General features: G+C 45.7%; 1 protein-coding gene and 1 pseudogene across 1 annotated transcript; both read right to left on the bottom strand.

Annotated features, from left to right (window-relative positions):
- Window positions 1-22302: 22302 nt before the first annotated feature.
- Window positions 22303-22421, bottom strand: LOC134984208 (5S ribosomal RNA; annotated as a pseudogene).
- A 15646-nt stretch (window positions 22422-38067) lies between these two features.
- On the bottom strand, window positions 38068-107470 carry LOC134984194 (zinc finger protein 260-like). The gene is made up of 7 exons (XM_063949824.1): window positions 107266-107470; window positions 69304-69408; window positions 68660-68851; window positions 59811-59889; window positions 59594-59691; window positions 59308-59419; window positions 38068-40398 (listed from the first exon to the last, which is right to left on the bottom strand). Exons 2-7 carry the CDS (start codon window positions 69379-69381, stop codon window positions 38699-38701), a joined length of 2259 nt encoding a protein of 752 aa, XP_063805894.1. The 5' UTR covers window positions 69382-69408; window positions 107266-107470; the 3' UTR covers window positions 38068-38698.
- Window positions 107471-119664: the final 12194 nt, after the last annotated feature.

The following is a 119664-nucleotide window of genomic DNA, read 5'->3' as shown; positions in this document are numbered from 1 at the left end:
TGGCTTCAGTGCCACAATATAGTGTGGAAAACTAATACCCTTTTCCTTGCTGTAGGAGGGGTACTTTGATTTTCACCTGCTGGAAATACAGCTTGTGAATTGTTTCCAATACTGCCTCCCTGTCGGAGGGAGCCGTTGGTAAAGCAGACTTCAAGAACCTGCGAGGAGAAGATGTCTCGAAACTCCAGTCTGTACCCCTGGGATAATACTTGTACAATCTAGGGGTCATGCGAGTGATCCCACTGCGCGCTGAGACTCTTGAGACGACCCCCCCCCACCTCACCAGAGTCCGCTTGCACGGCCCCAGCGTCATGCTTAGGACATGGCAGACGCGGTGGAGGGCTTCTGTTCCTGGGAAGGGGCTGCCTGCTGCAGTCTACTTCCCTTTCTATCTCTGGGCAGATATGACTGGCCTTTTGTCCGCTTGCCCTTATGGGAACGGAAGGATTTATGCTGAAAAGACGGTGTCTTTTTCTGCTGAGATGTGACTTGGGGTAAAAAGGTTGGATTTCCCAGCTGTTGCCGTGGCCACCAGGTCCGATGGACCGACCCCAAATAACTCCTCCCCTTTATACGGCAATACTTCCATGTGCCGTATGGGATCTGTATCACCTGACCACTGTCGTGTCCATAACATCTTCTGGCAGATATGGACAACGCACTTATCTTGATGCCAGAGTGCAAATATCCCTCTGTGCATCTCGCATATATATATATATATATATATATATATATATAGAATGCATCCTATTAAATGCTCTATATAAAATATTTTCAGTCAGGGAAACCGACCAAGCCCACCCAGCACTGCATCTCCAGGCTAAGGCGATCGCTGGTCGCAGTATAACCACCGTATGTGTGTATATACTTTTTAGGATATTTTTCCAGCTACATATCAGCTGGCTCCTTGAGGGCGGTCGTATCTGGAGACGGTAACGCCACTTGATAAGCGTGTGAGCGCCTTATCCACCCTAAGGGGTGTTTCCCAACGCGCCTAAACTTCTGGCGGGAAAAGGTATAACGCCAATATTTGCTATCGGTGTAACCCACGCATCATCACACACTTCATTTTATTTTATCTGATTCAAGAAAAACTACGGGTAGTTTTTCACTCCCACATAATACCCTTTTTTGTGGTACTTGTAGTATCAGAAATATTTAACACCTCCTTCATTGCCCTTAACTTGTGGCCCTAATGAGGAATACGTTTGATTCTTCACCGTCTACACTGGATTCAGTGTCCGTGTCTGTGTCTGTGTCGACCGACTGAGGTAATTGGGCATTTTAAAGTCCCTGACGGTGTTTTTGAGACGCCTGGACCGGTACTAATTGGATTGTCGGCCGTCTCATGTCGTCAACCGACCTTGCAGCGTGTTGACATTATCACGTAATTCCCTAAATAAGCCATCCATTCCGGTGTCGACTCCCTGGAGAGTGACATCACCATTACAGGCAATTGCTCCGTCTCCTCACCAACATCGTCCTCATACATGTCGACACACACGTACCGACACACAGCACACACACCGGGAATGCTCTAATAGAGGACAGGACCCCACTAGCCCTTTGGGGAGACAGAGGGAGAGTTTGCCAGCACACACCAAAACGCTATAATTATATAGGGACAACCTTATATAAGTGTTTTCCCTTATAGCATCTTTATATATATAAATATCGCCAAATTAGTGCCCCCCCTCTCTGTTTTAACCCTGTTTCTGTAGTGCAGTGCAGGGGAGAGCATGGGAGCCTTCCCCCCAGTCTTTCTGTGAGGGAAAATGGCGCTGTGTGCTGAGGAGAATAGGCCCCGCCCCCTTTTCGGCGGGCTTCTTCTCCCGTTTTTCTGATGATTTGGCAGGGGTTAAATACATCCATATAGCCCCAGGGACTATATGTGATGTATTTTTTGCCATAGGAAAAGGTAATTTCATTGCTGCCCAGGGCGCCCCCCCCCCCAGCGCCCTGCACCCTCAGTGACCGCAGTGTGAAGTGTGCTGAGAGCAATGGCGCACAGCTGCAGTGCTGTGCGCTACCTTAAGAAGACTGAGGAGTCTTCTGCCGCCGATTTCAGGACCTCTTCTCTCTTCGGCATCTGCAAGGGGGCCGGCGGCGCGGCTCCGGTGACCCATCCAGGCTGTACCTGTGATCGTCCCTCTGGAGCTTAATGTCCAGTAGCCAAGAAGCCAATCCATCCTGCACGCAGGTGAGTTCACTTCTTCTCCCCTAAGTCCCTCGTTGCAGTGATCCTGTTGCCAGCAGGACTCACTGTAAAATAAAAAACCTAAACTAAACTTTTCAAAGCAGCTCTTTAGGAGAGCCACCTTGATTGCACCCTGCTCGGACGGGCACAAAAACCTGAGGCTTGGAGGAGGGTCATAGGGGGAGGAGCCAGTGCACACCACCTGATCCGAAAGCTTTACTTTTTGTGCCCTGTCTCCTGCGGAGCCGCTATTCCCCATGGTCCTTTCAGGAACCCCAGCATCCACTAGGACGATAGAGAAACATAAAAAAATACTCACCAGCCCTGCTGCTGCTACTGGACCGCTGCTGCTCCGTCTCTGGCCTCCCGCTCCTCTCTATGGGAGAGATGTCATGACTTCTCTACCGTATCAGCTACAGCATCGCACAGGCACTAGAGGTCAATTATGACCTCTAGCATCTGTCAATGGCGCCGGCTGCAGCAGGTGCCCACACAGCCCACGGCACTTGCTGCAGCCGGGGAGCGGGTTAGGGATTCTGGTGGGCGCCTGAGGTTTGACTGCAAAGGCACCAGCGGGCTACAGCGCCCTGGGTGCCCCCCCTGCTTGCCCGTGCCTAGATCGCTCCTGCTAGTGTCCCACAGAGCTCATCGGTCCCCTTGTCACCATTGGTGTACCTGTAAATAAAACCCCCAATTACTCACCTATAATCCAGTGATGATCGATCCTCTTCAGCCCAAGTAGGCATCCCAGGGGTTAAAAAAAACAAACCGCAAAAAACCCGATCCACGCCACTAAATGGGTTCCATGTTTACACATTGAGCCCCTTTCCCCGAATGCCGGGACCCTCCGTGACTCCTGTCACTAGAGGACCTGGCAGCCAATCAGGGAGCGCCATGTCATAGCACTCTCCTGATTGGGTGTGCGCTCCTGGCCTGACAATCAGGCGGAGCGCACTGGTTATAATAGAGGTTCGCTATCCTCCATTATACTCTGTGGTGGGAACTTTGTGATCTCTGGCTAATCACAAGGTAAATTGAGGTCACCCACAAGAGGGGCTTACTTCTTTTCCCCTAACCTTCTTTTGAGGCCTCCCAGTGATGTCTGTACACCTGATGGGCTCCCACATTCCCTTCCTAGAAGGTTCCTTCTCCATCTTGGATTAAAAAAAAAAAAAGAGTGTTCATTAGCATGTAAAGATCTTAGACTTTAATATCTATTAGTATGTGTGAATCTGGTATAATCATTCGGGTTGTTAGACCGTTTCCTTCCTCTGAACCTCCTCGTATTTTTAGGGGTTTCCCAATGTACCTCCTGATCAGTGACATGCGGTGAGGCCAGAGAATGGTGAGGCACTAACTAATTGCGCCCCCCCCCCCCCAAGAAAAATAAGATTTTACTCACCGGTAAATCTATTTCTCGTAGTCCGTAGTGGATGCTGGGGGCTCCGTAAGGACCATGGGGAATAGACGGGCTCCGCAGGAGACTGGGCACTCTAAAGAAAGATTTAGGACTATCTGGTGTGCACTGGCTCCTCCCCCTATGACCCTCCTCCAAGCCTCAGTTAGGAACGTGCCCGGAAGAGCTGACACAATAAGGAAGGATTTTGAATCCCGGGTAAGACTCATACCAGCCACACCAATCACACCATATAACACGTGATAGGAACCCCGGTTAACAGTATGATAACAATGGAGCCTCTGAATAGATGGCTCGCAATAACAACCCAATTTGTGTAACAATAACTATATACAAGTATTGCAGACAATCCGCACTAGGGATGGGCGCCCAGCATCCACTACGGACTACGAGAAATAGATTTACCGGTGAGTAAAATCTTATTTTCTCTAACGTCCTAGTGGATGCTGGGGACTCCGTAAGGACCATGGGGAGTATACCAAAGCTCCCAAAACGGGCGGTAGAGTGCGGATGACTCTGCAGCACCGAATGAGAGAACTCCAGGTCCTCCTCAGCCAGGGTATCAATTTTGTAGAATTTTGCAAACGTGTTTGCCCCTGACCAAGTAGCTGCTCGGCAAAGTTGTAAAGCCGAGACCCCTCGGGCAGCCGCCCAAGATGAGCCCACCTTCCGTGTGGAATGGGCTTTTATTGATTTAGGCTGCGGTAATTCCACCGCAGCCAGCTGAATAGTGCTACAATTCCAGCGCGCAATAGACTGCTCAGAAGCAGGAGCACCCAGCTTGTTGGGTGCATACAGGATAAACAGCGAGTCAGTCTTTCTGACTCCAGCCGTCCTGGAAACATATATTTTCAGGGCCCTGTCTACCTCCAGTAACTTGGAATCCTCCAAGACCCTAGTAGCCGCAGGCCCACAATAGGATGGTTAAAGTGAAAAACTGAGACCACCTTCGGGAGAAACTGAGGACGAGTCCTTAACTCTGCCCTATCCATATGGAAAATCAGATAAGGACTTTTACAAGACAAAGCCGCCAATTCTAATACCCACCTGGCCGAAGCCAGGGCCAACAACAGAACCACTTTCCACGTGAGATATTTTAAATTCACAGTCTTAAGTGGCTCGAACCAATGTGATTTCAGGAATTCCAAAACCACATTTAGATCCCAAGGTGTCACAGGGGCACAAAAGGAGGCTGAATATGCAAAACTCCTTTGACAAAAGTCTGAATTACAGGCAGTGAAGCCCGTTCTTTCTGGAAGAAAATCGACAGAGCCGAAATCTGGACCTTGATGGACCCCAATTGAGGCCCAACGTCACTCCTGCTTGCAGGAATTGTAGGAATCGACCCAGCTGAAATTCCTCCGTCGGGGCCTTCTTGGTCTCACACCACGCAACATATTTTCGCCAAATGCAGTGATAACGTTTTGCGGTGACATCCTTCCTGGCTTTGCTCAGGGTAGGGATGACTTCCTCCGGAATGCCCATTAGGATCCGGTGTTCAACCGCCATGCCGTCAAACGTAGCCACGGTAAGTCTTGGAACAGACAGGATCCCTGCTGCAGCAGGTCTTGTCTGAGCGGCAGAGGCCAAGGGTCCTCTGCAAACATCTCTTAAAGTTCTGGGTACCCAGCTCTTCGTGGCCAATCCGGGACCATGAGTATAGTTTCCACTCCTCGCTTTCATATGATTCTCAGTACCTTGGGAATGAGAGGCAGAGGAGGAAACACATAAACCGACTGGTGCACCCACGGTGTCACTAGAGCGTCCCCAGCGATCGCCTGAGGGTCCCTTGACCTGGCGCAATATCTTTTCAACTTTTTGTTGAGGCGGGACGCCATCATGTCCACCCGTGGTCATTCCCAACGGTTTACCCGCATTAGGAAACTTCTGGATGAAGTCCCCATTCTCCCGGGTGTAGGTCGCCCATCGGAGAATCCTTGTGGCTTCTGCCATCCCCATCATGCTTCTTGTGCCGCCCTGTCTGTTTACATGGGCGACCGCCGTGATGTTGTCTGATTGTATCAGTACCGGCTGGTTCTGAAGCAGGGGCCTTGCTTGGCTTAGGGCATTGTAAATGGCCCTTAGCTCCAGAATATTTATGTGAAGCGAAATCTACTTGGAAATTTCTTCCCTGTGTGACTGCACCCCAGCCCCGAAGGCTGGCATCCGTGGTTACCAGGACCCAGTCCTGTATTCCGAATCTGCGCCCTCTAGTAGATGAGCCCTCTGCAGCCACCACAGCAGCGACACCCTGTTTCTTGCTGACAGGGTTATCCCTGTTGTATCTGTAGATGGGACCCGGACCATTTGTCCCACAGGTCCCACTAGAACGTCCTTGCGTGGAGCCTTCCGAATGGAATTATGCTTCGTACGAAGCTACCATTTTTCCCAGGACTCGTGTGCATTGATGTACCGACACCTGTCCTGGTTTTAGGATGTCTCTGACTAGAGATGAAAACTCCTCGGCTTTTTCCACTGGAAGAAACACTCTTTTCTGGTCTGTGTCCAGAATCATTCCCAGGAACAGAAGACGTGTCGTCGGGACCAGCTGTGACTTGGAATATTGAGAATCCAGCCGTGCTGTTGTAGCACTTCCCGAGAGAGCGCTACCCCCACTACCAACTGTTCTTTGGACCTCGCCTTTATCAGGAGATCGTCCAAGTACGGGATAATAAAAACTTCCTTCTTGCGAAGGAGTATCATCGTTTCGGCCATTACCTTGGTAAAGACCTTCGGTGCCGTGGACAACTCCAACGGCAGCATCTGGAACTGATAGTGACAGTCCTGTACCCCACATCTGAGGTACTCCTGGTGAGGAGGGTAAATGGGGACATGCAGGTACGCATCCTTGATGTCCAGGGAGACCCTGTAATCCCCCTCGTCCAGCCTCGCAATAACCGCCCTGAGCGATTCCATCTTAAACTTGAATCTTCTTATATAAAAGTTCAAGTATTTTAATTTTAAGATGGGTCTCACCGAACCGTTCTGTTTCGGTACCACAACCATTGTGGAATAGTAACCCCTTCCTTGCTGAAGGAGGGGCACCTTGACAATCACTTGTTGTGATTATAGTGTTGAATAGCCACCAACACCGCCTCCCTGGCACAGGGAGGTGCCGGTAAGGCAGATTTTAGGAAACGGCGGGGGGAAGAACGTCTCGAACTCCAGCCTGTACCCCTGAGATACTACTTGAAGGACCCAGGGATCCATGTGAGAGAGCCCACTGGGCGCTGAAATTTCTGAGACGGGCCCCCACCGTACCCGGGTCCGACTGAGCAGCCCCAGCGTCATGCTGTGGACTTACCGGACGCAGGGAGGACTTCTGCTCTTGGGAACTAGCTGTGTGCTGCAGCTTTTTCCTCTACCTTTGCCTCACGGCAGAAAGGATGAGCCTCTAGCCCTCTTACTTTTCTGGGGCCGAAAGGACTGTACTTAATGATACGGTGCTTTCTTTTGTTGTGGGGTAGCCTTATAGGGCAAACTCCCATGTGCCGATTCGAGTCGGCATCGCCTGACCATTGCCGAGTCCCCGTCTGGCGGCAATGGACCTAGCGCTTATTTTTGATGCCAGCAGGCAAATATCCCTCTGTGCATCACACATGTATAAGACCACGTCTTTTATATGCTCTATTGTCAGCAAAATACTGTCCCTATCCATAGTTATTTTCCGACAGGGAATCTGACCACGCAGCGGGAGCACTGCACATCCATGCCGAAGCAATGGCTGGTCGCAATATAATGCCCGAGTGTGTGACTATATCTTTTAGGGTAACCTCCTGCTTCCTATCAGCAGGTTCCTTTAGGGCGGCCGTATCCGGAGACGGTAGTGCCACCTCTTCTGATAAGCGTGTCAGCGCTGTATCTACCCTATGGGGAGTTTCCCAACGTGACCTATCCTCTGGCGGGAAAGGGTACGCTGCCAATAACCGTTTTGAAATTATCAATTTCTTATCAGGGGAAGTCCACGCTTCCTCACACACCTCATTTAATTTCTCAGATGCAGGAAAAACTACTGGTAGTTTTCTCTCACCAACATAATACCCTTTTATGTGGTACCTGGGGTATTATCAGAAATGTGTAATACATTTTTCATTGCCTCAATCCTGTAACGGGTGGACCTATTTGGAGGGTACACTAGTCTCATCGTCGTCGACACTGGAGTCGGTGTCCGTGACGACATCTGTGTCTGTCATCTGAGGTAACGGGCGTGTTTAGAGCCCCCCACGACATTTGAGACGCTGGAACAGGCCCAAGCTGAGTAGCCGGCTGTTCTGTGTCGTCGACCTTTTGTGTAAGGAGTTGACACTTTCACGTAATCCTTCCATAAGTCCAACCACACCGGTGTCGACCCCGCAGGGGGTGACATCACATTTACAGGCATTCGCTCCTCCTCCACATCATTATCCTCATCATACATGTCGACACAGCAGTACCGACACACAGCACACACACAGGGAATGCTCTGACAGAGGACAGGACCCCACAAAGCCCTTTGGGGAGACAGAGGGAGAGTATACCAGCACACACCAGGGCGCTATATATCACAGGGATATCACTTATAAAGAGTGTTTTCCCTTATAGCTGCCTATATATATATTGTATACTGCGCCTAAATTGTGCCCCCCCTCTCTTTTTAACCCTTTCTGTAGTGTAGTGACTGCAGGGGAGAGCCAGGGAGCTTCCCTCCAGCGGAGCTGTGAGGGAAAAATGGCGCCAGTGTGCTGAGGGAGATAGCACCGCCCCTTTTTCGCTGACTTTTCTCCCGCATTTTTATCGTTTCTGGCAGGGGTTAATATACACCTATATAGCCCCTGGGGCTATACATGGTGTCAGTTTGCCAGCCAAGGTGTCAGTATTGCTGCTCAGGGCGCCCCCCCCCCCCCCCCAGCGCCCTGCACCCATCAGTGACCGCAGTGTGTGGTGTGTATGAGGAGCAATGGCGCACAGCTGCAGTGCTGTGCGCTACCTTGGAGAAGACAGAAGTCTTCAGCCGCCGACTTTCCGGACCTTCTTGCTTCTGGCTCTGTAAGGGGGACGGCGGCGCGGCTCCGGGAACGGACGACGAGGTCGGGTCCTGTGTTCGATCCCTCTGGAGCTAATGGTGTCCAGTAGCCTAAGAAGCCCAAGCTAGCTGCAAGCAGGTAGGTTCTCTTCTTCTCCCCTTAGTCCCTCGTTGCAGTGAGCCTGTTGCCAGCAGATCTCACTGAAAATAAAAAACCTAACATATACTTTCTTCCTAGAAGCTCAGGAGAGCCCCTAGTGTGCATCCAGCTCAGCCGGGCACAGAAATCTAACTGAGGCTTGGAGGAGGGTCATAGGGGGAGGAGCCAGTGCACACCAGGTAGTCCTAAAGCTTTCTTTAGAGTGCCCAGTCTCCTGCGGAGCCCGTCTATTCCCCATGGTCCTTACGGAGTCTCCAGCATCCACTAGGACGTTAGAGAAAATAGGATTTTGCTACCTACCGGTAAATCCTTTTCTCTTAGTCCGTAGAGGATGCTGGGGACTCCGTAAAGACCATGGGGTATAGACGGGATCCGCAGGAAACATGGGCACACTATAAGACTTTGAATGGGTGTGAACTGGCTCCTCCCTCTATGCCCCTCCTCCAGACTGCAGTTAGAGAACTGTGCCCATGGAGACAGACATTTTCGAGGAAAGAGTTTATTGTTTAAACACGGTGAGTGTCATACCAGCTCACACCACAAACATACCACAGAACGTGGCATTCAATAGAACACCAGCCAATGGCATGAACAATACACAGCCACATGCTGAGAGAATATGTAACACAACCAGTGTGTCAACACAACCAATAATAAGACACCGCATGCCATGGCATGCACAACGTCAGCAACAGCCTGACAGAAAAGAAACACCACAAGAGTGTAACCAGAACCAATAACTGCAGATACAGCACGCACTGGGACGGGCGCCCAGCATCCACTACAGACTAAGAGAAAAGGATTTACCGGTAGGTATTAAAATCCTATTTTCTCATACGTCCTAGAGGATGTATGGACCATGGGGTTATACCAAAGCTCCAGACCGGGCGGGAGAGTGCGGACGACTCTGCAGCACCGATTGAGCAAACATGAGGTCCTCCTCAGCCAGGGTATCAAACTTGTAGAGCATAGCAAAAGTGTTTGAACCCGACCAAGTAGCCGCTCAGTAAAGTTGAACCGCTGAGACTCCTCGGGCATCCGCCCAAGAAGAGACCATCTTCCTAGTAGAATGGGCCTCCACCGACTTCGGTAACGGCAATCCAGCCATAGAACGAGCACGCCGAATCGTATCACAGGTCCAGCGTGCATAGAAGCAGGGGCCCCAATTTTGCTGGGAGCATACAGGATAAACAGAGCCTCTGTTTCCCCAATCTGAGCCGATCTTGCGACATAAACATTCAAAGCCCTGACTACATCGAGAGACTTTGAATTAGCCAATGCTAATCAAATAGGCTGGTTTCTGTGAAACTCAGAAACCACTTTTGGCAGAACTATTTTCCGAGTCCTCAATTCCGCTCTATCCACATGGAAAATCAAATTAGGGCTCTTGTGAGACAAAGCCACTAATTCCGACACCCGCCTTGCGGACGCCAAGGCCAATAGCATGGCCATTTTCCAAGAGAGAAATTTTAACACAACCTTTTGTAAAGGTTCAAACTAGTGTGACATAAGAAACTGCAACACCACGTTAAGGTCCCACGGTGCCACTGGGGGGCACAAATAGAGGTTGGATGTGCAGCACTCCCTTCGCGAAAGTCTGAACTTCTGGAAAGGTGGCCGCTTCTTTTTGAAAGAACATTTATAAGGCTGAAAACTGCACTTTAATGGAGCCTATCCACACCTGCTTGCAAAGAATGGAGAAAAACCACCCAGCTGAAATTCTTCCATGGGAGCCTTCTTGGATTCACATCAAGACACATACTACCTCCAAATATGGTGGTAAAGCTACGACGTTACTCCTTTCCTAGCTTGAAGCAATGTGGGAATGACTTCACCGGAAATACCCTTTCGGGCTAGGATATGGCGTTCAAACGCCATGCCGTCAAACGCAGCCGCGGTAAGTCTTGATACACACCCGGTCCCTGCTGGAACAGGTCCTCTCGTAGAAGAAAAGGCTATGGATCTTCTATGAGTAAGTCTTGAAGATCTGGATACCAAGCCCTCCTTGACTAGACCGGATCAAAGAGGATCGCCTGACCCTTTGTTTTTCTTAAGTTTATCACCTTTGGAAAGAGTGAAAGTGGAGGGGACACATAGACCGACTGAAACACCCAAGGTGTCATGAGGGCGTCCACTGCTATAACTTGAGTGTCCCTTGACCTGGAACAATATCCCTGAGGTTTCTTGTCGAGGCGAGACGCCATCATGTCCAAGTGTGCCATTTCTCAAAGACTTGTCACTACTGTGAAAACTTCTCGATGACGACTGCATTTCTCCTGGATGGAGATCACATCTGGAGAAGAAATGTATTTCTCCGTTGTCTACATCCGGAATGAAGACTGCCAATATAGCATTTACCTGCCTTTCCGCCCAGCGGAAAACTTTTGTGGCTTCTGCCATTGCCGCTTTGCTCCTTGTTCTGCCCTAACGGCTTACTTACGCCACTGCTATTAAGTCGTCCGACAGAATCAAGACGGGCAGATCACGAAGATGTTCGTTGAAAACAGCTCTTAATTCAAGAATGCTTATTGCAGACAAGCTTCCCAGCTTGACCTTTTCCCCTGGAAATTCTTCCCCTGGAAAGACTGCTCCCCAGCCTCGGAGACCTGCATCCATGGACACCAGGATCTAATCCTGGATCCCGAACCTTCGTCCCTCTAGGACAGGGCTGGCCAAACCGGACCTCGAGATCTACCAACGGTTCACATTTTCCAGGTAACCTAGCTGGTGCACAGGTGTAGTCATTACTAATTAAGATGTGAGGCACTCATTCCTAACTGACAATTCTACAGATCTCCAGGAGGCCTGGAAAACATGAACTGTTGGTAGATCTCGAGGACCGGTTTGGCCAGCCCTGCTCTAGGAGGTGAGAACTGTGCAGTCACCACAGGAGAGATATCCTGGTCTTTAGGATTATATTCCGGTGCATGTGCAGGTGAGACCTGGACCACATGTCCAACTGGTCCCGTGTAAACCACTCTGGCATTTGACCTGCTCACCGAAAAGGCCTCTTAGGCCGCAACCATCTTCTTCATCAATGGAACATATTGATGGGTTGTCACTGCAAACTGATCCGACTCTGGATCCTCAGATCTCTTTCCCCAGGAAAAAACAACTCTCAACAGTTCAGTATCTAATCTTATTCCCACCTCCGACATCTGCGTCTTTGGGATCAACAGCGATTCTCTGTGTTGAAGAACTGTCAGAGAGAAACAACGATTCGTACCACTTGTTTCTTGACCTCGCCGTAGTCAGGAGAGCGTCCCAGTACAGAATAATAATGGCTGTTACTATTGAAGGAAAACCATCATACTGCCATCACTCCGATGAAATGGCAATGACAATCCTGGATAGCAAACCCAGGTAAGCTTAATGCGGATGAAACCGCATTTAAACCCTCTTTCTTCTTTTACAGGTTGGAGATCCCTGGCCTGAAAGATTCCATCCTGTAGTTCAACTTCTTAAGTAGAAATCTTTTTTTTATTTTTTTATGACAGGGACAGCAGGACAATGTCCTGATCCTGACGCAACTCTGGTATGGCGTTGCATACTACCTACCCTTCCAGAGGAGAATCGGTAAGATCTATTTGAAAAATCAGTGAGGGGAATCATCTGGAAACTCCAGTATGTCCCCCTTTGGATTCTATTTTCAACTCACTAGTCCAAGTCCATTCCAGGACTGACCGAAGAGTATCAGACGAGTTCCCACCGGTGTGGGCTCCAGCAAGATAGATCCAGCGACATGCGGTGGATGTGGTAGAAACAGAAGACGATATCCTCATCTGCAAACCTGAAAAGGCTGCAGACCTCTTACCTTTTCACCTTCCACTATCTGCAAAGAAGGGGAAAAAGAACGGTATCCAACCGGTTAAAATGACTGCATCCCATAAAAGAATGAGTAATCAGCTGTTGTGAGGGAACATATCTCAAGAAGGTAGAGTTACCCGTGGTATCTGCTGAGATTAACTTAACAAAGCCATCCCCAAACACCGGTTACACCTTCATAGGGAAGATACTCCAGTATCTCTCAGATTCAGCCTCAGCATTCCCTTGGTGAATCCACAACACCCTCCTAGTCATGGAATTGGCCCGCGAACCCAAGAGTCCCATACCTCTTGTAGTCGCACGGCAGCCTGCTACAATGTTCTAGAGAAGACCCAACTTAAGAAATATCCCCTCTCTCTCTAGGGTAATTCTATCGGATGCCAAGGTAACCGACCATTTCTGAATGCAAGCACTCCCCCATGCATATGTAATGCAAATATCATCAAAGCATATAATTAAAATATCACTTAGCTTCCTGTATACGATTCTTTGTGACAGGGCCCCGTTCAGACCAGGGGTTGACTTTCATTTTATTCTATCCATGGCGGGAAAAGAATAAACACTCGGACTCCTCATGAGGATTTGAGACCATCTCGTCACGGCTGACCTAGAGCTTTATCAACAGAGCGACCATCACATGAGAAGGAATAACTTTACTTCAGCATTCATTAGAAATTGTAATAGGAATATACATATTCTAATACACATATACACACATATCCTATATATATATATATATATATATATATATATATATATATATATACAGTGGGGATTGAAAGTTTGGGCACCCCAGGCAAAAATTCATTTTAATGTGCAAAAAGAAGCCAAGGAAAGATGGAAACATTTCCAAAAGGCATCAAATTACAGATTAGACATTCTTATAACATCTCAAAAAAAAGTTTGATTGTATTTCCATCATTTATACTTTCAAAAGAACAGAAAAATAAGCATTTACTCACCGGTAATTCTATTTCTCGTAGTCCGTAGTGGATGCTGGGAACTCCGAAAGGACCATGGGAATAGCGGCTCCGCAGGAGACTGGGCACAACTAAAGAAAGCTTTTAGGTCACCTGGTGTGCACTGGCTCCTCCCACTATGACCCTCCTCCAAGCCTCAGTTAGATACTGTGCCCGGACAAGCTGGCATAATAAGGAAGGATTTTGAATCCCGGGTAAGACTCATACCAGCCACACCAATCACACCGTATAACTCGTGATACTATACCCAGTTTAACAGTATGAAAACAATGAGCCTCTCAACAGATGGCTCAACAATAACCCTTTAGGTAACAATAACTATGTACAAGTATTGCAGACAATCCGCACTTGGGATGGGCGCCCAGCATCCACTACGGACTACGAGAAATAGAATTACCGGTGAGTAAATTCTTATTTTCTCTGACGTCCTAGTGGATGCTGGGAACTCCGAAAGGACCATGGGGATTATACCAAAGCTCCCAAACGGGCGGGAGAGTGCGGATGACTCTGCAGCACCGAATGAGAGAACTCCAGGTCCTCCTCAGCCAGGGTATCAAATTTGTAGAATTTAGCAAACGTGTTTGCCCCTGACCAAGTAGCAGCTCGGCAAAGTTGTAAAGCCGAGACCCCTCGGGCAGCCGCCCAAGATGAGCCCACTTTCCTCGTGAGTGAGCTTTTACAGATTTAGGATGCGGCAGTCCAGCAGCAGAATGCGCCAGCTGAATTGTGCTACAAATCCAGCGAGCAATAGTCTGCTTAGAAGCAGGAGCACCCAGTTTGTTGGGTGCATACAGGATAAACAGCGAGTCAGTTTTCCTGACTCCAGCCATCCTGGAAACATAAATTTTCAAGGCCCTGACTACGTCCAGTAACTTGGAATCCTCCAAGTCCCTAGTAGCCCCAGGCACTACAATAGGCTGGTTCAAGTGAAACGCTGATACCACCTTAGGAAGAAACTGGGGACGAGTCCTCAATTCTGCCCTATCCATATGGAAAATCAGATAAGGGCTTTTATATGACAAAGCCGCCAATTCTGATACACGCCTGGCCGAAGCCAAGGCCAATAACATGACCACTTTCCACATGAGATATTTTAGATCCACGGTTTTTAGTGGCTCAAACCAATGTGATTTTAAGAAACTCAACACCACGTTGAGATCCCAAGGTGCCACAGGAGGCACAAACGGGGGCTGAATATGCAGCACTCCTTTTACAAATGTCTGAACTTCAGGTAGTGAAGCTAGTTCTTTTTGAAAGAAAATTGACAGAGCCGAGATCTGTACTTTAATGGAGCCTAATTTTAGGCCCATAGTCACTCCTGCTTGCAGGAAATGCAGAAATCGACCTAGTTGAAATTCCTCTGTTGGGGCCTTTCTGGCCTCACACCAAGCAACATATTTCTGCCATATGCGGTGATAATGTTTTGCAGTAACATCTTTCCTGGCTTTAATCAGCATAGAAATGACTTCCTCCGGAATGCCCTTTTCCTTCAGGATCCGGCGTTCAACCGCCATGCCGTCAAACGCAGCCGCGGTAAGTCTTGGAACAGACAGGGCCCCTGCTGCAGCAGGTCTTGTCTGAGCGGCAGAGGCCATGGGTCCTCTGAGATCATCTCTTGAAGTTCCGGGTACCACGCTCGTCTTGGCCAATCCGGAACCACGAGTATTGTTCTTACTCCTCGCTTTCTTATTATTCTCAGTACCTTTGGTATGAGAGGCAGAGGAGGGAACACATAAACTGACTGGTACACCCACGGTGTCACTAGAGCATCCACAGCTATCGCCTGAGGGTCTCTTGACCTGGCGCAATATCTCTCTAGTTTTTTGTTTAGGCGGGACGCCATCATGTCCACCTGTGGCCGTTCCCATTGATTTACAATCATTTGGAAGACTTCTGGATGAAGTCCCCACTCTCCCGGGTGGAGGTCGTGCCTGCTGAGGAAGTCTGCTTCCCAGTTGTCCACTCCCGGAATGAACACTGCTGACAGTGCTAGTACATGATTTTCCGCCCATCGGAGAATCCTTGTGGCTTCTGCCATTGCCATCCTGCTTCTTGTGCCGCCCTGTCGATTTACATGGGCGACTGCCGTGATGTTGTCTGACTGGATTAGTACCGGCTGGTGTAGAAGCAGGGATTTTGCCTGACTTAGGGCATTGTAAATGGCCCTTAGTTCCAGAATATTTATGTGTAGGGAAGTCTCCTGACTCGACCATAGTCCTTGGAAGTTTCTTCCCTGTGTGACTGCCCCCCAGCCTCGAAGGCTGGCATCCGTGGTCACCAGGACCCAGTCCTGTATGCCGAATCTGCGGCCCTCTAGAAGATGAGCACTCTGCAGCCACCACAGCAGAGACACCCTGGTTCTTGGAGACAGGGTTATTAAGTGATGCATCTGAAGATGCGATCCGGACCATTGGTCCAACAGGTCCCACTGAAAGATTCTGGCATGGAACCTGCCGTAAGGAATTGCTTCGTAAGAAGCTACCATCTTTCCCAGGACCCGCGTGCAGTGATGCACCGATACCTGTTTTGGTTTCAGGAGGTCTCTGACTAGAGATGACAGCACCTTGGCTTTCTCCACCGGGAGAAAAACTTTTTTCTGGACTGTATCCAGAATCATACCCAGGAACAGTAGACGTGTCGTCGGAACCAGCTGTGATTTTGGAATATTCAGAATCCAACCGTGCTGGTGTAGCACCTCCTGAGATAGTGCTACTCCTACCAACAACTGCTCCTTGGACCTCGCCTTTATTAGGAGATCGTCCAAGTACGGGATAATTAAAACTCCCTTTTTTCGAAGGAGTATCATCATTTCCGCCATTACCTTGGTAAACACCCTCGGTGCCGTGGACAGTCCAAACGGCAGCGTCTGGAATTGGTAATGGCAATCCTGTACCACAAATCTGAGGTACTGCTGGTGAGGATGGTAAATGGGGACATGCAGGTAAGCATCCTTGATGTCCAGGAATACCATGTAATCCCCCTCGTCCAGGCTTGCAATAACCGCCCTGAGCGATTCCATCTTGAACTTGAATTTTTTTATGTATGTGTTCAAGGATTTCAAATTTAAAATGGGTCTCACCGAACCGTCCGGTTTCGGTACCACAAATAGTGTGGAATAGTAACGCCGGCCTTGTTGAAGTAGGGGCACCTTGATTATCACCTGCTGGGAATACAGCTTGTGAATTGCCGCTAGCACCGCCTCCCTGTCTGAGGGAGTAATCGGCAAAGCAGATTTTAGGAACCGGTGGGGTGGAGACGCCTCGAATTCCAGTTTGTACCCTTGAGATACTATTTGAAGGATCCAGGGATCCACCTGTGAGCGAGCCCACTGATCGCTGAAATTTTTGAGGCGGCCCCCCACCGTACCTGGCTCCGCCTGTGGAGCCCCACCGTCATGCGGCGGACTTGGAAGAAGAAGCGGGGGAGGACTTTTGCTCCTGGGAACCTGCTGTTTGTTGCAGCCTTTTTCCCCTACCTCTGCCTCTGGACAGAAAAGACCCGCCTTTTCCACGCCTGTTTTTCTGGGTCCGAAAGGACTGTACCTGATAAAACGGCGCCTTCTTAGGCTGTGAGGGAACATGGGGTAAAAATGCTGACTTTCCAGCAGTTGCTGTGGCAACTAGGTCCGAGAGACCATCCCCAAATAACTCCTCACCCTTATAAGGCAAAACTTCCATGTGCCTTTTTGAATCTGCATCCCCTGTCCACTGCCGAGTCCATAAGCCTCTCCTAGCAGAAATGGACAATGCACTTATTTTAGATGCCAGCCGGCAGATCTCCCTCTGTGCATCTCTCATGTATAAGACTGAGTCTTTGATATGCTCTATGGTTAGCAGAATAGTGTCCCTGTCTAGGGTGTCAATATTTTCTGACAGGGAATCTGACCACGCAGCGGCAGCACTGCACATCCATGCTGACGCAATAGCTGGTCTAAGTATAATGCCTGAGTGTGTGTATACAGACTTCAGGATCGCCTCCTGCTTTCTATCAGCAGGTTCTTTGAGGGCGGCCGTATCCGGAGACGGTAGTGCCACCTTTTTAGACAAGCGTGTGAGCGCTTTATCCACCCTAGGAGGTGTTTCCCAACGTGACCTATCCTCTGGCGGGAAAGGGAACGCCATTAGTAACTTCTTAGGGATTACCAATTTTTTATCAGGGAAAGCCCACGCTTCTTCACACACTTCATTTAATTCTTCTGATGGGGGAAAAACTACGGGTAGTTTTTTCTCCCCAAACATAATACCCTTTTTAGTGGTACCTGGATTTATATCAGAAATGTGTAACACCTCTTTCATTGCCTCAATCATGCAGCAAATGGCCTTAGTGGACATTAGACTAGACTCATCGTCGTCGACACTGGTGTCAGTATCCGTGTCGACATCTGCGTCTGCCATCTGAGGTAGCGGGCGTTTTAGAGCCTCCGATGGCCTTTGAGACGCCTGGACAGGCACGAGCTGAGAAGCCGGCTGTCCCGCATTTGGCATGTCGTCAAATTTTTTGTGTAAGGAGTCGACACGTGCACGCAATTCCTTCCATAAGTCCATCTACTCAGGTGTCTGCCCCGCAGGGGGTGACATCACTTCTATAGGCATCTGCTCCGCCTCCACATAATTATCCTCATCAAACATGTCGACACAGCCGTACCGACACACCGCACACACACAGGGAATGCTCTAACAGAGGACAGGACCCACAAAAGCCCTTTGGGGAGACAGAGTGAGAGTATGCCAGCACACACCAGAGCGCTATATAATGCAGGGACTAACTGAATTATGTCCCCTATAGCTGCTGTTATATATACTGCGCCTAAATTTAGTGCCCCCCCTCTCTTTTTTACCCTTTTCTGTAGTGTAGACCGCAGGGGAGAGCCAGGGAGCTTCCTTCCAGCGGAGCTGTGAGGGAGAAATGGCGCCAGTGTGCTGAAGGAGATAGCTCCGCCCCTTTTTCGCGGACTATTCTCCCGCTTTTTTATGGTTTCTGGCAGGGGTATTTACCACATATATAGCCTCTGGGGCTATATATTGTGGTATTTTTGCCAGCCAAGGTGTTTTTATTGCTGCTCAGGGCGCCCCCCCCCCAAGCGCCCTGCACCCTCAGTGACCGGAGTGTGAAGTGTGTATGAGGAGCAATGGCGCACAGCTGCAGTGCTGTGCGCTACCTTGGTGAAGACTGATGTCTTCTGCCGCCGATTTTCCGGACCTCTTCTTGCTTCTGGCTCTGTAAGGGGGACGGCGGCGCGGCTCCGGGACCGAACACCAAGGACGGGCCTGCGGTCGATCCCTCTGGAGCTAATGGTGTCCAGTAGCCTAAGAAGCCCAAGCTAGCTGCAAGCAGGTAGGTTCGCTTCTTCTCCCCTTAGTCCCTCGGTGCAGTGTGCCTGTTGCCAGCAGGTCTCACTGAAAATAAAAAACCTAAATATATACTTTCTTATTAGAAGCTCAGGAGAGCCCCTAGTGTGCATTCAGCCTCGGCCGGGCACAAAAATCTAACTGAGGCTTGGAAGAGGGTCATAGTGGGAGGAGCCAGTGCACACCAGGTGACCTAAAAGCTTTCTTTAGTTGTGCCCAGTCTCCTGCGGAGCCGCTATTCCCATGGTCCTTTCGGAGTTCCCAGCATCCACTAGGACATCAGAGAAACAAAAAATGGCGTCTGCAAAAGTTTGGGCACCCTGCAGAGTTAATACCTTGTACTGCCCCCTTTGGCAAATATCACAGCTTGTAAACGCTTTTTGTAGCCAGCCAAGAGTCTTTCAATTCTTGTTTGAGGTATCTTCGCCCATTCTTCCTTACAAAAGTCTTCCAGTTCTTTGAGATTCCTGGGCTGTCTGTGACGCACTGCTCTTTTAAGGTCTATCCATAGATTTTCAACTATGTTGAGGTCAGGAGATTGTGAAGGCCATAGCAAAACCTTCAGTTTACACCTCTTGATGTAATCCACCGTGGATTTTGAGGTGTGTTTAGGATCATTATCCATTTGTAGAAGCCAGCCTCTCTTTAACTTCAGCTTTTTCACAGATGGCATCAAGTTAGCGTCCAAAATCTGCTGGAATCTTATTGAATCCATTTTTCCTTCGACTCGTGAAATGTTCCCTGTGCCACTGGCTGCAATACAACCCCAAAGCATGATTGATCCACCCCCATGCTTAACAGTTGGACAGAGGTTCTTTTCATTAAATTCTGTGCCCTTCCTTCTCCAAACGTACCTTTGCTCATTCCGGCCAAAAAGTTCGATTTTAACCTCATCGGTCCACAGAACTTTATTCCAAAATGCATCAGGCTTGTCTATAGGACGTAGAAGAGGTTTTCTTCTGATGATTTTTCCATGAAGACCATATTTTTACAAGTATCTCTTTATAGTGGAATAGTGTACCACAACTTCAGTGTCTGCCAGATCTTCCTGGAGGGATCGTGCAGTCAAACGTGGATTTTGACTTGCTTTTCTCACAATCCTGCGAGCTGTTCTGTCTGATATTTTTCTTGGTCTTCCAGATCTTGCTTTAACTTCCACTGTTCCTGATGACTGTCATTTCTTAATTACATTACGAACAGAGGATATGGGCATCTGATAACGCTTTGCTTTCTTCTTATAGCCTTCTGCTTTGTGAGCGTCAATTATTCTCAGTTTCAGTGTTCTACACAACTGCTTAGAGGAACCCATGGTGCTGATTGTTGGAGCAAGGTCAGATGAGTCTGTGCTTTTAAAACCTTTGAGATTGACATCACCTGGTCTTTCCAGACGATGATTGAGAACAATCCATGACACTGCCAGGTCTCAGCTGTCCAAAGGGGGCAGTACAAGGTATTAACTCTGCAGGGTGACCAAACTTTTGCAGACGCCATTTTTTGTTTTCTGTTCTTTTGATAGTGTAAATGATGGAAATAAAATCAAACTTTTTTGACATGTTATAAGAATGTCTAATCTGTAATTTGATGCCTTTTGGAGATTTTTCCATCTTTCCTTGGCTTCTCTTAGGTTTTCTCTTAGGTTCTCTCCAGTTAATTTTTCCCTCCTTGTATCAGAGGCGTAGCGTGGAGACATGACACCCAGAGCAGGGTCATGTCATGGTGCTCCCACCCACCACCACCCATACATACATACAATTCACACACATTTAGGCACAGACATACATAAACACACAAATACAGTATACACAGATAGATAGATATATATACACACAAACACAAACATACACATATACTCACACAATTCTCACCAAGTGGGCAGCAGCAGAGCAGCTCCTCGTTCTAGGCTGGAGGGGCGGAGCTTCTATGTGATTGACAGGCTGGGCCTCCGTGGGTAGAAGGAAAGGAGTGAGGAAAGGGTGGCCACCACACTGCCTGCATTTTCCAGATCACTGAATGCAGATACCTGACAGCCAGGAAGCATCTTCTGACAAGCCTCCAATACTCCCCTCTTCCCCAACAACACACCGCACTGCACTGGACTCTCAGCACTGCAATCAGTGACATGGAACAAGCAGGCAGTGTGGTGGCCACCCCTTCCCTCTATTCTAGTTATCTCCTCCTACTCAGAGATCCCGGCTCTCAGCTGTGTTACAGGGAGACGTGGTCTTCTGTCCCCAGCAGCGCCTGGAGCTCCAATTACTCCACCCTCCCTATGCACCTGGATATAAGTGATGTCACTATAAAGTTCCCAGATCCCCTCACCTCCCCAGTCATGTCCCTGTATTATTACTATAGATATAAGTGACGTCACTGTGACACTCCCAGATCCCCTCACCTCCCCAGTCATGTCCCTGTATTATTACTATAGATATATGTGATGTCACTGTGATACTCCCAGATCCCCTCACCTCCCCAGTCATGTCCCTGTATTATTACTATAGATATATGTGATGTCACTGTGATACTCCCAGATCCCCTCACCTCCCCAGTCATGTCCCTGTATTATTACTATAGATATAAGTGACGTCACTGTGATGCTCCCAGATCCCCTCACCTCCCCAGTCATGTCCCTGTATTATTACTATAGATATAAGTGACGTCACTGTGATGCTGTATTGGGTGGGGGTTTTTGGGGATCTGCACTGGTACTGATTGTACAATGATTGTCATTCAATTTGTATGTATCATATATGACAAATGTATTTCAACCAACATAAAGCTACCGACTTTGCCTATTAAGGCTTTTGAAGTAGAACAAGGTTGGTGGTGCTCCCTGACATTAGATCAGAAACAAACTGTTGAAGGGTTGTTTTGCAAAGAGGCAAAAAGAAGAGGACTATTAATTATGTCTCTCAGGGGCACACTTAATTTCTATAAACTGATAGAAAAATGGATGAGGTATCATAATTTATGTGTAGGATAGGATAAAACTTAACTTTTAATGTTATACACAGACGAAAAAGATGATAAAAATATTGCTGTATGTCAGCAGTATATGTTAAAACAAGTATTAAACAACAAAATTCAAGTGACGATTAAGTAATGTGTAACTCACTTTTATAAAGAGGATGACAGAAAGTCATCCACCGATTTGTAAGCGAGTATTGATGTTTGACGTTTGTCAGAAGCGAAAATATAACATATTCCTGTTATCTCTATGAATTATGATATTATATACACTTGTATATTCATAAAAGAGATAATAGGAAACCGGCTTGTATAAATCAGGACTCCTATACTGTAGGTCAGCTGGGGTGAATGAATTGCAAGATTATCTGTAATGAAATTTGCTGATCAGCGTAAGGTATCTTCCTTAATTCTACAGTACCCGGTATTCCCAGAGGGTCACCCTTTCTGGTACTGACCAGGCCCAATGCTGCCTGGCTTCCAAGATCAGGCGAGATCGGGCATGTCCAGCATGGTATGACTGTAGAAAGTCAAGAAAATACCTATCAGCATAGAAGGTGGCCACTAATGGAGCCAATTGAGAAAATATGGTCCGAAGACTGACATTGGTCACTGTGACACTACCAGATCCCCTCACCTCTCCAGTCATGTCCCTGTATTATTACTATTGACATAAGTAATGTCACAGTGACACTCCCAGATCTCCTTACCTCCCCAGTTATGTCCCTGTATTTTTACTATAGATATAAGTGATGTCACTGTGACACTACCAGATCCCCTCACCTCTCCAGTCATGTCCCTGTATTATTACTATAGATATAAGTGATGTCACTGTGACACTCCCAGATCTCCTTACCTCCCGAGCTCCACTTGTCCACCCTCCCTACGCCCCTGCCTAGTATGTCCTCTTTCTATATTTCAGGTACCAGATTCACACATAGGTAAACGATCTACCAAAAAGGGAGGCCAAGTTGAGGAACTTTTTAAAGAAGACCCCGAGAGTGGAATCTTCAATATTTCAAAAGTAGAATCACTTCCTTTAGAGAAACAAGTTCTTAAAAAGGGTCTTTCATATGCGCCATCTTGTGGCTTGAATAAAGTAAATACATAGATAGATCTTAACCTGTATGTTAGGAACTTGACATTAAAAAGGCATTATATAAAAAAAGATGATGCAGTAATAAAAAACTGGAATAATACTATACAGGATTCTGGACTCAAATTAAAATAGACCTCTTATCCCTTAGAACCAAAGGGCCCGTATATTGAAATGTTTAGTCAAATGATGAAGAAGGATATAGAGAGCCTGAACACATCGGTAAGGAACAACACTAAAAATCTTAGCAAAGTCGAATTAGGGGCCTTAAGGAATCATTCTTCAAATCCAAATATAGTGATTAAGAGGGGTGATAAAGGGGGTGGGATAGTAATTATGGATTGGGAGTACCATGAGGAGGAAGCTTATAGACTTCTTGGTGATGTTAATTCATATATAAAGTTGAAAAAGATCCCACCAGTGTCTTCTAGAATTCTCTAGAATTGGAACAGATTCTCAAAGAAGGAATTTCCAATAAGTGTATTAATTTTAATGAATTCATTATTTGCCAAATCGACATCCAAAGATGGCGACTTTTTTTTTTATCATATCCCAAAAATCCCTAAAGACCTATCCCACCCCCCCTGGTCATCCAATGGTCAGTGGCATTGGATCACTGACATCAAGGGTGTCTGAATACGTTGACAGCTGTATTAAAAAAATATATACCCACCCTTGAATCCTATATTCAAGACTCAACTCAAGTGTTACAAATAAAAGGTGATCTACAATGGGCAGAATCTTATAAGTGGTGTTCAATGGATGTACAATTGCTCTGTACATCTATTCTTCACGATAAGGGGATTTCGGCTGTAGAACGTATATTAAGAAATGACCCTGAGGTGATTGAGTCTAAGATTAAATTTGTGTGTCAGTGTCTTGAATTTGTCTTAAAAGCCAATTACTTCACTTTTCTTGAGGAATGGTACCAGCGAGTGTGTGGATCAGCCATGGCCAATATCTATCTCGGACAGTGGGAACAGAATATCATGAGTGGGGCTGCAAAGGATAAAATCGTCTTGTACAAAAGGTACATAGACGACGCCCTGATAGTATGGAAAGGAAGTGAGTCCGAGTGGGTTGACTTTTTAGAAGCGATTAATGCCAATAACTTCAACCTACGCTTCACAGGGACATTCAATCCCGTCCATATAGAATTTTTGGATTTAGTGCTTAGTACCAAAAATTTTCCCAAAACAGGTATTCTACAAACCTTCACCCATTTTAAGAAAGTGAATGGCAACAGCTATTTGGAGGTTACCAGCTGCCACCTGCCCTAATGGAAAGAAAATATCCCCTATTCACAATTTTTGAGGTTAAGAAGAAATTGTTCTGACATGGTCAAATTTGACGAACAGGCCGAGATAATAGGATTTTGGTACTTACCAGATAAATCCTTTTCTTTGAATCCATAGGGGGCACTGGAGTACTCTTGGAATATGGACGGGGCATAGCCGGGATAGGCACATATTTAAATATTTAAATTTGTAACTCCCCACCCCCTCTATACTCCCATAGAGACTCCAGTATTTTTACTGAGCCGAATAGGAGTGATAGAGAGGATGAACCATAGAGAATTACATATAACGTTATAACATAATAGACAACCCTAAGGTTGACACATAATGTAACTGACAACTAAACAGTTGGCACAATAATAGATATCACCGTAATATCGTAATAATCGGTGAGAATGTATTACCATAAGATCCACTGAACTTACCACAAGACAGGTAAACTGCTCTGGGTGGGCGTCCAGTGCCCCCTATGGATTCAAAGAAAAGGATTTACCTGGTAAGTACCAAAATCTTATTTTCTTTTTCATCAACTAGGGGTCACTGGAGTACTCTTTGGACGTACCTAAGTTTCCCCGTTGGGCGGGAGAGCTGTTTGGCACCTGTAACACTAGACGGCCAAAGCTAGCTGCAGATGCCGTAAACGTATCAAACTTGTAAAAGCGCACAAACGTGTGCACTGATGACCATGTAGCCACATGGCAAAGTTGCATCGTAGAAGCTCCATGACCTGCTGCCCATGAAGTTTCCACAGAACGTGTGGAATGAGCTGAAACTGATGCAGGCGGTTGTAGCCTAGCATGAAGGTAAGCCTGACGTATGGTCAGTTTAATCCATCTGGATAAGGTCTGCTTGGAAGCTGGACAAGCCATTTTGACTGCATCATAGAGAACAACCAATGTATCCATTTTACGTACAGTAGACGTTCGGGCTAAATAAATGCGTAGTGCGCGTACCACATCCAAAGTAGCTGAAGTTCCTGAACCTTCCGATAACACAGGAACCACGATTGATTAATTAATGTGACAAAATTATACTATCTTTGGTAGGAAAGCGGGAATCGTCCGAAGTTCCGCTCTGTCATCATGAAACCCCAGATACGGTGGCTTGCATGACAAGTCACCCAATTCTGAAACACGCCTTGCTGAAGCTAAGGATAAGAGAAAACTGTTTTCAAAGTGAGAATTTAACATCCACTTGTTGTAAGGGTTAAAAAAAAAGAAGAAGACTGTAACAAGTCTAAAACTAGATTCAAGTCCCATGGAGCTGTAGGTGGTATAAATGGAGGTTGTACTCTGAGGACACCTTGTAGAACAGTGCAAAGTAAATTGACAAGGCAGAGACCTGCACCTTTAGAGTAGATAAACGTAGTCCTCCATCTAACCCAGTCTGTAAAAATAGCAAAAAACTGGATAATCTGAAAGATAGTCGGAAACTTCCGAGCTTCACACCACCCTATATAGGCACGCCAAATTCTGTGATAATGAGCTGCCGTAACTGTCTTTCTAGCATGTAACATGGTTGGTATAACAGATTCTGGAATGCCCAACAGCTTCTGGAATGCCCTCTCGTCTTAAGAGGGCGGTTTCAACAGCCACCCCGTCAAACGCAGCCGTGCTAAATCGGGGTAAAGGAACGGACCCTGTTGTAACAGGAGCGGCCAAGTATCCTCTGCAAGTAGACCACGGAGATCCGTGAACCACGCTCTCCGAGGCCAATCAGGCGCCACTAGTATGACTGTCGTGGACTCTCTTTTGATCCACTTTAGCAACCGAGGAAGTGGCGGAAATGGTGGAAACAGATACACAAGGCTGTACGGCCACCCGGTCGTGAGAGCATCCACTGCCACTGCCTTTGGATCTCTTGTTCTGGACACATACTGGGATGTTTGATGATTTTGACGAGATGCCATTAGATCCACCTGTGGGTAACCCCACCGCTGGACCAACATCTGGAACACTTCTGGATTCAAAGCCCATTCTCCTGGATGAAAATCCTGATGGCTAATATAATCTGTCTCCCAGTTGGCCACTCCCGGACTGAACACTGCTGACAATATCATCGAGAATCATTCCTAGGAATTGAATTCTTTGAGATGGAAACAGACTTGAATTCTTGAAGTTGACACGCCAACCGTGCTGAACTAGTACCTTAAACATTAGTAAGGCATGGTGATGGAGTATCTGTTGAGACGGAGCTTTGATGAGCATGGAACTATTATCACTGTCAGGGATCTGAGAGGAGCTAACATGACAGATATCACTTTCCGTGAATACCCTTGGTGATGTAAGTACTCCTCCTTGGGATCCTGCGAAATCATGAATTTGTAGTAAGTGAGCTACTGAGTGTGCCCCTTTAGGTTCAATATTGGTTTGACAGAGCCATCCGGCTTTGGAACTACAAAACTGGAATAATAACCGTGATCCTGTTGGTGACTGGGACCGGAATCAAACTGCTCAATCTACGAGAGACTGTATCGTGGTCTGCAGAACCGCCTTCTTGTCTTCTGACACAGGCAGACCTGACTTGAAAAATGGAACTCTATTTTGTAACCTTTGCACACTAAACTGCAGATCCACCCATCTGTGGATGCCCAAAACTGAAGATCGGAGATGGTCTGGAAACCCATCCTGCCACTGGCTTGTTTATATACCTAGCGTCTGGACGACGGTTAGTGGTTTGTTGAAAACCACTTCCTCTACCACGTCTACTCTTTCTAGCATGTAACATGGTTGGTATAACAGATTCTGGAATGCCCAACAGCTTCTGGAATGCCCTCTCGTCTTAAGAGGGCGGTTTCAATAGCCACCCCGTCAAATGCAGCCGTGCTAAATCGGGGTAAAGGAACGGACCCTGTTGTAACAGGAGCGGCCAAGTATCCTCTGCAAGTAGACCACGGAGATCCGTGAACCACGCTCTCCGAGGCCAATCAGGCGCCACTAGTATGACTGTCGTGGACTCTCTTTTGATCCACTTTAGCAACCGAGGAAGTGGCGGAAATGGTGGAAACAGATACACAAGGCTGTACGGCCACCCGGTCGTGAGAGCATCCACTGCCACTGCCTTTGGCTCTCTTGTTCTGGACACATACATATCATCGAGAATCATTCCTAGGAATTGAATTCTTTGAGATGGAAACAGACTTGAATTCTTGAAGTTGACACTCCAACCGTGCTGAACTAGTACCTTAAACATTAGTAAGGCATGGTGATGGATTATCTGTTGAGACGGAGCTTTGATGAGCATGGAACTATTATCACTGTCAGGGATCTGAGAGGAGCTAACATGACAGATATCACTTTCCGTGAATACCCTTGGTGATGTAAGTACTCCTCCTTGGGATCCTGCGAAATCATGAATTTGTAGTAAGTGAGCTACTGAGTGTGCCCCTTTAGGTTCAATATTGGTTTGACAGAGCCATCCGGCTTTGGAACTACAAAACTGGAATAATAACCGTGATCCTGTTGGTGACTGGGACCGGAATCAAACTGCTCAATCTACGAGAGACTGTATCGTGGTCTGCAGAACCGCCTTCTTGTCTTCTGACACAGGCAGACCTGACTTGAAAAATGGAACTCTATTTTGTAACCTTTGCACACTAAACTGCAGATCCACCCATCTGTGGATGCCCAAAACTGAAGATCGGAGATGGTCCGGAAACCCATCCTGCCACTGGCTTGTTTATATACCTAGCGTCTGGACGACGGTTAGTGGTTTGTTGAAAACCACTTCCTCTACCACGTCTACTCTGTGTGGTTGTTCTTGTCGCACGGCCTCGAAAGGACTGAGGTCTAAAGGATTTGAATGCTGGTTCAGAGTATTTCTGTTTAGGAACCTGTGTAGGTAATGGTAGGAAAACAGATTTCCCCCTCCCAGTGGCCTGAGAAATGCATTTGTCCAATTAAGGATCAAACAACATCTAGCCAGCGTAAGGCAACGCTTCTATTTCTCGTTTGGACTCTGCCTTTGCCTGTCAAGAACACCGCCAAATCGCACGTCGTGCCGCAATTAGTGAAGCTAAAAAAGTGAGAACTAACTTGGCCGACGTCCATAGAAGTCGTACATAGACACTCAGCCGATTCCCAGATCAGCGAGAAGTATAAGGTGGACTTGTTGTAGGGCCGACTTGAGCTGTGTTATCCACGCCATTATCCAGCCTTATTCACTCAAACTCCCACCAAAGCAGGTCTAAGCACCACCCCTACTGCTATATACATTGACTTTAGCATAGCTTCTAGCTTACTCTCCGACGTGTTTTTAAGCGTTGTAGCAGCTGGAGTTTTGACCGCTGTTAACTGCTTATTAAGAGATTCTGACTAAGGAAAACACATCGGCGTTCTGTAGTTTAGCAAATAACACCTCATCATTTGAAAGAGGGTCTTCAGTCTCCGTAAACTGCAGAACCTGACGTACTGTCTAGTGATGAGCGGGTTCGGTTCCTCGGAATCCGACCCCCCCCGAACTTCACCCATTTTACACGGGTCCGAAGCATACTCGGATCCTCCCGTATTGCTCGGTTAACCCGAGCGTGCCCGAACGTCATCATCCCGCTGTCGGATTCTCATGAGATTCGTATTCTATATAAGGAGCTGAGCGTCGCCACCATTTTTCACTCATGCATTGGAGATGATAGTGAGAGGACAAGGCTGGCGTCCTTTCAGTTTCTGTGTTCAGTGTGCTGCAAATATCTGTGCTCAGTGTGCTGCAAATATCTGTGCTCAGTGTGCTGCAAATATCTGTGCTCAGTGTGCTGCAAATATCTGTGCTCAGTGTGCTGCAAATATCTGTGCTCAGTGTGCTGCAAATATCTGTGCTCAGTGTGCTGCAAATACCTGTGCTCAGTGTGCTGCAAATATCTGTGCTCAGTGTGCTGCAAATACCTGTGCTCAGTGTGCTGCAAATATCTGTGCTCAGTGTGCTTTATTGTGGGGACTAGGGACCACCAGTATTATACGTTCTCTGCCTGAAAAACGCTCCATATCTGTGCTGCATTGTAGTATATAGTAGGAGTACAGTGCATAATTTTGCTGACCACCAGTATATAATATATAGCAGTACGGTACAGTAGACCACTGCTCTACCCACCTCTGTGTCGTCAAATATACTATCCATCCATACCTGTGGTGCATTTAAGTTTTTGTGCGCAGTATATATATAGTAGTGGGACAGTGCATAATTTTGCTGACCACCGGTATATAATATATAGCAGTACGGTACAGTAGGCCACTGCTCTACCTACCTCTGTGTCGTCAAATATACTATCCATCCATACCTGTGGTGCATTTAAGTTTTTGTGGGCATTATATATAGTAGTAGGCCATTGCTATTGATATATTACTGGCATATAATTCCACACATTAAAAAATGGAGAACAAAAATGTGGAGGGTAAAATAGGGAAAGATCCACTTCCACCTCGTGCTGAAGCTGCTGCCACTAGTCATGGCCGAGACGATGAAATGCCATCAACGTCATCTGCCAAGGCCGATGACCAATGTCATAGTAGAGAGCATGTAAAATCCCAAAAAATTAAGTTCAGTAAAATGACCCAAAAATCTAAATCAAAATCGTCTGAGGAGAAGCGTAAACTTGCCAATGTGCCATTTACGACATGGAGTGGCAAGGAACGGCTGAGGGCCTGGCCTATGTTCATGGCTAGTGGTTCAGCTTCACCTTCACCTTCTCGCTAGAAAACTGCAGTGCCACTCCTAGATGGGCCAGGTGTTTGTGTCGGCCACTTGGGTCGCTTAGCTTAGTCACACAGCTACCTCATTGCACCTCTTTTTTTCTTTGCATCATGTGCTGTTTGGGGACTATTTTTTTAATCTGCCATCCTGTCTGACACTGCAGTGCCACTCCTAGATGGGCCAGGTGTTTGTGTCGGCCACTTGGGTCGCTTGGCTTAGCCATCCAGCGACCTTGGTGCACCTCTTTTTTTCTTTGCATCATGTGCTGTTTGGGGACAATTTTTTTGAAGTGCCATCCTGTCTGACACTGCAGTGCCACTCCTAGATGGGCCAGGTGTTTGTGTCGGCCACTTGGGTCGCTTAGCTTAGTCACACAGCGACCTCGGTGCAAATTGTAGGACTAAAAATAATATTGTGAGGTGTTCAGAATAGACTGGAAATGAGTGGAAATTATGGTTATTGAGGTTAATAATACTATGGGATCAAAATGACCCCCAAATTCTATGATTTAAGCTGTTTTTGAGTTTTTTTTGTGAAAAAACACCCGAATCCAAAACACACACACGAATCTGACAAAAAAATTTCAGGGACGTTTTGCCAAAACGTGTCTGAATCCAAAACACGGCCGCGGAACCGAATCCAAAACCAAAACACAAAACCCGAAAAATGTCCGGTGCACATCACTACGCCCTGAAGAGATTATGAATGGCTGGGCTGTCAGTAACCTCACTATCTGACTCCTGGCCCACTTCACCTTCCTCATGCTCCTCTTGAGATATGAGGTCTGGTCTGGCATTGAATCGTCAGAATGCAACATAGCTAAAACTGGCAAGTTATAAGACAAATAAACTACATTTCAGAATTGAGATACTGTAGACCTGGGCCTTTCTTTTGGCATCTCAGAAGGAACTGCCCTAGCCTCAGATCTAGCCACCTGTTGCAGCGGCCAATGCCGATAGTAAACCCGTCATTACAATCGCCAGCATTGCCCAAGGGGAATCAGGATAAGGGTTCATATATGCAGGTGTATATCAAGACATACTGTGCATGTGTTCCCTCAGGTAACACACTCTGACAGACTGTGCAGCTAAGCTGCTTTTTTGCTTTTGCATTAGCCGTACACATTATGTATACCCAGAGAAGTAGACAAAGACAGACCAGTCACACGACTCTGTATAAGCCCGAAGTGCAGTGCACGACGGCCACACTACAGTCAGTGAAACCTGAGCTATCCGAAATACGACTAACACCCATGCACCATCTGGTGGCCTAGAGTTGTAGGACAGCAACTTCCTGGAAGAAGAACCTGGAAGGAATGTTAAAATGGCGTCGTGCCATGTGCTTGTTACCAACATGAGCTGCTATATGAGTATATATTATATGCAGACATTCTTTATATACATATATATGCACACATATACATACATATATACATATAAATATACATATACACTCACATATATGGACCAAACACACACATTGGAACATAGGCTTAAGAGCCTGATAGTTTCCAGCAGATATCAAAATAACTTATACCCCATTACACAGGCTTAATAGCCTGAATGCTTGCTGCATTAAAATGCAGCTTAGTTATGGCGCCTCCTGCTATCGTCTATGCGGGCCTCCCCCCTCCTCTCCCCCCACCTCTCCTCCCGATCTCCCCCTGCAGTGTCGGACCATAGCAGCAGTGAGAGCTGTCCGCTGTCATCTGCCCCCTCTCCCCTTATGTGATTAGCATTATCAGAAGCTAACCGCAGAAGGGAGGGCTGTGGAGCCAGAGACCGAGGAGCGGATCAAAGAGCGGGCCGCGGCAGCAGAGAGAGCTGTCCGCGGTCAGCTTGCCCGCTCTTCTCCTTCAGAGGTCGTTGGTGTTATCCTAACCATGGGAGGGAGGAGAGATGTAGAGATGGAGACTGCGTGTGCGGGCTGCGGCAGCAGCTGCTTTGTGGCTGGAGTAGGAGATCTGAGAGTCGTGGATCAGCGAGTGTCTCTGCGGCAGTGTTGGGGACTGATCGCTGGCTCCATGCGGCAAGCACGCAGCGGCATCAGGAGGTACATGTTTACACACCTCCCTGCACACAGTGGCCGGCGGCTAGGGAGCGGGCGGCTGGGGAGCAGCGGTTGCTGTGCAATCCGAGGTTTGGCCTGGCAGCAGGAGAACTCAGCTAAATAAATAAAATATACAGTCCCCACATATCGGGCGGCAGCGTGAGCTGTCCAGCCAACACCTCCATGCATTATAAAGCAAGGGAGTGGCGGCAGTGTGAGCTGCCTAACCGCTCATTATCTGACCCAGTGGAGGCTATGACGGGGCTTCTCTGCTAGGCTCTGTCCAGCTCCTATATGCAGCCTGAGGCTGCAGGCAGCTCTGCTGCTTGTGGTCTATGGTGGGGCTCCTCTCATGAGCACCGACAAGCCATCTGCTGCACTTCTGCAGCACCAACAATCCCGTACCCAAGCTTCTTTTATAAGCTGGGAAGGGATTGAGTAGAAAAAAATTAAAATAATCTTGAAATTGAAGAATCTGTGGACTTCGTCCACTTGTACCTTCCCGACTGAGGCACAGAAAAATACTATAGTCTCTATGGGAGTATGGAGGGGGTGGACAGTTACTAATTTAAACATTTAAATATGTGCCTATCCCGGCTAACGCCTCTCCATATCCGAAGAGTACTCCAGTGTCCCCTAGTGGATGAAAAAGAAATATAAAAAGAGGTTCACAGAGGGTTCCTCGAGGACTTAGAATCAGCTAAAAGAAAAAGCGAAGACTGAAGATAAAGTCACTTCTTGTGTATAAAAGAAAAAAAGGATGTAGAACATAAGAGAATCTTTTGTCCATTTGTAACACAATTTAGTTCAGGACATCGGGAATTAGAAAATGGCCAAGAAAAACTGGCACATACTGTTGTTGGATCCAATTTTAGGTCTGAAACAGCCTAAAAACACCTGATATCATAGTATACCACGTTGTTTTAGTGAACATTATGGTGCTGATCCAGATTCTCTGAGATTTATTGGGATAGAACAGGGCTGGCCAAACCAGTCCTCAAGATCTACCAACAGTCCACATTTTCCAGACCACCTGGCAGACCACCTAGCTGGAGCACAGGTGTAGTCATTACTAAGTAAGATGTGATGCATTCATTCCTAACTGACCATTCTACAGATCTCCAGGAGGCCTGGAGAACATGAACTGTTGGTAGATCTCGAGGACCGGTTTGGCCAGCCCTGGGATAGAACATGTACCAGTGGACAGAAACGGGGAGAGGGGGGAACACATACTTCTAAAACGTGAGACCTTCTGGATCATTTCTTTAGACACTCTAATTCCAGGAGGTCTCAACGAAAATGATGAAATGACCCCGTTTATTAGAGAGAGGTAAAGTCATCTCACTTGTGTGTATCACTTTAAATGATTCCAGTACAGGTTAATGGATCGGTCTTTGTTCCATCTAAGATGTAATACTGCTGTTTCTGTTGTTTCATGCAAAATGCGTCTTTCAGTGAAGACTTAAAGTAAAGGCCCCCGTACACTAGAACGATAATGCCCGATTTCATTCGATTTCGACCTTTTGGCCCGATAAATCCGATGTATCATATGCGATCCCGCCGCCCGGGCGGTTCAAGGGAAATCGTATGCGACATGAGGGTTCCGACGTGTCGCTGTAGTGTATGAGGCCCTTTAGATGATGATAAATGGAATGCTCTGATTATGAAACCTGCTAATAGAAGAAGTATGTTCTAGTGGAGTCATTGCTCCAGGTGTCATGATTCATTAAGCTACATCTGTGTGACACCAGTACTATAAATGACAGGCATGACGTCCAGCGGGCCAGCCTCCTGACGAAGCTACATGCGAAACACGTAGGGGCATGGCCTGATAGATGGATCCGCCTCCAAGCTGACCGCCGGTTTGTGCCTCCTGCCTGTGTTGGTGTCCCGACGAGCTGCGGTGTTGTTCTGTAAGCCGCTGGTGCAGTGTGAGGTCCCGGAGGTCCTGGTTCCCAGCGCAGCACTCTTACCGGCAGGCAGAGATTGGAGCTGTCCCGGGTGCCTTCTCCTCCTCCCTGCAGCCGGAAGGACCTCCAGCTGTGTTGCTAGGAGAGGAGTTTGGTTTCCAAGACCAGGGTTGACCAGGACTTCCTGGTAGAAGGTAATGTCAGGGGGGAGTGGGGGAGGGGGGGTTAGGCGTCTGCGGGTTGCGGCGGCCGGCGATAAGAAGCCCATAGGCTTCTATAGGGTATAACGCGGCAGACGGGGTATAGTACATATAAAAATGTGATAAAATGGGGGTTTTATCGCATTTTCCCTTTAGTACATCCCGCCCTTAATGTGGATTCCATCTCACAGTGATTTTATTTGTTAATGTGGATCCTTCGCTAAAGGGATTTTACCTGTTTTAAATAAAAGTGATTTGCACTATTTGCGCCCCCTTCTTTTGTTTCTGTATTTAGAATTATATAATATATATATATATATATATATACATACACACTACTTTTATATTTCCAATTTGTGCTTATATTCAAATTGCCATATTCATAAGTTATTTTTTAATATATAAAAAAAATAAATTTTATATATATATATATATATATATATTTATAAATGTGTATGCCCTCACTCACTCACTGACTCCCTCCCTCACTCACTGACTCCCTCCCTCACTCACTCATCACTAATTCTCTGACTTCCCGATATGTTAGGAAGATGAAATGTAACGAGGTATTCTTCAGGTGGGAAATAGGATAACTACGTAATTAGGATTTTAATAAACCTCCCCTAAGGGTATGAAAAGGGCGAAGACATAATGGCATCATTACCGATGCTTGACTTGCGTTGCGTGAACGATAACGCCCAAATGGACAACTGGATCAAAGTTTGGATTCCACCTCCAGTGTGTAGAACTTAATAAATAACGGTCCCATCACTTATTACTGTATCTGCTACGGGTGCTCCTCAGGTAACGCCACGAACCATGGATTAACATTTACTTACATTAAGACGTCTAAAATTTCCATCTCTATAGATTTACCAAATTATTAACTCATATTTACAACCGTGACAATCAGACACTCCCGTGCGAGGAACGGGTAGAACAGCTAGTAATATAATAATTAAGAGTGCATCTAGGAGGAGTGCTTTGTGTTTCACCTCTGCAAATCATAGAATTTAGATTGTAAGCTCCATTAAGGCAAGTACGGATGTTAAAAGCATATGGTATAAAAAAAGATGACTTATGATCGAGTATGATATAGCAGCCATAACCAGCCACAGGAGGAAACACCCTGCTCCTTAAAACATGTAACACAAGTCAAAAGGTGAGGAAAAAGTTCACATGGGCAATGATATGAAAGAGATGTTCAGGCTCTGAAATGGTTCCATATACCATCCGATATTCATACTCACAGCCTTGGTGTAATTACATTGCAGCTTTTTATTACAGCAAGAAGACACACATATAATGAATTAAAACATAGTGCATTAGAGTTCATAGAGTGCATTCTCTCGTAATGGCCCGCCATGTGGTATAGTCAGTTGGTGTAGCCAGGTACAGTATTAGGTAGTAGGATAAAACCAGTTGATCTCTACCATATCCTTAAGCCTGACATATCCCATAGGTCTTGTCCTGGCAAAAAGAATGGCATTCCCTCGGTTCTCCAAAAGTGCAGCATCCCGTGCCTGAAATTGCTAAAGATGGCTGCCTCATCTTATACAAATATGTACAAAGGGCTTGGATCCTATTGAAAGTCAGTGTCTACACAAATAATTGTATTACAGATTTCTTCTATCTAAAACATTAATGCAACCTTATTTCATGTCTACCAGTTCAAGGAAATTAAACTGTGTCTTGCAATAGCTAGTTCTCACCAGTGTGACCTCTCTGATGTCTAACAAGAGAGGATTTCTGTGTAAAACATTTCCCACACTCAGAACATGGAAATGATCTTTTCACCGGTGTGACTTTTCTGGTGTGAAACAAGATATGAGTTACACGTAAAATGTTTCCCACACTCAGAACCAGAGCTGGATTAAGGCTTCGGGGGGCCCAGGGTACTTAAGACAGTGGGGCCCTAAAATCTAAATTAAAAATCATAACATCTTCAATCAATACAAAGAAATATACAATTAGCCGTAGAGATGAGCAGATTCGGTTTTACTCGGATTTACTCGGTTCTCTAAATGGCATCTTATTGGCTATTCAAAACACGTGACATCCGTGAGCCAATAAAATGCCGTTTTGAGGACCGAGTAAATCCGAGTAAAACCGAATCCGCTCATCACTACAATTAGGTGGTACATTTTAAAGACCCTTTCAAATAAGAAGCACACACATGTATATATAATATGTGTGTGTGTGTGTGTGTGTGTGTGTGTGTGTGTGTGTACACACACACACACACACAGTGGTCGAAGTGGAAGTGTTGAAGTGGGTATGGAGAAGTGAAGGCTGTTATTAAGTGTGCACCGCGTTCAGGAAAAGGGTGTGTGGCCACTCAAAAGGTGGTATGCCCTTAAGTGTAGTGTACCACACCATATACCCCATATACACATTATGCACCACAATAGTAGGACCCCTTATACTATCTAGTAATGGTGCTCCTCACACATTACACATTATGCCACATGGAATGAGCCAAAATTCACATTATGCCACATGGAATGAGACAAAATTCACATTATGCCACACAGTATGAGCCGCAATTCAGGGACAGGTAGAGTGACAGCAGGGACGGGGAGAGTGACAGAGGGACATAGGGACAGGGAGAGTGACAGCAGAGACATAGGGACAGGGAGAGTGACAGCAGAGACATAGGGACAGGGAGAGTGACAGCAGAGACATAGGGACAGGGAGAGTGACAGCAGAGACATAGGGACAGGGAGAGTGACAGCAGAGACATAGGGACAGGAAGAGTGACAGCAGAGACATAGGGACAGGGAGAGTGACAGCAGAGACATAGGGACAGGGAGAGTGACAGCAGAGACATAGGGACAGGTAGAGTGACAGCAGGGACGGGGAGAGTGACAGAGGGACATAGGGACAGGGAGAGTGACAGCAGAGACATAGGGACAGGGAGAGTGACAGCAGAGACATAGGGACAGGGAGAGTGACAGCAGAGACATAGGGACAGGGAGAGTGACAGAGGGACATAGGGACAGGGAGAGTGACAGCAGAGACATAGGGACAGGGAGAGTGACAGCAGAGACATAGGGACAGGGAGAGTGACAGCAGAGACATAGGGACAGGGAGAGTGACAGCAGAGACATAGGGACAGGGAGAGTGACAGCAGAGACATAGGGACAGGAAGAGTGACAGCAGGGACATTGGGACAGGGAGAGTGACAGCAGGGAGAGTGACAGAGAGAGGGACATAGGGACAGGGAGAGTGACATAGGGACAGGGAGAGTGATAGAGAGAGGGACAGCGAGAGTGACAGAGAGAGGGACAGAAACGACATACAGAAGGGAGAGAGAAGGCAGCAGTGTAAAATTACCAAATCAGCAGCGGCTGTGTGGAGGAGGCTGTGACTGGCAGCGTGGAGGATGAGGAGGTTGTGGTCAGCAGCGGTGCAGAGTTGGCTGTGGACGGCGGTGGATGAGGAGGCTGTGGTCAGTGATGCGAAGGAGGCGGTGCGGTGCTGGAGGCTGTGGGCAGCAGCACGTGGAAGCGGCGGTGCGGAGGAGGCTGTGGGTGGTAGCACGTGGGAGGCAGCGTTGGTGCGAAGGAGACAGCGGGCGGCTATATCAAATCTGCCACGGACCGCAGCTAATCAGATTGGCTACGGTTCAATAGCAATAGCACTGAATTTGAATACTGTGGCAGCGGGGGTCTGTGCTCGAAGTGGCGGTATGCCATACCAGCGTATAGCAGCCCACTTTGAACACTGCATGTATATATATATATATATATGTATATAGAAAGACAGCAGACGCGCCACTCCAAGTGACTTGAGAAATAACAGCTCTTACAACAGGCAGATGTGTAAAATACGACGTTTCAATGCCGCTTTATTTGGGCATTTTCCTCAGGTAATAAAGCGGCATTGAAACGTCGTATTTTACACATCTGCCTGTTGTAAGAGCTGTTATTTCTCAAGTCACTTGGAGTGCCGCGTCTGCTGTCTTTCTATTTCATCAACGACGCAGGCACCCGGTGCAGCAATGAAACTAGAGGAGAGCCGGATCTATGGGACGATATATATATATATATATATATACACACATACATATATACATATATATATATATACACACATACATATATACACATACAGTATACTGTATATATACACATTGATATATACATATATATATATATACACTCACACATTTTTTATAATATATATATACATATATATATATATATATATATACATATATATATATATATATATATATATGAGACAACCTGGAACCTAATACAGCTAGCCTTACTGTTTGTTTTTCCCTCTGCTGCTGGTGGGCGCTACTGTACAATAGGGATGCTGGCTCCACAGTCCACACAACGTCCTCTCTGATTCCGGCAGCCTGCGCGCCCAGCCAATGACTGAGCCGCAGGCTGCTGCTCAACAGATTATTGGACAGCTGAGCCGTCGCTCAGCTGTCCTTCCTGTTCACTCTCCCTGTGTGCGGCGCCAGCATTTTAATGCTTTGGTGAGCCGCCGGGGGACATATCTCAGCCGCTGCCCTGCGTGTGGAGCGGCTGCGCTGGGAGCGTTGCACCGCAGATCAGACCAGAGATCTGATCTGCGACGGCGGCGGGGGTCTGATCGGCGGCGGCGGGGGGCCCTTTTGAAAAAGGGGGCCCGGGGTACTTATCCCCGGAGCCCCCCTCTTAATCCGGCTCTGCTCAGAACATGTAAATGGCTTTTCTCCTGTGTGATGTCTCTGATGTCTAAGAAGATGTGATTTGTGTTTATAACATTTCCCACACTCAGAACATGGAAATGACTTCTCACCTGTGTGACTTCTCTGATGTATAATGAGATTTGATTTCACTGTAAAACATTTCCCACACTCAGAACATGGGAATGGCTTCTCACCTGTGTGATGTCTCTGATGTCTAAGAAGATGTGATTTGTGTTTATAACATTTCCCACACTCAGAACATGGAAATGACTTCTCACCTGTGTGACTTATCTGATGTGTAATGAGATTTGATTTCACTGTAAAACATTTCCCACACTCAGAACATGGAAATGACTTCTCACCTGTGTGACTTATCTGATGTGTAATGAGATTTGATTTCACTGTAAAACATTTCCCACACTCAGAACATGGGAATGGCTTCTCACCTGTGTGAATTCTCTGATGTGTAATGAGATGTGATTTCACTATAAAACATTTATCACACTCAGAACATGAAAATGGTTTCTCACCTGTGTGACTTCTCTGATGTCTAACAAGAGTAGATTTCTGTGTAAAACATTTCCTACACTCAGAACATGGAAATGGTTTCTCACCTGTGTGACTTCTCTGATGTGTAACAAGATCTGATTTCTGTGTAAAACATTTACCACACTCAGAACATGGAAATGGCTTCTCACCTGTGTGACTTCTCTCATGTTTAACAAGATTTGATTTCATTGTAAAACATTTCCCACACTCAGAACATGGAAATGGCTTCTCACCTGTGTGAATTCTCTCATGATTAACAAGAGCTGATTTCAGTGCAAAACATTTCCCACACTCAGAACACGGAAATGGTTTTTCACATATGTGACTTCTCTGATGTACAACAAGATCTGCTTTTTGTGTAAAACATTTACCACACTCAGGACATGAAAAAGATTTATCACCCTTGTGATTTCTCTGATGTATAATCAGATCTGATTTCTGTGTAAAACATTTCCCACACTCAGAGCACGGAAATGGTTTTTCGCCTGTGTGAAGTTTCTTATGTGTAAAAAAAGAAAATATATCTTTAAAACATTTCCCACACTCAGAACATGGAAATATCTTCTCTTCTTTGTGAAGTCTAAGATGTTTAGTAAGATGTGATTTGCGTGTAAAACATTTCCCACACTCAGAACATGGAAATGGTCTCTCATCTGTGTGTTGTTTCTGATGTCTACAAAGATTTGATTTGTGTCCATAACATTTCCCACACTCAGAACATGCAAATAGCTTCTTGCCTGTTTGACTTATCTCTTGTCTTTTATGTTTAAATCTTTTCCCACATCCAGAAGAGGAAATGACTGTATCACCGCTATGATCTATCCGAGGTGCAGCAATATGTGAGTTACCAGGAGAACATTCCTCAGAAACAGAGGGATCAGATGATATATCTGCACTGTGAGGTGCTGGATGTATATTTAGGGTGATCTGGTTTTCTTCTGGAGACCCTTGCGTGATGTTCTTATCTTCTAATTCAAAATCTGGAGACCAAACGAGATGTCCCTCCGGGGTATTCCTTGTATTGCGTCCATCTGGTAGAAATAAAAATAAAAAATAACTAAGAATCCCGCAGCAAAGGCCCCATTCGGCTCTATTTGATACTGCACCTATTCCCAGAGGTCTGTGCTTAGTACAACCTCATGCAGAATACTTTGCATGTGCTACATATCACTCTCACAAACATAACAAAGGAGTAGAAAGGAAACAAGGGGAGTTTTTTGTAGAGTGTGGCTGAGTCCCTACTCATCCCTCATGTGGATATGTGAGGCACACAAGTTGCGCCCTTCACAGGGCAATGGCAGGCTTGAAACCAAAGGTATCAGTGCCTCCTACTTCAAACATGGCATCCACAATTTCATATAGGAGGCACATCTAGTAGACGGCCAACCCAGAGTACAATGTGAAAATGATAGAATGGAGTGCACAGGTCACTAAGTGAGCCAGGGAAGGAAACTAACTCCCAGACTAGCCACCGAGGCATCCTCCCTTTTATCTCTGCTATATTGGACATGCCAGGAGAAGATATGCATTATAATGCCGTACAGATCAGCCAGAGAGTCAGAGCTTCTTGCAAGTCCATACATATACACAAAGTGACTGTAGAGTCCTATGGCAGGATACAGGCCAAGGGATTGGGCGACAAATTTCAAAAAGGATCCACGGTGCTACGGGCTATGTATTGGCTTCCCATATATTTAGCGTATATCGGTCTAGCGCAGTTCCTAGAGGTGGTCTCGAAGCACACCTCCGCAAATAAATAATAAATACTGTATAAAGTATTATACAGCAAAACATTTTTTATTTCTAAATGCCCCAATCCACAGCTGGTATCCAAAGAAGGGTGGTCTCTAAAGTTATTCAAACAACTTTTAATTCCATATATAATCCATAAAAAAACAATCCTCTGTCTCAATGTGCTTTCTACAGAGTTCTTACAGTAGGAGAAGCGGTACATACAATAGACTGTAGATATTACACGTATAGTGTATCTGTGCACCGGGGACTATTCTGCCCATGGTCTCCTAAATGCTCCTCAGCGCTAGCTGTCCTATATCTACAGCTATCTCTGTTCTCCAAGGTCTGCAGTGACACCAATCTTCCTGTTTTCCATCTCCAGTACTCTATCACCTCACTGATAAAAACACTGTGACCGGGTCCACCTGCTGGAGACACATTTCCACCCTCGAATGGGTCTTTGTCAAGGCACTTTTTTATACTACTGCCCTCAGATCCATTGTACTCACTCCAGAGCATCATACATGTTCCAGGGCATCTTAAAGTAATACAGATAGATCCACGGTTATCTTGGCCTCTTTGTATATACTATTAGAAGTATCCTAACATATTCCGCACAGGCTCCATTGAAAAACTCATATCTCTAAATTTAAAATAGGCTTTTAAACCTTCAATATATATGATGGAAACTATTCTAAAACAAAAAATGGGGCTGCAAAACTTCACAATATTCTAAGAGACACATGTAAGGTCAAAACGGATATTTTTTAAAGAGGCACATATAAACTCAAAACAGATATTTCTCCAGATATTTTCAGAAATATATGTAGACTCCCTATAACTATTTAAATTATTTTACAAAGACCTTCAATATAGCAGATAAAAACTCTCACAAAATCAAAAAGGAGAGTTAGAAAATCCACAAAATGTCAAGAAGCACATATAAACTCTAAACCGATATTGATAAAGGGCACATATAAACTCAAAACAGATTTTTATCATAATTTTTTTAAATGTAAGTCAATTTGCATTAACTGTTCAAATTCTATTACAAAAAACATTGCTTCATACACTGACACTGTAACAAATAGACCAAGCATCTGTTTTTAGAACCTCCATCCTCAAATACAGTTTCCAAATGATCAACATCATATCGCTTTTGTAAGAACTGATCTTTTACAGTAAACACTTGCTGCCTAAAAATCTTCTTGTCTGCCAGTTTGGGTGCTGGCTGCTATCTCTTCAAATAAGAGTTATGGTGGGGGAGGGTGCAGGAAGGCAGAGGAACATTCCGGTCCCTCCGAGAGCAGCAGCAGAGGGAAGTCTCTCTTCCCTGCAGCTGCAAACACTGTATCTGACTTGTCGCATCCTGGTCAGATAAGGCACTAGTTGGTGTGGTCGCATCTGATGCCACCATGCCAGACAAGTGGTTAAAGTACGGCCCTTCTTTGGATACTAGTTGTGGATTGAGGCATTTAGAAATAAAACATTTTTTTGCTACTTAATATTTTTGATTACATTTGTGGAGACCTTTTGTTACTAAATATTTTTATTTGTTTGCAGAGGTGTTCATACAGACCTTCACAGCTGTTCACCTACCAGTCCATAATGCATATAGGAATTTCAATTTTCAAATTTCAAAAGAACATCTCTACGGTATTGTAGGGCAGGGGTGTCAAAGACAAGGCCCGCGGGCCGAATCCGGCCCACCAGACCTCGTCTTATGGCCCGCGGTGCCGCCGCCATGAAACCCCCTTCTCCCGAGTGCCCAGCTCGGGGGGGGGGGGGGGGGGCGGGGTTTCGCGGAATGACGCGATTGCGTCATGGCGTCACGGCGCAAACGCGTCATTCAACGAAACCCCGTCGGAGGAGGGAGAAGGGAGCCGCGCAGACGAGGAGGGAGAGGCGGCTGAAGAGCGGCGAGAACCGCTTCAAATGTAAGTCAGCCCCTCTCCCTTCCTCTCTTTCTCTCTCTCTCCCTCCTTCCACCACCTGCCGCTATGTGTAAAATGGGGACCTGTGCCTGCCACAATGTGTAAAATGGGGACCTGTGCCTGCCACAATGTGTAAAATGGGGACCTGTGCCTGCCACAATGTGTAAAATGGGGACCTGTGCCAATGTGTAAAATGGGGACCTGTGCCTGCCACAATGTGTAAAATGGGGACCTGTGCCTGCCACAATGTGTAAAATGGGGACCTGTGCCAATGTGTAAAATGGGGACCTGTGCCTGCCATAATGTGTAAAATGGGGACCTGTGCCAATGTGTAAAATGGGGACCTGTGCCTGCCACAATGTGTAAAATGGGGACCTGTGCCAATGTGTAAAATGGGGACCTGTGCCTGCCACAATGTGTAAAATGGGGACCTGTGCCTGCCACAATGTGTAAAATGGGGACCTGTGCCAATGTGTAAAATGGGGACCTGTGCCTGCCACAATGTGTAAAATGGGGACCTGTGCCAATGTGTAAAATGGGGACCTGTGCCTGCCACAATGTGTAAAATGGGGACCTGTGCCTGCCACAATGTGTAAAATGGGGACCTGTGCCTGCCATAATGTGTAAAATGGGGACCTGTGCCAATGTGTAAAATGGGGACCTGTGCCTGCCACAATGTGTAAAATGGGGACCTGTGCCAATGTGTAAAATGGGGACCTGTGCCTGCCACAATGTGTAAAATGGGGACCTGTGCCAATGTGTAAAATGGGGACCTGTGCCTGCCACAATGTGTAAAATGGGGACCTGTGCCTGCCACAATGTGTAAAATGGGGACCTGTACCTGCCGCTATGTGTAAAATGGGGACCTGTGCCTGCCACAATGTGTAAAATGGGGACCTGTGCCTGCCACAATGTGTAAAATGGGGACCTGTACCTGCCGCTATGTGTAAAATGGGGACCTGTGCCTGCCACAATGTGTAAAATGGGGACCTGTACCTGCCGCTATGTGTAAAATGGGGACCTGTGCCTGCCACAATGTGTAAAATGGGGACCTGTGCCTGCCACAATGTGTAAAATGGGGACCTGTACCTGCCGCTATGTGTAAAATGGGGACCTGTGCCTGCCGCTATGTGTAAAATGGGGACCTGTGCCTGCCACAATGTGTAAAATGGGGACCTGTGCCTGCCACAATGTGTAAAATGGGGACCTGTGCCTGCCGCTATGTGTAAAATGGGGACCTGTGCCTGCCACAATGTGTAAAATGGGGACCTGTACCTGCCGCTATGTGTAAAATGGGGACCTGTGCCTGCCGCTATGTGTAAAATGGGGACCTGTGCCTGCCACAATGTGTAAAATGGGGACCTGTGCCTGCCGCTATGTGTAAAATGGGGACCTGTGCCTGTCACAATGTGTAAAATGGGGACCTGTGCCTGCCACAATGTGTAAAATGGGGACCTGTACCTGCCGCTATGTGTAAAATGGGGACCTGTGCCTGCCGCAATGTGTAAAATGGGGACCTGTGCCTGCCGCAATGTGTAAAATGGGGACCTGTGCACTATAAAAGGGGGCACATGGCTGGGCACTATAAAAGGGGGCACATGGCTGGGCACTTTAAAAGGGGGCAGATGGCTGGGCACATATAAGGCAGGTGGAGCGGTAAATTTTGGATATACTGACCTACAGATACAACCGGCCCTTTGATGGGGACCAAACTGCTGATGCGGCCCCCGATGAATTTGAGTTTGACACCCCTGTTGTAGGGGGTTCAAGTCCACAAGCTTAGGGTACAGAGCACAGTAAGCTACATAATTTAGCCTCCAAACCTGCAGCCTCAACAGACCTAAGGATGCTTCGAAGTCTAAAGTGGTTACACCATTGACAGTTCTGAAGGTTCTCTGCCATATCCTTAACTGATGGATTTTTCCCCAAAAACTGCTACGAAATAGTAATTTTTTTTATGAGTGAATTAGGTGAAGAACATGAATTTAGCAAAAAATGATTTTAGCAAAAATAAATAAATAAATAAATATATATATATATATATATATTTTTTTTTTTTACTAAATTATTCCCCCCAGCAGTGATCAGCAGCACGGCAATCAGTGGGGGAGAGTGCGGGGAGGCAGAGGTACCTTCTGGTCCCTCTCAGAGCAGCAGCGGAGAGAAGTATCTCTTCCCTGCCGCTGGTAACACTCTCTATCTGACTGGTCGCATCCTGTGCCACCAGATCACATAAAGCACTTGCAGGCATGGTCGCATCTGATGCCACCATGCCAGACAAGTGGTTAAGGAACACATTTTCTTGGTGAAGGTTATCAATTTTGTGAAGAACATCAGCAAGAAGTTTAGAGGCAGTGCTTAGTTTAGATTCTTTCCCATTGGGAAAAACCAAGAAACATCCTTATGAATCTTCCCAAGATTTCTGTGCCCTCTTCTGCAACTAGAAGAAAAATAAAAATACCATATAGACATCAGGGGGAAAAAAACCATAGTGTGAGTTGAGGCAGGTAGCGCTAGGCAACCTAATGGGAGAGCTTCCAAGGGAAACCCAAAAAATAGCATCCCACAATAAAGTTCCTCAGTGGCACAAAGCTGTACAGGAAAATGGAGATGGTCCTCAAAACAGGACAAAGGGAGGACACCCACATATCCAGGCAGCACAAATGAAAAACAACTATACAGGGCCCTAAGGAAACTGGTAAAAGGCTGAGAAGAGGTGAAGGGGAGATGATGGGAGAATGCAGGGAGATACCATGATGGATAGTTGGCCAGTCGGGAAATAAAGAGGGTTCTTGGTTAGGGGTGTACTTTATGTATAATTATTAAACAACTTTTTATTATGCATGATCTAAGATAATGTGAAAAACATCTTTCAAAAATTTTGACCACATCTATATCAAAATAAAGTATTTCTTGTTTAGAGAGTAATTCTTCACGCGGTTGGTGAATTTTTGTTAGGGGTTCCAAAAGGTATCTTAACTACTGGATACAAATGTTCTGTGGGTAACTCATTTTGTATTCCAATGCTCTCCTTTAAGGTCTCTCCTATAAGATAATCAAGGAACACTACACTGTACCTGATAACCACGAGATTCTAGTCATCTACTGCACAAGATAACTCATTCTGCTTGTAAACCATGCAACTAAACCAGGTGTGGTGTTACCTGGTACATATTGCCGTCATGCTGCTGTGCTATGTTAAGGAATTTTCTCTTACGTTCTAGGGGATTCTGGGATGACATTAGTACCATGGGGTATACATCGGGTCCAATGGAGCCTGGCACTTTTAGAAATCATTAGTGTGTGCTGGCTCCTCCCCTCTATGCCCCTCCTAGCAGACTCAGTTTAGAAAATGTGCCCAAGGAGCGGGGTGCATTCTCTGGAGCTCCAGAGAGTTTTCTTCAATATTTTATGTCTTGTAGTTTGTTATTTTTTCGGGCAGAACTGGTTGGCAACCAGTCTGCCTGTGTCGTGGGACTTAGGGAGGGACCGAACTAACCTTCTGAGGGTTAATGGTTCGTATTCTCGCTGACAGGACACTGAGCTCCTGATGCGCTGTTTCTCATGCCCCCAGGGTGTGCGCACATGCCGGCATCATGCCGCCACCCCTAACAGATGCTGAAGTAGACGCGGTGTGGTCCACCTCAGGCATTGCTTTGCCTGAGGTATTGTGTGCTGCTCCCAACCCTCTGTGTCTTTTCATACTGCTGTCTGGGGTTATTGTGCTGCTTCACTCTCTGTATTGTCACTGCACTGTGTATATTCACCTAACTCTGTGTCTTCTTGCAATAAGAATGTCTGGGAAAAAGACTGTGTGTCCCTCATGTAACACTAAGTTTACACCTTCTCCAGGGTGGGGTGGGGGGCCTCTCCTGTGTACCCAGTGTTCTCTACCCTCACAAGGTAGTAGTATGCAGGAACCTGAGTGGTTAGACTCTTTCAAGGGAATGATTTCTAATATTAACAAAGAGTTAGCTGTTGCCAGACAGGAAAGGCAAACCCTGAAACAATCTGTAAATTATTATTTGGTTAAGGCTGCTGACCACAGACAGGCTCCTCAGCCCCCTCTGGTGGCCTCTCATAAACACACACTCCCACAGGTGTTCCAATCGGACTCTGAAATACTCCAATGACTTGGATGAGGGAGAGATAAATGTGGAAGATGACAATTCTCTGTCCCCGGGTGTTGAGGCCCCGATTTATTCTATTAGAGAAGTCCTCAACATTCCGGATAAGGAGACAGAATAAAAAGAGGAATTGTATGTTAATGTGAAACCAAAATCCTCTGCCACCTTTCCTATATCAAAGGAATTAAACTCCCTGTCTAAAGAGGCGTGGGTCAATCCTGACAAGAAATTCCAAACTCCTAAATGGTTAGTAAATTCCTTTCCTTTTCCACCTGAGGATAGGAAAGTGTGGAAGAATCCCCCATCAGTAGATACTTCGGTGTCCAGGTTGTCACGTAAAATAGTACTGCCTGTACATGGGGCTCTCTCAAAGACCCAGCTGACCACAAAATTGAGATTACACTCAAATCAATCAATTTATACAGCGGTGGGCGTAGCTCAACGGACCACTATAGCTTGCGGCTGGATTTCCAGGGCTATGGTAAAATGGTCTGATAATATAATAGAGGGGTTGGAATTCCTACCTCAGGATGAGATCATGACACTACTACATCATATCCAAGATGCTTCTAATTTTATGAGTGAGGCCATTAAAGAGTTATGTCTCATCAATGGCCGTGCTACAGCCATTACTGTCTCGGCTTGCAGGGCAATGTGGCTGCAACAATGGTCAGCAGATGCTTACTCCAAGAAAGGCGTGGAGAATCTTCCTTTTACAGGAGAGTGTCACAACTGAGGGCCTGAGCTGACGGGAGGCAGCCTCAGTTGTAGGGGCTGAGATGTACCGGAACCTGGGAGGTTGTATCAGACCCCTGGACATGTAAGTAACATGAGGAATAACCGCCCGCAGGTGTGACCATGACAACTTGAATAAAAGTCAATGATGTTTATTTATGACAAACTCCATGCATCACAGTAGCAGTAAAAGAAACATAAAAATCAGCAGAGAAATAATAATACAGTTCCTGGGTACTACAGGGTGGCAGGGGCCACAGAGCTCTGGTGGTATGAGACAGTTCTTATTATCTGCAAGTTGGAAAGTCCTTACCAGGCTCAACTGTAGCAATGAGGAAAGCCCAGGGTCGTACCAGCTGGTGTTCCAGGGAAAGCTGGACTGCTGTAGGTAAAATGCTGCTGTGGGTACTGGTTAGAACCAGACAGGTGTTGGCACGGAGTGGATACTGGCTGGAACCAGTTAAATAAAGCTTGAGAGCGATGCAATACAGATAAAATGTAGAATTTGAGAGCGGAGAAATAATAATACCGGTGGAGAGAGGTAAACTGCAGAAAGGACACCGGCCCTTTAAGAGAAGCTGTACACTGCTGGAAGCTGAGCTGGAAGCAGGTGATCGTTGTAGCTGGAAACAGGCGAGTCCAGAATGGATCGGAGAGTCAGGCTACACCGCAGATGGAATGCTGGTGCGGGTCTCTATAGCAGAAGTCTGGAGACAGGAGCTGGAACCTGGAAGACATTCACAGGAGAGAGACAAACTGGAACAAGGTTTGACAACCAAAGCACTGACGCCTTCCCTGCTCAGGTACAACATACTTATACCCGCAGCAAGGAAGGCATTGGCTAGGCAATTATGCAAATTAATAATACTGACAGCAGATTGGTGAATATGATCAGATGACAGAATCCAAGATGGCTGCGCCCATGCAGACACTTGGAGGGAAGTTTGGTTTGTAATCCATGTGGTCTGGAAAACAGTAATGGCGGCGCCGGCCACCGGAGACAGGAGACGCCAGGCTGACAGGTGCACATCCAACCACGCGGACACAGCGGAGGCCGCGGCTGACGTAATCGCCACTCTGAATGCAGAAGCTCAGGGACGGCGGCGGAGGCCGCGGGAGACGCCATGCCAGATGTATAAGGCGTACTGTGACTGCGTCCAGAGAGACAGGAGAGGATACGGGGATGTGCACATTAGGGTAACAGATGGGATCCGGTCCTGGAGCGCTGAGCCAGCCTTAGGAGGCATCTGATAGGTAAGAAATGGCGTCCAGATACCCGGATCGTGACAGAGAGGCCTTGTTTAGGGAAGAACTGAACAAGTGTATTTCTCAGGCTATGGTGGGCAAGTCTACATATCTACAGTCTGCTGCGCCTCCTGCTAGACGTCCCTATCCTAGGTCCTCTCTGCAGTCCTTTCGTGCGGCCAGATCAGAGGCAGAGCCAGAGGTGCCTCCAATGCTGCTAGAGGAAGTCAAGGTAAGTCATGTAAACCAGCGGCTGCTGGATCTCTGGACCTGGCCTCCGGATCCTCATCCACTAAGCACTCCGCATGGCAGTTGGCTCCAGCAGCAAGGCGACTTTCAGGTAGGTGCTGGCCTTCAACACTTTGTTACGTGAGTGAGGGATTTCATATCCCGAGGATACCAGCTAGAATTTCAAGAACTGCCTCCTCTCAGATACTTCAAGTCAGGCTTACCAGCTTCACCTGTAGCAAGAGTTGCCTTACAAGAAGCCATTCAAAAACTGCTTTCAACAGGAGTTATTGTTCTAGTACCTCCTCCGCTGCACACAAAGGGATTTTACCCATCTCGGCCATATTCATTCCAGGAGTGGACAACTGGGAAGCAGACTTCCTCAGCAGGCACGACCTCCTTCTGGGGGAATGGGGCTGTCACAACTGAGGGTTTAGGCTGACGGGAGGAAGCCTCAGTTGTAGGGGCTGAGATGAAGTTAAACCTGGGAGGTTTAATCAGACCCCTGGACATGTAAGTGCAGATTGATTACCCGAAGGTGTGACCATGACAACCAGTTTAAAATTCAAAATAAAAAAGTTTATTTAACAGACTCCGTGAAATGACAAGCAGCATTCAAGGTTAATCAAAGACAGTGGCAAATTACACAGTTCCTGGATCACATAACCATAGGAGGTATCTCAGAGCACTGGTAGGTATAGAACAGATGTAAAAGTCCTTTGATGGAATCACCTTACCAGGCCTGGTTGTAGTAGTGGAGATAGCCGAGGAACATGCCAGTAGTTGTAACAGGTGAATCTGTAACTTAAGTATGCTGCTGTATCAGCTGGATGGAACCAACCAGGTGGTAAGACACGGAGTGGATGCTGAGTGGAATCAGCCGGGTGATGAAACACAGAGTGGATGCTGAATGGAATCAGCCAGGTACTAAAGTCACGGAGTGGATGCTAGATGGAACCAGCCAGGTGATGAAACACAGAGTAGAAGATGTGAGATGCTAGTGAGCGTAGAAACAGAATAGCTGATAGATGATTACCGGTGGTAGTGGATACTGCTGGTAAGATAGGATCCGCTGGATCAGCACCGGTGTTTTGTAGAAGCTGGAATCTGTTTGGAAGCTGGCTGCTGGAAGCAGATAGTAGATAGCTGGAAACTGGACAGCCACGGAGGACTGTAGAGTCAGGCTGCACCGCAGGATGGAAAGCAGGTGCGGGTCTCTTTGTGGATGCTGGAGACAGGAACTGGAACCTGGAGAAACAAGCCACAGGAGAGAGAGACTGGAACAAGGCATGACTTTCAAAGCACTGACATCTATCTGGCCCAGACACAGGATACTTATACCTGCTGCTATGCAGGCATTGGCTGGGCAATTATAGAGATTCCAGAGACGGTGGATTGGAGGAATTGGAGCATGTGATCAAATCCAACATGGCTGCGCCCATGCTGGAACCTGGAGGGAAAACTGGTTTGAAATGAAATGTGCAAACATAGTGATAATGGCGGCGCCGGCCGCGGAGGACAGGAGACGCCAGATGACAGTTATATGCTGAGACACTTGGAGGGCAGCAGAGGCCGCGGTAGGCATGATACACTATACTGAGAACCTGCAACAATAACACAGGAACGACGGCGGAGGCCGCGGAGGACGGGAGACGCCATGTTGGATTCAAACATGGCGCCGCTGTGGTAGTGTCTCAGAATGACAGGAGGAATGTGCAGAGTGTTGACACAGATGAGATCCGGACTTGGAACACTCGGCCAGTCTCAGAAGACACCTAAACGGCAGGTAATGGCGTCCAGATACCCGGATCGTGACAGGGGCCTTCACCCTCAGGTGTTTCAACAACTGGATCACCGGTTGGGCTGTCCTTAGACCTGATGGCTTCTCGTCTCAACAGGAAGCTTCATCATTACTGGTCCAGAACAATGGATCCTCAAGTGGTGGCTGTGGATGCTCTGATGGCACCGTGGCCTTACTAGTTTGTGTACCTGTTTCCTCTAATCCCTCCAATTCCAAGAGTTCTAAAAAGACTCAAAGGGAAAGATTTCAGGCAATTCTAATTGCAGACCTCCGGGCTATGCTTCTGTCGATCCTCGAGGACCTTCTGCATCAAGAGCCGTTCGTCTATCCAGACTTACTGCGGCTACGTTTGATGACTTGGAGGTTGAGAGGGAGATTCTAGCCAGAAAAGGTCTTCCCTCCAAGGTTATTTCAATTATGAGGTGGTTACGTCCAAACATTACTACTGAATCTGCAAAAAATATGTTTCTTGGTGTGAGGGTAAAAGATATTCTCCTGTGGAGTTTCAACTTGGCCGTTTTCTGCTTTTCCTGAAAGCAGGCGTGGATTAGGTTCTATCAAAGTTCAGATTTTGTCTCTCTCCATCTTCTTCCAGAAACAGCTGTAGGTACTTCCGGAAGTACAAACCTTCCTGAAATGTGTTCTTCACATTCAACCACCCTTGATCCCTCCCATGGCTCCGTGGGATCTCAATGTGGTATTGAACTCTCTCCAGTCAGACTGGTTTGAACCCTGACAAAGGGTAGATTTGAAGTATCTAACTTGGAAGACTGTCATGTTACTGGCGTTAGCCTCTGCAAGACGTGTGTCAGAATTGGGGGCCTTATCGTGTGAGAGCCTTTACTTGATTTTTCAGGAGGATATGGCAGAGCTCAGAACTCACCTGCAGTTGTTGTCGAAAGTTATTTCGGCTTTTCACATTAATCAACCTATCGTGGTTCCGATACTGTCTGACACATCGGTCGCTCTGAAGTCCTTGGACGTTGTGAGAGCTTTAAAGATTTACGTCAAGAGGACCGCTCGTCATAGGAAGTCTGACTCACTGTTTGTCCTTTACGACACTACCAAAATTGGATGTCCTGCTTCTAAGCAGTCCATTGCTCGATGGCTCAGATTGACCATTCAACAAGCCTATTCTTCGTCAGCTTTGCCTTTGCCGACTTCTACCCAGGCCCATTCCACAAGGCCGGTGGGTTCTTCCTGGGCGGCTGCCTTGCAGTTGTGCCGAGCTGCTACGTGGTCTGGTTCGAACAAATTTGTGAAGTTCTATAGGTTCAATACCTTGGCCAGAGATGTCCTTCAGTTTGGTTAGGTGGTTTTACAGAAGTCTCAGCATTCTCCCACCCATTCTGGGAGCTTTAGGACTTCCCCATGGTACTAAATGTCATCCCGGTATCCCCTACGTACTAGGAGAAAAGGAATTACTGGTAGGTATTAAATCCCTATGTTTGCCCCCAAAACAGACTTGTTCATACGTTACCATCCCAGTGGACCTGGAGGGGGGAATATAACAGTGTGCCGAGCGCAGCGAGCCACGCGATGGGAGGCGGTACACTTACACAGTGTCCATGTCGACATTGACACACAAAAAACTCAGGTCGGTATTTTGCCATGTCAGCATTTAAAATGTCTGTATTGTGACTATGTCGGCATTTTCAACATGACGGTATAATGAATGTCGGTATTTTTGTCCGTGTCGGTATTTTGACTGTAGGACAATGGCTGTCGGGATTATGACCATCGGTATTGTGTCTAGCGGTAAATTGTACTGAACCCATCACTGATATTACTGCTGTATCCATCTGTCACCCTGATCCGGCCACACAGGAAGTACCCATGAGGGAAATGTAACTTACTGATGCTCTCTGTATTATATGACAGTCACTGATGCTCTCTGTATTACGTGGTGGTCACTGATGCTCTCTGTATTATATGACCGTCACTGATGCTCTCTGTATTACGTGGTGGTCACTGATGCTCTCTGTATTATATGACCGTCACTGATGCTCTCTGTATTACGTGGTGGTCACTGATGCTCTCTGTATTACGTGGTGGTCACTGATGCTCTTTGTATTATATGGCAGTCACGGATGCTCTCTGTATTATGAGGAGGTCACTGATGCTCTCTGTATTATATGGTGGTCACTGATGCTCTGTTTTATATGGTGGTCACTGATACTCTCTGTATTATATGGTGGTCCCTGATGCGCTCTGTATTATGTGGCAGTCACTGATGCTCTCTGTATTATATGGCAGTCACTGATGCGCTCTATATTATGTGGTGGTCACTGATTATCTCTGTATTATATGGCTGTGACTGATGCTCTCTGTATTATATGGCTGTCACTGATGCGCTCTATATTATGTGGTGGTCTCTGATTATCTCTGTATTATATGGCTGTGACTGATGCTCTCTGTATTATATGGCTGTCACTGATGCTCTCTGTATTATATGGCAGTCACTGATGCTCTCTGTATTATATGGAGGTCACTGATGCTCTCTGTATTATATAGCAGCCACTGATGCACTCTATTATATGGCTGTGACTGATGCTCTCTTTATTATATGGCTGTCACTGATGCTCTCTGTATTATATGGCTGTCACTGATGCTCTCTGTATTATATGGAGGTCACTGATGCTCCCTGTATTATATGGCAGTCACTGATGCGCTCTGTATTATATGGCTGTCACTGATGCTCTCTGTATTATATGGCTGTCACTGATGCTCTCTGTATTATATGGCAGTCACTGATGCTCCCTGTATTATATAGCAGTCACTGATGCGCTCTGTATTATATGGCAGTCACTGATGCTCTCTGTATTACGTGATGGTCACTGATGCTCTCTGTATTATATGGCAGTCACTGATGCTCTCTGTATTATATGACTGTCACTGATGCGCTCTGTATTATATGGCAGTCACTGATGCTCTCTGTATTACGTGGTGGTCTCTGATGCTCTCTGTATTATATGACTGTCACTGATGCGCTCTGTATTATATGGCAGTCACTGATGCTCTCTGTATTACGTGATGGTCACTGATGCGCTCTGTATTATATGACTGTCACTGATGCGCTCTGTATTATAAGGCAGTCACTGATGCTCTCTGTATTATATGACTGTCACTGATGCGCTCTGTATTATATGGCAGTCACTGATGCTCTCTGTATTACGTGGTGGTCTCTGATTATCTCAGTATTATATGTCTGTCACTGATGCTCTCTGTATTATATGGCAGTCACTGATGCTCTCTGTATTATATGGCAGTCACTGATGCTCTCTGTATTATATGGCTGTCACTGATGCTCTCTGTATTATATGGCAGTCACTGATGCTCTCTGTATTATATGGAGGTCACTGATGCTCTCTGTATTATATAGCAGTCACTGATGCACTCTATTATATGGCTGTGACTGATGCTCTCTGTATTATATGGCTGTCACTGATGCTCTCTGTATTATATGGCTGTCACTGATGCTCTCTGTATTATATGGCTGTCACTGATGCTCTCTGTATTATATGGAGATCACTGATGCTCCCTGTATTATATGGCAGTCACTGATGCGCTCTGTATTATATGGCTGTCACTGATGCTCTCTGTATTATATGACTGTCACTGATGCTCTCTGTATTATATGGCAGTCACTGATGCTCCCTGTATTATATGGCAGTCACTGATGCGCTCTGTATTATATGGCAGTCACTGATGCTCTCTGTATTACATGATGGTCACTGATGCGCTCTGTATTATATGGCAGTCACTGATGCTCTCTGTATTATATGACTGTCACTGATGCGCTCTGTATTATATGGCAGTCACTGATGCTCTCTGTATTACGTGGTGGTCTCTGATTATCTCAGTATTATATGTCTGTCACTGATGCTCTCTGTATTATATGGCAGTCACTGATGCTCTCTGTATTATATGGCAGTCACTGATGCTCTCTGTATTATATGGCTGTCACTGATGCTCTCTGTATTATATGGCAGTCACTGATGCTCTCTGTATTATATGGAGGTCACTGATGCTTCTCTGTATTATATAGCAGTCACTGATGCACTCTATTATATGGCTGTCACTGATGCTCTCTGTATTATATGGCTGTCACTGATGCTGTCTGTATAATATGGCTGTCACTGATGCTCTCTGTATTACATGGCTATCACTGATGCTCTCTGTATTACATGGCTGTCACTGATGCTCTCTGTATTATATGGCTGTGACTGATGCTCTCTGTATTATATGGCAGTCACTGATGCTCCCTGTATTATATGGCAGTCACTGATGCGCTCTGTATTATATGGCAGTCACTGATGCTCTCTGTATTATATGACTGTCACTGATGCGCTCTGTATTATATGGCTGTCACTGATGCTCTCTGTATTATATGGCAGTCACTGATGCTCTCTGTATTATATGGCAGTCACTGATGCTCTCTGTATTATATGGTGGTCACTGATGCTGTCTGTATTATATGGTGGTCACTGATGCTGTCTGTATTATATGGCGGTCACTGATGCACACTATTATATGGCTGAGACTGATGCTCTCTGTATTATATGGCTGTCACTGATGCTGTCTGTATAACATGGCTGTCACTGATGCTCTCTGTATTACATGGCTATCACTGATGCTCTCTGTATTACATGGCTGTCACTGATGCTCTCTGTATTATATGGCTGTGACTAATGCTCTCTGTATTATATGGCAGTCACTGATGCTCCCTGTATTATATGGCAGTCACTGATGCTCCCTGTATTATATGGTGGTCACTGATGCTGTCTGTATTATATGGCGGTCACTGATGCTCTCTGTATTATATGGCTGTCACTGATGCTCTCTGTATTATATGGCAGTTACTGATGCTCTCTGTATTATATGGCTGTCACTGATGCTCTCTGTATTATATGGCTGTCACTGATGCTGTCTGTATTATATGGCGGTCACTGATGCTCTCTGTATTATATGGCAGTCACTGATGCTCCCTGTATTATATGGCAGTCACTGATGCTCTCTGTATTATATGACTGTCACTGATGCGCTCTGTATTATATGACTCTCACTGATGCGCTCTGTATTATATGGCAGTCACTGATGCTCTCTGTATTATATGGCAGTCACTGATGCTCTCTGTATTATATGACTGTCACTGATGCGCTCTGTATTATATGACTGTCACTGATGCTCTCTGTATTATATGGCAGTCACTGATGCGCTCTGTATTATATGGCGGTCACTGATGCTCTCTGTATTATATGGCGGTCACTGATGCTCTCTGTATTATATGGCTGTCACTGATGCTGTCTGTATAATATGGCTGTCACTGATACTCTCTGTATTATATGGCGGTCACTGATGCTCTCTGTATTATATTGGTGGTGTGTTCAGTGCTATGGTTGAACAGAGTCTTTGAACTAATGGCCTACTTCATGTTTGCTTGCAGATGCAAGTGCAATTTTCTAGGTTACAGAATTGCTGATGTCCACTGGAGCTATCAAACACTCATTCACAGTTGTGTACACCAGATCTATAGGCAGGCCTATGGCCATTTTGATGGCCTTAAATGCTACTATGAGCTTGTCTCTGGTAAGGAAAGAATTCATTGAGGGCCCTAAAAGTCTAGAAAAACTTATAACTTACTGCCAAGAAGGACCTTTAGTCCCTTAATATCTTTCTGGGGCCACCCTAGATTAGAGCCCAGTAAGGGGTGGTTTTATTGCTTCCAGAGGCCTCTCCCGTCTAAGTAGTCAAAAGCAACAAACTTTAGGTTCACTGGTCTAGATGTTACTGCAAGAAAGTGGGCTGCTAAGCCCCAAATCTTTTGAATTTAGTTTTCCACTGACATTTCTGGTATCCTGGATATGTACCTGGGTAGGAGTGAATTGGAGCAAAGTTGAGGCATCTGCATCACCATCACTGTTTATGAAGGGGTCAAGTACTCTGCTTACATCTGGACTGTAGTATAGTTCATACAGGGGTTAAAGGTTTACATATGGTCTGGCTCTCTATCACGGTCTATGAAGAAGTTGCACGCCACAGATTAGTGATTCATTTAGATTGGGGATTATAAGGCCTAAAATCCTGACCAGATACGAGGAAATCAGGAGTATAATAGGGGCTGATGGCTCCTGATGTATGAGATACACCAGAGAGTGTGAGGAGGAGACTGGTCAGATCTCTGGGCTGGTAACACACAGTGACATGATGTGAGGGGAGAGCAGGAGTATAATAGGGGCTGATAGCTCCTGATGTATGAGATACACCAGAGAGTGTGGGGAGGACACTGGTCAGATATCTGGGCTGGTAACACACAGTGACATGATGTGAGGGGGAGAGCAGGAGTATAATAGGGGCTGATGGTTCCTGATGTATGAGATACACCAGGGAGTGTGGGGAGGAGACTGGTCAGATCTCTGGGCTGGTAACACAGTGAGATGATGTGAGGTGGAGAGCAGGAGTATAATAGGGGCTGATGTCTCCTGATGTATGAGACACACCAGAGAGTGTGGGGAGGAGACTGGTCAGATCTCTGGGCTGGTAACACACAGTGACATGATGTGAGGAGGAGAGCAGGAGTATAATAGGGGCTGATGGCTCCTGATGTATGAGATACACCAGAGAGTGTGGAGAGGAGACTGGTCAGATCTCTGGGCTGGTAACACACAGTGACATGATGTGAGGAGGAGAGCAGGAGTATAATAGGGGCTGATGGCTCCTGATGTATGAGATAAACCAGAGAGTGTGGGGAGGAGACTGGTCAGATCTCTGGGCTGGTAACACAGTGACATGATGTGAGGGGGAGAGCAGGAGTATAATAGAGGCTGATGGCTCCTGATGTATGAGATACACCAGAGAGTGTGGGGAGGAGACTGGTCAGATCTCTGGGCTGGTAACACAGTGACATGATGTGAGGGGAGAGCAGGAGTATAATAGGGGCTGATGGTTCCTGATGTATGAGATACACCAGAGAGAGTGGGGAGGAGACTGGTCAGATCTCTGGGCTGGTAACACAGTGACATGATGTGAGGGGAGAGCAGGAGTATAATAGGGGCTGATGGTTCCTGATGTATGAGATACACCAGAGAGTGTGGGGAGGAGACTGGTCAGATCTCTGGGCTGGTAACACACAGTGACATGATGTGAGAGGGAGAGCAGGAGTATAATAGGGGCTGATGGGTCCTGATGTATGAGATACACCAGAGAGTGTGGGGAGGAGACTGGTCAGATCTCTGGGCTGGTAACACAGTGACATGATGTGAGGGGAGAGCAGGAGTATAATAGGGGCTGATGGTTCCTGATGTATGAGATACACCAGAGAGTGTGGGGAGGAGACTGGTCAGATCTCTGGGCTGGTAACACACAGTGACATGATGTGAGAGGGAGAGCAGGAGTATAATAGGGGCTGATGGGTCCTGATGTATGAGATACACCAGAGTGTGTGGGGAGGAGACTGGTCAGATCTCTGGGCTGGTAACACACAGTGACATGATGTGAGGAGGAGAGCAGGAGTATAATAGGGGCTGATGGCTCCTGATGTATGAGATACACCAGAGAGTGTGGGGAGGAGACTGATCAGATCTCTGGGCTGGTAACACACAGTGACATGATGTGAGGGTGAGAGCAGGAGTATAATAGGGGCTGATAGCTCCTGATGTATGAGATACACCAGAGAGTGTGGGGAGGAGACTGGTCAGATCTCTGGGCTGGTGACACACAGTGACATGATGTGAGGGGAGAGCAGGAGAATAATAGGGGCTGATGGCTCCTGATGTATGAGATACACCAGAGTGTGAGGAGGAGACTGGTCAGATCTCTGGGCTGGTGACACACAGTGACATGATGTGAGGGGAGAGCAGGACTATAATAAGGGCTGATGGCTCCTGATGTATGAGATACACCAGAGAGTGTGGGGAGGAGACTGGTCAGATCTCTGGGCTGGTAATACACAGTGACATGATGTGAGGGGAGAGCAGGAGTATAATAGGGGCTGATGGCTCCCGACTCCCCCACTGGGCAGATACATTTCCCTCATTAGTCTGTACTGACAGAGGAGGGTGTAGGATAAGATATTGTTGTAGTGACAGAACAAGGAGGATATATGACTATTAACTGTAATAAGTGTTTATCACTCACCTGTGCTGATATCTGTAGGGATCTCCTCCTCCTTACACTGCTGATCACCCCTCACATACGTCTCTTCTTCTCCCTCTGTATCTTCTGCCTTTACGTCAGACAAACCTTCTACCTAAATAAACCAAAAAAACAAACAAACACACACACACTATAATGACATTTACATACAGTCAGATTAGACTGAGGAGAAACAGTATAATATCAGTGTATAAGACACACAGCTCCTCTACAGATCATACAGTGACAGTCACTTTGGTATATTGGGGAGACCCTAAATCCCACCTACCTGATCCTCCTGTGGGATCCTGTGATTCTCCTCTGTACAATCCTGGGAATACAGAGGACGGGGACATCTCTCTGGGGTATCTCTGTTACTGGGCCCATCTGTAGGAGACACACAGTGACTGAGTACAGTGTATATATGTGATTATCAGATGATGTGTGTATATAGGGTGCCCCCATACCTGCTCTCCCCTGTACAATACATGACAGTCTCCTCTTACCCAGTGATGTGAGGGGCCGGTGATTCTCCATCATCACGTCCTTGTACAGACTCCTGTGTTCCTCTATATACTCCCCCTCCTGCATGGAGACATAGACAGTGACATCCTGACACCTTATAGGAACCTGACACACACAGTGATACAGTCATCACCCAGACACATCCCCCGGTGTTACTGTATAATGTCCCATTCCCAGCAGTCACCTCTCCAGTCATCACCCAGACACATCCCCTGGTGTTACTGTATAATGCCCCATTCCCAGCAGTCACCTCTCCAGTCATCACCCAGACACATCCCCTGGTGTTACTGTATAATGTCCCATTCCCAGCAGTCACCTCTCCAGTCATCACCCAGACATATCCCCTGGTGTTACTGTATAATGTCCCATTCCCAGCAGTCACCTCTCCAGTCATCACCCAGACACATCCCCCGGTGTTACTGTATAATGTCCCATTCCCAGCAGTCACCTCTCCAGTCATCACCCAGACACGTCTCCTGGTGTTACTGTATAATGCCCCATTCCCAGCAGTCACCTCTCCAGTCATCACTCAGACACGTCCCCTGGTGTTACTGTATAATGCCCCATTCCCAGCAGTCACCTCTCCAGTCATCACCCAGACACATCCCCTGGTGTTACTGTATAATGTCCCATTCCCAGCAGTCACCTCTCCAGTCATCACCCAGACACATCCCCTGGTGTTACTGTATAATGCCCCATTCCCAGCAGTCACCTCTCCAGTCATCACCCAGACACATCCCCTGGTGTTACTGTATAATGTCCCATTCCCAGCAGTCACCTCTCCAGTCATCACCCAGACATATCCCCTGGTGTTACTGTATAATGTCCCATTCCCAGCAGTCACCTCTCCAGTCATCACCCAGACACATCCCCTGGTGTTACTGTATAATGTCCCATTCCCAGCAGTCACCTCTCCAGTCATCACCCAGACACATCCCCTGATGTTACTGTATAATGTCCCATTCCCAGCAGTCACCTCTCCAGTCATCACCCAGACACATCCCCTGGTGTTACTGTATAATGTCCCATTCCCAGCAGTCACCTCTCCAGTCATCACCCAGACACATCCCCTGATGTTACTGTATAATGTCCCATTCCCAGCAGTCACCTCTCCAGTCATCACCCAGACACGTCCCCCAGTGTTACTGTATAATGTCCCATTCCCAGCAGTCACCTCTCCAGTCACCACCCAGACATATCCCCTGGTGTTACTGTACAATGTACCATTCCCAGCAGTCACCTCTCCAGTCATCACCCAGACACATCCCCTGGTGTTACTGTATAATGTCCCATTCCCAGCAGTCACCTCTCCAGTCATCACCCAGACACATCCCCTGATGTTACTGTATAATGTCCCATTCCCAGCAGTCACCTCTCCAGTCATCACCCAGACACGTCCCCCAGTGTTACTGTATAATGTCCCATTCCCAGCAGTCACCTCTCCAGTCACCACCCAGACACATCCCCCAGTGTTACTGTATAATGTCCCATTCCCAGCAGTCACCTCTCCAGTCATCACCCAGACACGCACCCTGGTGTTACTGTATAATGTCCCATTCCCAGCAGTCACCTCTCCAGTCATCACCCAGACACATCCTCTGGTGTTACTGTATAATGTCCCATTCCCAGCAGTCACCTCTCCAGTCATCACCCAGACACATCCCCCGGTGTTACTGTATAATGCCCCATTCCCAGCAGTCACCTCTCCAGTCATCATCCAGACACGTCCCACAGTGTTACTGTATAATGTCCCATTCCCAGCAGTCACCTCTCCAGTCATCACCCAGACACATCCCCTGGTGTTACTGTATAATGTCCCATTCCCAGCAGTCACCTCTCCAGTCATCACCCAGACACGTCCCCTGGTGTTACTGTATAATGTCCCATTCCCAGCAGTCACCTCTCCAGTCATCACCCAGACACATCCCCTGGTGTTACTGTATAATGTCCCATTCCCAGCAGTCACCTCTCCAGTCATCACCCAGACACGTCCCCTGGTGTTACTGTATAATGTCCCATTCCCAGCAGTCACCTCTCCAGTCATCACCCAGACACATCCCCCGGTGTTACTGTATAATGCCCCATTCCCAGCAGTCACCTCTCCAGTCATCACCCAGACACGTCCCCTGGTGTTACTGTATAATGTCCCATTCCCAGCAGTCACCACTCCAGTCATCACCCAGACACGTCCCCTGGTGTTACTGTATAATGTCCCATTCCCAGCAGTCACCTCTCCAGTCATCACCCAGACACATCCCCCGGTGTTACTGTATAATGCCCCATTTCCAGCAGTCACCTCTCCAGTAATCACCCAGACACATCCCCCGGTGTTACTGTATAATGCCCCATTACCAGCAGTCACCTCTCCAGTCATCACCCAGACACGTCCCATGGTGTTACTGTATAATGCCCCATTCCCAGCAGTCACCTCTCCAGTCATCACCCAGACACATCCCCTGGTGTTACTGTATAATATCCCATTCCCAGCAGTCACCTCTCCAGTCATCACCCAGACACATCCCCCGGTGTTACTGTATAATGCCCCATTCCCAGCAGTCACCTCTCCAGTCATCACCCGGACACATCCCCGATGTTAGGCGCCGAGGGTCCGCTCGTCAGTGCGGCCCGGCGCCTAGCAATGGGGACGCCACTGTCGGACCGCGTTCCCCGTTGCTGGGTCTAAGTTAATCACCTCATTGGTTTCCTGGCTGTGTAGCATGCAGCTGCACGGCATGTTGTAATTAATCACTCATCTGTTTCCCTGGCCAGGCAGCTTGGCAGCTGCATGGCATTTAATCCAATCAGCCTCCAAACAGCTGATTGGAGGACTCTCTGTTAAGAACACTTCCTGGACTTCTCACAGACGCCGGTGATAGCTTCCTGTTTGCCTGAGTCTGCTACAGAGAGTTCCCAGTCCCGGTCTATTCGGTTGTTCCTGTCCTCAGAGATCCTGTACTCGGAAGTTACCATCTGTTCCTGGAGTCTGACCGAGCACCTTTAACATCTGGTGGTGTTCGTGAGTCGCGGCGCAGCCGTGTGTTGCGGCTTGTCCGCTACAGTTTATTATTTTGTTTATATTGTGTTCTGGAGCTTTGCGGAGGATTCCGCTTCCACAAGATCCACTCTGGTGTCCAGCGGTGCCGGATAGGAGTGTCGGATCAGTGGATCTTTGGTTGTCCTTTTCCCTGGCGGCTAGTCCGCACATACCTTTTGATTTAGTTAAGTTAGCTTGTAACCCCTGGCTTGGTTGCTTAGTCAGAGGGCCCCTTGTTATCACCCTGTCTCGGACTTCCCCTTGTCTCCCATTAAGACCTGCGGGGGCATCGGGGTTGGGCAGACATAATCCGCCCTTCGAACGCGGCTGCCATGGGCTCAAGCAACCATAGTCTCGCAGGGGATTTCTGATAACACGGGCGAGACAACGGAGTTAGGGCGCCAGGGGTTACTAGGCTCTCCAGCTCCCACAACCAGCATATTGTTCCTGTACTCAGATCCCTGCCATAAGATCTTCTCCGGTCTGGAGTACAGGAATCATAACATTATCACCGGCCCAACAAAAGAAAAGATTTAACTTACAGTAAATTTTTTCATTTTTTAGTTGGGAGAATTTGTCGGCCTTATGAATCCCGCCGGTGTTGGGCCAAATCATGGCCAGCTTCTTGTTAGTCAGATTCAGGAACTTACTCAGATGGTTCAGGATCTGTCCCTCCGGGTGAGGTCACAGGAAGATCTGTTACGGACTTCCCCGAGGGTCATCCCTGAACCAAAAATGCATCTGCCTGACCGTTTTTCTGGGGATAGAAAACAGTTTTTTAATTTTAAAGAATCTTGCAAACTGTATTTTCGTTTAAGACCAGTTACCTCAGGTACAGAGGCTCAGCGGTTGGGATTATTATTTCTCTGCTTCAGGGGGATCCTCAGACCTGGGCTTTTGGTTTAAAGACAGACGATCCGTCCTTATCGTCTGTAGACGCCTTTTTAAAATCTTTAGGGCTATTATATGACGACCCTGATAGAGAGGCATCCGCAGAAAGTCACTTGCGTGCTCTTAGACAGGGTAGGAATCCCGCAGAGAATTATTGTACGGAGTTTCGCCGTTGGTCGAACGACTGTGGCTGGAATGACCCAGCCCTGCGCAGTCAGTTTCGCCTCGGCTTATCTGAATCTATAAAAGACAGTCTCCTCCAGTATCCCGCTCCTGAGACCCTCGATAACCTCATGGAGCTCTCTATTAAAATAGATCGTCGGCTCAGAGAGCGGAGGGCTGAAAAAGGGGCATCTGTCGGGTCCTCTCCCTGGGTTCCTTCCATTCCTGTTGACATAGAGGAGCCTATGCAGATTGGTCTCTCCAAATTGTCTCCGGAAGAAAGAACCAGGAGGCAAAATTCTGGTCTGTGTTTATACTGCGGAGGTAAGGGACATTTTGCCCGTAGTTGTCCAAATAAGTCGGGAAACTTCCTGACCAAGTGAGTTGTGAGGGGGTTCACTTTGGTCTACAGCTCATCTCCTCAAATAATTCACTGTTGGTTCCTGCTAAAGTTTCCTATGGCAGCCTCTGTTCCTCGGTCTCTGCTTTTGTGGACAGTGGAGCTGCAGGAAACTTTATGGATTTAACATGGGCCAAGGCCTTAGGTATTCCTCAGCTAACCTTGGGTAGATGTGTCACCATGCATGGTTTAGATGGGAGTCCCTTATCCAATGGGGTTATTTCTCTATGTACACCTCCTGTTTTGCTCTCGGTGGGAGCTCTGCATTCTGAAAAGATTGAGTTTTTCCTTACCCATTGTCCAGCAGTTCCTGTGGTTCTGGGTCACCCTTGGCTGGCCTTTCATAATCCCATCATAGATTGGCAGTCTGGGGAGATCCTACAATGGGGTACCATCTGTGATAAAGAATGTATTACGCTTCCTGTCCGAGTAGCTGCCGCCGCTTCCGCACATATTCCTGGGGAATACCAGGATTTTGTTGATGTGTTTTCCAAGGGCAATGCGGATATTTTGCCTCCCCATAGGCCTTATGATTGTACCATTGAGTTAATTCCTGGTGCCACGTTGCCTAAAGGAAGGTTATATGCATTGTCTGGTCCTGAAACTGTGGCCATGAATGAGTATGTGAAAGAAAGCCTTGAGAAAGGATTTATCAGGCCATCTAAATCCCCTTTAAGTGCAGGTTTCTTCTTCGTAGAGAAGAAGGATGGTTCACTCAGACCCTGCATTGACTTTAGAGCTTTGAATAAGATCTCAGTAAAGAATACTTACCCTCTGCCGCTGATCTCTGTCCTCTTTGATCAGCTGCGTTCGGCTGTTATTTTTTCTAAGATTGCCCTGAGAGGAGCATATAACCTCATCAGAATCAGGTCAGGGGATGAGTGGAAAACGGCATTCAGTACTCAGTCAGGCCATTATGAGTATCTGGTCATGCCATTCGGCCTATCTAACGCTCCGGCAGTTTTCCAGGATCTCATTAATGATGTGCTCCGTGAGTTTCTGGGAAGATTCGTTGTGGTCTATTTAGACGATATTTTGATATATTCTGACTCTGTAGAACAACATGTTACCCAGGTGCGTCAGGTGCTAAAGAAATTACGTGAAAATCACTTATATGCCAAGCTGGAGAAGTGTGAATTTCATGTCACGGAGGTATCCTTTTTAGGGTACATTATTTCCCCTCAGGGATTCTGTATGGAACCAAAGAAGCTCCAAGCCATCCTTAGTTGGGCGCAACCCACCAACTTAAAAGCAATTCAGCGCTTTTTAGGGTTTGCGAACTACTATAGAAGATTTATTCACTCTTTCTCTGACCTAGTTGCTCCCATTGTGGCACTAACTAAGAAGGGAGCAGATCCTACCAATTGGTCACGTGAAGCTGAGTTATCTTTTCAGGCCTTGAAACAAGCCTTTGTCTCAGCCCCTGTCCTCAGACATCCCAACCCAGAATTGCCTTTCATTGTTGAGGTTGATGCCTCGGAGGTTGGAGTAGGGGCTATCCTTTCTCAGAAGGATCCTGATTCCCTTGAATTACATCCTTGTGCCTTCATGTCCAGAAAATTCTCATCTGCAGAATCCAACTACGATGTTGGTAACCGGGAATTACTGGCTATTAAATGGGCTTTCGAGGAGTGGAGGCATTGGCTTGAAGGAGCGACCCATACCATTTCAGTTTTGACTGATCACAAAAATCTTCAATACATAGAATCAGCTAAACGACTGAATGCCCGGCAGGCTCGTTGGGCTTTATTTTTTACTCGTTTCAAATTCATTATCACCTTCAGGCCAGGTTCCAAGAATACCAAGGCAGATGCCCTGTCACGCAGTTTTCTTCCGGTTCAAGACAACAGTCCTGCTACTCCCATACTTCCGTCTTCAGTCATTCAGGCAGGCCTCACACAGGATGTATTTTCCCAGTTAAAGCTGCTTCAACATCAAGCTCCTGGAAATACTCCTGCTGGTCGTCTTTTTGTCCCTGAGTTGTTGAGAGCAACTGTTTTGACGGAGTTTCATGATAGCAAAGTTGCCGGGCATCCGGGAATCGCTAATACTTTGGAATTAGTCTCCCGCTCAGTATGGTGGCCTGGTCTTTCCAAAGACATTAAAGAGTTTGTTTTTTCATGTCAGGTCTGTGCACAGCATAAAGTTCCCCGTTCTTTGCCTATAGGTCAACTTATGCCCTTGAATGTTCCTCTTAGGCCATGGTCGCATATCTCCATGGATTTTGTGGTGGACCTCCCTCTGTCAGCCGGATGCCGAGTCATATGGGTGGTAGTGGACCGTTTTAGCAAGATGGCCCATTTCATTGCTCTTCCCCGATTGCCATCTGCCCAGGGATTGGCAGTCTTGTTCCTCCGCCATGTTTTCAGACTCCATGGCTTACCCACTGACATTGTTTCTGACAGGGGTCCACAATTCATTGCACAATTTTGGAAGTCTTTTTGTGCTTCGTTAAAGATGAAATTATCATTAACCTCCGGCTATCATCCACAATCCAATGGACAGACTGAGCGAGTTAACCAATCTCTAAAACAATATTTGCGTTTGTACTCGGCCAAACTCCAAAATGACTGGTCTGAGTTTCTTCCATTGGCGGAGTTTGCTTATAATAATGCCTGTCATTCCTCCACCAATGTGTCTCCATTTTTTGCAGTTTTTGGTTTTCACCCCAGAGCTAATTCATTTTTTCAACATTCCTCTGTCTCCTCTCTGGCCCTGACCTCTCATCTTAAACTTATTTGGAAAAAAGTGCACCTGGCTCTCAGAAAAGCAGCTTTCCGGGAAAAAAAAAATTCTGACAGGCTCCGGCGGCCGTGCACTTTTAAAGTAGGAGACAGGGTGTGGTTGTCGACTCGCAACATTAAACTTCGACAAACCTCAGCCAGATTGGGTCCTAGATTTATTGGACCATTTCTCATTATCAAAAAAGTCAATCCAGTTGCTTTCCGGTTACGTTTACCAAAAACTTTACGGATCGGAAATACCTTCCATTGCTCATTGCTTAAACCATATGTTTCGTCCAGCAGATTTCCTCGTAAAATATCTCAGGGGATATCACCAGTTAATGTACAGGGTCAGCAGGAGTTCTTGGTGGAGAAGGTTCTCGATTCCAAGTTGTCCCGGGGTCGGCTTTATTTTTTGGTACATTGGAGAGGTTATGGGCCAGAGGAAAGGTCTTGGGTCCTGGATGAGGATCTCCATGCCCCAAGGCTCAAAAAGGAATTTTTTCGAGAATTTCCTCAGAAACCCGGCCTTAGGGGTTCCTTGACCTCTCCTCAAGGGGGGGGTACTGTTAGGCGCCGAGGGTCCGCTCGTCAGTGCGGCCCGGCGCCTAGCAACGGGGACGCCACTGTCGGACCGCGTTCCCCGTTGCTGGGTCTAAGTTAATCACCTCATTGGTTTCCTGGCTGTGTAGCATGCAGCTGCACGGCATGTTGTAATTAATCACTCATCTGTTTCCCTGGCCAGGCAGCTTGGCAGCTGCATGGCATTTAATCCAATCAGCCTCCAAACAGCTGATTGGAGGACTCTCTGTTAAGAACACTTCCTGGGCTTCTCACAGACGCCGGTGATAGCTTCCTGTTTGCCTGAGTCTGCTACAGAGAGTTCCCAGTCCCGGTCTATTTGGTTGTTCCTGTCCTCAGAGATCCTGTACTCGGAAGTTACCATCTGTTCCTGGAGTCTGACCGAGCACCTTTAACATCTGGTGGTGTTCGTGAGTCGCGGCGCAGCCGTGTGTTGCGGCTTGTCCGCTACAGTTTATTATTTTGTTTATATTGTGTTCTGGAGCTTTGCGGAGGATTCCGCTTCCACAAGATCCACTCTGGTGTCCAGCGGTGCCGGATAGGAGTGTCGGATCAGTGGATCTTTGGTTGTCCTTTTCCCTGGCGGCTAGTCCGCACATACCTTTTGATTTAGTTAAGTTAGCTTGTAACCCCTGGCTTGGTTGCTTAGTCAGAGGGCCCCTTGTTATCACCCTGTCTCGGACTTCCCCTTGTCTCCCATTAAGACCTGCGGGGGCATCGGGGTTGGGCAGACATAATCCGCCCTTCGAACGCGGCTGCCATGGGCTCAAGCAACCATAGTCTCGCAGGGGATTTCTGATAACACGGGCGAGACAACGGAGTTAGGGCGCCAGGGGTTACTAGGCTCTCCAGCTCCCACAACCAGCATATTGTTCCTGTACTCAGATCCCTGCCATAAGATCTTCTCCGGTCTGGAGTACAGGAATCATAACACCCGGTGTTACTGTATAATGTCCCATTCCCAGCAGTCACCTCTCCAGTCATCACCCTGACACATCCCCTGGTGTTACTGTATAATATCCCATTCCCAGCAGTCACCTCTCCAGTCAGCAGCTGAATGATCTTGTTGGTGAGTTCCAGGATCTTCTGGTCATTGTGTCTCTCATGTGTCAGTGAGTGAGGTGGAGGCACCAGGATGGGGGTCTGGCTCCTGCTCAGTCCTCCCGACACATTGGGATGTATGCTGGATGTCTCACACTCACTGGATGTCTTCCTCACTACTGTGTAATCCTGCATAAATGAGGGAAACATCAAATATCCCTGTATTATTACTATAGATATAATTGATCTCATTGTGAAGTTCCCAGATCTCCTCACCCCCCCAGTCAAGTCTCTGTATTATTACTATAGATATAAATTAAGTCACTGTGATGATCACAGATCCACTCCCCTCTCCAGTCATGTCCCTGTATTATTACTATAGATATAAGTGATGTCACTGTGACACTCCCTGATCCCCTAACCTCCCCATTCATGTCCCTGTATTATTACTATAGATATAAATGATGTCACTATGATGGTCACAGATCCACTCACCTCCCCAGTCATGTCCCTGTATTATTACTATAGATATAAGTGATGTCACTGTGACACTCCCAGATCCCCTAACCTCCCCAGTCATGTCCCTGTATTATTACTATAGATATAAGTGATGTCACTATGACGGTCACAGATCCACTCACCTCCCCAGTCAGCAGGTAGATTATCTCCAGGGTGATATTTAGTATACTTTCTGTTTTCAAATTTTTATTCTTGTCCATCTTCTTTTATGTTCTATGGTGTTACGCCTGTAATTTCAATACTTCTATATGAAATATTCATTATGGTAGACTTTCCGTTCATAATGCTATTTCTCCTAAGTCCACAGGATCCACAGAATAACATTGGGATATGAGGTAGCGACAGCAGATTGGCACCATACGATCAAAGCTTTTGGCCTCCCAGCATGCAACGGGTCCGTCCCTATATCTCCGCCTCCTGGCTCAGGCAAATCAGTTGTTTTTCCAAAGTTCAAGGCAGGAGCATCATAGAGAGCCCTAATCAGGCGAGAAGAACACATATGCACACCCTTCCATACAAGAAGGAAGAGGGTAGTGAGTGAAAGGATCCTCAAATCAGGTGTGTCAGGGTGGGATCCCTGTGGATCCTGTGGACTTAGGAGAAATAGCGTTATCAACGGTAAGTCTACCATAACGAATATTTCTCCTGCAGGGTCCACAGGAGGGCAACATAACAATACCCCTAAATCTGATACTCTTCTAACTGAAGCAATGGCCAGTAGAAAATAAGAATTTACTCACCGGTAATTCTATTTCTCGTAGTCCGTAGTGGATGCTGGGAACTCCGTAAGGACCATGGGGTATAGACGGGCTCCGCAGGAGACTGGGCACTCTTAAAAGAAAGATTAGGTATTATGTCTGGTGTGCACTGGCTCCTCCCTCTATGCCCCTCCTCCAGACCTCAGTTAGGGAAACTGTGCCCGGAAGAACTGACATTACTAGGAAAGGATTTGGAATCCAGGGTAAGACTCATACCAGCCACACCAATCACACAGTACAACTTGTGATAACCATACCCAGTTAACAGTATGAAACAACAAATGAGCCTCATTAACGGATGGCTCATAACAATAACCCTTTAGTTAAGCAATAACTATATACATGTATTGCAGAAAGTCCGCACGTGGGACGGGCTCCCAGCATCCACTACGGACTACAAGAAACAGAATTACCGGTGAGTAAATTCTTATTTTCTCTGACGTCCTAGTGGATGCTGGGTACTCAGTAAGGACCATGGGGATTATACCAAAGCTCCCAAACGGGCGGGAGAGTGCGGATGACTCTGCAGCACCGAATGAGAGAACTCCAGGTCCTCCTCAGCCAGGGTATCAAACTTGTAGAATTTTGCAAAAGTGTTTGAACCCGACCAAGTAGCTGCTCGGCAAAGTTGTAATGCCGAGACCCCTCGGGCAGCCGCCCAAGAAGAGCCCACCTTCCTCGTGGAATGGGCTTTTACTGATTTAGGATGCGGCAATCCTGCCGCAGAATGAGCTTGCTGAATCGTGTTACAGATCCAGCGTGCAATAGTTTGCTTTGAAGCAGGAGCACCCAGCTTGTTGGGTGCATACAGGATAAACAGCGAGTCAGATTTCCTGACTCCAGCCGTCCTGGAAACATAGATTTTCAAAGCCCTGACTACAACTAGTAACTTGGAGTCCTCCAAGTCCCTAGTAGCCGCAGGCACCACAATAGGTTGGTTCAAATGAAACAATGATACCACCTTAGGGAGAAATTCGGGATGAATCCTCAATTCTGCCCTATCCATATGGAAGATCAGATAAGGGCTTTTACACGACAAAGCCACCAATTCTGACACACGCCTAGCCGAAACTAAGGCCAATAGCATGACCACTTTCCACGTGAGATATTTTAGCTCCACGGTCTTAAGTGGCTCAAACCAGTGGGATTTCAGGAAATCCAACACAACGTTAAGATCCCAAGGTGCCACTGGTGGCACAAAAGGGGGCTGAATATGCAGCACTCCCTTAACAAACGTCTGAACCTCAGGCAGTGAAGCCAGTTCTTTTTGAAAGAAAATGGATAGGGCTGAAATCTGGACTTTAATGGAACCCAATTTTAGGCCCATAGTCACTCCTGACTGTAGGAAGTGCAGGAATCGACCCAGCTGTAATTCCTCTGTAGGGGCCTTCCTGGCCTCACACCAAGCAACGTATTTTCGCCATATACGGTGATAATGTTGTGCTGTCACATCTTTCCTAGCCTTTATCAGCGTAGGAATCACTTCATCTGGAATGCCCTTTTCCGTTAGGATCCGGCGTTCAACCGCCATGCCGTCAAACGCAGCAGCGGTAAGTCTTGGAACAGACAGGGCCCCTGCTGTAACAGGTCCTGTCTGAAAAGCAGAGGCCATGGGTCCTCTGAGATCATCTCTTGTAGTTCTGGGTACCAAGTTCTTCTTGGCCAATCCGAAACGATGAGTATAGTCCTTACTCCTCTCTTTCTTATTATCCTCAGTACCTTGGGTATGAGAGGAAGAGGAGGGAACACATAAACCGACTGGTACACCCACGGTGTCACTAGTGCGTCCACAGCTATCGCCTGAGGGTCTCTTGACCTGGCGCAATATTTTTTTAGCTTTTTGTTGAGGCGGGACGCCATCATGTCTACCTGTGGCCGTTCCCAACGATTTACAATCAGCGTGAAGACTTCTGGATGAAGTCCCCACTCTCCCGGGTGGAGGTCATGCCTGCTGAGGAAGTCTGCTTCCCAGTTGTCCACTCCCGGAATGAACACTGCTGACAGTGCTAGCACGTGATTCTCCGCCCATCGAAGAATCCTTGTGGCTTCTGCCATCGCCATCCTGCTTCTTGTGCCGCCCTGTCGGTTTACATGGGCGACCGCCGTGATGTTGTCTGACTGAATCAGCACCGGTTGGTTTTGAAGCAGGGGTTCTGCTTGAAGATGCGATCCGGACCACTTGTCTAACAGATCCCACTGAAAGATCCTTGCATGGAACCTGCCGAAGGGAATTGCTTTGTAAGAAGCCACCATCTTTCCCAGGACTCGCGTGCAGTGATGCACCGACACCTGTTGTCCAGAATCATGCCCAAGAACAGCAGACGCGTCGCTTGAATCAGCTGCGACTTTGGGATATTCAGAATCCAGCCGTACTGTTGCAGCACTTCCCGAGATAGTGCTACATTGACTAACAACTGCTCCTTGGACCTCGCCTTTATAAGGAGATCGTCCAAGTACGGGATAATTATAACTCCCTTCTTCCGAAGGAGTATCATCATTTCGGTCATTACCTTGGTAAATACCCTCGGTACTGTGGACAGACCAAACGGCAACGTCTGGAATTGGTAATGACAGTCCTGTACCACAAACCTGAGGTACTCCTGGTGAGGTGGGTAAATGGGGACATGCAGATAAGCGTCCTTGATGTCCAGCAACACCATAAAATCCCCCTCTTCCAGGCTTGCAATAACCGCCCTGAGCGATTCCATTTTGAACTTGAACTTCCTTATATAAGTGTTCAAGGATTTTTAATTTAGAATGGGTCTCACCGAACCGTCTGGTTTCGGTACCACAAATATTGTGGAATAGTAACCCCGTCCCTGTTGAAGGAGGGGAACCTTGATTATCACCTGCTGAAGGTACAGCTTGTGAATAGCCGCCAGCACTACCTCCCTTTCCCTGGGAGCCGCTGGCAAGGTTGATTTGAGGTAACGGCGAGGGGGAGTCGCCTCGAACGCCAGCATGTATGGTTAGCAAAATAGCATCCCTGTCGAGGGAATCAATGTTGTCTGACATGGTATCAGACCATGCTGCTGCAGCACTACACATCCATGCTGAAGCAATTGCAGGTCTCAGTATAGTACCTGAGTGTGTATACACAGACTTCAGGATAGCATCCTGCTTTCTATCTGCAGGCTCCTTTAGGGCGGCCGTATCCTGAGACGGCAGTGCCACCTTTTTTGATAAGCGTGTGAGCGCCTTGTCCACCCTAGGGGATGTTTCCCAACGTAGCCTGTCCGTTGCCGGGAAAGGGTACGGCATCAGTAACCTCTTAGAAATCACTAGTTTCGGGGGGCGTGGTCTGGCAGCTGAAGGAAGAAGCTGCGTTTTCACTGAGCTCCCGAGATCAGCAGCCCAAAACACACCTAATAGGCTCTCCAAAACCCTCCTATCTGCCTCAATACACCCCTACTTCCTCTGTACCCCCTGCTGTGCCCCCCCGAAGTGTCGCGGAATCGGGGAGCGGTTTTTACTGCTCCTGCGGGTTGCGGCCTACGGGGAACACGGAAGCCGGGGCCTCGAGTAGCTCCTAAAGCTGGGGACGGCTCCGGGACCCACGGCTCGGGCCGGGGACTTCCTCTGGAGCTCCGTTCCCCTCACTGCTGCTGCCCGCGGATAAAAGTGTCTCCCTGCTGTGGGCTGTGTGCGGTTAGCCTCGGCTCAACGGGGACCCGAGACCCGCAGTGTGGACGAAGACGGCGGGCGCCCGGCGGCCATCTTAAAAAACCTCCGGCGGGCGGACAAAGGGAGCACTCGAATCTGGGAAGTGTCGGCGGCACCAGGACCTGGACCTCTTGAGGCCGGACGCACTCTCCGTGCAGCCGGGACCGGCTGCACTACGAAGCAGACAGGAGAGGTGAGGGAGCGAGCGCCGGCGCGGAGGGCCTGAGGCTCCGGTGGTGGCCGCCATCTTGGGGCCCTGGAATCCAGGAGAGAGGTGTGGGACGTGCGGCCTAGTACCCTCACCAGCTAATAAGGTGAGCTGCTCCCCGGGCCTGACCCGCTTAATTGAAGCCCGCATAAACCAGTGGCTGACGGGCGACGCCGGCGGCCCTGAAACAGTAACAGATCCCGGGGGGACACGGTCAGGGTCAGGGATAGAGGCACAAGATATTCACAGTCCTGCCCTGCGGCCTGCCTCCCGCAACCCCTCCAACACACTCTAGCCCGGCAGGCGGGTGCTCCTTTAAAATTATACCTGGGTCTCCCTGAATGGTCGACGTTGGACTCGACTAGTGGTCCCCAGGGCTGACAACCGATAAAGAACACTGCTGAGCACCAGTAAAGTAAACACTGGGGCGCTGTGCATTAACAGGCAATTCTACATTACACTGAGAGAAGACCTCATTGAGGTTACAGGAGCCGATACCTCCGATCACAAACCTCTACTATTAAGATAGCGGATCCAGGGGAACCGGACACACGCCCGATTGACCTCGCATAGGGATAAGAGGCCGTGGGGATAAAAATGAAGGAGCAGGGGCCATGCCCAAGATGCGCTGAAATGTGATTTCCTCACTCGAGATGCTCTCCTAACACCTCCCCGCAACCGTTTTTGCTGATACATGCCCATGCGGGCCATTGCCCTAGAGCTGTGAAGGGGCCGATTCTCCTCAGACACCAAACTGCGCAATTTCTGTGATAACTGTAACCATGCCTACGAAGAAGCAGAAACCCCCCAAGCAGATTAAACAAGTTCCTTTTTTCAAGCCGTCTCCGCTACGTAACAAACCGTCAGAGGCCGGGGCTGCAGCGGTAGGCCCATCTCCACAAGTCATGCGGTCTCCCCCCCCCCCCCCCCCCGATCTCCGAGTCCCCTATCAGGGAAGCTCCCCCAGTGATACACCTCGAGGACAGTGAGGCGCTAACAGTGGGCAGCATGAAACTTTTATTACATCAGTTCAAAGTCGATGTAACATCTGAGTTCAGATCGATGCTGAAAACCTGCCAGGATTCTATTGACGATCTGGGGGACAGGACGGGTCAGCTGGAAACAAAGATGGGTGAAGTAGTCAGCTCCCATAACACACTGATAGACTCTCATGACACCCTGGAGGGCGAAGTTAATTCTTTGCGGGATAAAGTAGCGGATTTGGAGGACCGTTCACGCAGGAACAATCTAAAACTCAGAGGGGTCCCCGACTCGGTCTAGAATAGTAGCCTCCATGATTTCACCCTGGAACTTTTCAAAAAACTGCTGCCCTCTGCCAGTTCCGCGGATCTTTTGCTAGACCGTATACACAGAATCCCGAAGGCTCGGGGTGCCCCAGAGGGTGCGACCAGGGACGTATTGATGAGGGTCCACTTTTATCACATAAAAGAAGCTTTGCTTAAGGCGATTAGACCCTCATCTGAAACAGCGGATGCCTTGGGTAATCTTCAACTATACGGAGATCTGTCCCAGTATACCCTCAGTAAAAGACGCTCTTTGCAACCGTTTACTGCTGCTCTACGGAAGGCAGGAATACTCTACAGATGGGGATTCCCCACACGCCTGTTAATCTCCAAAGAAGGCTCAACTATAGCAGTTGCGTCGCTAGATGAAGGTATGAAGCTACTAAGAAAATGGAACTTGGGAGAAGAGCACATTTCCAGTTCTCCTGATCAACGGATCCAGCAGGACTGGTCGATAGCTGAGAAGTAGAGGCAATTTATTTTCATTCACCTACTACTATTACCTTTGACTGATTTGGAGTCTCAGAACACTGATTCATTCACAAAGTCTATCTCATTCAGACTAAGGTCACTGCTAGTATATTTGTTTACTAATGGCCGATATCTAATACATCTGTTTGTGCGTTTACGAATGAGAGACATAATGTCGTTAAGATATTTGCACTAATTTTCAATAATCAGTGATGTTCTTCAGATTGCGATGGCCCTGTACTCCCCGGTTGTGGGTGCGGTGGGCCGTTTGGGCGTAAGTACATAAAGTTTTATTATTGATAAACTGTTAGGTTGCGGGGGGGTGGGCCACCAACCCCCCTATTCAAATGGTGAGGCGCTGGAAGTTGTGGCGCCTTACTGTGGCCCCATTTCTCTATGGGACCTGTTTCCTTTTTCTACTTTTCACCTCCCCTCTGTCTTCCCCTGTTTGTCCCCCTCATGTATCTTGTCTTCCCCAGGGAAAGTTTCCTAGGTATCAGATTCTACGGTTGAAGCTTTATCTCAAGTCCCGGATATGGTCAGGTTAGTTTCACTCAATGTTAAGGGATTAAACTCCCCGCAAAAACGTAAATTAGCATTGTCCTCCTTCCACAGAATGAAAGCGAATGTAGTCCTAGTTCAAGAAACCCACTTTAGGAAAGCGGATCCCCCAAAATTTTATGACAACCGGTACCCTACCTGTTATATGGCAAATGGCCCTACAAAAAAAGCGGGGGTGGCGATACTCTTCTCCACGCATTGCTCGTTTACTCTTGAATCCCAAATACAGGACCCAGAGGGCAGATACCTCATATTAATAGGACAACTGGAAAACACACTGGTCACTTTAGTGTCTTGCTATGCCCCGAACTCGGGGCAGCTTAGTTTCTGTAGGAGACTTTGTTCCCTGATACAGAAGCACAATAAGGGGGCAACCATGATACTGGGAGATTTTAATCTTGTAGTAGACCCTTTAGTAGACAGATCTAACCTTCACAGAGGCACTCGGAAGGGTGAACAAAGTGCACGTGAAGGAGGGCTTAACCTCCGCCAGGTGTTGGGAGAGTTCGATCTGTATGACATATGGAGAACCAAGCACCCCATAGAGCGGGACTACTCCTTCTATTCACATGTTCATTCGACATACTCTAGGATAGACCTCGCCTTAACACATAAGGAGAATCTAAGAAACATACGGGAAACAAAAATCTTACCCATGACATGGTCTGATCACTCCCCAATAGAAGTAAAATGGGAGCTGGGGAAGGGTGGAACCCCTCCAGGGCCCTGGAGATTGGGAAGACTCTTTCTAAATAACCCTGAAGCGCTTCTTACAATTCGCAAAGCGATACAATTGTACCTTGATACCAACAAATCTGAGGACACCTCGATATTTAACAATTGGTGCTCCCTTAAAGCGGTCATCCGAGGCTCGGTCATTCAGACCGCAGCCAGACTCAAACGTGCACAACGGGCGGAACGCCTGCTTGCAGATACAGAAGCTACTAGGCTGGAGCTATTACATAAAGCAGACCCCTTAAACAAAGTCATTTATAAACTACTATTAACAGCCCGGGAAAAAGTAAACCTGTTTTCACTTAGAGAGGTACAGCGAAACATTGCTAGAATGAATCAGAGGTTCTATGTTCTCGGCAATAAAGCGGGACGCCTACTGGCTAGGAAACTGCAGAATAGGCAAGCTAGAACTAGGATACATTATGTATGTTCTACGACAGGTTCTAGGGTGTCTGACCCCTATGACATCGCAAACACCTTTGCAGAGTACTATTCACAACTCTATAATTTAAGGTCTGATCCGAATACCCCTCAGCCCGGAGATTCTGACATTCAGTCGTTCCTGAAAGAGATTTCCCTGCCTGGGTTGGATCCGGCGATCTGCCAGTCCATGGGCTCTCCCTGGACTGCAGATGAGCTAGACGAGGCTATCACAGCGCTACCCAGGGACAAAGCCCCCGGCCCGGATGGCTTTCCCTCCAATTTTTATAAAGCATATAAAAATGAACTAGCCCCTCTACTACTGACTGTTTTCAATAAGGCATCGGACGTGGGGGAGCTCCCCAAAGAAATGTTAGAGGCACAGATAGTCGCCATCCCAAAACCTGGCAAGCCCCCCACAGCGGTGCAAAATTACCGTCCAATTGCTTTACTGAACACAGATATTAAGCTCTTCGCAAGGCTGGTAGCTAATCGCCTTTCCCCCCTGCTCCCCTCCCTTATAGCCCCAGACCAGGTGGGATTTGTCCCGGGATTGGCAGGCGCCTGATAATACGCGCAGGGTGTTGAACATATTAGAACACTGCGATCTGAATAAGAAGGCCCTTCTTATAATCTCACTTGACGCCGAGAAGGCATTTGACTCCACTGGAGATACTTGAGAGCGGTTCTGAACAAATTTGGGCTGACAGGAAGGTTTTTGGACTCTATCTTCGCCCTATATTCTGCCCCCTCTGCAAGGGTGTTTGCTAATGGATGTTTATCAAAGAATTTTAAAATCACTAATGGAACTAGACAGGGTTGCCCCCTGTCACCTCTTATTTTTGCTTTAGCTATTGAACCATTAGCTGAATTTATTAGATCTGATCCGAAAATAACAGGCCCTGAGATAGGGGGTAAGATTCATAAGATCAGCCTTTTTGCAGACGACATCCTATTATGTTTAACACACCCAGAAACTTCACTAAATGCACTCCACACGATCCTGGAGTGGTATTCCAAAATCTCATATTATAAATTGAATACAACCAAAACGGAAGCCCTCCCGCTCCACATACCACCACGAACCGTCACTAGACTTAAAGATCAATATAGATACGCATGGCAGGTCAGATCCATTAAATATTTGGGAATTCATCTATCACCAGACAGGGATATATATGAATGCAACTATTTACCCCTTTTCTCCGCCTTCGAACGCTTAATTAAGGAGTGGTCCCTCCATGAAATATCTTCGCTAGGCCGAATTAATGCAACCAAAATGATCTTACTCCCCAAGCTCCTATACTTGTTCAGATCTATACCACGTAACCTCCCCAGGCCTCTACTGGCTAGAGCTAATACGATTTTCTCCCAGTACATTTGGAAGGGGGCTAGACCACGAGTTTCTAGACACATTCTGGAACTGCCTAAGACGCTTGGGGGAGTGGCTTATCCCAATTTGGAAGCATACCACTCCGCTTGTCTACTTAGCCAGGCTCGAGACTGGTTCAATATACACAGCCCCAAACCCTGGGTTGAGATAGAACGATCCCTTTCGGGAATAACCGACTTAGGAGACCTATTTTTGGTGCCATCTCAGGGTATTTCTAAACAGTTGGGCCCAGGGGAAGCGGTTAGATGCACCCTGAAAGCTTGGCATACGATAGTGGCGCTAGATCCTATGATACTGCTCCCCTCAGCGGAATTGCAGATTAGAACTATTGCCAAGCTCATACCCAATCTTGGATTAGAGGCTTGGATCAAGGCTGGGGTAGAACACTTAGGAGACCTATATCTGGATGGATCTCTGGTCCCCTTCTCGAGATTAGTGACTCAATCAGGTATTCAGAGACAAGACTTTTTTAAATACCTACAGATAAGACGTTGGCTGCACTCCTGTGGAGGGGAGGAGGGGGCTCCCGCTCCCTTCCCGGCCGCTCTTCGCCTCAGACTGTCAACCCCGGGACATAGTGGTGGGATATCTAAATGGTACCACTACATAATTCTCTTATCTAAAAGAGGAAAGACTCCCTCGCAATTAAAATGGGAAAGAGATCTCTCAGTAGACCTGCGAGAGGAGGAATGGGACTGTATCTTTTCAAAATGCTTTAAAATCTCGAAGTGTCTACAACACTCTGAAATGTATTTCAAACTGTGTCAAAGGGCGTACTTCACTCCGCAGAGGCTACATATTATGTGGCCATCGGCCTCCAGGATGTGCTGGAGGAACTGTGGCCGGGTTGGCAACATTTTACATATTTTTTGGGAATGCCCTGTTCTGGGGCCGCTGTGGACTGAAGTATTTGCCCTTCTTCAGGAGATATTGGGGAGGGAGATACCTAAGAACCCTATGTTGGCATTATTCCATCATACATCACCTGACCTATTACTATGTGATAGATATATTGCCGGCCACGTTCTTATTTCAACAAAGGCTGCGATAGGACAGCATTGGAAAACGTCAAATTTACCCACTATACATGCCATAGTCGCTAGCACACATAAACATTTTCTGTTTGAATCAGCTGGAGCGAACTCTTCAACCTCATCATCCTCTGTGATGAGCTCTTGGCTGAAGTGGAAAAACTTCCGAGAGAAGAAAGGGTGGGCTACGGTTGATAATACCCCTGTAGACTTGACAAACCTACATTCCCCACAATCTGAGGATAACTAACTGATAGTAACTGATAGTAATATAATCCAGGTATACTAATAAACAATGAGGCGATATCTGATTTGCTGTATTTGGGACGTTCCCTCTAGAGGAACTTGACCCTTGTATGTGTCAACCCTTATGTGTCTCTCTGTTTTGTCTACTTTTCTGTTCTACTCTCCTTTCATTTCCTTTAATTGTTAGTTAATATCTGTTTAAGCCGGATACAGGAGGACATGACTAAGACAAATATACAAACAGTTGTACTGATTAACTACCGAATCATATATGCTTGTTATCCAACTCAGTCAACCCTGCGTGGTATCGACTCCTCATGTGCCAATGTATCTGGCTTGTTGGTTTGCTTATTTGTGTATTAAAAATAAAATTAAAATAAATGTTAAAAAAAAAAAGAACTCACTAGTTTCTTATCAGGGGAACTCCACGCTTCTTCACACAGTTCATTTAACTCATCAGATGGGGGAAAAGTCACTGGCTGCTTTTTCTCCCCAAACATAATACCCTTTTTGGTGGTAACCGGGTTAATGTCAGAAATGTGCAACACATTTTTCATTGCCGTAATCATGCATCGGATGGCCCTTGTGGACTGTACATTTGTCTCATCCTCATCTACACTGGAGTGAGACTCCGTGTCGACATCTGTGTCTGCCATCTGAGCTAGCGGGTGTTTATGAGCCCCTGATGGCCTCTGAGACGCCTGGGCAGGCACGGGCTGAGAAGCCGGCTGTCCCAAGGCTGATGCGTCATCGAACCTTTTATGTAAAGAGTTGACACTGTCGGTTAATACCTTCCACATATCCATCCACTCCGGTGTCGGCCCCGTAGGGGGCGACATCACACTTATCGCCTCCTGTTCCGCCTCCACGTAGCCCTCCTCATCAAACATGTCGACACAGCCGTACCGACACACCGCACACACACAGGGAATGCTCTGACTGAGGACAGAACCCCACAAAGTCCTTTGGGGAGACAGAGAGAGAGTATGCCAGCACATACCACAGCGCTATATAACACAGGGATTTACACTATAATGAGTGATTTTTCCCAATAGCTGCTTATTAACACAAATTGCGCCTAAATTTATGTGCCCCCCCCCCCTCTCTTTTTTACCCTTGTTGTACTGGATACTGCAGGGGAGAGCCTGGGGAGCGTCCTTCCAGCGGAGCTGTGAAGAGAAAATGATGCTGGCTGTGCTGAGGAAGATAGCCCCGCCCCCTCAGGAGTCTTCAGCCACCGTTTTTCATCTTTATCTTCCGTCTTCTGGCTCTGCAAGGGGGACGGCGGCGCGGCTCCGGGAACGGACGATTGAGGTCGGGCCCTGTGTTCGATCCCTCTGGAGCTAATGGTGTCCAGTAGCCTTAGAAGCACAAGCTAGCTGCAAGCAGGTAGGTTTGCTTCTCTCCCCTCAGCCCCTCGTAGCAGTGAGTCTGTTGCCAGCAGATCTCACTGAAAATAAAAACCTAACAAATACTTTCTTTTCTAGTGAGCTCAGGAGAGCCCACTAGGTGCATCCAGCTCTGGCCGGGCACAGATTCTAACTGAGGTCTGGAGGAGGGGCATAGAGGGAGGAGCCAGTGCACACCAGATATAGTACCTAATCTTTCTTTTAAGAGTGCCCAGTCTCCTGCGGAGCCCGTCTATTCCCCATGGTCCTTACGGAGTTCCCAGCATCCACCAGGACGTCAGAGAAAGAGAACTTAAGCTTTCAACCATTTAAGATCCAATCATTTTAGTGGTTCAAATGGTGCAATTTGAAGGGCCTTTAGGACTAAACTTAAATCCTGAGGCACTGTAGGAGGAACAAAAGGAGGTTGAATGTGCAGCATTCCTTGGAAAAAAATGTGCACATCCTGTAGGTTAGCAATTTTCTTTTGTAACTATACAGTGAATGCTGACACCTGCACTCTCGAGGAAGCCACCCGCAGACCTTTATCCATTCCTGCCTGAAGGAATGCGAAGACTCTGGAAACTCTGAAAGACCTAGGGTCATATTTCCGGTCACTGCACCACTGAATATAGGCTTGCCATATTCGGTAATAAATGCGAGCTGAGGAAGGTTTCCTTGCTCTAAGCATAGTTTTAATTACCTGTTGTGAGAATCCTTTTGCCTTCAGGATGGAAGTCTCAAGAGGCACGCTGTCAAAGATAGTCAATCCAGGTGCTTGTGATAGCAAGGACCCTGAGACAGTAGATCTGGACGTTGAGGGAGTAGGAATGGAGCATCCATCGACATCCTCTGCAGATCTGTGTACCAATGTCTTCTGGGCCAAGCCAGAGCTATTAGTATCACGGCGCCCCTTCCTTGTTTTGCCTTTCGCATCACCCTGGGTAATAGGGCGATTGGTGGAAACACATAGGCCAGACGAAAGTCCCATCTCACTGACAGGGCATCCACAAAGGTCACTTTGGGATCCTTTGTTCTTGACCTGTATGCAGGAACTTTGTTGTTCTGACGGGATGCCATGAGATCTATCTCCGGTAACCCCCACTTGTCTACCAGAGTTTGGAAGACCTCGGGGTGTAAAGCCCATTCGTTTGCATTAATGGCATGTCAACTGAGAAAATCCGCTTCCCAGTTTAGGACTCCCAGAATGAACACTGCGGACAAGGCTGGATAATGAAGTTCTGTCCACTTTAACGTGTGACTTACCTCCTTCATTGATTTTTGGCTGTGAGTTCCTCCCTGATGGTTGATGTTCGCTACTGTCGTTGAATTGTCCGAGTGGATTTGAACTGGTTTCCCCTGAAGGATGTCCTTTGCCTGAATAAGTGCCATATATATGGCTCGAAGTTCCAATATAATTATTGGCAGGCAACTTTCTTCCTTGGTCCACTGCCTCTGGAAGCAACTTCTTCCTGACACCGCTCCCCAGCCCTGAAGGCTGGCATCCGTGGTCAGAATTTCCCAATCTGATATCCAAAAGGGTCTTTTGTTGCCCAGGTGGGATGTCTGTAGCCACCATGCTAATGACCTCCTTAGTGTACTTCCAGAGGATGGACCATAGTCTGAGTTTTTATTGTCTGATGAAAACCATTCCATTTGGAAAGGATCAGATGCTGCAGAGGTCTCGAGTGGAACTGAGTATACTCCACCATGTTGAATGTCGACATCATAGATCCCATCACACGCATTGCCACGTGAGTGGATACCCTTTGACTGTGTAGCAGGTCCTGAATCCTTGACTGAACTTTGGATATTTTGTTCAGAGGTAAAATTACTCTCTGAAGACCCGAATCCAACACAGCCCCCAAGTGAGTCATCCGTTGTGACGAAACCAGGGACGACTTTGCCCAATTTATGAGCCAACTGTGGGGGTCATTCAGAGTTGTTCGCTCGTTATTTTTTTCTCACAATGGAGCGATTAGTCGCTAATGTGCATGCGCAATGTCCGCAGTGCGACTGCGCCAAGTAAATTTGCTATGCAGTTAGGTATTTTACTCACGGCATTACGAGGTTTTTTCTTCGTTCTGGTGATCGTAATGTTATTGACAGGAAGTAGGTGTTTCTGGGCGGAAACAGGCCGTTTTATGGGTGTGTGCGAAAAAACGCTACCGTTTCTGGGAAAAACGCGGGAGTGGCTGGAGAAACGGGGGAGTGTCTGGGTGAACGCTGGGTGTGTTTGTGACGTCAAACCAAGAACGACAAGCACTGAACTGATCGCAGATGCCGAGTAAGTCTGGAGCTACTCAGAAACTGCTAAGAAGTGTCTATTCGCAATTTTGCTAATCTTTCGTTCGCAATTTTAATAAGCTAAGATTCACTCCCAGTAGGCGGCGGCTTAGTGTGTGCAAAGCTGCTAAACGCAGCTTGCGAGCGAACAACTCGGAATGAGGGCCTGTGTCTCTGTAAACAAGCTATTGTCTGTTGCAGATGACACAGAAGCAAATCCATAGATTGTGCCAGGATTAATAAGTCGTTGAGGTATGGAAAAACCTTATCCCCTGCTGACGGAGATAAGCCGCCATTACCACCATAATATTGGTGAATACTCTGGGGGCTGTGGCCACTACAAATAGTACTGAAAATGTTGTTGGAGGATAGCAAACCTGAGATAGCTCTGATGGGACAATGCTATAGGAACATGTAGGTAAGCATCCTGGATATTCAGGGATACCATAAAATCCAAGAAGGGGCAGAGGAAACTTTTTTTCTGGGGGCAGTTATAGTTATAAAATGTAACTTTAATTACTGTACTTTAAAAACAATAAGTATTGCAATCACATACAGATAGACAAACATCCCATATAACATAGTTGTAGATAATAGCCGAGATAATAAATTATCTTGCTGTAATAAATGCTTCAAATAGCCAATGCGCAGTTCACGGATAATTCAGAAAGCTTGAGCAAAATAATAATTTTTCAAAACTGCAACCATATTTTCAAGGTCTCCTAGATAATTCCTATTGATACAGCAGTTAACACAGTTCACAGTGCAGATACTGAATACAGCTGGTAAAGAATAATAATGACTCCAAACAACAATCCCCAATGAGTCCACACCACAGAATATCCCACAAAATTGCCAAATAGTTGAGGATATATGATACATCAATGAGGAAGGATACTTACTAATAGAACTATATAGGAAGGAAGCGGCCACAAACAGCCTTCTACACAGGAAGAGCTCCCACTTTCCACCAACAATTAGAAACTTACCTAAGGGTGAATTCCTACGATTAAGGAGGAATTGTACCACTATCCAGGCAAATAAAGAAAAGAGTCAAGAACTTATGACAAGACTTCTGGAACGAGGGTACAGCAAACAATCAATCAAGACTGCAAAATTCCATGCCGCAAAGACAAATCGAGAAACCCTTCTCTTCCCAAAAAACGAAAATAAAAGAGAAACCACATCAATCAGATTTGTAACCAACTATTGCAACGAATGGAGAGGACTACAGGAGATACTTCAGAAACTCTGGCAAGTTCTTCTGACTGATGAGGCGAAAATCCAACAACCTAAGGGACAAATTGGTGAGAAGCCACTATGTTGGTAACCCCAGGAGAGAACCCAAACTCAGGGGTACCTACCCATGTGGCAAATGTAAGGCCTGAGATCATATGGCCAGAAAGGAGACCATAATAGACAGAGATGGTAATGAAATCAAGTTGAAACAAATCTTTAACTGTGACGTTGTGGGATTGGTATACTGCCTAGAGTTTCTTCTGCCCCTTCTTGTATATATGTTCCTCATACTCTCAGGGGAGCACCTTCACCTGAGATATTTCTAAGTGGAATTGGACAAAACCATGGTACTTATAGTACACTGTGGAACAATATATTCTTAGCAATTGATTCACACCCTAATTGATACACCTGTGCTCAGGTCTTCTCCTCCCCTTTTCCCTTCAAATACCATAAAATCCTCCTGCTCTATGGCCAAAATAATGGAAGGTAAAGTCTCCATATGAAACAGATGCACCCAATGTACTTGTTCAGCACCTTGAGATTGAGTATGGGCCGGAACAACCCATTTGGCTTCTGGACTAGAAACAGGTTAGAATAAAAACCTTGTCCTCGTTGTGCAGGAGAAACTGGAATTATCACTCCTCATTGAAGCAACTTCTGAGCTGCCTCTTGTAAGGCCCTGGCCTTCATTTCTACTGATGACGGGCTGGTACAAAAAAACCTTTGTGGAGGGTGTTCCTTGAAAGCAAAGTCATAACCGTGAGATACCGCTTCTTGCACCCAGGCATCTGTGGTGGACTGCAGCCAGATCTGTGCAAACTGAAGAAGTCTGCCTCTCACCCTGGGGTCCCCCAGGTGGAGGCTAGCACTATCAGGCTGATGGCTTACCTTCTGACTCTGGTAGCCCAATGCTTTTTAGTCTTACCAGACTTGTCAGATTGAGACTGTTTGCCGTAACCCTTCCCTTTTGCTTTTCATTCAGTCCAAAAGGGCCAAAAAGCTGGAAACCTAGGTTTGGATTTGTATGTGGAAGGAAACTTCACTTTCTGGGAATCTGCTTCTGACTCCAAAATACTGTTTAATACTTTACCAAAAAGAATATCTCCAGTAAAAGGCAAAGACTCTAGAACCTTCTTGGACTCCATCTTGGATTCTTAGATCTTCTTGGATTTCCATCAGCTGTTCTGACCCAGGAAACTCAGTCCTATCTTTTTTGGGATGTTTAAACACAGGTGCCTTAGATTTTACCAAAGGCTCTGCTGTCTCCTCTAAGGGTAGAATGGATTTCATAGCACTAATTAGCTCAGGTATGTCCACTGAGCTGAGGCCTTCCTCCTCGTCTCTGTACACAGACCTAGAGTGCGATGAGTCCTCATCCTCTGATGAGTCCTCATCTGAAACATGTGTAGACTGTGCAGATGATGTAGTTTTAGGTCTACGTCTGTGCAAAAGTAGCCCATGGGGTTTCAACTTAAACCTGTGCCTGCCTCGGCTTATTTAAGAGACTTTGGTGAAAGCTAAAACAATTTGCACATAATCCATTTTGAACCAGATCCTGTGAGGTTAACGCAGCTTTGCAAGACAAACATGAAATGAGTGTTGGTGCTGCTGTGGAGAGTGTATCCTCCTCACCCTTGCCGCTCTTAGACATGATAAATAAATCACACACCTGTACAGTGTTAACTACACAATTTGTGACTGCAATCACTTTAAAATTGTGTTAAAGTGACATACAATCCGATTCATCCCTGCTTTGCACCAGCATTGAGGATCGATATATACACAGAAACTGACAGGAATAGTAAAGTCAGCAATCACACTAGCAATCAGTCACATGTTATACATTAGTATAATAAGCAATATGAGCACATCATCAACTACAGATACATTTCAAGTATGTAGGAGAAACATATTACTGCATTACCTTATATAGGAGTTTAAACGTATTCAGTCGGAACCAGCAGCAATAGTTTACAGACTCATCTGCATCAGGCACTTATCCAACTATCCTTTCTTAAAGGTAGATAGAGACTTAGGGGGAAATTTACTAAGATTCGTATTTTCCAGATTCAGGTCAAAGTTCAATCACGAATGACATCGACAGTGTAAAATTGCAACTTTCAGCTGCTCAGCGGTGACGTCACTTTAGGTCAACCGCAGGGCAGAAAGTTCCCAGCATTGGTTACAATGGAGCGCATAGGCGCTACATTGTAACACTGCCGTGTGCCGCCTGTCATTCAGTACAGGAGCACACAGACGATCAGGAGAGTGCTACAACGTGGCGCTCCCTGATTGGCTGAAGAAACCCACTTAGACAGAAGTCAGAGTGGGTTTCTGGCAGTCGGGAAAAGGGGATCCATGTGCAAACATGGGCCCCCTTTTAGTGCGTGGCTCGGGTGTCCGGTTTTTTTTTTTTTTGCAAGTACGTGGATTACACCTGGATTCCCCGTGGACCCTGGACCCCTGGATCTCGTGAGTATAATTTCTTCAACAGGTACCCCTTGGATTCTACTGGAGAAGAGGACCGACCTGCGTGGGAACATAAGGTAAGTATGTATGTATGTGTGTATGTATGTAATAAAATTATACTTTCACGGTGTGTGTGTCTTGTGTTTTTTTGGGTATTTTTTTAGTAGTAGTAGTACTACAGGTACCAGCGGGCCCGTTTTTCCGGCGCATGCTGGTACTTGTGGTTCTCCAAGTACCAGGATGCGGGGGAGGCTTGCTGGGACTTGTAGTACTGCTACTAAAAACAATATCTTTTCTTTTACACAAAAGGCTATCAGCCCCCCCATCCGCAGCCCATTGGATGGGGGGGACAGCCTCGGGCTTCACCCCTGGTCCTTGGGTGGCTGGGGGGGGGGACCCCTTGATTGAAGGGGTCCCCACTCCCCCAAGGTACCCCGGCCAGGGGTGACTAGTTGGATTTTTGATGCCACGGCCGCAGGGCACTATATAAAAGTGACCCCCGGCTGTGGCATTATCTGTCCAGCTAGTGGAGCCCGGTGCTGGTTTTAAAAATACGGGGGACCCCTACTCTTTTTGTCCCCCGTATTTTTGGGACCAGGACCAGGCGCAGAGCCCGATGCTGGTTGCTTAAATATGGGGGAACCCCTGTCATTTTTCCCCCCGTATTTTTGCAACCAGGATCGGCTCAAAGAGCCCGAGGCTGGTTATGCTTAGGAGGGGGGACACCACGCAATTTAAAAAAAAAAAAAAAAACACTTTCCCACACCTTCCCACTGATAGACATGCACGGATCTCATGGATCCCTGCATGCCTATCCAATCACGGGAAAAAAATATAGGTCTGGGTTTTTTTTGGCACTTTTTTACGAGTTGTAATTTTTCACGGCAGTGTTTGGTTTTTTTTTGCTTTGCACTTCTTAGTAAATGACCGAGATTCATACTTAAACAGCCGCGTTTTGACCGATGGTGTATTCATTCGTAATTTTTTTCCTAGGACTTCAAAATATTACGAATGCCCTCATCACTGCCGTGATTATTGCTTAGTAAATTACCGAGATGACACTTTGATGAAAAAACGGCATCTCGGTCAAAATCGGGAGCTTAGTAAATTTACCCCTTAGTGCTGTATCACCCGGCTCAGGAGAGTGGGATACAGGGAGACTTCACCTCGCTTCCAGGATCGATCAATACGTTAGTGAATGCTGAGTGGATCCAGACGCTATTAGTGAACACAATCGCCCCGTGAACCTACAGTGAACACAGACGCCCAAGTGAACACCGACGCAGGAGTCACACAGCCGCCTATGCTGCAACCGGGTCCTTTTAGATACACAGTATCTCAGACGGAAGCAGGAAATCAGTTCATGGCGGGAGACTTGGAGGAAACTGGTCATGAACCGTGGGAGGGGCGACCAGGGGAGCGTCTGACTCCCCACTGCTGACATCAACCCTAGGGATCGCGGCCTCATACTACCCCTGGAGCCTATGATACATGAGGCCTAGCGCTGGTGTACCCGAGGTAGCAGCCGTGTCAGGGACTGTTTGGTAGTCTCCATCCTGGAACAGTGCGGCTGTGTCTGTATTCCCCTGCTAAGCAGAACCGATGCCTTACCTTCTCCCCGTGCTCCGGCCACAGCCTGGTAACGTCTGCTGGACCTGCTAGTATATCCAACACAGACGCCCGCCGAAACAGCAATGTACTCATGGGTAAGCGTTGTCGCGGCCTGGTGAAGAGTTGTTGGAGCGACGCTTTCTAAGGTACGTATAAGACGCTGTTTAGAAAGATCACTCAAGAAAAATAGTAAGACTATAAAAATAAAATAAGAAAGCCAGGAGGTGGGGAAATACGGACGGGCCCATTGCATGCTGGGAGGAAGAAAATAAGAATTTACTTACCGATAATTCTATTTCTCGTAGTCCGTAGTGGATGCTGGGGACTCCGTAAGGACCATGGGGAATAGCGGCTCCGCAGGAGACAGGGCACAAAAATAAAAGTTTGACCACTAGGTGGTGTGTACTGGCTCCTCCCCCTATGACCCTCCTCCAAGCCTCAGTTAGGATACTGTGCCCGGACGAGCGTACACAATAAGGAAGGATTTTGAATCCCGGGTAAGACTCATACCAGCCACACCAATCACACCGTACAACTTGTGATCTGAACCCAGTTAACAGCATGATAACAGAGGAGCCTCTGAAAAGATGGCTCACAACAACAATAACCCGATTTTGTTAACAATAACTATGTACAAGAATTGCAGACAATCCGCACTTGGGATGGGCGCCCAGCATCCACTACGGACTACGAGAAATAGAATTATCGGTAAGTAAATTCTTATTTTCTCTGACGTCCTAGTGGATGCTGGGGACTCCGTAAGGACCATGGGGATTATACCAAAGCTCCCAAACGGGCGGGAGAGTGCGGATGACTCTGCAGCACCGAATGAGAGAACTCCAGGTCCTCCTTAGCCAGGGTATCAAATTTGTAGAATTTTACAAACGTGTTCTCCCCTGACCACGTAGCCGCTCGGCAGAGTTGTAATGCCGAGACCCCTCGGGCAGCCGCCCAAGATGAACCCACCTTCCTTGTGGAGTGGGCATTTACAGATTTTGGCTGTGGCAGGCCTGCCACAGAATGTGCAAGCTGAATTGTGCTACAAATCCAACAAGCAATCGTCTGCTTAGATGCAGGAGCACCCAACTTGTTGGGTGCATACAGTATAAACAGCGAGTCAGACTTTCTGACTCCAGCCGTCCTTGAAATATATATTTTCAGGGCTCTGACAACGTCCAACAACTTGGAGTCCTCCAAGTCGCTAGTAGCCGCAGGCACTACAATAAGCTGGTTCAGGTGAAACGCTGATACCACCTTAGGGAGAAAATGCGGACGAGTCCGCAGTTCTGCCCTGTCCGAATGGAAAATCAGATATGGGCTTTTGTAAGATAAAGCCGCCAACTCTGACACTCTCCTGGCCGAAGTCAGGGCCAGTAGCATGGTCACTTTCCATGTAAGATACTTCAAATCTACCGATTTGAGTGGCTCAAACCAATGAGATTTGAGAAATTCCAACACTACATTGAGATCCCACGGTGCCACTGGAGGCACAACTGGGGGCTGTATATGTAGCACTCCCTTGACAAAGGTCTGGACTTCAGGAACTGAAGCCAATTCTTTCTGGAAGAAAATCGACAGGGCTGAAATTTGAACCTTAATGGACCCTAATTTTAGGCCCATAGACAGTCCTGTTTGCAGGAAGTATAGGAATCGACCCAGTTGAAATTCCTCCGTCGGGGCCCTCCGGGCCTCACACCACGCAACATATTTTCTCCAAATGCGGTGATAATGTTGTGCGGTCACATCCTTCCTGGCTCTAATCAGGGTAGGGATGACTTCCTCCGGAATGCCTTTTTCCTTCAGGATCCGGCGTTCAACCGCCATGCCGTCAAACGCAGCCGCGGTAAGTCTTGGAATAGACAGGGTCCCTGCTGAAGCAGGTCCCTTCTTAGGGGTAGAGGCCACGGATCTTCCGTGAGTATCTCTTGAAGTTCCAGGTACCAAGTCCTTCTTGGCCAATCCGGAGCCACGAGTATCGTTCTTACGCCCCTTTGCCGTATAATTCTCAATACCTTGGGTATGAGAGGCAGAGGAGGGAACACATACACTGACTGGTACACCCATGGTGTTACCAGAGCGTCCACAGCTATTGCCTGAGGATCTCTTGACCTGGCGCAATACCTGTCCAGTTTTTTGTTGAGGCGGGACGCCATCATGTCCACCATTGGTTTTTCCCAACGGATCACAAGCATGTGGAAGACTTCTGGATGAAGTCCCCACTCTCCCGGGTGAAGGTCGTGTCTGCTGAGGAAGTCTGCTTCCCAGTTGTCCACTCCCGGAATGAACACTGCTGACAGTGCTATCACATGATTTTCCGCCCAGCGAAGAATCCTTGCAGCTTCTGCCATTGCCCTCCTGCTTCTTGTGCCGCCCTGTCTGTTTACGTGGGCGACTGCCGTGATGTTGTCCGACTGGATCAACACCGGCTGACCCTGAAGCAGAGGTTTTGCCTGGCTTAGAGCATTGTAGATAGCTCTTAGCTCCAGAATATTTATGTGAAGAGACGTCTCCAGGCTCGACCACACGCCCTGGAAGTTTCTTCCCTGTGTGACTGCTCCCCAGCCTCTCAGGCTGGCATCCGTGGTCACCAGGATCCAATCCTGTATGCCGAATCTGCGGCCCTCTAACAGATGAGCACTCTGCAACCACCACAGAAGAGATACCCTTGTCCTTGGAGACAGGGTTATCTGCTGGTGCATCTGAAGATGCGACCCGGACCATTTGTCCAGCAGATCCCACTGGAAAGTTCTTGCGTGGAATCTGCCGAATGGAATCGCTTCGTAAGAAGCCACCATTTTTCCCAGGACTCTTGTGCATTGATGTACAGACACCTTTCCTGGTTTTAGGAGGTTCCTGACAAGTTCGGATAACTCCCTGGCTTTCTCCTCCGGAAGAAACACCTTTTTCTGAACAGTGTCCAGAATCATCCCTAGGAACAGCAGACGTGTTGTCGGGGTCAGCTGGGATTTTGGAATATTTAGAATCCACCCGTGTTGTTGCAGCACTATTTGGGATAGTGCTACTCCGACCTCTAGCTGTTCTCTGGACCTTGCCCTTATCAGGAGATCGTCCAAGTAAGGGATAATTAATACGCCTTTTCTTCGAAGAAGAATCATCATTTCGGCCATTACCTTGGTAAAGACCCGGGGTGCCGTGGACAATCCAAACGGCAGCGTCTGAAACTGATAGTGACAGTTTTGTACCACGAACCTGAGGTACCCTTGGTGTGAAGGGCAAATTGGGACATGGAGGTACGCATTCTTGATGTCCAAGGACACCATAAAGTCCCCTTCTTCCAGATTCGCTATCACTGCTCTGATTGACTCCATCTTGAACTTGAACTTTTGTATGTACAGGTTCAAGGACTTCAGATTTAGAATAGGTCTCACCGAGCCGTCCGGCTTCGGTACCACAAATAGCGTGGAATAATACCCCTTTCCTTGTTGTAAGAGGGGTACCTTGACTATCACCTGCTGAGAATACAGCTTGTGAATGGCCTCCAAAACCGTCGCCCTGTCGGAGGGAGACGTTGGTAAAGCAGACTTCAGGAACCGGCGAGGTGGAGACGTCTCGAATTCCAACCTGTAACCCTGAGATACTACCTGCAGGATCCAGGGGTCCACTTGCGAGTGAGCCCATTGCGCGCTGAAATTCTTGAGACGACCCCCCACCGCACCCGAGTCCGCTTGTGAGGCCCCAGCGTCATGCAGAGGATTTTGCAGAAGCGGGGGAGGGCTTCTGCTCCTGGGAAGGTGCTGCTTGCTGCAGTCTCTTACCCCTTCCTTTTCCTCGGGGCAGATATGAATGGCCTTTCGCCCGCTTGTTCTTATGGGAACGAAAGGGCTGCGGCTGAAAAGACGGTGTCTTTTTCTGCTGGGAGGTGACCTGAGGTAAAAAGGTGGATTTTCCGGCTGTAGCCGTGGCCACCAAGTCCGATAGACCGACCCCAAATAACTCCTCCCCTTTAAACGGCAAAACTTCCATATGCCGCTTGGAATCCGCATCACCTGACCACTGTCGCGTCCATAAACTTCTTCTGGCAGAAATGGACAGCGCACTTACCCTTGATGCCAGAGTGCAAATATCCCTCTGTGCATCTCGCATATAAAGAAAAGCATCCTTTATTTGCTCTATAGTCAATAAAACATTGTCCCTATCCATGGTATCAATATTTTCAATCAGGGACTCTGACCAAGCTACCCCAGCACTGCACATCCAGGCTGTCGCTATAGCTGGTCGTAGTATAACACCAGTATGTGTGTATATACTTTTTAGGATATTTTCCAGCTTCCTATCAGCTGGCTCCTTGAGGGCGGCCGTATCAGGAGACGGTAATGCCACTTGTTTTGATAAGCGTGTGAGCGCCTTATCCACCCTAGGGGGTGTTTCCCAGCGCGCCCTAACCTCTGGCGGGAAAGGGTATAAAGCCAATAACTTTTTTGAAATTAGCAGTTTTTTATCGGGGGTAACCCCACGCTTCATCACACACTTCATTTAATTCATCTGATTCAGGAAAAACTACAGGTAGTTTTTTCACACCCCACATAATACCCCTTTTTGTGGTACATGTAGTATCAGAAATATGTAACGCCTCCTTCATTGCCGTGATCATGTAACGTGTGGCCCTACTGGAAAATATGTTTGTTTCTTCACCGTCGACACTGGAGTCAGTGTCCGTGTCTGTGTCGACCGACTGAGGTAATGGGCGTTTTACAGCCCCTGACGGTGTTTGAGACGCCTGGACAGGTACTAATTGGTTTGCCGGCCGTCTCATGTCGTCAACCGACTGTTGCAGCGTGCTGACACTATCACGTAATTCCATAAATAAAGCCATCCATTCCGGTGTCGACTCCCTAGGGGGTGACATCACCATTACAGGCAATTGCTCCGCCTCCACACCAACATCGTCCTCATACATGTCGACACACACGTACCGACACACAGCAGACACACAGGGAATGCTCTTATAGAAGACAGGACCCCACTAGCCCTTTGGGGAGACAGAGGGAGAGTTTGCCAGCACACAGCAAAGCGCTATAATTATATAGGGACAACCTTATAATAAGTGTTCCCTTATAGCTGCTTATAATATATAGCAATATCGCCAATAAATGCCCCCCCTCTCTGATTTTACCCTGTTTCTGTAGTGCAGTGCAGGGGAGAGCCTGGGAGCCTTCCTACCAGCGGAGCTGTGTGAGGAAAATGGCGCTGTGTGCTGAGGAGATAGGCCCCGCCCCCTTTTCGGCTGGCTCTTCTCACGGTTTTTTTTAGTAATCCTGGCAGGGGTTAAATACATCCATATAGACCCGGGGGCTATATGTGATGTATTTTTAGCCATATAAGGTATTTACATTGCTGCCCAGGGCGCCCCCCCCAGCACCCTGCACCCTCAGTGACCGCAGTGTGAAGTGTGCTGAGAACAATGGCGCACAGCTGCAGTGCTGTGCGCTACCTTTATGAAGACTGGGATGTCTTCTGCCGCCGATTTCTGGACCTCTTCTCTCTTCAGCGTCTGCAAGGGGGCCGGCGGCGCGGCTCCGGTGACCCATCCAGGCTGTACCTGTGATCGTCCCTCTGGAGCTAAGTGTCCAGTAGCCTAAGAAGCCAATCCATCCTGCACGCAGGTGAGTTGGAAATCTCTCCCCTAAGTCCCTCGTTGCAGTGAGCCTGTTGCCAGCAGGACTCACTGAAAATAATAAACCTAACATAACTTTTACTCTAAGCAGCTCTTTAGGAGAGCCACCTAGATTGCACCCTTCTCGGCCGGGCACAAAAACCTAACTGAGGCTTGGAGGAGGGTCATAGGGGGAGGAGCCAGTACACACCATGTGATCCTAAAAGCTTACTTTTTGTGCCCTGTCTCCTGCGGAGCCGCTATTCCCCATGGTCCTTACCGAGTCCCCAGCATCCACTAGGACGTCAGAGAAAGATTTTATATACAGTATAATACATATCAGTGATGACATTGCTGTGTGTGTGTATATTACAGTGTATGAGGTATAACAGGGATATAATATATAGTATAATACAGATCAGTGATGACATTGCTGTGTGTGTGTGTATATTACAGTGTATGAGGTATAACAGGGATATAATATACAGTATAATACAGATCAGTGATGACATTGCTGTGTGTGTGTATATATTACAGTGTATGAGGTATAACAGGGATATAATATACAGTATAATACAGATCAGTGATGACATTGCTGTGTGTGTATATTACAGTGTATGAGGTATAACAGGGATATAATATACAGTATAATACAGATCAGTGATGACATTGCTGTGTGTGTGTATATTACAGTGTATGAGGTATAACAGGGATATAATATACAATATAATACAGATCAGTGATGACATTGCTGTGTGTGTGTATAGTACAGTGTATGAGGTATAACAGGGATATAATATACAGTATAATACAGATCAGTGATGACATTGCTGTGTGTGTATATTACAGTGTATGAGGTATAACAGGGATATAATATACAGTATAATACAGATCAGTGATGACATTGCTGTGTGTGTATATTACAGTGTATGAGGTATAACAGGGATATAATATACAGTATAATACAGATCAGTGATGACATAGCTGTGTGTGTGTATATTACAGTGTATGAGGTATAACAGGGATATAATATACAGTATAATACAGATCAGTGATGACATTGCTGTGTGTGTATATTACAGTGTATGAGGTATAACAGGGATATAATATACAGTATAATACAGATCAGTGATGACATTGCTGTGTGTGTGTATATTACAGTGTATGAGGTATAACAGGGATAGAATATACAGTACAATACAGATCAGTGATGACATTGCTGTGTGTGTGTGTATATTACAGTGTATGAGGTATAACAGGGATATAATATACAGTATAATACAGATCAGTGATGACATTGCTGTGTGTGTGTGTATATTACAGTGTATGAGGTATAACAGGGATATAATATACAGTATAATACAGATCAGTGATGACATTGCTGTGTGTGTGTATATTACAGTGTATGAGGTATAACAGGGATATAATATACAGTATAATACAGATCAGTGATGACATTGCTGTGTGTGTGTGTGTGTGTATATTACAGTGTATGAGGTATAACAGGGATATAATATACAGTATAATACAGATCAGTGATGACATTGCTGTGTGTGTATATATTACAGTGTATGAGGTATAACAGGGATATAATATACAGTATAATACAGATCAGTGATGGCATTGCTGTGTGTGTGTGTGTGTATATTACAGTGTATGAGGTATAACAGGGATATAATATACAGTATAATACAGATCAGTGATGACATTGCTGTGTGTGTGTATATTACAGTGTATGAGGTATAACAGGGATATAATATACAGTATAATACAGATCAGTGATGACATTGCTGTGTGTGTGTATATTACAGTATATGAGGTATAACAGGGATATAATATACAGTATAATACAGATCAGTGATGACATTGCTGTGTGTGTATATTACAGTGTATGAGATATAACAGGGATATAATATACAGTATAATACAGATCAGTGATGACATTGCTGTGTGTGTATATTACAGTGTATGAGGTATAACAGGGATATAATATACAGTATAATACAGATCAGTGATGACATTGCTGTGTGTGTGTATATTACAGTGTATGAGGTATAACAGGGATATAATATACAGTATAATACAGATCACTGATGACATTGCTGTGTGTGTGTATATTGCAGTGTATGAGGTATAACAGGGATATAATATACAGTATAATACAGATCAGTGATGACATTGCTGTGTGTGTGTATATATTACAGTGTATGAGGTATAACAGGGATATAATATACAGTATAATACAGATCAGTGATGACATTGCTGTGTGTGTATATTACAGTGTATGAGGTATAACAGGGATATAATATACAGTATAATACAGATTAGTGATGACATTGCTGTGTGTGTGTGTATATTACAGTGTATGAGGTATAACAGGGATATAATATACAGTATAATACAGATCAGTGATGACATTGCTGTGTGTGTGTGTGTGTATATTACAGTGTATGAGGTATAACGGGGATATAATATACAGTATAATACAGATCAGTGATGACATTGCTGTGTGTGTGTGTATATTACAGTGTATGAGGTATAACAGGTATATAATATACAGTATAATACAGATCAGTGATGACATTGCTGTGTGTGTGTATATTACAGTGTATGAGGTATAACAGGGATATAATATACAGTATAATACAGATCAGTGATGGCATTGCTGTGTGTGTGTGTATATTACAGTGTATGAGGTATAACAGGGATATAATATACAGTATAATACAGATCAGTGATGACATTGCTGTGTGTGTATATTACAGTGTATGAGATATAACAGGGATATAATATACAGTATAATACAGATCAGTGATGACATTGCTGTGTGTGTATATTACAGTGTATGAGGAATAACAGGGATATAATATACAGTATAATACAGATCAGTGATGACATTGCTGTGTGTGTATATTACAGTGTATGAGGTATAACAGGGATATAATATACAGTATAATACAGATCAGTGATGACATTGCTGTGTGTGTATATTACAGTGTATGAGGTATAACAGGGATATAATATACAGTATAATACAGATCAGTGATGACATTGCTGTGTGTGTGTGTGTGTATATAACAGTGTATGAGGTATAACAGGGATATAATATACAGTATAATACAGATCAGTGATGACATTGCTGTGTGTGTGTGTGTGTGTGTGTGTGTGTGTGTGTGTGTGTATATTACAGTGTATGAGGTATAACAGGGATATAATATACAGTATAATACAGATCAGTGATGACATTGCTGTGTGTGTGTGTATATTACAGTGTATGAGGTATAACAGGGATATAATATACAGTATAATACAGATCAGTGATGACATTGCAGTGTGTGTGTGTATATTACAGTGTATGAGGTATAACAGGGATATAATATACAGTATAATACAGATCAGTGATGACATTGCTGTGTGTGTATATATTACAGTGTATGAGGTATAACAGGGATATAATATACAGTATAATACAGATCAGTGATGACATTGCTGTGTGTGTGTATATTACAGTGTATGAGGTATAACAGGGATATAATATACAGTATAATACAGATCAGTGATGACATTGCTGTGTGTATATTACAGTGTATGAAGTATAACAGGGATATAATATACAGTATAATACAGATCAGTGATGACATTGCTGTGTGTGTGTGTGTGTGTATATTACAGTGTATGAGGTATAACAGGGATATAATATACAGTATAATACAGATCAGTGATGACATTGCTGTGTGTGTGTATATTACAGTGTATGAGGTATAACAGGGATATAATATACAGTATAATACAGATCAGTGATGACATTGCTGTGTGTGTGTATATTACAGTGTATGAGGTATAACAGGGATATAATATACAGTATAATACAGATCAGTGATGACATTGCTGTGTGTGTGTGTATATTACAGTGTATGAGGTATAACAGGGATATAATATACAGTATAATACAGATCAGTGATGACATTGCTGTGTGTGTATATTACAGTGTATGAGGTATAACAGGGATATAATATACAGTATAATACAGATCAGTGATGACATTGCTGTGTGTGTGTGTATATTACAGTGTATGAGGTATAACAGGTATATAATATACAGTATAATACAGATCAGTGATGACATTGCTGTGTGTGTGTATATTACAGTGTATGAGGTATAACAGGGGTATAATATACAGTATAATACAGATCAGTGATGACATTGCTGTGTGTGTATATTACAGTGTATGATGTATAACAGGGATATAATATACAGTATAATACAGATCAGTGATGACATTGCTGTGTGTGTGTGTGTATTACAGTGTATGAGGTATAACAGGGATATAATATACAGTATAATACAGATCAGTGATGACATTGCTGTGTGTGTGTGTGTATATTACAGTGTATGAGGTATAACAGGGATATAATATACAGTATAATACAGATCAGTGATGACATTGCTGTGTGTGTGTGTGTGTGTGTGTGTGTGTGTGTGTGTGTGTGTGTGTGTGTGTGTATATTACAGTGTATGAGGTATAACAGGGATATAATATACAGTATAATACAGATCAGTGATGACATTGCTGTGTGTGTATATTACAGTGTATGAGGTATAACAGGGATATAATATACAGTATAATACAGATCAGTGATGACATTGCTGTGTGTGTGTGTGTGTGTGTGTGTGTGTGTGTATATTACAGTGTATGAGGTATAACAGGGATATAATATACAGTATAATACAGATCAGTGATGACATTGCTGTGTGTGTGTGTATATTACAGTGTATGAGGTATAACAGGGATATAATATACAGTATAATACAGATCAGTGATGACATTGCAGTGTGTGTGTGTGTGTGTGTGTGTGTATATTACAGTGTATGAAGTATAACAGGGATATAATATACAGTATAATACAGATCAGTGATGACATTGCTGTGTGTGTATATTACAGTGTATGAGGTATAACAGGGATATAATATACAGTATAATACAGATCAGTGATGACATTGCTGTGTGTGTGTGTGTGTGTGTGTGTGTGTGTATATTACAGTGTATGAGGTATAACAGGGATATAATATACAGTATAATACAGATCAGTGATGACATTGCTGTGTGTGTGTATATTACAGTGTATGAAGTATAACAGGGATATAATATACAGTATAATACAGATCAGTGATGACATTGCAGTGTGTGTGTGTGTGTGTGTGTATATTACAGTGTATGAGGTATAACAGGGATATAATATACAGTATAATACAGATCAGTGATGACATTGCTGTGTGTGTGTGTGTATTACAGTGTATGAGGTATAACAGGGATATAATATACAGTATAATACAGATCAGTGATGACATTGCTGTGTGTGTGTGTGTGTGTGTGTGTGTGTGTGTGTGTGTGTGTGTGTATTACAGTGTATGAGGTATAACAGGGATATAATATACAGTATAATACAGATCAGTGATGACATTGCTGTGTGTGTGTGTGTGTGTGTGTGTGTGTGTGTGTGTGTGTGTGTATATTACAGTGTATAAGGTATAACATGGATATAATATACAGTATAATACAGATCAGTGATGACATTGCTGTGTGTGTATATTACAGTGTATGAGGTATAACAGGGATATAATATACAGTATAATACAGATCAGTGATGACATTGCTGTGTGTGTATATTACAGTGTATGAGGTATAACAGGGATATAATATACAGTATAATACAGATCAGTGATGACATTGCTGTGTGTGTGTATATTACAGTGTATGAGGTATAACAGGGATATAATATACAGTATAATACAGATCAGTGATGACATTGCTGTGTGTGTGTGTGTATATTACAGTGTATGAGGTATAACAGGTATATAATATACAGTATAATACAGATCAGTGATGACATTGCTGTGTGTGTGTATATTACAGTGTATGAGGTATAACAGGGATATAATATACAGTATAATACAGATCAGTGATGACATTGCTGTGTGTGTATATTACAGTGTATGAGGTATAACAGGGATATAATATACAGTATAATACAGATCAGTGATGACATTGCTGTGTGTGTGTATTACAGTGTATGAGGTATAACAGGGAAAAAATATACAGTATAATACAGATCAGTGATGACATTGCTGTGTGTGTGTGTGTATATTACAGTGTATGAGGTATAACAGGGATATAATATACAATATAATACAGATCAGTGATGACATTGCTGTGTGTGTGTGTGTGTATATTACAGTGTATGAGGTATAACAGGGATATAATATACAGTATAATACAGATCAGTGATGACATTGCTGTGTGTGTGTATTACAGTGTATGAGGTATAACAGGGATATAATATACAGTATAATACAGATCAGTGATGACATTGCTGTGTGTGTGTGTATATTACAGTGTATGAGGTATAACAGGGATATAATATACAGTATAATACAGATCAGTGATGACATTGCTGTGTGTGTGTATATTACAGTGTATGAGGTATAACAGGGATATAATATACAGTATAATACAGATCAGTGATGACATTGCTGTGTGTGTATATTACAGTGTATGAGGTATAACAGGGATATAATATACAGTATAATACAGATCAGTGATGACATTGCTGTGTGTATATTACAGTGTATGAGGTATAACAGGGATATAATATACAGTATAATACAGATCAGTGATGACATTGCTGTGTGTGTGTATATTACAGTGTATGAGGTATAACAGGAATATAATATACAGTATAATACAGATCAGTGATGACATTGCTGTGTGTGTGTGTGTGTGTGTGTGTGTGTGTGTGTGTGTGTGTGTTATATATTACAGTGTATGAGGTATAACAGGGATATAATATACAGTATAATACAGATCAGTGATGACATTGCTGTGTGTGTATATTACAGTGTATGAGGTATAACAGGGATATAATATACAGTATAATACAGATCAGTGATGACATTGCTGTGTGTGTGTATATAACAGTGTATGAGGTATAACAGGGATATAATATACAGTATAATACAGATCAGTGATGACATTGCTGTGTGTGTATATTACAGTGTATGAGGTATAACAGGGATATAATATACAGTATAATACAGATCAGTGATGACATTGCTGTGTGTGTGTGTATATTACAGTGTATGAGGTATAACAGGGATATAATATACAGTATAATACAGATCAGTGATGACATTGCTGTGTGTGTGTATATTACAGTGTATGAGGTATAACAGGGATATAATATACAGTATAATACAGATCAGTGATGACATTGCTGTGTGTGTATATTACAGTGTATGAGGTATAACAGGGATATAATATACAATATAATACAGATCAGTGATGACATTGCTGTGTGTGTGTGTGTGTGTGTGTGTGTGTGTGTGTGTGTGTGTGTATATTACAGTGTATGAGGTATAACAGGGATATAATATACAGTATAATACAGATCAGTGATGACATTGCTGTGTGTGTATATTACAGTGTATGAGGTATAACAGGGATATAATATACAGTATAATACAGATCAGTGATGACATTGCTGTGTGTGTGTATTACAGTGTATGAGGTATAACAGGGATATAATATACAGTATAATACAGATCAGTGATGACATTGCTGTGTGTGTGTGTATATTACAGTGTATGAGGTATAACAGGGATATAATATACAATATAATACAGATCAGTGATGACATTGCTGTGTGTGTGTGTGTATATTACAGTGTATGAGGTATAACAGGGATATAATATACAGTATAATACAGATCAGTGATGACATTGCTGTGTGTGTGTATTACAGTGTATGAGGTATAACAGGGATATAATATACAGTATAATACAGATCAGTGATGACATTGCTGTGTGTGTGTGTGTATATTACAGTGTATGAGGTATAACAGGGATATAATATACAGTATAATACAGATCAGTGATGACATTGCTGTGTGTGTATATTACAGTGTATGAGGTATAACAGGGATATAATATACAGTATAATACAGATAAGTGATGACATTGCTGTGTGTGTATATTACAGTGTATGAGGTATAACAGGGATATAATATACAGTATAATACAGATCAGTGATGACATTGCTGTGTGTGTGTGTGTATTACAGTGTATGAGGTATAACAGGGATATAATATACAGTATAATACAGATCAGTGATGACATTGCTGTGTGTGTGTGTATATTACAGTGTATGAGGTATAACAGGGATATAATATACAGTATAATACAGATCAGTGATGACATTGCTGTGTGTGTGTGTGTATATTACAGTGTATGAGGTATAACAGGGATATAATATACAGTATAATACAGATCAGTGATGACATTGCTGTGTGTGTATATTACAGTGTATGAGGTATAACAGGGATATAATATACAGTATAATACAGATAAGTGATGACATTGCTGTGTGTGTATATTACAGTGTATGAGGTATAACAGGGATATAATATACAGTATAATACAGATCAGTGATGACATTGCTGTGTGTGTGTGTGTATTACAGTGTATGAGGTATAACAGGGATATAATATACAGTATAATACAGATCAGTGATGACATTGCTGTGTGTGTGTGTATATTACAGTGTATGAGGTATAACAGGGATATAATATACAGTATAATACAGATCAGTGATGACATTGCTGTGTGTGTGTATATTACAGTGTATGAGGTATAACAGGGATATAATATACAGTATAATACAGATCAGTGATGACATTGCTGTGTGTGTATATTACAGTGTATGAGGTATAACAGGGATATAATATACAGTATAATACAGATCAGTGATGACATTGCTGTGTGTGTGTGTATATTACAGTGTATGAGGTATAACAGGGATATAATATACAGTATAATACAGATCAGTGATGATATTGCTGTGTGTGTGTGTATATTACAGTGTATGAGGTATAACAGGGATATAATATACAGTATAATACAGATCAGTGATGACATTGCTGTGTGTGTGTATATTACAGTGTATGAGGTATAACAGGGATATAATATACAGTATAATACAGATCAGTGATGACATTGCTGTGTGTGTATATTACAGTGTATGAGGTATAACAGGGATATAATATACAGTATAATACAGATCAGTGATGACATTGCTGTGTGTGTGTGTATATTACAGTGTATGAGGTATAACAGGGATATAATATACAGTATAATACAGATCAGTGATGATATTGCTGTGTGTGTGTGTATATTACAGTGTATGAGGTATAACAGGGATATAATATACAGTATAATACAGATCAGTGATGACATTGCTGTGTGTGTGTATATTACAGTGTATGAGGTATAACAGGGATATAATATACAGTATAATACAGATCAGTGATGACATTGCTGTGTGTGTATATTACAGTGTATGAGGTATAACAGGGATATAATATACAGTATAATACAGATCAGTGATGACATTGCTGTGTGTGTATATTACAGTGTATGAGGTATAACAGGGATATAATATACAGTATAATACAGATCAGTGATGACATTGCTGTGTGTGTATATTACAGTGTATGAGGTATAACAGGGATATAATATACAGTATAATACAGATCAGTGATGACATTGCTGTGTGTGTATATTACAGTGTATGAGGTATAACAGGGATATAATATACAGTATAATACAGATCAGTGATGACATTGCTGTGTGTGTGTATATTACAGTGTATGAGGTATAACAGGGATATAATATACAGTATAATACAGATCAGTGATGACATTGCTGTGTGTGTGTATATTACAGTGTATGAGGTATAACAGGGATATAATATACAGTATAATACAGATCAGTGATGACATTGCTGTGTGTGTGTATATTACAGTGTATGAGGTATAACAGGGATATAATATACAGTATAATACAGATCAGTGATGACATTGCTGTGTGTGTATATTACAGTGTATGAGGTATAACAGGGATATAATATACAGTATAATACAGATAAGTGATGACATTGCTGTGTGTGTGTGTATATTACAGTGTATGAGGTATAACAGGGATATAATATACAGTATAATACAGATCAGTGATGACATTGCTGTGTGTATATATTACAGTGTATGAGGTATAACAGGGATATAATATACAGTATAATACAGATCAGTGATGACATTGCTGTGTGTGTGTGTATATTACAGTGTATGAGGTATAACAGGGATATAATATACAGTATAATACAGATCAGTGATGACATTGCTGTGTGTGTATATTACAGTGTATGAGGTATAACAGGGATATAATATACAGTATAATACAGATCAGTGATGACATTGTTGTGTGTGTGTATATTACAGTGTATGAGGTATAACAGGGATATAATATACAGTATAATACAGATCAGTGATGACATTGCTGTGTGTGTGTGTATATTACAGTGTATGAGGTATAACAGGGATATAATATACAGTATAATACAGATCAGTGATGACATTGCTGTGTGTGTATATTACAGTGTATGAGGTATAACAGGGATATAATATACAGTATAATACAGATCAGTGATGACATTGCTGTGTGTGTGTATATTACAGTGTATGAGGTATAACAGGGATATAATATACAGTATAATACAGATCAGTGATGACATTGCTGTGTGTGTGTATATTACAGTGTATGAGGTATAACAGGGATATAATATACAGTATAATACAGATCAGTGATGACATTGCTGTGTGTATATTACAGTGTATGAGGTATAACAGGGATATAATATACAGTATAATACAGATCAGTGATGACATTGCTGTGTGTATATTACAGTGTATGAGGTATAACAGGGATATAATATACAGTATAATACAGATCAGTGATGACATTGCTGTGTGTGTATATTACAGTGTATGAGGTATAACAGGGATATAATATACAGTATAATACAGATCAGTGATGACATTGCTGTGTGTGTGTGTATATTACAGTGTATGAGGTATAACAGGGATATAATATACAGTATAATACAGATCAGTGATGACATTGCTGTGTGTGTGTATATTACAGTGTATGAGGTATAACAGGGATATAATATACAGTATAATACAGATCAGTGATGACATTGCTGTGTGTATATATTACAGTGTATGAGGTATAACAGGGATATAATATACAGTATAATACAGATCAGTGATGACATTGCTGTGTGTGTATATTACAGTGTATGAGGTATAACAGGGATATAATATACAGTATAATACAGATCAGTGATGACATTGCTGTGTGTGTATATTACAGTGTATGAGGTATAACAGGGATATAATATACAGTATAATACAGATCAGTGATGACATTGCTGTGTGTGTGTATATTACAGTGTATGAGGTATAACAGGGATATAATATACAGTATAATACAGATCAGTGATGACATTGCTGTGTGTGTGTATATTACAGTGTATGAGGTATAACAGGGATATAATATACAGTATAATACAGATCAGTGATGACATTGCTGTGTGTGTATATTACAGTGTATGAGGTATAACAGGGATATAATATACAGTATAATACAGATCAGTGATGACATTGCTGTGTGTGTGTATATTACAGTGTATGAGGTATAACAGGGATATAATATACAGTATAATACAGATCAGTGATGACATTGCTGTGTGTGTGTATATTACAGTGTATGAGGTATAACAGGGATATAATATACAGTATAATACAGATCAGTGATGACATTGCTGTGTGTGTGTATATTACAGTGTATGAGGTATAACAGGGATATAATATACAGTATAATACAGATCAGTGATGACATTGCTGTGTGTGTGTATATTACAGTGTATGAGGTATAACAGGGATATAATATACAGTATAATACAGATCAGTGATGACATTGCTGTGTGTGTATATTACAGTGTATGAGGTATAACAGGGATATAATATACAGTATAATACAGATAAGTGATGACATTGCTGTGTGTGTATATTACAGTGTATGAGGTATAACAGGGATATAATATACAGTATAATACAGATCAGTGATGACATTGCTGTGTGTGTGTATATTACAGTGTATGAGGTATAACAGGGATATAATATACAGTATAATACAGATCAGTGATGACATTGCTGTGTGTATATATTACAGTGTATGAGGTATAACAGGGATATAATATACAGTATAATACAGATCAGTGATGACATTGCTGTGTGTGTGTGTATATTACAGTGTATGAGGTATAACAGGGATATAATATACAGTATAATACAGATCAGTGATGACATTGCTGTGTGTGTATATTACAGTGTATGAGGTATAACAGGGATATAATATACAGTATAATACAGATCAGTGATGACATTGTTGTGTGTGTGTATATTACAGTGTATGAGGTATAACAGGGATATAATATACAGTATAATACAGATCAGTGATGACATTGCTGTGTGTGTGTGTATATTACAGTGTATGAGGTATAACAGGGATATAATATACAGTATAATACAGATAAGTGATGACATTGCTGTGTGTGTGTGTATATTACAGTGTATGAGGTATAACAGGGATATAATATACAGTATAATACAGATCAGTGATGACATTGCTGTGTGTGTGTATATTACAGTGTATGAGGTATAACAGGGATATAATATACAGTATAATATAATATAACATCAGGGATTATTACGCTGCAGGACACATACTCACCGTGTGATATCAGGGAATGAGATGAGGAATCAAAGCATGCTGGGTAGTGTAGTACATATCAGGTGACCACTAGAGCTTCCCTATCAGATGACACATTTGTCCTCTTCCAGGTGGCCATTTTGTGTAGGGTTAATAACTCCATGAAGGCTCTCAGGCTTCTGTAATATGGATGCTACTTAATTTGTAAGGCTAGTGCTGGTTGTAACTGTGTCACATGACTGTGCTGTTTGTGGGTCACATGAGTGTGAGAGCCAATCATAACAGAGTGGACAGTCATATGACTGTGAGAGCCAATCAGTGCAGAGTGCATTGTCATATGACTTTATGTCACATGACTGTGAGAGCTAATCAGAGCAGATACTGCAGTGTCACATGACTGTGAGAGCCAATAAGAGTAGAGAGTGTAGCAGTGGAGGTGTCAGTGAGTACGGAGCACATACAGAATAATGAGGTTGGGGTGTGACTGCTGCTACTATGGGGACAGTGAATCCTTTAATTGTATTAGTGCCATTTTTTTCTCGTTTACTTCGGTTTTATTTAAAGATATTTGGATATTTCCGATGATTTTTGTTTTTTATTTTTGAATTCTGACACACTTCTTTAAAATTGTTCAATATTTAATTATAGAAAACAGCGATCGCCGGACTTTTTTGATCAATAGCAAAACAATGAGACTGGGAGTTTTAGTAACATGTTGATGCGCTTCTCTTCTCTTTTCTGCCAATTGTTGCTCTAGATTCGGATTCTGGACTCCTGATCCGTTTAATCTAAAACATTCGGTAATTTCTCATCACCTATGGAGCTATGCGCATTATTTTCATGTATATGTTTTAATACATAAAAGTCCGTTCTGTACAGTTCTCTGATAAATTTATGTAGGTCCAAAATATTTGGATCTTTGCTTGACGCAAAATGTAAACCCTTTTTAACAATTTAATGTCATTAGTCGAGGGGGGATATTTACTAAGGGGGTTATTCCGAGTTGATCATAGCTGTGCTAAATTTAGCACAGCCTACGATCATTCACACTGACAGGCGGGGGGACGCCCATGACGGGGCTAGTCCGCCCCGCATGTCATTGCCGCCCCCGCAGAAGTGCAAAGGCATCTCACAGCGGCGATACTTTTGCACTTCAAGAGTAGCTCCCGGCCAGCGCAGCTTTAGCGTGCTGGCCGGGAGCTACTCATCGCTCCCCGGCCTGCAGCGGCTGCGTGTGACGTCACGCAGCCACTGCAGCCCGCCCCCCGTTCGGGCCGGCCAAGCCTGCATTGGCTGGACCGCTCCCACAAAATGGCGGCCAAACGCCGCCATTCCGCACCCTCCCACCCAGCGATCGCTTCTGCCTGTCAATCAGGCAGAGGCGATCGCAGCCCTGCTACGGCCTTCGGCCGTCTGGCATGCGCAGGCGCAGTAGGGACCTGTACGCTCGGCTGCGACAAAAAGCAGCGAGCTAACGGGTCAGAATGACCCCCAAAGATTCTCATTTCTGCTGATGTCAGCTGAGATCAATCTGGGCTGACATCGGCAGTGTGAGATTGCAACTTTTTGAGAAAAATCACGTTAATTTACTAACCTACCGTGTTTTTTAAATTCCAGTTCACCGATGACGATGTAATTCGTATTGCCGGGGGTGTTTTACGGGAGAGAATAGTAAAACACTGTCGAAATTAACACAATGAAGCCTGGCCGGATCAGTGAGATCCATGTAGGGCTTCATTTTGTACAGTATAGAAATAGATTAAAATAAAAATTGTGTAAGCATAACCAGCCACAGGCTCTTTGAACCGGTCCTGGTTGTTTAAATACCGGGGGGAAATTGCGTAGGGTTCCCTGTATTTATACAACCAGCACCGGGCTCTTGGTCTGGTCCTGGGTCCAAAAATACGGGGACAAAAGATGTAGAGGGTCCCCCATATTTTTTAAACCGCACCGGGCTCCACTAGCCAGGGAGGTGATGCCGCAACCGGGAGACACTTTTATACTGGTCCCTTTGGCCAAAGCATCACTCCCCCTAACTAGTTACCCCTGGCTGGGGTTCTCTGGGGGAGTGGGGACCACTTAAATCAAGGGGTTCCCCCCACCAGGCCCCCAAGGGCCAGGGGTGAAGCTCGAGGCTGTCCCCCCCATTCCTGGGTGGTGGATGGGGGGCTGATAGCCTTTAAAAGTGTAAAAAAAAAAGAATATTGTCTTTAGCAGCGAAAATACACTCCCCTATAGGCAACGACTATCTGATCGCAGCGCTGCAAATAATTGCTAGCGAACGATCAATTCAGAATGACCCCCCGAGTGCCTAGTGTCCAAGGCTGATTTTAAACCTTGTGGCGCCCGGGGCGAAAGTTTCCTTGGCCCGCCCATATCAGCTACAGCATCGCACAGACACTAGAGGTCAATTATGACCTCTAGCATCTGTCAATGGCGCCGGCTGCAGCAGGCGCCCACACAGCCCACGGCACTTGCTGCAGCCGGGAAGCGGGATAAGGATGCTGGTGAACGCCTGAGGCTTGACTGCGGTGGCACCAGCGGGCCACAGCACCCTGGGTGCCCCCCCCCCCTGCTTTCCCGTGCCTAGATCGCCCCTGCTAGTGTCCCACAGAGCCCATCGGTCCCCTTGTCACCATTGGTATACCTGTAAATAAAAAACCCAAATACTCACCTATAACCCAGTGATGATCGATCCTCTTCAGCCCAAGTAGGCATCCCAGGGGTTAAAAAAAAAAAACGCAAAAAACCCGATCCACGCCACTAAATGGGTTCCATGTTTACACATGGAGCCCCTTTCCCCGAATGCCGGGACCAGAGGACCTGGCAGCCAATCAGGGAGCGCCTTGTCATAACACTCTCCTGATTGGGTGTGCGCTCCTGGCCTGACAATCAGGCGGAGCGCACTGGTTATAATAGAGGTTCGCTATCCTCCATTACACTCTGTGGTGTGGAACTTTGCGATCTGCGGCTAATCGCGAGGTTAATTGAGGTCACCCACAAGAGTGGTTTACTTCTTTTCCCCTAACCTTCTTTTGAGGCCTCCCGGTGATGTTTGTACACCTGATGGGCTCCCATATTCCCTTCCTAGAAGGTTCCTTCTCCATCTTGGATTAAAAAAAAAAAAGAGTGTTCATTAGCATGTAAAGATCTTAGACTTTCATATCTATTAGTATGTGTGAATCTGGTATAATCATTCAGGTTGTTAGACCGTTTCCTTCCTCTGAACCTCCTCGTATTTTTAGGGGTTTCCCAACGTACCTCCTGATCAGTGACGTGCGGTGAGGCCAGAGAATGGTGAGGCACTGACTTATTGCGCCCCCCCAAAGAAAAATAGGATTTTTATACCTACCGGTAAATCCTTTTCTCTTAGTCCGTAGAGGATGCTGGGGACTCCGTAAGGACCATGGGGTATAGACGGGATCCGCAGGAGACATGGGCACACTATAAGACTGGAATAAATTAAAATTTTCCCTCAATTCTACACACAATACCCCATAATGACAATGTGAAAAAAGTATTTTTGCTAATTTTTAAAAATTAAAAAATAATAATTTACTCACCAGTAACTCTATTTCTCGTAGCCCGTAGTGAATGCTGGGAACTCCGTAAGGACCATGGGGAATAGACGGGCTCCGCAGGAGACTGGGCACTCTAAAAGAAAGATTAGGTACTATCTGGTGTGAACTGGCTCCTCCCTCTATGCCCCTCCTCCAGACTCCAGTTAAAGAACTGTGCCCAGGGAGACGGACATTTTGAGGAAATAATTTATTGTTTAAACACTGTGAGTGTCATACCAGTTCACACCTCGAACATGCCGCAGAACGTGGCATTCAATAGAACACCAGCCAACGGCATGAAGAATATACAGCCATATGCTGAGAGAATATGTAACACACAACAGACAGAGAGAAGGGGGGTGCAAATCCCCACCCCTAAATTCCCTTCCGCACACTGAAAATTACCTGTAACCATCCCTGAACCTATCTGGTAATAAAATTCAGAGAATTAGTCACAAATGTTTGCAAACACATGTTTAGCTGCTGGCCACGTCACGGCTTCTCCGATACAGCAGTCCTAACCTACATAATAAAATAAATAAATAAAATACATAAGAAGAAGAAGAAGAATAATTTACTCACCTGTAATTCTAATTCTCGTAGCCCGTAGTGAATGCTGGAAACTCCATAAGGACCATGGGGAATAGACAGGCTCCGCAGGAGACTGGGCACTCTAAAAGAAAGATTAGGTACTATCTGGTGTGCACTGGCTCCTCCCTCTATGCCCCTCCTCCAGACCTCAGTTAGGGAAACTGTGCCCGGAAGAGCCGACATTACAAGGAAAGGATTTTGAATCCAGGGTAAGACTCATACCAGCCACACCAATCACACCGTACAACTTGTGATAACTATACCCAGTTAACAGTATGAACAATAACTGAGCCTCGTTCAATGGATGGCTCATAACAATAACCCTTAAGTTAAGCAATAACTATATACATGTGTTGCAGAGATTCCGCACTTGGGACGGGCGCCCAGCATCCACTACGGACTACGAGAAAAAGAATTAACGGTGAGTAAATTCTTATTTTCTCTGACGTCCTAGTGGATGCTGGGTACTCCGTAAGGACCATGGGGATTATACCAAAGCTCCCAAACGGGCGGGAGAGTGCGGATGACTCTGCAGCACCGAATGAGCAAAGGCAAGGTCCTCCTCAGCCAGGGTATCAAACTTGTAGAACTTAGCAAATGTGTTGGAACCCGACCAAGTAGCAGCTCGGCAAAGCTGTAAAGCAGAGACCCCTCGGGCAGCCGCCCAAGAAGAACCCACCTTCCTTGTGGAGTGGGCTTTCACTGATTTTGGAAGCGGCAATCCTGCCGCAGAATGAGCCTGCTGAATCGTGTTACAGATCCAGCGTGCAATAGTCTGCTTTGAAGCAGGAGCACCCAGCTTGTTGGGTGCATGCAGGATAAACAGCGAGTCAGTTTTCCTGACTCCAGCCGTCCTGGCTACATAGATCTTCAAAGCCCTGACTACATCAAGTAACTTGGAGTCCTCCAAGTCCCGAGTAGCCGCAGGTACCACAATAGGTTGGTTCAAATGAAACGCTGATACCACCTTTGGGAGAAATTGGGGACGAGTCCTCAATTCTGCCCTGTCCATATGGAAGATCAGATTAGGGTTTTTACATGACAAAGCCACCAATTCTGACACACGCCTAGCCGAAGCTAAGGCCAATAGCATGACCACTTTCAACGTGAGATATTTCAGCTCCACGGTCTTAAGTGGCTCAAACCAGTGGGATTTCAGGAAATCTAACAAAACGTTTAGATCCCAAGGTTCCACTGGAGGCACAAAAGGGGGCTGAATATGCAGCACTCCCTTAACAAACGTCTGAACCTCAGGCAGTGAAGCCAGTTCTTTTTGAAAGAAAATAGATAGGGCCGAAATTTCGACCTTTATGGACCCCAATTTTAGGCCCATAGTCACCCCTGACTGTAGGAAGTGCAGAAATCGACCAAGCTGGAATTCCTCTGTTGGGGCCTTCCTGGCCTCACACCAAACAACATATTTCCGCCATATGCGGTGATAATGCTTTGCTGTCACATCCTTTCTAGCTTTTATCAGCGTAGGAATGACTTCATCTGGAATGCCCTTTTCCGCTAGGATCCGGCGTTCAACCGCCATGCCGTCAAACGCAGCCGCGGTAAGTCTTGGAACAGACAGGGCCCCTGCTGTAACAGGTCCTGTCTGAGAGGCAGAGGCCATGGGTCCTCTGAGATCATTTCCTGTAGTTCTGGGTACCAAGTTCTTCTTGGCCAATCCGGAACGATGAGTATTGTTCTTACTCCTTTCTTTCTTACTATCCTCAGTACTTTGGGTATGAGAGGAAGAGGAGGGAACACATAAACCGACTGGTACACCCACGGTGTCACTAGTGCGTCCACAGCTATCGCCTGAGGGTCCCTTGACCTGGCGCAATATCTTTTTAGCTTTTTGTTGAGGCGGGACGCCATCATGTCCACCTGTGGCAGTTCCCAACGATTTACAATATGTGTGAAGACTTCTGGATGAAGTCCCCACTCTCCCGGGTGGAGGTCGTGCCTGCTGAGGAAATCTGCTTCCCAGTTGTCCACTCCCGGAATGAACACTGCTGACAGTGCTAGCACGTGATTCTCCGCCCATCGAAGAATCCTTGTGGCTTCTGCCATCGCCATCCTGCTTCTTGTGCCGCCCTGGCGGTTTACATGGGCGACCGCCGTGATGTTGTGTGACTGAATCAGCACTGGTTGGTTTTGAAGCAGGGGCTCTGCCTGACTCAGGGCGTTGTAAATGGCCCTTAGTTCCAGTATATTTATGTGTAGTGAAGTCTCCTGACTTGACCACTGTCCCTGGAAGTTTCTTCCCTGAGTGACTGCCCCCCATCCTCGGAGGCTTGCAACCGTGTTCACCAGGACCCAGTCCTGTATGCCGAATGTGCAGCCCTCGAGAAGATGAGCACTCTGCAGCCACCACAGCAGATACACCCTGGCCCTCGGGGACAGGGTGATCAACCGATGCATCTGAAGATGCGATCCGGACCATTTGTCTAACAGATCCCACTGAAAGATCCTTGCATGGAACCTGCCGAAGGGAATTGCTTCGTAAGAAGCCACCATCTTTCCCAGGACTCGCGTGCAATGATGAACCGACACCTGTTTTGGTTTCAGGAGGTCCCTGACCAGAGATGACAATTCCTGGGCCTTCTCCACCGGGAGAAACACCTTCTTCTGTTCTGTGTCCAGAATCATGCCCAGGAAAAGCAGACGCGTCGCAGGAATCAGCTGCGACTTTGGGATATTCAGAATCCAGCCGTGCTGTTGCAACAACTCCTGAGAGAGTGCTACGCTGACCAACAACTGCTCTCTGGACCTCGCCTTTATGAGGAGATCGTCCAAGTACGGGATAATTATAACTCCCTTCTTCCGAAGGAGTATCATCATTTCGGCCATTACCTTGGTAAATACCCTCGGTGCCGTGGACAGGCCAAACGGCAACGTCTGGAATTGGTAATGACAGTCCTGTACCACAAACCTGAGGTACTCCTGATGAGGTGGGTAAATTGGGACATGCAAGTAAGTATCCTTGATGTCCAGCAACACCATAAAATCCCCCTCTTCCAGGCTTGCAATCACCGCTCTAAGCGATTCCATTTTGAACTTGAACTTCCTTATATAAGTGTTCAAGGATTTTAAATTCAGAATGGGTCTCACCGAACCGTTTGGTTTCGGTACCACAAACATTGTGGAATAGTAACCCCGTCCCTGTTGAAGGAGGGGAACCTTGATTATCACCTGCTGAAGGTACAGCTTGTGAATTGCCACCAGTACTACCTCCCTTTCCCTGGGGGAAGCTGGCAAGGCTGATTTGAGGTAACGGCGGGGGGGAGTCGCCTCGAACTCCAGCTTGTATCCCTGAGATACAATTTGTATAGCCCAGAGATCCACCTGTGAGTGAGCCCACTGGTTGTTGAAGTTTCGGAGACGCGCCCCCACCGCACCTGGCTCCGCCTGTGGAGCCCAGCGTCATGCGGTGGACTTAGTGGAAGCGGGGGAGGATTTTTGTTCCTGGGAACTGGCTGCCTGGTGTAGCTTCTTTCCCCTACCACTGCCTCTGGGCAGAAAGGATGCGCCTCTGACCCGTTTGCCTTTCTGAGGCCGAAAGGACTGCATTTGATAATACGGTGCTTTTTTAGGCTGTGAGGGAACCTGAGGTAAAAAAGTCGACTTCCCAGCTGTTGCTGTGGATACGAGGTCCGAGAGACCATCCCCAAACAATTCCTCACCCTTATAAGGCAGAACCTCCATGTGTTTTTTAGAATCAGCATCACCTGTCCACTGCAGAGTCCATAATACTCTCCTGGCAGAAATGGACATTGCATTAATTCTAGATGCCAGCAGGCAAATGTCCCTCTGTGCATCCCTCATATATAAGACTACGTCTTTAATATGCTCTATGGTTAGCAAAATAGTATCCCTGTCGAGGGTATCAATATTATCTGACAGGGTATCAGTCCATGCTGCTGCAGCACTACACATCCATGCTGAAGCAATAGCAGGTCTCAATATACAGTAGTACCCGAGTGTGTATACACAGACTTCAGGATAGCTTCCTGCTTTCTATCCGCAGGCTCCTTTAGGGCGGCCGTATCCTGAGACGGCAGTGCCACCCTTTTTGATAAGCGTGTGAGCGCCTTTTCCACCCTAGGGGATATCTCCCAACGTAACATGTCCGTTGGCGGGAAAGGGTACGCCATCAGTAACCTCTTAGAAATCACTAGTTTCTTATCAGGGGAACACCATGCTTCTTCACACACTTCATTCAACTCTTCAGATGGGGGAAAAGTCACTGGCTGCTTTTTCTCCCCAAACATAATACCCTTCTTGGTAGTAACCGGGTTAATGTCAAAAATGTGCAATACATTTTTCATTGCAGTAACCATGCATCGGATGGCCTTTGTAGACTGTACATTTGTCTCATCCTCATCTACACTGGAGTCAGACTCCGTGTCGACATCTGTGTCTACCATCTGAGCTAGCGGGCGTTTTTGAACCCCTGATGGTCTCTGAGACGCCTGGGCAGGCGCGGGCTGAGATGCCGGCTGTCCCAAGGCTGCTGCGTCATCGAACCTTTTATGTAAGGAGTTGACACTGTCGGTTAATACCTTCCACATATCAATCCACTCTGGTGTCGGCCCCGCAGGGGGTGACATCACATTTATCGGCACCTGCTCCGCCTCCACGTAACCCTCCTCATCAAACATGTCGACACAGCCGTACCGACACACCGCACACACACAGGGAATGCTCTGACTGAGGACAGGACCCCACAAAGTCCTTTGGGGAGACAGAGAGAGAGAGTATGCCAGCACATACCAAAGCGCTATATAACACAGGGATTTACACTATAACGAGTGATTTTTCCCAATAGCTGCTTATTATCTTATTTGCTCCTAAATTTATGTGCCCCCCTCTCTTTTTTACCCTTCTTGTATCCAGATACTGCAGGGGAGAGCCTGGGGAGCTGCTTCCAGCGGAGCTGTGAATGGAAAATGGCGCTGGTGTGCTGAGGAAGAAGGCCCCGCCCCCTCAGCGGCGGGCTTCTGTCCCGCGTTTTATGTACTTTAATGGCGGGGTTTTTTACACATATATAGTCCTGAGACTGTATTATGTGTATTTTTGCCAAAAGGTATTTATAATTGCTGCCCAGGGCGCCCCACCCCCCCCGCGCCCTACAGTGACTGGAGTGTGTGGTGTGCTGTGGGAGCAATGGCACACAGCTGTGGTGCTGTGCGCTACCTTAATGAAGACAGGAGTCTTCAGCCGCCGATTTCATCGTTTTCTTCTGTCTTCTGGCTCTGCAAGGGGGACGGCGGCGCGGCTCCGGGAACGGATGATCGAGGTCAGGCCCTGTGTTCGAACCCTCTGGAGCTAATGGTGTCCAGTAGCCTTAGAAGCCCAAGCTAGCTGCAAGCAGGTAGGTTTGCTTCTCTCCCCTCAGTCACACGTAGCAGTGAGTCTGTTGCCAGCAGATCTCACCGAAAATAAAAAACCTAACAAATACTTTCTTTACTAGCAGACTCAGGAGAGCCCACTAGGAGCACCCAGCTCTGGCCGGGCACAGATTCTAACTGAGGTCTGGAGGAGGGGCATAGAGGGAGGAGCCAGTGCACACCAGATAGTACCTAATCTTTCTTTTAGTGTGCCCAGTCTCCTGCGGAGCCCGTCTATTCCCCATGGTCCTTACAGAGTACCCAGCATCCACTAGGACGTCAGAGAAAATAATTTATAAAGGATATATAGATGATCTGATTATCGTATGGGATGGGAGTGAACAAGAATGGGATGACTTCTTGGAGGGGTTGAACGTGAACAAATCTAAAGTTCACGGGTACCTTTAGTGTGAACAGGTTGGAGTTCTTGGACCTAGTAATCTCTACAGAAAATTTTGAAGTGACGGGAGAGATAGAAACATATACGCATTTCAAGAAAGTCGATAGCAACAGCTATCTGGATTTCAAGAGCTGCCACCTCCCACAATGGAAAGAGAATATACCCTATTCTCAATATACCAGACTACGGAGAAATTGCACACATCTTACTAAGTTTGATGAGCAAGCAGGGGGTCTATACAGATAGGTTTGCAGAGAGAGGGTACCCTGAAGAACTCACAAAAAATGCTATGCTCAGAGCAAGAGAGAGGGAACGAGATTCTTTGTTGGTCTACAAGAGAAAAGAAAAGGATGGGGGAAGTAGTAAAGCCTTCTGCCCATTCGTCACACAGTTTAGCTCTGGGTCAAAAGAATTGGAAAGAATAGCTCAAAAAATTGGCATATCTTACAACTAGATCCCATACCAGGTTCTGTACTCCCCAAAAAACTGATATTATCTATAGAAGGGTGAGAACCGTATCCAAAAGTAGACTGCAAAAGACACAGGTTGTAAGAAATGATCACTTTCTAGGTCCCATGTGGGGGAAGTGAGTATACGTCCTAATATCATTCTGTCTTTTATAAACTGTAATACCAGTTTCCGTATTTATGTACTAATGTGTCCTTGTGGACTGGTATACGTGGGTAAGACCAAACGGGTACTAAAAATTAGAATATTGGAGCACACGCGAAATATCAGAAACCGTGTGATGAATCATAGTGTCCCGCTGCATTTTTCAGAGCGACACAATGCCGACCCTTCCTCTCTAAAATTTGCGGGGATTGAGCATGTAGCACTAAGTAAAGACGGTGGTAACAGAGATGAACAGCTGCTCAGAAGGGAGACCTTCTGGATTCTAACACTGAATACACTGATCCCACGCGGTCTAAATGAGAACTACGAGATCACTCCGTTCATTAGGGATCGGTAGTGTATCTCCTTCATGCTCCTTTCTCGCTTTGTCCTGTTTCCCCTCTATCTCTCTCTACCAAGTAGCCAGTGAGCGTTATAATTGCATTATTTATCAAATATGATATATAGATCAATCTTGTTCTGAGCCATATTGACCGCTAAATGAGGATACAACATTGATTTATGTATCCATAGGTATATCTTTTGTTTATAAATTTCATGTATATCTAACGCTGACAGCTTTATATATTTTTTATCTCTATAGATCTTTTTACTTTTTCTTGATTTCATTTCTCATGAACACTCTGTATAGTTAAAAAAAAATCTGTCTATCAGGCACCTGAAGTATGTGTCTAAGTTATCTCTAAAAAGTAGTTTCTAATAAAGGAATTTGCTTCTTCTTCCTTTTTTATGTTCAATGTGAGTATGGTGATCTGTGAATTTTTAATTAGGCACATATGTGATTCATGAGCAATTATGCCTATGATTGTGTTTTATCAGGCTTTTTAAGCAATATTGGAGCAGTCAAGGACAGAGATGTGTGTGTGTTTTTTGCAAATTGTACATGTATTGTTTTAAACCTTATGCAAACAAAACCAATTTGTGAGTGTATGTAACTGAGGGGCAGATTTATTAAGCTCGGTGAAGTGATTAAGTAGAAGGTGATAAAGTACCAGCCAATCAGATCCTAACTACCATATCACAGGCTGGGTTTGAAAAATGACAGTTAGGAGCTGATTGGCTGGTCCTTTATCACCTTCCATTTTATCACTACACCAAGCTTAATAAATCTGCCCCTGAATACTAAAACTTTGATCCATCTGGTAAAAACTATGTCTGTGTTTAAAACTTGTATGTATTGTTGGTGGATTGAGGATTGTTCATTCACCGTTAATTATTGGAAACAGCTTGTGATAATATGTGGGGTAGTATATTAAGGTCTAGACGACGTCTGCAAGCTAGCCTCCTGACGAAGTGCTTACGAAACGCGTTGGTGCGGAGCTTGCTAGACGTCTGCTTCACTCGGTGCATGAATCTTGCTGTGATCGCTGCGGGTGGCCGGACGGCCTTGTGGATGTTTTTCATGCGCACAAACTGGCCCAAAGAGTGAGTCTAAAAAGGTATTAGTTAATCTATACCTGTGATTCATTTCTGATGAAATGTTTTAAGAAATAAATCTGATTACCACTATGGGCGCATTCTCCTGAATTCCTTTCTTCCAGAGAAATTTGCTCAAGGGGTCCTGAGTTCTTTGGAGAATTGCAGCGGTGGTGGTTCACCAGTGTAACAGCCAAGGTGTGGAATTACCTGTGGACTGCAAACCATAAATTAAGATAAACCAGCGCACCTGTACCTTCCTTTTGCCCAACATACATACATATCAGTGGCGTGCGGTGAGTTCAGTGGGTGGTGAGGCACTACAGTCATAATGTCCGCCAAATCCTGCCGATGACCCCTAGCCAATGCCCGCTACTGCCTCTGAGCCGGTACCCGCTGCCACTGACAATGGCTTACAAACTTGCCCACAATCAACTGA

The sequence above is a fragment of the Pseudophryne corroboree genome, assembly GCF_028390025.1.
Source record: "Pseudophryne corroboree isolate aPseCor3 chromosome 3 unlocalized genomic scaffold, aPseCor3.hap2 SUPER_3_unloc_4, whole genome shotgun sequence".
Lineage (NCBI taxonomy): Eukaryota > Metazoa > Chordata > Amphibia > Anura > Myobatrachidae > Pseudophryne > Pseudophryne corroboree.
The sequence above is the reverse complement of the archived record's forward strand: the minus strand, read 5'-3'. Positions and strand labels throughout refer to the sequence as shown.

Excerpts from the sequence above, each read along its gene's own strand:
- LOC134984194 (XM_063949824.1), bottom strand. The coding sequence starts at position 69,381 with ATGGACAAGAATAAAAATTTGAAAACAGAAAGTATACTAAATATCACC. Across the intron at positions 68,852-69,303 it reads TCTACCTGCTGACTGGGGAG|GATTACACAGTAGTGAGGAA; the intron begins GTGAGTGGATCT and ends TCATTTATGCAG. Across the intron at positions 40,399-59,307 it reads CCCTACAGATATCAGCACAG|ATGGACGCAATACAAGGAAT; the intron begins GTGAGTGATAAA and ends TATTTCTACCAG.